The 144,179-nt window shown below is 40.7% G+C and overlaps 5 protein-coding genes across 17 annotated transcripts in view; 2 read left to right on the top strand and 3 right to left on the bottom strand.

The window, feature by feature from the left end:
• Nucleotides 1-3,393: 3,393 nt before the first annotated feature.
• LOC118769178 (zinc finger protein Gfi-1-like) lies at nt 3,394-7,110 on the bottom strand. Its single transcript, XM_036516209.1, has 6 exons — nt 6,999-7,110; nt 5,812-6,012; nt 4,934-5,331; nt 4,623-4,760; nt 4,248-4,413; nt 3,394-3,572 (listed from the first exon to the last, which is right to left on the bottom strand). Exons 1-6 carry the CDS (start codon nt 7,108-7,110, stop codon nt 3,394-3,396), a joined length of 1,194 nt encoding a protein of 397 aa, XP_036372102.1.
• Nucleotides 7,111-16,983: 9,873 nt separating this feature from the next.
• On the bottom strand, nt 16,984-72,228 carry LOC118769098 (ecotropic viral integration site 5 protein homolog). Of its 12 annotated transcripts, XM_036516167.1 has the most exons (22): nt 71,765-71,938; nt 53,260-53,489; nt 46,883-47,072; nt 45,101-45,325; nt 44,337-44,411; nt 43,891-44,016; nt 43,350-43,493; nt 42,990-43,079; nt 42,725-42,822; nt 42,247-42,307; nt 41,790-41,843; nt 40,543-40,575; nt 40,017-40,169; nt 37,069-37,203; nt 36,587-36,727; nt 36,028-36,186; nt 34,859-35,005; nt 32,828-32,923; nt 26,524-26,619; nt 26,072-26,159; nt 18,795-18,804; nt 18,250-18,292 (listed from the first exon to the last, which is right to left on the bottom strand). In XM_036516167.1, the coding sequence occupies exons 2-20, from the start codon at nt 53,406-53,408 to the stop codon at nt 26,109-26,111; spliced, it is 2,223 nt and encodes a 740-aa protein (XP_036372060.1). In that variant the 5' UTR covers nt 53,409-53,489; nt 71,765-71,938; the 3' UTR covers nt 18,250-18,292; nt 18,795-18,804; nt 26,072-26,108. The 12 variants fall into 12 exon arrangements, with proteins under 12 accessions (XP_036372084.1, XP_036372076.1, XP_036372016.1 ...); XM_036516175.1 differs by lacking the exon at nt 26,072-26,159 and having other exon boundaries at nt 18,173-18,292; XM_036516191.1 differs by lacking the exons at nt 18,795-18,804; nt 26,072-26,159; nt 71,765-71,938 and adding an exon at nt 72,144-72,228 and having other exon boundaries at nt 16,984-18,292; nt 37,069-37,200.
• A 5,989-nt stretch (nt 72,229-78,217) lies between these two features.
• On the top strand, nt 78,218-85,478 carry LOC118773341 (60S ribosomal protein L5-like). Its single transcript, XM_036522230.1, has 8 exons — nt 78,218-78,295; nt 78,817-78,886; nt 79,062-79,177; nt 79,884-80,018; nt 81,079-81,281; nt 83,720-83,897; nt 84,419-84,507; nt 85,309-85,478. Exons 1-8 carry the CDS (start codon nt 78,293-78,295, stop codon nt 85,409-85,411), a joined length of 897 nt encoding a protein of 298 aa, XP_036378123.1. The 5' UTR covers nt 78,218-78,292; the 3' UTR covers nt 85,412-85,478.
• A 2,076-nt stretch (nt 85,479-87,554) lies between these two features.
• On the bottom strand, nt 87,555-116,310 carry LOC118773139 (divergent protein kinase domain 1A-like). The gene is made up of 6 exons (XM_036521924.1): nt 116,070-116,310; nt 115,854-115,937; nt 91,299-91,433; nt 89,423-89,530; nt 89,133-89,309; nt 87,555-88,847 (listed from the first exon to the last, which is right to left on the bottom strand). Exons 2-6 carry the CDS (start codon nt 115,905-115,907, stop codon nt 88,035-88,037), a joined length of 1,287 nt encoding a protein of 428 aa, XP_036377817.1. The 5' UTR covers nt 115,908-115,937; nt 116,070-116,310; the 3' UTR covers nt 87,555-88,034.
• Nucleotides 116,311-142,275: 25,965 nt separating this feature from the next.
• The window catches only part of scinla (scinderin like a), a 13,215-nt gene continuing 11,311 nt past the window's right edge, over nt 142,276-144,179 (top strand). For both annotated transcript variants that reach the window (XM_036521260.1, XM_036521262.1), the window contains exon 1: nt 142,276-142,352. The gene's annotated coding sequence lies outside the window, so the exon portion shown is untranslated. The remainder of the gene's footprint in view (nt 142,353-144,179) is intronic.

The raw sequence follows: 144,179 nt of genomic DNA on the forward strand, positions 1-144,179 counted from the left end.
CCAGGTCTGAAGACATTTGAAGACAGTCTTTGTGACACTCGACATATTCTGTGGTCTTCTCTCAGATTTCCAGTAAAATGGCCGAGGGCAAGAAAGCACTTTATAGAGCTATTACATTCGGTTCAGAATATAGCTCGTTACCCAACCGCTATTTGTGCTTTTCAGATTGCCTTCAGAGACTTCAAGTACAAGCCAATCTGCGCAGAGCCAAGCATTTCACGGTGAATGCATTTCATTAGATAAAGTGCTGAAAACTTGGCCTCTGTGAAAGCTGACTTCTCGTGAGCCTACAGTTGTCCATCACACGCATTGTCAAAAATTATTGTTAACATATTGTTAATAATAATAATAATAATAATCGTTAGTATTATTAGTAGTAGTAGCAGTAGAAGTAGTGGTAGTATTAGTATTAGTATTATCAGTATTATAATTATTGATTGTTATATGTTAGTAGTAGTAGCCTACTGTTGTTATTATTTATTTATTTATTTATTTATTTATTTTACTGGAGTTGCGGTTATAAATCAGCGGTACACCCATTTGTTTATTTTATAAATAATCCAGAGAAACCCTAGGAAACGGGACAAATAATATGCTTTTCTGGGAAAGTCTCTGGAAAAGAATTTATACATTTATTCACAGACCTCCAGAAACCCAGGTTTTGTTCAAGACAAATGGAAGATTATTTCCATGGACATTATTTTGACTCGCTGTTTGCAACATCAAACATGACCAAATTCTGCTTCACGCCATTGTAGCGCGTGCAAACACATTAAGGAGGAGCCAGTTAATACCTGCCCCCACATTAATGATAAGTTGAACTTTATGATAAAAGTGTACTTTTACCATTATCTCCGCTGAATAAATTTGCGGCATGTATCTCCGGCTGATGTGTTGGTCGTGAGTCGGCTTTGCACAGAGACCGACGCTCAGACGCCGCAATCCCGCAGGTTCCTCGATCCTAATCTGTGTCTCGCAAGTGGGGAAGCAGGGAAAGTCGATGGGTTGATTGGGTTTATGAATTTCAAGTAAATCTGTCTGGGGCGAATCGTGACATTTAGTGCTTCTTTGTAATGCATCTTTTCTAAGATCCAACCCCATCCGTTTGGTTATCCCTGAAGGAGTTTGTCTAAATCTTGTTCTTTCCCGCTGAAACTGCATAGAGATTAGAATGAAATAGTCACAACGAGGCAGCTAACGTGGCTGCTTTGTATCTCATTCTGCACAATTCCATTTAAAACCATTTCAGCTACGTAAAAGTTTAAACGTTTGGCGAATTTTTAAGACTGAAATTGCTCTCCTACACATCCATTTACAGCTATTCGATGTCTTGGAATTGAAAACACGCGGTGTAATTAAAACAAAATGGGTCTGGGTATTTCTTGTCATTTGAAACATATAAAAACTGTAAAAGCCAAGCATTTATACCAATGTGGGTTAAACATGTTCAAATTTCCAATGAAGAGAAAAGTTTCTTGGGCTGTCATCAATAAATACTTTCCATGACATAATGTGCGCAACATAGCCTAAGATACTTCATTCCGCTTCCCAAGCGTTCATTTTGTTCACACCTTGAAGGAGGCTTCATGACTGAAAAGTTTTGGTTTAGATCAGATGTCTCGCGTAAGTTTGTGGAAAAACCTACACTACTAGAATAATTTCAGTAAAAGACAGAACCATTTATATTACGCCCAATTAAAATAACTAGGTTGAGATTTTTACATTCACCTCTGCTGTAGATAAACAGCTAAATGGAAGTGGCATTAAAAATTGAGTATCTGAAACAAGAGTGTATGGACATGACTTTTCTTTTCCGGGTTTTTGTTACCAATGAACAAAATGACCAAATTAACAAAACATAATTGTCCTGATGAATAGGAAGAGTCGAAATGTAGGCCTACATTAATTTTTAATTCTATATCCAACCTTCTTGCGAATATGTTTAAACTAGTAGTAAATGTATGTTCCATAACACAAAATATTTTAAGTGGGCGAGATTTACAGCGTGGACTACAGAAATCTCGAAATTCAGTTCCTGCTAATTTTGTTTTAATGGGGCATTGCCTCAACATATGTCAGCTATTTCTAGATAAACAGGATTCACTATTTGTCGTTGCTCGGCAAACCGACAAATATAGCCTGCATGAAGCAGAACTGCAGAGACCTGTGTCAACTTCCGTCAGCAGTCTAACAGAGGAAAGTTGCATTTATGTTTTGTAACTATATTTATAGAAATTCGAAGCAGTATATTTTAATAATGCTATAGTTGTGATATCTTGACCCTCTCTAGAAGTGCTCAGATCCAAATACTGTACCTCATGCTTACCACGAGACGTAGCCTATTTCTAACTCAAAATGTTATATAATAATGTATATTGCTTAATTGAAAATAAATCACGCAAATACAGGTCATTTTAAATCATTATTAACCTATGCAATAGAACACTTCCCAAAAACAAATTCCTCCTTGATAAGTAGTGCTGTCTGTCCATCGAGGATTCACTATTGCTCTTCTAAGGGAAAATGGTTTGAAGAAATCAGTCACAGTAACAATATAAACCATGACCTTACGTGCATGGATATAAAGTTAATTCAAAGGTTAAATCAAAAAGTATTTAATCAATAAATTATGATTACATATAAATATACAAGAAATTATGCATATATATAGATCTTAACGATCAAAATTTTCACGACCAAAATTTCTGTAAAGTTCAATGTCATTTATGTAAATCTCTCCCCCCTTTAGTAAATCGTGACCTTAAAAACAGCATAAAATAAACAGAAATGTGCACATCTTAATTATCTCTTGGAATCAAAAAATATGTGGCAATACCCCCTCATAGACAATAAAACTCACAAAATCGTATAGGATTGAAAATATCGGTTACTATATCGAAATATTTTGTATAATACACAAACAACTCTCCTTTTCATTCGATGAATCAACTGTGTGATCTAGAACTGTCTATTTTGCCAGCTCGAGCGGATCACAAATTGATATTCTTTTGAAACGCTGTGATTGTCGACTGACATTTAAGGAAATCCAGTCTTTCATTGCAGTCCTTATTTCGTTTTGGATTTTTTTTTTTTTTTTTTTTTTTGGATGTTCCGGATAAAGAGTCCTCATTTAAAATACGCCGTCAACTCGTTTTATTAGCCTACACCAGGCACCTCCTTGATGCTTACACAATGCAAAAAATAAAAAAAAATCTCGGGAAAAAAATCCCGCGCGCGATTACTGCATTTTTACAGTCTGAAATGACTGAGAATGATTGATGGGGAGATGATTCTCACTGGCGAGGCTGTGAAGCCAACAGCCAATAGTGTTTGATGTGGCTTTAGTTCCACCGGCATCGTCAGTCTGTCAGGTTTGCTGTGGTCATTGATGATTCATTTTAGTCCATGCTGCGTTTCTTTGTGTCTTCTCAAATCCACTTTTCTTTGGAATCCTTTACCGCAGAGGTCGCATCCGAAGGGTTTGAATCCAGTGTGTTTTCGACTGTGAGTTATCAAATTGGAGCTCTGACTGAAGGCTTTTCCACACACCTGGCACGTGTGTGGTTTTTCGCCTGCATAATACAAACAGACAATCAAATTACAAGATGATCTGATCTGATAAGTCTGCACAATTACAATTACTTTCACGACCTTACTTTGTTTCAAATTTAAAGTCAGCAGAGTATTAATTCTGACATTATAAAACATAAAAGAACGCTCTTCGCAGTGTTTACAGGGTTCCATTTGGCACACATATGTATTGTGCTAGACCCATTTCATCTATAAATATTGCAACAAATATTTATTATACTAGGTTAAATTAGTTTACCGTTAACTCGGAATGACGAGCAGGTGCTGTCTGTCTGTTTTGAGCTGTCACTCCTATTCATTGGCTCTTCCATATCAAAGTCATTGCGATATAATAGCCTTAAATCATATAATTGGGAAAGCCAACAAGCACACGGCGGATATAATGAAAGAGTTACTGATTGCTAATGCAATCCGATTTGACGACGAACATATCCACATTATATTGAGATTTACATTCTGTTTGTTCTAATCAAATGCAGACGAGTAAGATACATCATCCGTAATCACGAACACTAAATCCACGATGTCTATTTATCGCCGTTACTTTAAAGTTTAAACACACGCGGACACTTCTTAAATAGCGTTACCATTTCTTGTTCCTGGCAAAGGATAGGTTACTTTTTAAATTATTTCCAAAAAAAGTTATAATGTCTTACCCGTATGAATGAATGTGTGCTTCTTCATGTCCGATTTTTGGTGGAACCTCTTCCCGCAGTACTGGCAGGGGTACGGTCGTGTGTCGGAGTGTATGAGCAGATGGGTAGACAGAGTGGAGGATCTTTTAAAGCTTTTACCGCAGATTTTGCAATCAAAACTCCTTTCCTGTAAAACAACCGAAATAACAACAATTCACCATACAGGTAGGACACATGGAGCGCGTGTATTTGTTTTGTTTGTTTGCGTGGAATAGTAATCAGGGAAAACAACTACTATGCAGTCTCTTTTGGAGTCTAATTATAAGAACAATTGTTGTTTAAAAGACTTGATGAAATATCCATTTGCAGATCAGGTAAGGAGTAAATGATTGTTACCTGAGAATGCACCGCTTTATGCTGCTCCAGGCTGACAGCGTGTCCGAAGGTTTTCCCACACATTTCACATGCAAAGGGCCTTGTCCCGCTGTGCGATCGGCGGACATGAACCTCCAGGCCGTGAGGCGTGGAGAATACCTACGAGGGGAGGAAGAGAGGCACACTAAAACTCAACCACACACATTAACTGATCTGGATACCACATGAAAAGGCTCAGAACTTTGTGATCCTCTTTTTCAAGAATTGTGAGGCACCACAATTGACATCTTCATAATCAACACCTCATAAAATGAATGCTTCGTCAGACGCACCTTACTACATTTGATGCATTTGTAGGATCCATTCAAGAGCAAGCGAGTACAAAGTAGTTCTGACTCGGCCTTAATATCTGGGACCTTGCTGTGTAGGCTGCGATTCGAATACAATCCGGGAGTTGTGGCTCTTTGAAACAGATTGGCGGGTGAGCTGAAATCGCTGTAATGTCCTGCGGCGGTACTCCGCTCGGTGAATAGGGATGTTTCAGGAGCCCTGTCCGCGTAAAGACCCATCGTGGCGCTCCGCTCCAGGACACCGGGGTGGTGGTGATACATCGGCTGGACAAGGTCCCTGAATTCAGACCCAGAATAATTGCTCCACGCATATGGCTGGAAAGGCAGAGCGAAAGGGTGCGTCTCATCCACCGAGGGTGTTAAGGATTTCTCCGAATCTGCTGGAAAGCGAAATTGAAATTTAGGGCCTCAGCAGCAGCAACAGCAGTTCTTTCGTCGTCACCTAAAACACTAAGATACTAAAATCATTTAAGTGACAGGCAGTCTTGTATGAGCTGCCACTCCTCAAAAATGTTGTTTTAACATTAATAGCTTGTCAAAATAAATGCGTGGCAAGTTATTCGGCAATATAAAGTAACCAATCACTATTAAATCCCTGGACGTGTGCCTGTATTGTAGGGTGCGAATGCACATATGCGGTACAACGCATTCAGTAAAGTTTAATAGCCTATATGAATATTAACATTGTAAAAGTTAAATTCATTTCGTTTTTGGTGACATGACGCAATGCAGATATCGGAAAAGGCTATTGATTACTAATGTCCATTCAAAACACAAGTCAGGTAATACAGTAGCCTATTTTCATATTCTCAAACAGTCTTGTTTGAGAGGTTAGCAGAATCAACAAAAACACGTCTAACCTGGTGATACCGAGGGAGAGGGAGGCCTCCAGAAATCTTCATCGTCCGAGGACCGACCACACACACTCCCATCGCAGCTCTGTGGCGATTTGGAAGAAAGGTCGGCAATGTCCACCAGGTGAGATTCCGGGGAAAACCCGCCTCGGGATTCAGCAGTTAGGACGTCCGAGCAACATCCCGGCTCTTTGGGAATCTTGCTGTCTGATTGCAACGAGAGAGGAAAATAAAATCGTACCTGGTAAAAACTCCAGCAGTCTTTTATTATAATACAAGAGTTGACATCTGAATGATTATAAATCTGCATGTATGACGCTTTATTTTAACACTTTGTTCAGCTAGATGCATATATACTGTATTTCAGTTCTGGCTGCTCTGTACCACTAGGCCTACTATTAAGTGTTTCTACTTCGTGCCATATTGGCGTTGATATACAATTCTTATGACCGTAGTCACATTTAATTCTTTTTAAAGTATTCCAATGCTTTACATTTTAATCGATGAGAAAAATAAAATGAGAGATAATATTTTACGGAGCAATTCAGAGAGGCGTTCCCTCGTCATTTTAAATAACCTGTAAAGATATTCCTGTGTGTGTAATAATATTGATAATCGATACGGACAATATTACTTTCCTCTGTTAAACGCTAAAGTCACATTTCCAAACAAAGGATTTTATGTATATTTTAGTTCTACTTTGCAGCTACGTTGCAAGCGTAGACTGTTTTTGCCAATGGATTATAAGAACAATTGGAACAATTGGCACAAAAAGCACAATATTTCGAAAACTACTAATAATCATAGGTCAAGACAAAATGTAATGCACCTTCATATCACATTGGTGATTACAAAGTGTAATGGCAACGATTGAGCTTGTATATGAAAATACGTTTTTATTACATTACATTTTATTTTGTTTCACTAATTTGTTCATTTTATTTTATTTTTTCAATATTGTTTTTCCCCACATTGTTGTTTTCGATGTTTCTTACAGATACTGTTCTTACAGTAAGTATGTAAGAAATACGAAAAAAAGATGGTGATTGCGTTTTAGTAGGAAAAATTATAATAAACAAAAATAAACGACTTCACGTATACAGTATACAGTAGCCTATGTCCTTGACATTCTCCACGTAAATAACATGGTGTGCACTGAAGTTATGAATATAAATATAAATAATTTTGCTTACCTGCACATATATGAGCTAAAATGGTGTCGAGTTTGCTGTAATCATCTTCCATGGACCTCGGCTGGTGGTAGCTGTGAGCCTTTTTGCTCTTGACCAAGAATGACCGAGGCATTTTCAATTCTCTCTGCACAGCCGTTCCAGGTCGAAAATCACTGGAGATTGAAGAATCTGGCTCTCCCTTAGATCAGGCAGCTCTGTTTTATCTCTGGAAAGATTTGAAGATCATTGGTTGAAGACTGTTCCGATATATTGGATTTGGCTATCGAGCTCGAGCATGCGCACAACCTTTCAGTCGATTACCAGGTGTCCTAAAGACAGGTGCCCAAAGAAACAACCCACAGTCCACATAGACATGTGATCGGTCTTCCCGATGGCAAACGCGATTCAGCCCCTGAGATCCGACTGTTGATGGCAATCAGAATAAGTGATAGACTACTTTTCACTATGTAATTCAAACTTGAACGGGGGGGGACGTTGACCCTTGGATGGGCATCAGGGTGCCACACGAGCCGTGTCATTCTAACACCACAGTTTTACGGTTGTGCAACATCATACTCACTAGCTATAGTTTTAGTTTTACTCCTTCGGCAAAGATATAGGCCTATTCATGGCAGCGTGAGCATCAGTATGATATGGATTCTGTACATAAAATGTAGGCAAATCCATCTGAAAACAACAACCGATTAGATTAGATTTGACTAGTCTCTTTACAGATTCACAACACGGCAACCGGTTTTCAGATGAAATAGTGCATGATTTTTTTAAAGGCTTTCTTAAACTTGGGTTTAGTAAAAATAATAATAATTATAATAATAATTATAATAATAATCCCAAGATTTACCACAGTTGACAAGATAAATGTGTCTGTGGCACAGTTCTTGTATACCTGTGTTTAGAATGTTCATTTTAGTGTTCATTTTAGTACACAGCGCATGATAGGCAATAGCTAGAGCTGCAAGAGGCTACGTACACACGTCGGTATATAGAGACTCCGCAGTCTTGAGTTTCCTGGATTACCTGTTCGTTCAATGAGCAGAGCTCCTTCTCTGATCACGTCGACTACGCACCGATAGCATTCACCCTGATTATACAAACATAATAGAGAGACTGCATTCATTTTGCGCGACAGACTGCAAGTCTGCAGTGGATACATTGGACCTGCATTTATTTCGACCCGAGCCAGCATTTGCACCACAACACTGCCAAATCACACCTGGAAAATACCTTAATCGCAGTCGTTATTAGATTTAATAAAAAATATAATATGAAAAAGAAAGCAAATATAATTGTGGTTTGCCCTAGCTAAATATTATTCAATGAAAGGAATAGTTAAAACGTTAAAAATAAAACGCATATAACTTACTATTCAATAAATTAATTCAACGCTCGAATTACTTTTCAAAATGATAGTTCGGTGATGAAATGTAGTATTGGTTCTTTATGACACCATTGACAGATATATATAGGCCATCTTAGAGTAATGCGCCCTGATATGGGCTAACTAGGTTGTCAGTTTAAGCAATTAAGAACACTTGTACTTCGAATAATTGACATCTGAAATTTGAGAGGTGGAAACACCACAAATTTTGTCTGATATATATAAAATGTTTAAAAATAAAGGTTAGATTCCTACCACGTCTTTCTTGGAGATTATAAATGTTATTTTAAGCAGCTTTATATACGCGTGTTTTATACACACAAGTTGTAAATTAAATTCCTTTAACGGGACGTTTATGATTTCATGAGTTGTGTCACAACTAAAGTTGTCATCCAGCACAGACTTCGGTAAAAACATCTAGTGCCAGAAAACTTCATAGGATCTTAGATTATTGATTTCACGTTTTGAAATTAATACGGTTTCCGGATATTGGAAACTAGGCTACTTTAGCAGTGCCCGGCAGTAGCCTACATCAAAGCACCGAGTGCCCTCTGTCGATTAGACGAAGCCATTACTGCAAGGCATCCAATGCTCGCACGCAGGGTTTGCTTACTAACTTTGATGAACGGTTACACTCTGTAATCCCTCCACGTCTAAATTATTGACATTCTGTTTGCGCAGTTATTTGAACAATGCCAATGTAAGTATTTTAAACTTTCAAGAGCACTTGTGGTTAATCGATAACCCCAACTCAGCAGCATTCCAAACTCTATCAGAGCTAAGATTTACATTAAAGGTGTTTCCTCCGAATTTCACTGTTTTGTTGATTTGCTCGTTTGTACGAAAGCTATGATGATTTGTACCTAAATTTTGCTGAATATTTTGTTGAATGTTGACACTGGAACATCTGAAATGCATAAATTGAATTACAACTTTTCTCTTAGCGTAGACTTCTATTCAACATATTTAGGATTTTCACTTATATAAAAGTGAATTAATTGGTAAACATTTCAAAGTTAGAGAAAGATGTTGGTTAAACGTGATATAAAATGCACATTTTACAACAAACCTATGAATGCTGTAGGCAGAATAATTTATTTTATGTCGCATTAAAAGTGCATCTGTCTCCCAGAGCTGAAAGTATTTATATTGGATTGCTTATGTTTTTTTGTATATATGCCAGTATAGAAGGGTGTATGGACTTATGTGTGGATATATGTCCTGGGCATTGCAATACACACCCCAGATCTACACAAATACAACTGTTACTGATACATTTAATAATACATGTTAAACGTTAAAGTGAAACTTTGACATTTCGCTTAAACATTACATTCAGTACATATTCTAACTGAATTTCTACCAAGATTTAAAACTGACACCTCAGTCACGATTCAGTCCTAAACTAGCAATGAGTGCTTATATGAAACATTACTTTGTGACCTATGCCAGGCTACAACGGCTTGTTATTAGTTGTATTTCGGTCGTGACAAAAAAAACTTTCATTTAACAACTCGTCAAGGATCCAAAAAGGTCTTTTATCTGAGTATGTGTGTCTAACGCCCGTACTCAGATATTGGCTATATAATAAAGTGTTTGTGTTTAGGTCACTTTGTGGCGACCAGAATGCAGCCAATACTTAACGTTTCTTTATTGGGGATCCGTATGAGACTTTGTCCCCAAAACATTTTGCTATAATCATTGAGATTATCTGCACATGACGGCGAAACTGCGTCGTTGTGATTGTTTAGCCTATGCAATGTCACACTACAATCGAATTATCCCTACCCCCCTTCGCTTCCAACGGACTGGTATGTATCACTGACGCGTCGTACCTCAGCAAAAAAATTATGGTGGCAACCAAATGTGATGATGGAGGCGATATAATTATAACTAGAAATTTAAGACCAGTGCCAAATGTTTACTGACATCGTTCGGTCCTTCGTAAATTATCAATGGACTCATAAAATTCCATCTAAAGTGTCATAGCGACTGTCAGTTACTTTGAATTCTGGCCACAGGAGATTCACAACAAAGCAACATGCGTCCTCCTCTTTAAAACTAGATGTTCCTATTATGAAACTACATATTGAAAAGTGAATGATTCATCGTATGACAGATGTAAGGGACCAAATGTTGAATGTGCGGATGTGCTCGTGCTTAGCCCCATACCTCTGAAATCATGCGATCCCAAAAATCATCCACATCCAGGTTATTTCATGGCAACTATCTTTATGCAACATTGTCCTAAAATACTATGTCGATATATATAAGTCAATTGAGGGCTGCGTACTCGGCGCAAACACTCCATAACATCCCCATTTAATACATCTTACTCAGTTTAACATATAAATGCAGTGCTGGAGAAATTAAAGCAGGACAGTGCAGACTTCAAGTGTCAGATCAAGAAAACAGCGCAAGAGCGTATCATTGTGGGTGCAAAGGTAACAGTTGTCCACTCAGAGCATTGCGAGATGAGCGGTTCGAATCTCCAGTGTCTGAAAAGTGGAGGAAGGCTAAATGCCATGTCCTGACTAACGCTCTTTGCAATCTGCAAATATAATACGTAATATAAAATGTCCATGCCAGAAAAAAAACATTATACAGCCTGAAAGGCTTTCATTTTCAACTTGTAATGTGTCTCTCTCTTGATTGTAACGTTATTTCGACATCTGTTAAATGCATAGGATTTCCGTTCTTTCTATGAAAACTTTATCTTCCTCCATGTGTCCCTAAACCAAAAATTTGGATAGGGTCTTTACATTCGTCAGATTAAGTTAATATAATAGAAAATGCCATCGTGGTAGCGACAAGTGAAGCAATATAGCCTGACTGATGCAGCTACCCCGCTAGCATTTTTTTCCATTGGCTTTTGACAGCTTATTCAGAAACAAGTGCGATAAGAAAAAATAAGCTTCCACAGAATAAGACTTTTTGTGGCATTGCATATAAATTCAATATGATTAGTGATATCACACCATAGATAGATGCCACACCTATAAAACCTTGATTCACCTGTTGAAAATACATTCCCCTTACATATCAGGGCTACATGTTGGCATGTCAATGTACAAAACGTGGGAGAATCATCAGGATTGTAATTTCCAAGTACGTTGATTCAGGTTGTGATTTGATGGCAAATCCACCGTAAATTTAATTTGGTAATTGACAACAATATTATTCCGGGAACACGTGCAGACACCGAAAACACAAGGTTTTGGTCATTTTCATACATTTTAAAATTATGAGGACTTACCTGTATCCATGATTAGATTAAGGTGGTCTGTTATCTCTAAAAATAAGAAGCCTATGCTTCACCGTTGGGAGAACCCCCGTGTGTTGTCTCGTCTGAATATTCGCAATAGTATATCACCACTGGTTCAGCCCCTGAAACACCGCAAAGATGACTTCCTGAACGTTATTTCGGCAATAGGTTTCATAAGCATATGTGGAGGAGGAGATGAGGGTTGTGTCCAATTGTACCATTTCATTAAACATTCTGCAATCAAATACAACTGTTTCACAACTATTATATAGCCTAATTTTTAGCCACGTATCAAAGTTATATGGCAAAACCATTTTTAGATTTCCACACTAAAAATGCTTGATACCACAGATTTATGAAAGTAAATACACCTGGAAACAAGATATAAGATCAGTACAAGGAGAATCGCAGATTACTGGAGCGCACGTCTGTGATTTTTTTATATATTGGATGAGAGGCCATCGTAGAATCGAAAAGAATGCCTTGATATGTTACTGTTAATTTAAGTAAATCTATAAATACACTTTCCATACATACATGTAAATGTGTAAGGTATGGTATTTCATTTTAATCCAATGCTGCAGAGTATTCTGATACAAATAACGTGTCAATGCTTGCTTGTACTTTACTTTATAGTCCATTTTGAATGGGGTAATAATATGTTAAAATGTGGTAACATTGCAATGTTATGTTGAAATGATGTAACATTCCTCACAGTTTGTGGATCATTACACAGCTACTAAGAGTTAAAACCAAAAAATTTCAGTTGTGTCTTTTTGTCCCTGAGGTACATTTTTTGTTATCTTTGTGGGAAAACTGCCTGTAATTGTTCATTCAATTAAGCCTGCTTGTGGCTTGAAGTCTGTTTTGGGAGACACTAAGATACCTGGAGATTTTGTTGACCTCTTCTTTTGTTGGTTCATGCATTCACAATTCATGCAGCCAGCCATCCAGGCTCGGCGTCATAAGAAAATACAGAAGGGTGCAACTGCAGTCCATGGGGGTGGTGTGACAAAAAGTCATAAATACTATGTATAGATTGGGATATAAGGAGACAGATGCACCCCCTAAGCACCCCCATAGCGTCGGGCTTGCATGCAGCAATCGCATTGATATAAACTGGAAATTATCAGAGTTGTTCACTACAATTGTCTCTATATTAAGCTCCAGAGGCACAGACACAGAGTTGGTTCCATCTGGACAAAATTTATTTCCTTTGTCATTGGGGTGTTCCAAGGTATGGGACTCTGCCCTAAAATGTGCCATGTTATGTTTTTGATCCATTATTCACATACACACATGAGTTAGGCACATCCCCCCTTATTTTCACTCATCTGCTGGCTATTTTAATAAGCCAAAGGTTAACCTGGCAGAGCCTGCAATGCAGGTGGTTTGTAACAAGCAGGCCTTACATGTGAGCTCACTCTTGTTCTATCAACTCAGGGGCCTTATAGAACACTTGAATGCACAAATTTCATCCTAAGATGCACCAACACCAAAGTCCACATCAATGTTTTGATTTGTAAACCTTGAACTTGATGTGGAAAAAATGTGTGCACCTCTACAGAGGTTCCAGCCCATGTGTACAAACTAATCCCTGTGGCCGCACAGCTGGCGAAAGACTGACATTTTCTGATCTGCAAACATCAGAGTCAGAGTCAGAGAGATTTTATTGTCAGCCCATCCATATGCAGTATACAGTAGGGTTGAAATAACGTTTTCCTGGGACCCATGGTGCTACATACACACACACACACAGCATTAAAGTGAACATACACACAGCATTAAACATACAAACATACACACAGCATTAAAGTGAACAGTGAAAATGTACCAGTTTGAGTACTTAAAAGTGACAGCTATGTGTTAAATCTGCAGACAGAATTCAAGCAAAGTCAATATTGCAGGCAGTGATAACTTTCAGAAATGAATGGGGCTATAAAGCCAATGATTTATTCCATCCTCAATCATCAGAAATTGCATGACAGCATGTTTTAAATAATTGTGTTAAAATAATTGTGTGAGATGGTATTGATGCAATATTAACATGACTATATACACTCAAATGTGCTGTAGTTTCATCAATGGGGTCATGGCTATGCAAGCGTTTGGAGGATACAGTTATGCCTCAGACTGTGAGCATGTAATTAGAGATGAAGCAGACTTTTTAGCACAGAAGATTAATGGCTCATGGTCTGGTGCGGGTTCACCAGAGCTATCCTCTTCAACATCTGTAATCCTATAGCGAACAGTTAGCTTGGTGATGGCCTCATATCTTCACATGCCGCCATGCTAGTTTGGAGGGGCTCCTGCATTAGCACAGCCCATGGACTGATGCAGTTTAGAGCTCATGGCTCTTGGGAATCTACTCATTTACTTTCGTTGTACTTTACTTTCGAAGTTTAATAATGGGGAATTAACTCATAAGTCAGTTCCCTCATACTCAAATGTCCTCATGTTGCCAATATTGTAAAATGGCTGAATAAAAATGTTTTTATCTGGTCATGTTTTACCAAATAAGCTGTCAGGAAAGGCTTCAGATCCATTCGTCAGTGTGAATAAAAACTTACTCTCTATACAGCAAGCACTGCTGTATTTTGGTAATTGCTTTTGACTGCCAGTGAATTGTTAATGTCAGACTTGTTTTTACGGAAGTCTATGTAGCAGGTGTCAACCACGCCTCTTTGCCCGGACTATGAGTGTCATCAACAGAAATGCCCTCATCAGAATGCAACAGGGTGAGAGGAGCAATAATATGCTGACAGAGAATTAACATGATGTATTGTTTAATACGTGCGTAATGTGTCAGTATCGTTTTTCATTCAGGCATGAAGTATTTGCATTTGACTCCTGTGTGTTATATATTTAATTAAGGCATGGATAATCTGCCATAGTTGCTTGTTTCATCTAATAAAAAGAACAATAAAGTTCTATTTGCAAATAATAGTACTGAGCATAGGGGTTTCTTTAAAACAAACACAGACCTGACTGCTTTTAGCCACAAAAAGTCTGTACTTCTGACTTTTCAAGGAAATTACAATTGTTTTTCGTAAACAATATCCATGTCTTTGATTTATTTTACAGAGAGAACACTAGAGAAAACCTCTACTTAGTAAAATAACAGATTTATTCTTGTAAAAATCTCTTGTAGCTTACTATATCATGACCAACTGCCAAAGACATCACTTTGTTGCCTGTAATGGACTGTTTACAGCTCCAACGTCATTGAATGTATGCAGAAGTGGAATGTAATACCTTTAAGAATTTGTGAGAGCACTGATGACAGTCATCCTTATTTGTTTCGGATTGGCCAAAACACTAGTATATTGTGTGCAACGTATTCTTGGAACGTGACCCATATGGATATGATAATCAACTCAAAATAGTTCAAGTATGCTTGTGTCATGACTTTCTGATGGACATCCTCGCATTTGCATTCTGATATTGCTTGTCATGTAGTAAGCACAGAAAAGCCCGCACCATACAATTGACTGCATACGGAGTTAAATTTTTGAACATTTATTTGCTGGGAAAGACCATACAGTTACAATGTTACAGGAGGCAGACAACTACCTCTCAGTTTCATGCAGTAAAATAAAAACTCTTCTTAAAGTGTTCCACTTAGCATCTGTGAAGGCCACAAGAGTCTATTAAGATCACACCTGGGACACTCCTTCCAGCCTAACTGTTGTGCTATGATACCTTTGCACAGGACAATACTAGAGGATATCTCCTCCTCTTATTGCTGAGCAATAAGAAAATTACCCAGGCACTGTGTAAATAAACAGGCACTGAAACCATTTTTAAACAATGTACATTTTATTCTGAACACACATATAGATTTTACACTGCAATACTGGACTGCTAGGTCTATCTGTAAAATGTGTCCACTGAATGGTTCTCTGTCCTTCTTCCTTCTTGCACACTCTTTCCCTGGATAGGTCAGGATAGAAGACAACAACATGAATACGAAGGATGGGTCCTTACCATTCTCACTACTCTTTCACCCCACATCAATCACCCCAAAATATGATCCTAGAGACATATGAGGGAGTAAGAGCAGGGAGTGAATCAGCTCTGCCCAGCACTGGAAAGCAGCTGTCCTCCCAGTCATAGTGTATCTTAGTGTTTTAAAAAAAATCTGTGCAACCTTCTGGGGACTGGTGTATTAAGATATATAGATTAGGGTTCAGTCATCTCAGACAGTACACAAAATAGTCATCACTGCGTAAGATGTATTATTGCATTATATACACATTTCACACACAGGAGGCCTGAACTCAGCATGTCGTAAAATGCCTTTGATAGACAATATACTCTGAGACAGACAATATACTAGCGTGAAAATGAAACACTACAAAACAACTCAGCTGACGAATGGATAATCACCAGTATAAGTGTTAGAAATGCACAATGGTTATCAAAAACAAACAAATTCACATGTACACCGCAACAGACTTAGCTTTCTGCTTGTTTTATGTAGTATTTATTGGTTTGAGTGCGTATACAGTTCCCTCCACTGTCATGTATGATATGCAAATAAGTACCACATAGTGTACACACAAACATTGCGGTTCACCTTTATACTGTAAGTAGAAAAAATACTGGTTTGAAAAAAGAAAATTCAGGATCTATTTCACCTTCCAAAAACTATTTAGATAAATATAGTGTCTAGTGACCCTTGACTAATTTCAATAAAGTAGTGCACAGTTACTGGCAGTGGTGATTTTGGTAAAAGGATTTTAAAATAAGACTGATGACCACTGATTTCAAACATGTCAGGTAAACCATGATACAACATTAAACAACAATGTCAACATTAAACAACATTCAATGATTGAACTATGAATGGATTATGAATGATAAACAGTACAAAATATTTAAATGGAGATCAGTGTCAATAATCACCTATGTTCATTTGCAAATCTGTCTTCACAGGCATTTTTCTATAAATACACACAATTCTCTCTGTAGTTCCTTTCCCAATGCACTGTCATTGAAAATATTGATAAATAATATCTGTAAAAAGCTTTGCTGGCCAAGCACTGATCATCTCCACATAAAAAAACCCCTGTATTACAGGCTGATGTCCCTTTAAGATCAGTTGTACAATAGATGATAATGAACAGATCATCTGCATTGATCCATAGAAATTCTTACCTTCAAATCAAAACTTATCTTCAAATGATAAAGAGAACATCAAATTAAAATGTGATGATTTTCCTCATCTTTTAAATACCTGATGTATGTTTTTTCAATGCTTTTTCATTCAAGAGAGTTGATGATATGAATTCATCTAAAACTGTGAAATATCGATTCAGGAATAATACATGTATAGCTTGCTCACGTGGATATTTTTGCTGTTTCAGAATTTGCACATGTAAGATGTATCTACTTGTCTTTTAGGCAACAAGCTATTGGTAGGACGCATTTTACAGATCCTTACAGTGAGTTTCACTGGAAGACTGCACAATTGCTCACTCTATAAAGCCGCCCCCTGTTTGGCCACTGGAGCAAATGCACACCCTGAAATTCAAAAGTGGCCCCATCTTGAGTTCTAACACTGCTATAGTACTGCTAGGCTCCAGATGACCCAGACACTCTGAGATGCATGGGTTAAGGATTATCAATCTATCTGAAATGTGAATAATTATACAACTACTGTTTTAAAGGTTAGGGATATAGTATCAATTTATGCGCCTGTTTTTTCTTTTGTTCAAGTGACCCATTAGCATTTCTGCTGTGATACTGATTATTGCTTCATATGAAGCAATCTTCCAAGCCCATAAAAAGATTCATCACTTTCACTAGAAATGTATATAATACCCGCAGACCATTATTGTGGCCATTATTCCTTTTTGGAAAAAAAGGTCAAATATGATATAAAAGGATAAAACATAAAGAGTAAAAGACAGCAACAAGCATGAAACAGGATGTTGCACACAATCTCTCCATCAAAACTCTGTACTTCAGACTGTGACCATTCCCTTGTTTCCTTAATTGTTTGACTTGTTTGACTTAATGGCGTCTCCTTCATTTTTCAGGTGTCACCTCTAAGTGGATGCCCACAGGGTCTCTCCTTCACTGATCCAGCTGCAGTCTATGGAATGGCAATGATATGTACATCGGACTGAGTTTGGCAAAAGGTAGATGCAAACAAGGATAAAATTAAAGAACAATGAATAAAACCTTGATAAACCTTTTAAAAGGATGGCCTAGTCCAGCAAGCTCCTTGGGTGGAGGTCCTGCTTTTCTGCCTAAACAGAGGAAATGTTGCTTTCAGTTGAGATTGAGTACAAGAGTTAGAACTCCCCCCTGCAGGTAGTCAGAGCATGAGAGCTTCTCTAGTGTCCGTCACACAGCAGTGGTCTTGTGACCATTGTGGGCGTGGCCTCCATTGGACGGTACGGAGAGGTGCAGGCCATCTTCCTCCTCTTCACTGTCCATGTCCACCAGGTTAGGGTGGAGCATGATTCGGCACGCGTCTGGCCGTGACTTGAACGGGGCAGAGACGCCGCACAGCATGTTCTTGCCCATGTCTTCGTCCGAGGAAGGATATGACTCATTGTCCCCCATGTAGTGATTGACCATGTGGATTTCATCAAAACTGGGTGGGTCACTCAAGCCCCTCTGGCCTTTTAAGCAGCGAATCTGTAAGGACAAAGATGTGCTGGCATTTAACACGACATATTTAACCACACGCACCATCCCTGAAAGGCACCATCACTGGGAATATCATTCTTACAGACATGTGGTACTTTGATATCTCGTACATGTGTGGTGAACACTTCTAATCATGTATCACAATAATGACAATATCTTCATTGAATGCAAATCATCTAAAACACACAGGAAGCGGCTGTTAAATTCAAGAACAGAAGGTACAGCATCAGTTTACCACCACTAAATGTCACTTCACATACAATGGCCTTGATTCCAAATGAATTAATATATACATACAAATAGAATATTTTGCTGTGCTCTAAGATGACAAACATTAAGACTCTTCATTACTTTAAAACTGAATTTTCATGTAAAGATGTGAAATGCAATTAAGAAGCAGTGCTGAAAGTGACATGATCATCACAGAGGTGGGATGACACTGACATTCTCTGAGGGGAACTATTCATGCCTGTTAGTTGCCAACTCTTACCTGATACAAACTGCCTCAACACGACAGACATGTGGAGAGAAAGGCATTGAGAAGGAAAGTTTAGAGAAGCCACACACACACACACACACACACACACACACACACACACACACTCGGATGCAAACACATAGACATGTCCACACACAGCATGGGAGCTGCATCAGGACTAATGCTCTACACAACAAATGTGGAAGAAATTAGCCAAATACTCTTCTATAGTGTTGATGCCTGGAATTAGATCTGTGAAACTGGCATGCTGAATTATTGTAGTAGTGTTGCAGGGAAAACTTCTTAAAAGCCATCACAGTACAATCTAGATCTATGCTACATCTAACATGGTGACTTTTTAATTGCAGTTTGTACAGTAAGCTGCTACAAAAATGCATTTACAGTTTCAAACACAACATTTTGGAAATACTAGAACATGACATCAACATGAAATTGAACACCTGGCCATTCTGGCCCTGAGACTGGTGATGTCATAGGCTCAATCAAAGGGTAAGGCCTCTAGGTTTTCATCATTTCTCCAGTGGACCTATATCAAATATAGGAACTTCATCTCAAAGGTATTTTTAAAAACATCCAATTTAGCAACATTGTGTTTATTCAAAAGTATGAAACAGTAACAACTCAAGTCACAGCTATGCTTAGCATAGTGTACCATTTTCTCATGTCCTTCTAGCCAGCTCATACCTAGTTTGAAAACCCCCTTTTGAATTGAAATCATTTTCAACATATAAAATATGTTTCAAATGACATACAATAAAACCCCCAACAAAAACTCCCTGTTTGATTTCTTCTGTCAGGTGCTCATATCTATTTTTTATCAAATTAACTTCCTGGAGAGATTCATTTACAAACACTGGCACCACTCACACATATTACATACTGGAAACTTTAGAATGAGCACATAGCTCTAATATCATATTTACTATTGTTAATTCTACTGCAATTTACCATGGCTGGCTAATTCCTTCTACATCAGCCAGTTCAATCAATCTTACCAAATGCCCAATCAAAAATATGCTTGGAGTGACCGTTTTGTGTAAAAATGGGTGAATGCTTTTTGGTTACTGCTTATTTAGAATGAAATGTAGGGATCATTCCTCAGTGACAGTTTGGGCAGGTAATCCTAGTGTTTCAAATAAACAGAATACATGCTTGAATTCTGCCAAGAAATTCAACTGAGAAATTCCTTATTTCGTAAGTATTTGCAGATGTAACACCAGCATGCACTGCTTGCCATTTTTAAATGGACAACAATTAAACAATTAAGGTTGATACACAATGCAATTTATGTTTCCATTAAATGACACACATTCTTAAAGTAAAACTTCAGGGCAAAACCACTGCATATAGTACACACGTTGCTTTTGCCCTGGAAAATCTAAGATTGCTATTAGGGCCTGAAAAGATTTTGTTGCACATGAGACAACTGCAGACTTGCAGGTTCTTCAAGGAACAGGAAACAAACTACCGAGTTGAAAAGCAGCTACTAAGGACATGATGGGTTACGACTTCTAGATGCTGTGAGATTAGTCAAAGTCTGATTTTTCTGAGATCCCTGTGGCTAAATGTAAACCTTTAAATTCCAGTCAAGTGGAAATAAGCTAATTCTCACTGATGCTGCACTGTGTAAGATACATCCCATGACCAGATAGACACAGTATATTGAAGACTGGAAATGCTTTATAGAAAATCCAAACGCATTTATTACATTTGCATTTATTTTGATCAATTAATGCAATTCCAGAATTTTAATGAATTACAATGCTCTAAACAGTTTTGGAATCAAGTGATTTATTGTTTATAGATAGTTACTTAACTATTCATATATTCCTATGAAGAACTGTGATGTGGTGAGAATTTCAGATCTCATGCACAATAAAAAAACCCCATAATACTACCCAAACAGTGCAGTGCTTGGTTCAAATGGCTCTAGATTAAAACTAAAGAAGCACATGGTTGGAGGCTTCAAACTACAATGGAGCACAAAAACTCTGTAGTTACAGTTGAGCTTTTCCTGTGTTGGCCTTCAGAACCTGTCCTCTCGCCATATGTAACTGGCTCCAGTACCATCTCAGGCAGTGAAGACAAGGCAGCTGTGAGGGAGGAACTGCAGATCTTCATCAGAGTGTCTACAAACCACGTCTTCTGAGGGTGCGCTATCTTATCATTGCACAGGTTCCTTCCACCCACCACAACCACTTAAATCTGACAGAGTTGGCAAGGGGACACTGGCCCCATGTGATACACACACACTGTGGCAATCAGAGTTTCACAAGGCCTGAGCCAAACCTCGGCCAGCAAGGGAGTGCAAATCTCATCTCTGAGCAGCTCAGACATGCTCCCCAGATAGGGTGCAGGGTGCAGGACGAAACTCAAGGCATGATTTAATACAGCTCGATTTAACCACAAGCCACTAAGTTTTTTTTCTTTTCTTTTCTGGTTAAAATCTGACTGCATCCTGCCACGTAAATCATTGATTTGGAGGAGGAAAACAAGTTTACGATGGCTGAACTGTGCTTTCTCTTTAAGGGGTAGGATTTTTTGTGTTACAGAGAGTCACATTTGTAATAATTTTTGATTTAGACCTTAAAATAAATGCTATAAAGTCAACTAAAATCATAATCAGAACAGCACCATCTACAGCCTAGAAATAAATCTTTTCCCACACATTCCAGGCCTTCACTTAGGTATAACTTCCATAAATTTGCATAAAATAGCAAAATTGTAGGTTGTTCATGTAAATTTAAAATGTTCATAGTTCTGATCTTATAATCTGATGGAATGGGGACATTACCATCAAGGAAGGACAAGTACTGGGCTCACGAATGGCTCGGTTAGCAAAGCATTTGCGTTGAACGCAGGCTGATCCCTACAGCCCAAGCACAGCACTGGCTGTATCATTGGCCCACAGTGACCGGGATCCTACAGAGATGGGGACAAACTAGCTTTGCTCTACCAGGGACAGGGATGGGTAGGTCAGCCTGGGCATGCTTTTCCCACCACCCTCAAGCATCCTGCGACTGGCCAAGCACCTGCAGGTTTGTTGCTGACATCAGTGAAGTAGCACCTATCCTCCAATAGGCTCCCAATCCGCTATAGTGTGCTCTCTGTGGCTGCAACTGTTTTACAGAATCGCATTCGACTTGCCTCGATGCTCCTGTAAACGTAAAGAGGCTGTCGGATGAAGCAAACCTGGTACGATTCCAAAATAGGGTTGCATAAAGAGGAAAAAACAAAAACAAAAAGGGAGGAAAAGTACTTGTGCTGAGACTCAAGTCACTCAGCCCAGTAAAAACCCAGACAACAACTCTCCCCTTGAGTTTATTTCAACAGAGGGCCATTCTACTGCAAGCTCCATGATGGGAACCTTTGCAGCTGAGCCATTTTTATAGCCATTATATGCGATTATGTCCATATGCATATTCTGTTCCAACACTTACATGATGAGGGAAAACATTCAAACTGGATGTCAGTTGGGGAGGTAGAACTTTCAAAACCATATGAAACTGGACAAACTGTTGCAGTCATCATGACTTCCAATAGGTGTAGATGGTGCAATCTGATCAGGTCATTCATAATAAAACCAGCACAGTCACATTAAAACTCTGAGGTTTGAAAGGTTAACAGAGTGTCATAACCTCACAGAAATTGCAGATTTCAAACTTAAGTTCATAGGAAAAAATCTAAAAAGAGTCAGATTTACACTGTGACATTTACTAATTGAGTCACTACTCAGAGGGCCAGAAGGGAAATCAAGATGTTTCCATGATAGTGCGAGACTCAATCAGAAAATGAGACCAAGACTAAAAAAAAAAAATCACTTCAAATGAAACTCAACCATGCACACAAGGCCTAGTGAAACTAATCTCACCAAAACATTGCATGCACTCTGCTACAGTGACTGATCCCAGCCGTCCCATCCTTAGCTGATCTGTATCTCAAGAAGACCAACTCCAAGTTCAGCTGCGATATCTACAGCAGCTAGCTCTACTGCAGGACAGACAATAGCCCTTCATAGCCTCCCACTTGCATGTGTACCCAATGAACTAGCCAAGTGCAACCACTTTTCATGGTTTTATTATTATAGTTTTGGAAGGAGTCATCAATACTCCTCACAACTGAAGCTTTCCACAGCCAAAGCCCCCGTGAGGGGTTGTGCACACACTTCAAGACATGCTGCTATTGGTTGCGATTGTGAAGGTAGTTGCACAAGCGGAAGAGATTCTTCACCTTGCTTCAGCTGTAAGATGCGAGGTGCGAGGATTGCTGAGGTCAGACAGGCATATGCAAAACTTCCCCATCTTCCAGGGGATGAGTGTGCAAGAGCAAGCACGTGACTGCACCGTATGCAGCGAATTTCCACGAAGTGAAGGAGAAGTAGTGACGGACAGGGCTACTGATAAATGCCAAGGTCTGAGACTGAGACCACAGGGGTGGCATCAGTCTGAGTGTAGCTGCTGATGAGGGGCAAGACCATGATGCATCAGGATGTGCCACCAGACTACACTGTATACCCTGCCCTGCACCACAGTGGTTACACCTTCAGCCGGACAGTCACATCACATCATCATATAGTTTCCTACTCCATGTTCAAGTCACTTTAAATTACTTATGTCCACTAAATCTACTGTTCTTGCACTTACAATTCTGATGCCCTCAGGCTGAACCTCAGTGCTCAAAGAGATGTTCCTGTGCACTGATTAAATACAGTGCCTCGAAAAAGTATTCAGCCCCCAATCCTTTTTTCACACAAATGATTTCCACAACCTGAGATTGTGACTAATTAGACTGAGATTTTTTTTGTGAATCACTCAACTCTGCAACAGTGCAGCAGAAAAAAGAAATAAAATTATAAACCATTCAAGAATTAAAAACATCAAGAACTGAAATGTCAACAATTCACAAGTATTTATCCCACTTCTTTAGTACTTGGTTGAACCACCTTTCGCAGTCATTACAGCCACATTACATCCTTTTGGATGAGTCTCTATTAATTTTGCACGTGATAGAGCAGTATTAGCCCATTCCTCCTTGCAAAATTGTTCAAGCTGTACCAGGTTAGTTGGGGAACGGCAGCGGACAGAAATTTTGAGGTCTTTCCACAGATGTTTGATGGGGGTCGGGACTCTGACTGGGCCACTCAAGGATGTCAATTTTCTTCATCAAATGTTCTCTGTTCATCAGTGTTGCTCTAGTAGTGTGTTTTGGGTCGTTGTCCTGCTGAAACACAAACTTCCTCCCTAGTTTACACTTTCTGGCAGAGGGGAGTAGGTTTTTTTTTTTACTGTGCACCATTCATCTTACCATCAATCTTGACCAGATTGCCAGTCCCTGCTGCTGAAAAGCACCCCCATAACATGATGCTATCACCAGCGTATTTGACTGTGGGGATGGTGTTACCTGGCTGATGTTCAGTGTTAGCTTTACGCCACACATACTGCTAAGTGTTTGAGCCAAAAAGTTCCACTTTAGTCTCATCAGACCTCAAGACCTTCAGCCACATCCTTGTAGTATCTTCCAAGTGATGTTTTGCAAAGTCTTTACAGTCAAGCATGTGTTTTTGTTTTTTTTCTTTTTTTTAGCAAGGGCTTCTTCCTAGCTACTCTTCCATAAAGGCCCTTTGTGCAATAGCTTGGAGATTGTTGACCCATGGACAACATTTTCAGTTGCAGCCACTGACTTCTGCAGCTTGGTTAGAGTGACAGTTGGCATCACAGTAGCCTCTCTGACAAGTGCCGTTTTTGTTCAGCAACTAAATTTAGCGGGGGGAGGCCAGCCCTAGGCAATGTGGCTGTAGTTCCATATTTCTTCCATTTCTGTGTGATGGACTGCACTGAGATCCGAAGTATGTTCAGTGCCTTTAAAATGTTCTTGCATCCTTCCCCAGATTTGTGCTTCTCCCTCACTTGTTTTGAATGCTCTTTTCTCTTCATTTTGGTTTGTTCAATGGAAAATCCAACCATACTGTTTGACCTTGTAAAGAGGGAAGGTAAAGTATTTATTCTCATGAAGAAATTCAAAACAGGTGATCCCCTAATTTCCTACACAGGTGGAGACCATCAACAAATTGGATGAGTTTATAAGACAATATCTTGCACCTGAGCAAAGTTAGCCTTATAATTACAATGGGTATGAATACTTTGTAAATCTCAAAGTTTTGTTTTTATTTTAATTTCTTGTGATTTGTCATGATGTACAATGCTGTGTAGACCAGCTGGAAAAAAACCTTACTTAATATACTTTAAATTGGGAATCTGAGACAATAAATTGTTAAATCAGTATTGGGGGCTGAAGATTTTTTCAAGGAACTGTATGTACTGTATGTGCTGCATAATTGACTGTTATCCCAAATTAAACACTGGAAGACAGGAGTGAAAAGAATTGGTCACATTTGAGTTTGTGACACTTACAGTAACAAGGTGTTGTTGAACCTCAAAAGTTGCAATAAAATGGGCTGTGAAACTTGGTTAAAAAATTTTGTTTTACATGCTTTGATAGCACAGCAGCTGTAGAGATAAAAAACCGGGGCTTGCTGCAGCGCTGACAGACCCCACCCAGTGCCACAGCAAAATATCCTAGTTGGTGCTAACATTTAAAAACAAGAGAAAAACATGAGTCTCACTGGTACACTCTGTCCGACCTTTCATTTTCCATTTCCTTGGTGTGATTCAGATTATTCACCTGCGAAGAGCCGAAAGAAAGGTCTAAATGGAAAAATCAACTTCTAGTGGATCACGGCTTGTGTCCCTACTACTAGTATTACCATTGCAATTGATTTTTTAAAAGCCCTGTGGGGCTGAAGCCAGATATTTGACCAAATCTAAGAAGGTCTGCGCTCTCCATGGTGTAGAGGTGGGAGCTCTGCTTTAAAAGCTGAGACTGAAAGGGGCGTGCTGGCACATTCCCCACCCTCCTCACAGGAAGCTGAGAGGTGCAGGGCGTAGTTATCACTTCTACTAACTATGCAGGTGGCCTCAAAATATAGTAAATCTGTTCAAAGAAATGATGAAAAAATAAAAACAAAGTCACTGCACAAGCCACAGGGAAAAAAAAGCACAAAAAAAGCAAACAGAAACGGGACCCGATTGGTCGAAAACAACATTTGTCGAGGAACGAATGCTACTGAGGGTGTGTGTGGTGCCTGCTCTGAAAACGCCAGAGCCATTACCAGCAGTAGTGCTGAGACATTGACAATCGAAGAGGTGAGCGTTCACTTGCTGGGGACACAACAGAGATGTGGCAACACTCAGAATGTCTCATGCTTTTACCCCGATCCTGTCACCGTGTCAGCACTGGGTTATCTGGTCACATTCGCCAACTGGATTCAAAGGGTAGTACAACTGTCCTCTGTGGAGACTGAGGGGAAATGAAGCATCATGGGAAATCTTGAGGGCACAAAGATAATGCAGATGCACAGCTGGCTAGTCAACACAGACGCACATAAGTCTTGATCCATGCAGGCAGGTTCACGCTGGGAGGAAGTTTTATCCTATATTTGCATTTTTCACATTTTTTTAAACATACAACTCATATTTTAACCTGTAGGCTATGCTTCCCATTTTATCACAGACCTCCTGGAGATTTCTGAAATGCAGATGCACACATGAGACTGGTTGGAGGATGGAGCAGTAAGTATATTAGTCACGCACACACATGCACCCGCATCACTCCAACAGCACCACGAGTTATGACCGCACTGCTCCTAAGCCCAGGCACTAACCTCTTGCTTCAGCTCAGCAATCTGGTCCTTCAGGTCCTGGATGTATTGGCTTGAGTCAGAGTTGTTCAGCTGGCCTTGGACCTTCCCTTCTTCCTTCTGTGTATGGAAGACAGCACAAACACACACAGAAGTCATTTCTCCTGAAATGGTCCTAGCATTCTCGCAAGTAATGCCCTGGAGTCATAATGGGCTAGCGAATACCTATCATGAAGCTTCCCTAGACAAGAAGGTAGCCATTTTTCAACTGGTGTGGTCACAGCTTCATGATAGTAAGAACTGCTCAAGACCTTCATGACCTTTACTCTGTGTCTTCTATCTGTGAGGCAGAACCACGTCCTGGTTTCATAACTAAGCCAGGGCCCCATCTCCCCCACCAGCTACTGCCTACTACTCACTGTTACAAAACTGGGGGTAGGGAAGGGGTTCTCAATAATCACGTCATAGGGACAAAGAAACATCAGTACTTCCATTCATCACAAAGACCTGTGTCAAACTGAGTCACTGATGGAGGCTCGAATCCAACGCAAAACTGTTGTTGTTCCTCTGGCCCCTGGAGGACCTCAGGGGAGTACGTTAGTCACCACGTTAACAGCTAAACCAAGCCCATGTGCTGTTTATGTCACTCGCCACAGACATCTGCAGGCCTTGGAAGTGAGCCTGCAACAGATTGCAAACCTCAAATCACTTGCTACAGTTGGAGTTGAAAAACATGATCTGGGCTACCAAGAGGGAGGGGGTGGCATGATTGAACACAGCGTGCAGCAGTCAGGTGGGCAACAGACACTGAACCCTGGTCAGACCCCCACGGCACGGTCTCAGTGAAGTTCCTTTTGAGAACGGGGGATGCCAGAGATGAACTGGGAGTGGAGATGATGAAGTTGAGATGGCAATCTAGCGGATCAACACCCAGAAAAAGGGGCGTTTTCAATTCCTGTGGTAGAGCCAGCTTGCGTGTGGGGCTGCTGATACGCTGCTGAAGATGAGGATCTAAACAAGCGGCATTCTTCCAGGAATCTGTGTTTTTCTTGAGGTTTCCCCCCCGTGAGGGTGATAAGGGAGAGACAGTTAGCAGACTTCCTATGTTCAGCTGCGTGAGTCAACAGGTGCCAGGCTGTGGCCGGGGATGTCAAATGTCTCTAAGTAATGGCTTCCTCGCCTGTCTGCACCCTGTTGTTATCCAGCTCAGTTGCGGCGGTTGGCCGGTGGCTCTCTTGTTTATTTTTACCACTGATTCGACTGCTCTTACAGCTAAGGACCTTCACCAACAGTGTTAACGTTAGGACCAGGTTCTGTTAAGGGTTCTACATTAGCAAGCTTGGTGATCCCAAGAGGCTCAGACAGTTAAGGCACTTATTCCAAACTCAGGCTGAGCTCTGCAGCAAGGGTTTGACCTGGCCATGAGATCTGGCAACAACAACAGCAGCAAGACAAACTGGCTTTGTCCGTACCCCTTAGAGTCGAGCATGTCAGCCAGAGTCCTCTTGTAGCGTCACTCTCAGCACCATGCGACTCATTCCAGCACCTACGAGTTGGTCAAATGATGTCAAGGAGATATGCTTATCCTCCATTCAGTGTGTGCTAACTGGTGGACCGTGAGACTTGTATTGTGTGAAAAAGTCACAGTTGGCTTTCTTGTCCGACAATAACTGTCAACTACATAGTTTGGGGAAAAAAAAAAACAGTGGGAGGGAAAAGAAAGCATGGTGATTGATGATCAAGATCACTGGTCAAGCAATGGATTGCAGTGAGGCAAAAATAGAACTATGCAATGCCTTTTGTTGGACTATATAAAAAGGTAAGTCCCATTCCTGCTGAAAATTTGAGAAAAAAAAACAAAAAAAAAAAAAGAGAATTCAAAACTAAATTAACGTCTATGATATAACGGCACACAGAAAAAGAATAACCTGTCCAACAGACAAGCTCAGTTTTATGGCACTCTGCATTACAATCACTTCAATGGTGTCCCTTTATAGCAACATTAAGTCTGACAAAGGCCTCTCACCACTTTGTAAATAAAGTGAAGATACAAACAGGAAACATGACCTCTTGACAGAGTGCAGTAAATGTGACTGAAAACTCACCTAAAAAATACCTAAGTGATCAAACCCATTACCATAGGAAGCTTTCTCCATGTCATAATATATTTTATAACCATGGAAACAAGCAAAACATGAACAACACATTAACCAAATACAGCAGACGTCTTGCATTTGCTGAAATGCTTTATGTTTACAGTTTCTTGCGTGTGTGCAGTTATTCACCAGAGCTACATCTACGCTCAAGAGAAGTTAAGCTTCCGTCTTTTTAACATGGTCTCATGTGATGGGGCTGTGGTTTGCTTGAGCAGTCTTGTGAGCTTGTGAGAGTAACACTATCGATGTGCTCTTACTTGGCAGTTTGTATGGCAACTCAAGTCAATGTCCAAGTAACTTAACTCATTTGATTATTATGAACTAATTGCACAGTGGTAAAGTCATTCTAAAACTTCAATCAGAATTATGTAACACAGATATATTTGGGCAAACAATTCAAGGATGACACTGAATTACAATGTCTTTTTTATTTCATACTTAACTTCATGCACGCATAAAGTAATAATAAAAATCCTCTGTCACCTTTTCATCTTGTTGTCAGTGAGTCGCATGCAGATAGGAAGTGGTTTCTCAGTTAGTACTAAAGACAACTTGGGTTGTGGTCACAGCATGGGTTTTTGCCAAAGCAGATTTTTAAACTGTATCTGAGCTGGACACAGAAAACCATTAATAGACATCCTGATGGTCATTTAACTCCCTGATGCTCACCCCTCTCCACCATGCCAAGGAGCACACCCGTGCTCTTCACAGTGCTAGTAGTGCTAAAAGGAAGAGCTTCACACAACTGGAGAATCTTATCACTGACCTTGAAGAAAATAAAAAAGAAACCTGTGAGTCCATTAAGAGAAAATCTGTCATTCACTGAAATATGGCTGAGGTTGGCCTTAAATATTGTCCATGAATGGGGGTGAAGCTGTGGAAACAGCACTGCAGGAAGCTCTTGTGTTTGGCACTGTACCACAAGGTCCTGCAGCTCTGTGGTGTCACAGAGGCAGAGGTAGAGATTTAAGCTGAAATTGAAACCTGCACGCAAGTAAGCAAAGTGTGAAATGTGGTCCACATGTTCTCCACGCACTGACTCATATAGTGCCTTCGCAGCGGGTCAATAGAATTGTGGTGACGTCATTTTCGTTTCCCAGTAATGGCAGGCAAACCAAGGTGTTCCAGCCTGGGAGGTGGTGTGGGGGCAGGCTGGAGTTTTCCCTTTTCTTGTATTTAATGTTGGGCAAAGGTGCAGCCTGGATAACTCTCTAAAATGTATATTATCAGTATCCAGCTCCACTTTCATTTCAGATTAGGATGATAATGAATGCATTCCTACCCTGGTTGGACAGAACAGAACGACTGACAAGACAAAAATGTCAAAAAGGTTGGTCATCATGAAGAAAGATACCGCGGCGTAGACGTCACTATTTTCTACAATGTAGAGTTGTATTTTTTAATCCTGGAGAAAATCACTCATTGGTGTGGCAGGCATGTAAGTTGCAGAGGTTGTACCTCTGTTAGGAACCATGTTTTCCTAACCATGTTAGGAAAGCAGGCACCACTTTCACATTGCTCAGCTTATCATAGTAATGGCATTTCCCTGTGCTGGGAAGACCAGCTTTCAGCACTTTTTAATATGAAATGACACACTGTCAAACATTGAGTACAATTGACTAATTTAGTATGTGAGTAAACTGGCTTTAGAAAGCTATCAACTCGTTTTTTTTTTTTTTTTTTTACTTTAATGTGATGTAATTACATAACTTTAAATGATATTATTACATTTTATTCCTGTGGTGTCACTGTATTGCATCCACTGCAAGTTGTCTGTGGAGCAATTGATTTTGTTTGTTCTTTTGAACAGGAAGTCAAATCTAAAAGTGTTTTCTGTTGTAATCTCTCAGCTTCCAATGCTGTCTCAATGCTTCCACATCCTTTGGGCTTTTCTGTCTCCTAGCAGCCCTAACAGTGCCCTAACTACCTGCCACAAATCTGAATAGTGCCATTTTGGACGTATGCACTTGCAAGAGGGGGATTTTTGCCTTTTGAAAACAAATCTACAAGCAAGGCTGCTGCAATACTCACGAAAGTCCCATAGGGGCTACCGGGCTGTGCTCTGGCACTGATGAGGAGACACCAAACCTTGGCCACAACCTACAGCTCTGCAACCAGGTATTCAAACCACAGACCAACAGCTCACCACCTCACAGTGCCGGATGGCAGGCTCTTGCTAGTGTGAAGTTTCCTGCTGTAGCCCTGCTAACTTACTGATGCCACTGCTCAATTCCACAGAACACCCCCAACCCCCCCGCCCCAGCCCCCTTCAAGCCCCCCCCCCTCCAGGCTTGCAGCCTTCATGGACTGTGCAGAATCTGCTGCTCATCTGCTGCTCATCCAGGAAGCCCGAGGATGCTTTCACACTAAGAAGGAGGGGAGGGCTTCATACTGGTTGGTGTTGATGCTGTGTTGTTGCGGAGGCACCTAGTAACAAAACCTCAGACTGCACTGTGTGAAGGGACCGCTGACTCAGAGGATCTTTTTAAAGACACTGATTCCATGATGAGAAGGTGAAAGAGTAGAACTTTTTAGAGAGCCCTTCTTTCAGCGGTCTGATGCACCTAAAAAGCTTCTACAATCTCTACAGGCAGAGAATGCAAAAGGCGTGCCTCTGCCTGAGTGACCGCACGTGCACGTGCAAACGCATGCAGTACAACACACTATGATGCAAACGGGGGGTTTAGGCTGTCTGCTGGAGTGATATATATCACTTTTGGTACTTTTGGTGCTTGGATGTAGATCAGTAGTACTGTGGGCGTAGAGATGTGGGTGCATAGCAAAACTAGACAAGAAATGTCTGACACTTTTCAGCCTTGTGACACCAGCATTCCTCAAATCACTGGGCTAGCTACACTGAGGCAGAAATCAAGTCACACATCAAGACTCATCTCATCTCCTCTCCAACTCATGGAACAAACTGCCTAACCACCTCATAACTGCGTCAGCTGAAGACTTTCATCCCTTCATACCTACATTTTTTCCAATCAAAGAATCCCCCTCTGACACCCCCCACCCCCCCCCCCCCCTCCCCAAAGGCTTCCCATCAAACATTTTGAAATGTTTAGCATAATACTCAGCCTGCTTCAGACCATAGGGTTAACAACACTGCAAAGCTAATTATAAACAACCAAAATTTTATTCACACTCAACGTTCCTGTTGCCACTGAAATCTAGTATAACAGATTCCATACTTATTTTAACATACAGATGAAATTCTGTGACTTTAGATGCCATGTATGAGAACTAGATGTAGACACCTATACCTGTAGGTACTGCCATTTTACTTTAGAGAAATGTCCTTCATTTTCAAATAATTCACACAGCTGAGAGGAGTGATTTTACATTAATAGAGGGAATTGCAAGTTGTAATCCCCATATATACTCAATAACAAAGACACGTGGCTCTACATAAACTGATTTCTGTTATTTCCCCTACACCCCCCAGAAACCAGATAAGGGAAAAGATTAAAAGAAGTGAGCATGATGATAGCATAGGCTAATCGGAAAATCAGTTATTCTTCACTCTGCCTTCAGTGGAAATTTTCATGTTTATTTTAAAATGGCAGCAGCATTTCCTCTGAACTGATCTGGAGTCTGCAGAAGCTGTCCTGTACATAAAGCTGTGGCTCCTCGCTGCTGTCACTAGGGTTTTCAGTGTACTGAAATGGTGTTACAAATTCTGAGCTCTTATCAAGTCGATGCAGAAATTTTTACCAATACAGATTATATCAATCTCCAATGGAGAGAATGCACTACACAGGAGGCTGCTATGAATTTTCACGTGTTGCTTGGTCATGAGGTCAAATATATTTTCACACTATACCTACAAAATGGTCACCTCTTCAAATGAGTGTTGCTGTGGGGGTTTTTATTTTTTCATTTCTAGTTGCCTGTCTGGTGTGTATCCCCTCTAAATAATCAGGGCTTCTTAGAAGACTTACTTGCTCCTTACTTTCTCCATGGCTTAACCACTTCAAGCTCTTTCTAGCATCAACAGCACTGCCCAAAAACTTAACTCATCACCTTCCTTTTCATGACAGGCCATCCACACTCTCTCCTGTAAGAGAGGCACAGCAGGTGGAAAGGTGTGACTGTGTGTGTGTGTGTGTGTGTGTGTGTCTATTTGGAGTGATATGTGAGCACACAAGAAGAGGGCTTCCGTGCAGTACCTGGATTTCAAGCTCAGAGATCTGCTGCTGCAGTTCAGCCATGGCAGCGATATTGTCAGCTTCTCTGAGCCTCACTGCCATGACTTCCTCTCTGTTCTGCAGAGAGAGAGGGAGGGAGAGAGAGAGAGAGAGAAAGAGAGAGAGAGAGAGAGACTGTCAGCTGTCCACCACATACATGCATACACACACAATGCACATATGCACACATGCACCGGGCAAATGGACCAAACAGATGATAGGAGCTGTCTAGCCCCAACCCAACACACTGTCGTGTCATAGCTAAAATGCAAGAATGGACCAAAATCTGGGCCTGCCATGCTTTTACAAACTTGACACAGCACCCTCTTTACGCACATGCAGTACTCAAGTTCTGCTAAATTTAGACAGAAGCTTTGATGCTCCTGTGCTTTGCTTATTAACCCTGGGTGGTCTCAGTCACCAGACTGAGGAGCGGTACTTTGAGAATGTACTCAAACACTAAAAACAAATTACTCTGCTCTCATGTAAACTATACAAAGAAAGTTCTCCTTTACATTACTCAAACTCAGGAACCTAATCAGATTACTGTTAGAATGTTTTTGGATAGATTGCCAATCGTGATTCCTTTCAAAACATCACCAACATATAACAATATCGGTGAATGAGTGGACAATGTGAGAAATGTACAGTTAAGTCTTTACACCGTGTCTGATCAAGTATTTCTACATCTACAAAGCTTCTCTGGTGAACAGGGAGAAGAGCAGCCTGTGCTTGGATGTGATCAGAATGGAGCAAGAAGTCATCTTTCTGTTTTGACCAGAGCATGACCCTGGACCACAATCCTCACTGTAACCCTAGCCATAAACGTACATGGCTTACTCCTCCACTTGATTATTATGCAAATGTATCAAGGGTAAAGTTACCACTGCATACAACAGCCTGTGATGTGAAGAGGCTATAATGTGCAATCAATCTCATCGCTATAGCCATGTATGCTTTGTTACAAAGCCTACGGTGTTACTGCAATGCTATCTTATTGATGACCAATACTAACATGGAGGCACCACACAGTATTACTTCCATCCTCTTCTCTGAGCCCTAATATCTCAAACTGATATGATTTTCAGGCAATATTCTTGCCCTTTTATAGCCATGTTTCACATTCTGTTGTACATGTAGGCAAGTTTTCCCCCCATATCTGATGACAAGACTGAAACCCAACCTCCCTGTGTTGCATAATAATTCATGTGGCTGTTGTGTGAGAGTGGAGGGCACTAGCTAAGGGATGGCGACTGCAGTTTAACAGACTCAGCAGGACCTTTGGCAAAGAGATTTTTATCAGAGATTTTATCGTCAGAGGGATGGCCAGGGTGAAAAGCAGAAGAGACTGGTTCCTTTTTACACTGGTCTTTTGGCTGCTCCGAGGTGATCCTCAGATAGATAGGGCTGCGTTTTACCACCTCATTGCTATTGTGATGAAGAAATATTGCATCTTAACGGTCCGGGAGATTTTGCGCATAGGCTGCTGCCACTGCTGCTTTCCAGGAGCCGTGTCCTCATCACTGTAGACAGAAACTTCCCCGTTCTGTTCTGAATTTTCCTTGAATGCTGCTTGAACACCTTACTCAAATGGGGAAAAAAAAATCTCTGTCGAACAGAGTGGGAAGAGTATGCTGCTAACTAGCCCAGTGCGTCATTCAATTCTGGCTCTGGGACATGACTAGGAGATAGTGTGGTGCATAGTAAACTGTCAGCACTGAGCATCAGTTTCAGGGAAGAGGTCTGGACCTGCTGATCTCAGAGCACAGCTGACAGAACCCCAAATGAGAGTCTCTAAAGTTCCTCATAGCAAGAATCACTATGCAGGGAACCCTGAATTCTTACCCAACTATGGATGAGAGGAATTAGAACGGTAAATATTAGTGTGATTGGAACTGTACAGAAGTCACCTGCGGGTGACGTGGGTGAACTGAGAGGAAATAAGGGAAAGAACATTTGACTCAAATTGTGCATGCCAGCCGCTGTGGCCAGCCCAGTTTCCGTGGCACCCACCTTGCACTCAATCTCCGCCTGCTTGCGCTTGATCTCCTGCAGTTGTGCCAGGAGGCCCTTGTTCTGCACCGTCAGCTGCTGCAGCTGCTCCTGCAGGCTCCGCCCCTCCTGCTCTGCACGCCGCAGATGGTTGCACTGGATCTGGTTCTGCATGAAGGGGGGACCAAGGAGGGAAAATAGAGGGAAAGAGGAAGACACACGTTCACACGCTCTTTCGGTCTCGGAAAGGTCAGCTGGAAGGTGGGGCTGGCCGCTGAATTGGGCTTGAATTAGTGAGCAAGAAGGTATTGCATCAGTAATCGCTGTGTTACTATAATCTGAGTCCTAATCATGCTCCACCGCATTTCGACACAGCAAGAGATTCACATTTGATTCTGGCCAACTCCTTAGTTAGTCAGACTTTATTACACAACTAGCGTTGTCAAGTAAGATGAGGTCAATAATTATATACCAAAACATATCAAAATTCCCATGTCTATGAACTCTCGTTACAAAGTGAAAATGTTCCGTAGTATCTTATATTTTCAAGCTCATTTACATTGCTTGCCACAGAACACAGCAGTAACCATGGGTGGGGAAGATAGTATGATATACTGAAGTTTAAAAGTAAGTCAGACTTACTCTGCCTCCTAGTGATCTACACTAGCACTACAGAGGAAACCTTCATGATACTTACACCGTAAGACATCTCCAAACACACACTCTACATGCATTATCATATTAACCCTGGGACAAAATGTTTTAATTTTCGCATATCAGAGAGGCCAAGATGAGTAAAATTCTTACAAGTTATCATGGCTGTAATTATTGCCTTAACCCTGCATGAAACTGATGTGATACGTACATTTTGCTCCTAATCTGCTATATGCCCGCACAGCAGCATAAAAGTTTTCAACTTTCCTGGATGGAAAACTAGTACATAGTTTCAGAGGCCTGTCCTACTGAGGGTGGCTTGAAGTCTTCTATGACACTGACATTACATTTCATTACATTACATTCATTTAGCTCTTATCCAGAGTGACTTCCAGCACAATAGAACATAAGTGCATCCATTCAAGTTGAGTGAGCAACAGTGTCAGACCACTCCCAGACCAGTGAGTGTGAGCATAACACTATTCAAGCCCTACCCCTACCCCGCTGACATGGGCGGGGATGGGTCTTCCACTAACCTGTGTCTCCAGCTCTAGCATCCTCTGCCTGGTTTCCCTGAGCTCTGCCTGGGTCTCGGCCTCCCGCAACCTGACGCTCATCAGCTCATCCTGTAGCTCAACAAGAGTGTTCTTTTTGTGGCTGTCCTTCCAGCGGCCTGCGGTCCGTGCCAGATGTCTCTGTGGAATGCCCCGCACACAAGAGTTACAGGGCCGGGAGTGGTGATGCATGCACCCTATTTACCAAATACAGTCACACAAGACTGAGAGTGTTTGCTTACTCCAGGACACAAGTTCACACACAACCAAGGAGGTTCAATCATTCACTCATTCCAGCACAGAGTCAAAAATAATGTGTTTACACACACATACATGCACACACACTCATAAAGACACATGCACATACTCACTCACTCACTCGTTCACCTCAGTCACACACGCTCACACACATGCATATTGTTGTCTCTTTATGGTTTTTTGCTTGTGTTGTACTCTACCTAACTTGTAAGTTGCTTTGGAAAGAGTCTGCCAAATGAATAAATGTAAGTGTACAAACATAAAAACACTCATATGTTCTTACTTGCCAATGCTCCTCCAGATCCCTGACATGCTGTCTCAGCTCCTTCAGTCCAGTCAGAGCCTCTGCCTCCCTGAGCTTCACCCCAATCAGCTCCTCTTGCAGATGCACCACATTGTTCTCATCTGGCAGGGCTGTGTTCCTCTGTGGCAAACACGCAGAAACATAGTCAGAACAGGGTATCTCTCTGTGCCACACACACACAGTCAGAATGCCTCAGCTATCTGTAACAAACATGCTCGTACACAGTCAAGACGCCCCAGCACCGGAACTCGGTAACACACGCATACAAAAAACCGCCTCAGCTCTCTGAAACATACACGCACACAGCACACCTAAACACTCTGTTCTACACACACGCATCCACAGTTACAATGCCTCAGCGCCAGAGCCCAGTGTAATGAGCAAACAAAACCCTTTTGCCCTGATGCTTTGTGAATTAGTCTGGTATCTCCCATGGCTGAGTAGGGGCCTGGCCCACGCACCTTCTCCATGTCCAGGACTTTTTCCTGCATCTCCTTCAGGGCACACTGGGACTCTGCCTCCTTCAGCCGCGCCTGCACCAGCTCCCGCTCCAGCTGCAGGATGAAGTCCTCTGTGTAGCGTGGGCTGCCCTTCTGCTAGCGACAGGAGAGAGCACCACTTAGCTCCACTACACTGGTTTTACACACTGCACAGGATGAAAGGCTCTCTGTGACCGGCACACCCTGGTTCACCAGCACCAGCAAGTGATGCGCTACAGTTTGCTTCCATGACAGACTGACTGTGCTGGTCAGGAGCCTCTGACTGCATGTAAATATTTTAAGCACGCACAGACCGTAAAACATGTTTTTAGTTACATGTTAATTAGAAATACAGGCATCATCAAATGAATTTGTTCAAAAATACATAATTTAGGTATGTACTTTACAGGTCATTTCTTAAACATGATACACTGAGGAAAAAAAAATTTAAATTTTTGCATCTCGGATTGGGAAATCTGACTTTACTTTGGAAAACAAAAATAAAATGTAAGTAATTGCACTTTTCTGTCCAATTACTGAAGCACCAGAAAACCAGACTTTTTTTATTCGCAAGATGCAGTTGCAGACAGCCCCGCCTTCCGCTTCCTAATGATTTGTGTTGTTCCCCTATTAATGCAGTGGATATCAGTAAATATAAAACGTTTCAGCGATTTTTATCAACTCCACATTAGTGTCGTATAAAATGTTTATTATTTTGTAATTTTTGGAAATCAAAAAATATATAAATGTTTCTTTTTAAAATCTGCGAACTTCTTGATAAACCTGGTCAACACTTTAAATGATGACAAATATCAAATTGACCTGTACGTAAATTCTTCTTTTTGCCCATACATAGTAATAACAGCATTTCCAAACATGCCAGTTTCCAAGGTTACGCGCCATAAAAATACACTTTTTAAAAATGTGACAATGAAAGCAGTAGAAGAACACACACTTAACACGCTTAAGCAACTGAATGGAAAAAAATACATATTTAATGTGGCCCTTTACTGCAGTGCTGTGCACACAGCAGTGCTGTCTTCCTCCTGATGTTCAACATGTCAGCTAGCAGTTCAGATTGAGAATATTACTCCCCTTAGTCCCAGTGCTGCATGCCTGATTTCAACAGACAACCACAACAAATTAGTCCATTTCCCAGAGCAGCACCATGAATGTTTAATGATGGCTCATTGTAGGAAAATAAAACACATTATGTAAAACACCACATTATACATGGCAGAAAATACATTATCCTTTGCTGCCTTCATGCAAAAATACTTCATTAATAGTTTAACACCCTTTTCTGTTCTATAGTAAATGGATATCACCCTAAAGAGTCCTGGCAGCTTGTAACAAGGTTCAAAATCATCCATCCATCCATACTCCGACAGCTACTTCATTATTCATAATTTGTAATTTGTAATTTATATGAGAACACTGTGCAAATAATAGCCCTGCAGACGCAGGTCATGCGTAAAGAGAGGATTATACATACATTGGTAGAGAGGGGGGGATCCTTATAAACTGCCTGTGTATGTCACCTTAATAAAAAAAAAAAAATCTACTGGCAGAAACAGGTTTATAAACACACATTTTAAAATCATGTTGACCTTAGGTTGCACCTACATTGTTCTGTCTTTTTCACTTATCCTGTTGAATGAATTTCAACACTGAGTGAGCCAGCTGACTAAATTGCTTTTGATGTGAAGAATTTTGAACATGAAATGAAAACATTTAATTGGATCATTTAGTTCAAATATAAAACCTTGCCCAATGAAAGAAAAACACCAGCAGGATAATTAGATTTGAAATTTGGCTTTTCACCTAAAAACAGCCATTTTGACATTTTACTCATGATTTGAACTGATTCTGGTGCTGTGACGCAAAACTGCACTACATCATTAAGCCCGCTTACACAATTCTACAGCGATCAGTGCCAGGCCAATTAAAAATAAAATGCAAATAGCAAGAATAATAATAAATTCCCAATTAATGGAGCGGTATGCTGTCCATACAAAACACTTAGCTCAAATACTTTTCATGTTCATGGAAATTCCCCAGCGCTGTACTGCAAAGCACACTGGGAAGTACATTTCTGTCATGAACACAGTAACCTTTCTGATTTAACTGACAGATCGTGTTAGCTGCATTAATTTCAGATCCATCCCCTTTTCTTGCTCGTTCAAAACCCTTCTGCATATTCTTCTCTTCAAACGTAACTTGGTCCACTTATCTCAGATCTGTCCTTAAATTAACAAGTCTGGACTAATATTCTGATCACTTGCATGAGTATTTCTCTGTTCACTTACCGCTGAATGGTCTAGGCTATACAACATGATTAGCTGCATTTCTTATAATAATCACTGCAGTAATTATGACATGTGCAGCCCTGGCGCTCTTCAGATGTTCTAATGTTCTGTAAATCACCTTCAATAAGGGCATGCGCAAAATGAACAAACTCACATCCGCATTTCATTTTCGAACATTAATAATCAAGCAGACAAGTCGAGTCCTTGAGGGAGGAAATGGTGTTGGTTTCAAAATTAGTCATTAAGACCTGAAATCTCAAGTTATCTAACCCATACCCAAGTACCATGAGGACTTAGGACTTAGGTACCTCAGGTAAAATGAATTCCATATTAATACCAGGTCATTTAAGTACAAACAGGATGAGCAGAGGGTGAAGCTACCTGCACCTGAACTACTGCAGCTAAGAAAACATATTACTTATATTACTACTGGTTTCATAAAACAAAACACACTCTGACTCACACCCTGGTTGACTTCATTGCCAGGGCATATTTAGAGGAAAGAGTATAAGATGACCTGGTCACCAGAATGGATGTGGCTGGCACGAGCCCCCCTGGACGGAGCCTATGTGCTCGCCCCGCGTGACCCCTCTTGGTGGGGTGTCCACTGTAGCTCCTTACCCCTGGTGGCTGTTGCTGCTTTTGGAGCTCGCGGATGGTGCTCTGGGCTCGCTCCAGCTGGGCACTGGCCTCCTCGCTCTGCTGTTTGACCGTGGCCAGCTCCCGCTTAATAAGGTAGTTTTCCTCAGCCTCCTGAGCCCTTGTCACTTGTCCCTTGGGACATAATCGCTGGGGTGAGCACGGGTGGACTGACGGGAAGGCGCAAGCAAAACAGCAGCATCGGGACATGATGCATCAGCATGCCACCTATGGGGATTCATCGCATTCTTCTAGGGCCAACTAAGTCATCCTTTTCATTGGCTGAATCTGGTTTGGCTTCTTTTTGGTTGGTGTGAATTATGTGGGCATGCGGTTTTCTTTGCTCATGCACTGACCCCCATCTTTCATTCAGGAAAATTATGTCACATTTACTTTAATCTGTTGTGTCACAAAATAAAAGAATTGACCTGCATGCACAGTTAAAGGGAGCTACAAAGATCTTTGCAAAGGAAATGAGATGCAGATGGACAAGAGCGTAAAGATATACCTGGATCAATCTATCTGCCAAGGAAGCACTTTCCTACAAAAAGGAAAAATCCACAAAGAAGCAGAAAAGAGAAAATGCACAGAACAAATTCAAATACAGAAAAGACAATACTGACAGAACACACAAGTTCAAGGGTGTTAAGTTCATTTTCCTTTCCCTTATTTTGGCCAAAATTAGTTAAATACGCAACTGTTTTTTGCTCTTTTGCCACTTTGTAGGCAATGAGGAGGTCCTGAAATGATCAGATCAAGGACATGGAAGAGGAACACAGTCAAATGAAGTGGTGACATGCATGGGTGGGCACAGTGGTGGCAAGGCAAAGAGTAGATAGCAACATGGCACACAGTGACAAATTTCAGACAGTAAAGCAGATGACAGTCACAGAGGGCCAAGCAAAGATGGGACAGTATACAGAGCTTGTTTTAAGGCACCTTGCTAACATGCAAACGTATTTTAAGTGTTACAGAGGCCAACTCCCTGACAGAAAAAAAGGCAATTACTGCCACTGGCCCCTTTAAAAAGAAGCATTTGACTGTGTGCTGGCAATACTGTGATTTCAGTGGATATGCCTTTAACATTAATGTAACCTGTTTGTCAGACCCAAGCACAGATGATGTAGATGCACTGATGCTGCATTCTGGATTAACTAAGTGAGATACCTCTAAGCAGCCACTACAGCCTTGAAACTCCAAATCCCAGCATATTTTGTTCCCCCACATCATCTTTTTATCTCTAAGTGTGGTCAGCCCAGCATTCCCATCTGAGATGGTAGATCAGCCCCATTCATCAGTGTCAGCTGTACTGAGGGTATTGCAGAGGTTCCATGAAGCTTTATTTCATTCCACAATGTACTGCTTTACTTATTTGCCCTACCTGTTCAAAAATACACTTCAGTAAAACAAGGAGGTGTGTACCCACAAAGATCACTGTCTTCCAAAGTGGACTTCCTATAGTTAGACCAGTGTTTTCACAGTTAGACCAATGCTGACCAGCTTTGGTTAATAAGCACAGGTTGTAAAACAGGCCCAGTTAGTAAACAAGACCGTGTCTCAGTAACCCACAGCAAACACAGAAACAGATGTGCTCGTATACAGAAAAACATGCATACACATATGCATGCACTCTCTCTCTCACACACACACACACACACACGCACACGCGCGCACACACACACACACGCGCGCACACAAATGCAGGATGAGTTACGTGAGCGGGTGAACATTGTGGATGACGTCTGTGGAACTCACTTTCTCCAGGGTGTCAATCCTCTGCTTCAGCAGCCTGTTCTCTGTGCGCAGCCTCTGTAACACAGCATCGCCTCACACCATCAGAGGGGGGAAAAGGCGTCTCAACACTTACACAAGGTAACTCCTCAACAGGAAAGAAAACTTGCTGCGATCACAATCAAGGAATTGGAAATATGAGCTATGAAGTGCAGTTCCTGATTGGGAGGGGCATTAGGAGGACAGGGCAAGTGAACTGTGGAAATGGAAGGATGTGCACAGTGAACTGACCATAGATTCAAAGGAACCAGACAAAGAGTGCAGGCACATGGCTGAACTGTTTTATTGTGTCAACATCTGGGTTTGACAACCTGGTTTAGAAAGACATCCCAGATGGCATTATATGCATTATAGTTTTTCCAATGCACTGTGTCTACATAATCTGTATACCCATGTCACGGGTTCATACTGGTAGACTCACCTTGATTTCAACCTGTTCCTCCATCTCCTTCATCTTGACTGTAGTGTAGTCCTTTTCTAACCTGAGAGCAAAGCATTAGAATTGAAAAAAATACTATTGAAAAAATAGCCATAGGAGGAAAAATATTTTCTTAATTTACTTTTCCAACATTAAACTCATGTAAGGTAAGAAGTCTGTGATAAAACCACAGAACATAAAGTAAGAGCATAAATTCCTGAGATACATAGAATTTCACAGGATCCTCAGTTTTGTACATTGCAGCGCTCTTTCAATGTATTTGTTTTAAGCTCTACGGCATTTGAGAGATCTTCAGTTTTGGTCTTCCAGGGATCTCTTTGTTTCAAGAGCTACTTTAAACATTTACAGAGCAAAAATGGATCCTTGATTACATTAGGGCTCAGATGAAAATAAGCTCTGACATGCTGTGGAGCTGGAGAGTCTGGCTCTGCTTTTATGATGGACCCCATAGAGCACCTACTTCTTCATCTTCTTTGCGTTGTATTTGACTTGATATGCAGTCTGGATCACCCTGTCTGGACTGCTGTCTAGTTGGTGTGGAATGACCTTCTGAAAGTGCTACAGCAAGAGCAGAGCAGTCAGCACAAAGTGTGGATAAGTCAAGAACATGTCAACATTACAGTCCCACTGAGGAATCGCAGCAGATGTGACTAAGATGACCACAAATGACCCTGGATGAATTCAGCTTAGGGAACACTCCCCATTAAAAATACAGCAGCTCTAACCTGTAACATTCCCTCCATGTCAAGCTGCATGAGTTCTGCCTGGTTCATCTGGAGGATGGCCAGTCCTACACGGAACACTATCTCCAAACCCTGCAGAAAAAAAGCACAGTTGTGCCTTTGGAGCTGGAGAGTTAAAGTGTTACTTCACCTCACATGCAATACCTGCATTCCGTCACCAGAGGACACCCATCAGCCACTTTTAACCTGATGCACTGAGATTCAGATCAACAGGTTAGCATGACTATAAAATTCCTTTCCCTGGGTGGAATAAAACTTTTTTTTATCAGTTTAATGTAAGGACCTCTGCACTGATCAGACCCCTGTACACTCCTGTAAAACTGCAATGGCTGTGCGACTCACTTCACACATGAATACGTCAAAGATCCTCGTAGCAACGGGTAAATGGAAGGTGGTGAGGAAGATGGTGAGGAACCAGGAAGAGGCGTACATGGAGGTGTGGAAACTCTGGGCCTGGAAGTGTAGGTGGAGCTCAGGCAGCTGCTCCTGCAGGGGGAACAGCCACAAAGGAATGAAGGCTTTAACGTGTGTCACACTGCAGACTCTAGGCAGAAACACTCACACTTCTGTTATTAAATTATGCTCATGACAGCGCTGCAATCTTATGATCATTCCACATATAACCTTAGAGCCACTGAGGGGCCCTGCATAAAAGCTGTGCTCCTGTGCTCATTTCTCTGAAGAGCTTGTCAAGTTTCTTTCAGTCTAAGAAATCCACCTACATGGACATAAACAGATAACAGTCCCTAGCAGAGAGACAGTGTGGTATGGAGACTGTTGAACACGAGACGGAGGAACCAGGCTGGCCTGCGGTGTGACCTCAGAGGCTGATGACAGATCCTATTGCTGGAGCAACTGTCTGAGGGGAGCCGGCTGGACTTACCTGGATCAGGTACTCAAACTGGTACATGCAGAGCCCCAGCTCGGCCATGCTGGGCTTGAAGAGCTCCCTTAGCCTATAGTCCTGCATTAGCTTCACGAACACGCAGAACGCCTCCTCCTCTGGCATCTGTGCAAAGAGAACAATCCCGTGAGGCCCAACCACAGCCACCTGTTTTCACTGCTAATCTGTGTCTGTGGCAGTAGCAGGAAGCGGGACTCAGCTTTCCTGCACAGCAGCATAACGACCTGAAGAGGCACCTCTGAGAACATGACCTGAAAATGTTTCAGAACAGCCACAAGCATATATTCTCTAATGGCAGGTCACTGTATGCAATGAGAAGTGTGTGTGATTTGAGAGTTTGTGACATGTTTGTGACATGTTTGTACATGTACATGTGTGTGTGTGAGCGTGTGTGTGGCTGTAACTGTTGGTGGTTCCCATATTACCTGCATGAGCAGCAGTCCAACAATGAATGCACTTCCTTGACAGTAACCAACCTCCCGGTCCACGAGAGAGTAAGCCTACGAGAATAGGAAGTGGCCTGAGATGAGCACAGTGGCAATCACACAAAAGGGAAGCACTGGGACCCAAGACATACTGCGCTGCCAAGGGCTTCAATAGGTAAGGGTACAGCTGCTGAGACAACACTTTTTCCACCCTCAGTCTGAGTCAGTGCTGCTAGCTCCTCACAGAGACATGTGCTGTGGCATAATGAGTGAAAGGTAATGAGGCTATGCCTGCTACCAGGTAACTGCTACTCCAGAGACATGGAGCTATGCACCAAGTGTGCTGCCAGATCGCAATACCTCGTGCTGGCAAATTAAAATACCTTCCTTACATTTTAAAAAGCACAAACTGCTTGGTCTGTCTGCCACCCACACTTAAAACTGATTAAGAACGGTTAAGAAATTTATGTTAAGAAGTAAACACTGAATTCTGTATTTTAAAATAACTGCTGATGCCGTTTGTTTGATTGAATTACAAATGAAAATGTGGGAGCGACACCTGAATGGCAGTCATGGGTGAGTCCCTTCTCTGAGGCGATGGGATTGATACATCTGCATTGTCAGAGTTTCATAAGAGTTACACATTAAAAAATTACAGAAATACCAACCATTCTGGCTATTGGTCTTAGGCTCTGTTTTTCATGTCCCTGTGACTACGGCTGACTGAGCATACACACAGGGAAGGATCTCTACCAGCTGCTCACCTTCATGACGTTGAAGAGCACCTCCTGGCCCAAGCTATCCTTCTCTTTGAAGAACTCGTGCTCGGGGTAGGTGCGGGCAATGTCCCTGCGTATGAGCTTCTCACAGGGTGACGTCATTTTCAGCAGGTCCGAGTACTGGTCCTTGATGGGCATGTTCTGGGCATTGCACAGCAACTGCCATACTATCGCCCGGAAGTGGTGTGGAATTCCTTTCCTCACAAGCTCCTGCACAGGACATACAAAAAGGCCCAGTCAAATATGTGACCTTCTGCAGCACCGGTTGACAGCAATGAGGCTGACTCAATAATCGCAATAACACTGTAATTCATTCAAACAATATTCAAGCATTAAATCAGCTTTGCTATCTTTACTTAGCAGTCTCTGTGGTGTGTATTTCATGTACTAATTTGGAGAGCAGGACAATTGGCTGAATGTGTGTAAGCATCAAGACGTTTAAAGATTTCGTTTCAGGTATGACTAAAGGGAAAAAAATACAGGAAGAAACCTAATGCCACATGCCAGGGATACCTGTGCTAAAAATAGCTATTCAATGTATCGTGACGGCTATACCGCCCAGCCCTATTAGTGGTACTTACGTGCATGTTACTGTGATGATTTCTGAACAGCATGTACCTTAGTCACAATGCTGTAATTTTACACCGCTATTTTTATTCTCATCGGTAATGCTGGCAGCAGAGCCAATGTTTTCTTTACATATTACTGTGGATGTTACTCAGTTAAGATATTTCCTCATTTAACAACCCACAGGGAGAAAACTGGACTGTCACTGTTTCGGGGTGTAAACAAGAAGTGCCCCGCAATGATTCCTCACTGGGTCCGGTGCTGCAGTATTTAATGGAAACAGAGGCAGCTTCAAAAAACCCTCTGTTCCTCTCCAAAGCATCCCAAATCCACCTCACAGATTCACTATGCTGACAGCTGGGGAATGACACTCAAGTCTTCTTAGGTGACTGCCACAGATTCGCCAGAATAGTACCATTTCTTAATGCTGACCCCCCTCCCAAGCACACATATATGCACAGCTGACTGGGAGACCAGTCATAAACATATATGGCCTTAGAAATGCACCCTGTGCAAGTGTAAGACTTTAGGTAGACATATATTTCCGCAGTGTAAAGAGACTTACTGGGAAAAAGAATCCCTCTACCTTTCCTACCCACCCTTCTCCATTCCCAGGAGAAGATGATGCAGATGGACTGTATCAGGGGAGCTAAGAACAAAGTATCTTGTTCAGAACGGTGGAGAGTGTTATAGTGTATAGAGTTTTATATAGTAATCAACCAGAGTATATCTAAAACACCAGGAGGCAATTCCAGTGACTACACTGCATAACAGCAGTGCTGCTGAGAAAGCACCCAATGAGATGAGCAGATTATGATATTAGGAGGCACTGTTGCTTAGGGGCATGCCTGGCAACCACAGCCTTGGTGTTTGCTTCTCACCCAGGCTGACAAAAGAGATAAGGAGAAGAAAGGGACAGGATACTCCAGTATTACTGATCTGAAACTGGAACTAATGTTCTTATTTGGAAAAGAGATGAGACCTATAATTCCTGAGTGTAATGACAGAATAAATAAGAATAAATAATCAATACTACTCATTTTCCTGCCTGAAAATGATGTAGATTGTCTTTGCAGTGTGTCATTCTCTACACTGACAGAGCTGGAGTTTCTCAGTGTGAATATTCGGTCTTGTGGAGCCCTGAAGTTAAAGGAGCCTAGTCGGATGCAAGAGAGCCCTTGACATGGAAACATCTGTCACCTTGAGCTGCTTCTCCTTCTTCTTGCGCACATCCTCCCACTCATTGACGATGCGGCCCCACAGGATCCAGGAGTCCTCCTCCAGGTGGGACAGGTTGGAGGAAGCTGAGGAGCTGGACACCAGGGAGGAGCCACTGTTGCGCCGCGAGCCATTCACCGAGCGCAGGGACTTACTGTCAGTCTCCAGCAGCCTGTGAGAGTTGGACACCAGCTTTCAGCAGCTGAACTGCCAAACATATGTCTCTGGTGGCAACCACACAAATGGACCTCTGTACGTACATGAGCACTCATGCATAAATACATACATGTGCACCTTCAGAACGGAACCACATGACAAGCTACAACCAAACACACACACACACGCACACACGCACGCACACACACGCACACACACACACACACACACACACATGCAAACACACACACCTAACCACACACAAATCCTGATCCTTCCATTTATAGTAGGAAAGATCAGTGTTTCTAGCCTTTACACCTTTCAATGCAAAAGGCTCAAAAAAATCAGAGCAGACACTGAGATGAAGACGTCTGTATGACCTGAATGAAGTGCATGTGCTGCCAACAGCAGGTCAGAGGCTGATAGAACATGGTGTACAACTGAAAGGGTGCTGAATGTCAGCTGCAGCAAGAGAAGTAGTCCAATTAAAATGCAGGCTGAGGCAAACAGAGCTCCGTAGCCTGAATCCACAGAGCGTTAGCCATCACTGGGGCTGTGGTTGACAGCTCTGAAGGACAGAGAAGGAGCTGAAGCTTCCATTATCTCATCATCTCAGCATCTCATTTCCCATTTTGCCATATTGAAGCACACATTCAACATTACACACACCTACCAGAGAACCCGCAGGTATTACTCAGGTAATACACAGGTATCCTCTCAGTCAATTTATTATCGGGATTAACTGCATGTACTTTGTCGACAAACATGAAAATTTTATATGCTCACAAAATTTGACATGAAGGAAATGAAGGAAACCTATGTATGTTTTCAGCAAAGATGATGTGATATAAAGTAAGTATATCAGGAGCTGAGAACAGGTGTGTGAGGTTCTGTTGTTAAGGAAACTCTTCTCCTTGATTGATGTCTCACAGAAATGTTATCATTTAGAAAGAAAAACTGCAGAAGTGTTCATATATAAACATTATGCTGCCAACGTTATCAAAAAGGACACACTGGCAATGATATGATACACTGGAAATGAAATGAATATAAAATACTAAAACTCTTTCTTACATTAGTCTTAGAACAGATAATATACTACTTTAAAAAAGGACTAATATAACAGACACCACAAAATGAGTGACTCCCGGGGTCAGGCCGCATTGTTTTAAAAGAAGTTATGTGGATAGTGTTTAAAAAAAAAAAAACTTTTCCAACTTCCATTTAAAAGTGGCACCATTTTCTAAACATCTCGAACTATCAAGAGCTCACTAGAGACCTAAACACATGGCTGATGAAGTGCTAGGTAAAAAATTCATGGATAGAGGAAAATAAACAGCACTAATTTTCCTCCCTGTGCACCATCCACAAAAGCACTGGTGGAAAATGTAGCTTTAGTACTTGTATTTTAGGAAATAACCTGCTGGCTAACTCATCACTGCACACAATATTATACAAAGCAACAGATAGCTGAAAAGACAAAATACTGTTTTTTCCTAAATTTTCATGATGACTTATTTGAGTGGAACAGAAAAACATCCATATTAATATATACCTAGCTAAAGGTCCTATGGGAAGGAGAACATTCAAATGCTGTATATGTTCTGTTTTATTTGTTTGAATTTTTAGCTCATCTTTGAATGCATCAATAAAAGCCATTCAAAGATAATAACTCATGCATATCTTCTCATCTCAGCACACACAGTAACCCCTCCAGATAATAAGAAAGTCAAGTAATGACAACCTCAAGCCCCTGCCTTGTATTCCTTGTTCACAAATTTAATTTACTGTAGCATTTAATTGAGCAGGAATCTCCAAAGTAAATGTAAACAAATCTTCCACATGCCATGGGAGCTGTACAGACGAGCCAATGGCAGACTGAAACTCAATCTCGGAAAAAGAGGGTCAAGGCCTCAGTGCAGAGTGGAACGTCACAATGGTGCTTGGAGAGGGGTAGAGTTACAGCCAAATGTGGGTTAGGAGGGAGACTGAGTTTAAAGAGGGCAAGGGCTTTCTATAATGTATGCAGAGGAGGGACAGGAGAATGGCAATAGTATGTTAAAGTCAAGGCAGCAGTAAACATTACACCAATGCCCAAACTAAGAACAGTGAGCTATATATCTTCTGAATAATACATAATCTATCTGAATAATAACTCACATCCTTAGTTTTCTTCCAAGAAATCTGAAGAAAGCTCCTGCCAACCATTTGTGTATTACTTGTTGAATATTTGTCAGAATGACATCACTGTAAAGAAGTACTACAAGTCTGAAGGAAATAACAGTAGTCTTGGCTAGGACTGTCTGTTAGCTGAATACCATTCCAGCTGTATCATCCCCTTTAGTTACAGCTGATATATGTACCCGGTATGTTGTGTTTTTGCCCTATAGACATACATTTCACTGGGTATGGTGCTAATCCCCATTTTTCCCTGTAGCAAATTATCACCGCAGCCAGGTGTTTTGACTAAATCCAGTCAAAAAGGCTAGCTGCTTCACTGAACCTGTCCATCCTCAATACTGCTGTTTACTACTGTAGTCATGGTTGTGGGATAAAGGAAAACTGGCACAGTTTTGTATGTCAGCTCGTGATGATTCAGCACACAAACAGACTGGAGAAACTGGCTTTGTCTATGGAGAGGCCGGATCTGTCTGTGGGGAGACAAAGCAGGGTACATCCTGCACACCACCAGCATGACGGCAATTCTGGCCACTTAGCTGTTAACATCCCAATTCAACTATGATGAGATTTTAATTAAAATCATGCTGTGCAGCTTCTATCACCACTATTTAAGTTGAGTTGAAATGGGACCAATTGTCCAGTGTACCTGAAGCACAGAATTTATTTATTTTAAAGTAAATGGGGAAAAATACTTCTTGCTCAAACAAACCACACCCAACAGTACAAATTAGCATTAAATAAGAAAATACTGATTCTAACAGGTGTAGATATATAATATTTATACAATGCCTACCCATTTTTTGTGCAATATTAAACAAAATTAAACACATAATCACTAAGTAAGTAAAGTAAGATGCACAAAGACCCAAAAGCATTCTCATAAACATTATCCAGATCAGAGAAGGACAGAAAAAAAGAGCCGGCTCTGTGGAAGTTGACTGGGGTTAGGCCACTTTTCAGATTCCTTCAGCTATTTCCGTAAGTATTAGTACTGCACCTCTCCATTTGCCTCCAACACTCATGCTTATAAGACAAAAATGAATACACAGGGACATGACCCACATTCCAAAAACATGTAGCTCTAATTTCAAACTTCAAGCGCTGCATCTCTGCTAATCATTTACCAGCAGTCAAACACAGGACAGTGCAGTTTTGGACTGGGAGGGCAACAAACAGCATACGCAGTAAAATCTGCAATTTTTCACAGACCAAGTTAAGTAATAGAAACAACAACTTGACAAACTGGGAATCGAGAGGTGTGCTGTATGAGCTAACATGATGACAGCCGGTTGTTTTTGCTGCCAAAGGTTTTGTATACAAATGCATCTCCGCACTACCATTGCAGTCTCTGTTCTGGCTCTTCAGTTGCAACAGCGGGACCTTTGGGAGAGAAGACGGTGCCGAAAGTGCTTACCATGACAGACTCATGATGCCTTCCACATGCCTCTTATCCTGGGCCTCGTATGGGGAGAATGGGGATCCAGGTGAGCGGTGACACTGACAGATCGACTGTCACAGTGCAATGGGCTGAACCACAGAGTGCAGGGGGACAGGGTGGAATTCACGAACACACGCACGCACGCACATGGGAGCCAGTGGCTCTTATCTATATGGCGCAAAGGTCTTCACCAATGCATACATACAGGGGCTAAATCAATGCAGCGCTCAAAAAGCATGTGATGTTCACCCAGGATCCCCTGAAATACAGCCCCCCTCCCAGATGCAGAACAGCCTACTTCTCTATGTACCCACTTCTAAGTGGACAGCATGGCAGCTGTAATGTCAACTTATAATACAGATTAAATCTGCCCTAGTTTGGACAGTGCATTCCGTGGTGTTAATTCACAGAATTTGGTTTGGACGTCAGCCAGAAAATTTGTGAAAATAATAAAATGTAAGAATGTACAGCATAAAGAGAATAAAATCATGCTAAACCACTTTAAACCATCAGGCAATGCTCAGGGATGTATTCAATGATGGCAACTGAGCTTTATTATCTCGGGTGGTAAACAGACAGCTTTGGATCTGCTCCAGCTGGACGCAGAGTACTGTCTATGAGAGACAAAACACACTGCCTCCATTAAGGTGGCAAAAATACACCATTCAACACTCTTCATTGCTCAGCAGAAGAGCTTAATATTCCTAAATATATCCACAGTGTTTGACAGTGCAGGCCAATAACTGCCCACGACAGAATTCTTGCGAGGAAAGCTGGGGGTGTGCCTTGAGAGATCAAAACTTAGCTTCCAATGCAACATCCCTCAGTCAGGGACAACAGAGACTGTGTCATACCAGCACCTCTTCATTTATGCGATTAAGCATTTCTACCAGCAGATATGCTTGGAATGCTAAGACTATGATAATATCTAAACAAATGAAAAGGAAGACTTTATCTAAGTTACAATTCTATTTCTAATAGGCCCTGTAAGGAAAATGCAAAACCTGCTTCAGTGTTCTTGGATGGTCACCTAATACAATCATAACTATAACTAACTCAATTATCAAGGGAATTGACTGGCATACCTTGATGTTAACAATGACCATTTGCCTTCCATACCACACCCTTTGTTCCTGTATGAGGTGCGATACATCTATACTTTCCTGTGAGCAGGATGAAGGAGGAGACTCTGTGGAGCCTCAAAAACCTTACAAATGTAAATGTCCATTTGTTTCTCTGCCACCCAATCAGGGACAGGAACCTGCATTTTATTTCAATATTTTATTTCAGGTTTTGCGTATAAAGGCTTGTACCCAAACAACATCACTTTGTAATTGATCTGCCTTGCTTTTACCCGGTATGTTTCATACTGTAATTCAACACTATTTTTGCTTTGTTATTAAATTGCTATTAACCTAAACTTTGGAACTACGAGCCTTACTTCACAAGAAGGAAAAATCCCTACAGCCCAGTGACCAGACAAATGTTTTAACAAGGCTGTTTACTGTGGATCACATTGAAGGACACTTTTCAGCCTTTCTAGCCAGACTCAAGTTGCCTAGCAGCTGCAGCTGTGATAAATGCAATGGATCAGATAGCATAGTTGTACAAAGGACAGCTAAAACAATACAAACAACCAACCAACAGGGAACCTGACTGAATGTACTATCAGAATCTTCCCCGTTCATTGAAAGCAAAACTCATGTCTCACTTGTCTTCTGAAAGGCAGAGTTCCAGTTTCCCAAATGGGTTTTCACTCAGTTTTCCCTCTCAGGACATTCATACTTCCCTCTGGAAAACAACGAATGGTTCTACGCAGCCATGAACATTATCCGCTGTGCCCACAATGGGCTTCACGACAATCTGAGAGATGGGAACAGAGGGAAGACTCCCATTTCAGTGACATTGACCCATACGCATGCAGACCCTGCCACTGAATCAGCCTGACATTGCAAAGACCCAGCTAACTGCTAGTAGCCTTACACAATGTTGCTGCAATTTTAGAGGAATGAGCTAACCTTGCTACACCATATGTTGCAAGAACATTATATGTTTGCTGGGCAGCAAGGACAGGACTTGGAAAATGCAAACTGAATCAGCGTGATTATTGTGTAATTAATAGAACAGCCAGAGAGAAAACAATGAATCACCTGCAGTGCACACATTTTTTTCTGTATCAGACCACATACAAACAATTGTGTAGAAACAGAGGAGATGTTTTGATGTGTGCAATGATACAGGAGTATTATCTGTGGAATCTGGCTTGGAATCAACCCAGTGTCTGTTCTGCAGGTAAAACAGGTAAAAATCAAGAATACAACCTCATATTTAATATAAGTAACCTCAATGGGCTAACCTGTGTTCACAGGCCTTCTCTACGGCGAAGCTAAAAGCTCACAATGAATATGGCCAAACTGCCAGCCGCACAAAGTTTGCACCTCACAACGAGCAGGGCAGGTCAAGGTGCAAACACGTGTCACTACATTCAGAATGTCGAACGATAAATCACCCAGAACAGCATGACGACATCAGATTGTACATGTGACCTGTCGTGCCCAGGCTGCATCACCAGCCCCACTCTTACCGATTCTGCTCCTCCAGCTTGGCCAGCAGCTCCACATCATCGGGGCTGAGCTCGGAGGGCGAGGAAGGCGACAGGGCAGGCAAGGTCAGGGTGGTGGAGTCGTCGTCAGTGGTGTGCAGGGAGGAGGGCGTGGCCACCTGGCTAGCCATCTGACTGACGGTGTGGGATACTGAGTTCTTCACCCATGAGAGAGTAGAACTCAGCTTGCCTGCAACCTTTTCTGTCGCCACCTGTCAGGAAATGGGAAGAGGAGAGGTCAGGGGCTTTGTCAGTGCATCCACTCAGAGCATCAGTGCACATTGGTGTTTCCAGTCATTGTGTTCATTTTTTTGCTTTTTACATAGTGTACCATTCATTCAGGAACTCTGGACAAATTCACAATCTGGGTCCCTCACCACTGCTACCCAGGCATCTCCCGACCTGGCTGCCTCTCCATTGCAGCAGATGTACAGCGCATAATAATGACTACAGTGCACTATTCACAGGACTACCACACATTAGTAGTGGATGTGTCATCCTTGCTTTTGCATGGCTTGAGATCTTCAGGTCTAAGGTGTTCTGTAAATTAAAGTTCTGATCATACATTAAGTCACCTTTGTCTTTGGCACCACTATGAAAATGTACATTGTTTACCCATTGATCAGATATCCCTCAGAAAGGAATGTTCCTTTCCTCAATTCTGAAAAGATCTTTTCCGTGAGCAACAGATGCCTGCCACTAATCCTCCATTCCCCTGATGCTGTATTTCCTCCAGGCTTCCTTGATGCACTGCGACAGATAATACATCTCTCTCACGTAGAAATGTTCTTCATGAACACAGGGCACATGTCATAACATTATGATACCCTTTTGATTTACACTGTATGAGCAAAATACAAGTGAAGCCTAAGACTGGAATAACGTCCCCACCTGATGGTATGAAAAGTAAGACAACAGCATTATTGCTTCAGAGTGACTGATGACTCTTTCCAGTGACACAGTACAAAGAACAGCTTGGGCTTTATTGTTTTCCCTGTTTACCCATGTTAAAATAAAGCCCCAGAAATATCTGGGAACAGCTTTGATTTTTGCTTGCTTTTGTCCTGATCATAAGTGAGATCATGTGATAACCAGAAAGGTTCACAAGTGGATGTAAGCACAACATCAGAAGGAAACCAGCTCTGCTGGGTTCAGAGTGGATAAAGCGATAGCATTTTTGTTCGTATATCCAGTCAACTTCCACTAGCTACTTTATGACAGCTTTTACCGTATAATTGCATGGCACAGCAATGCTATCAAAACAAAAGGCTTTATAAACTTGCTGCACACATGGAATCCTTGCTGACTAACTTCCCAAGTTACAGTGTAACCATGTGACAGTGGCTATGACTAAACAAATATGCCCAAAGGTAGCTCATCCCATTCAGCATCTTATGAATTAAAGGACACCCAGGCATTCTCATATCACTGTGCGTCTCTGGGGGAAATCCCAGCTGAATCAGCAAATAAACACACTCACAAGAAGCATCAAACTATCAACTTGCTCCAGACCAGGAAGAATAGGAGGAGAAAATAATTAGTTTCATTCATCAAGAAATGACAGGACACCACTTAATCCACAGGAACCAACACTCTATGAAATCCATGCATACTGCACTGAGATGCTTGCAAATGTGGTGTCCACTTCTTAAGGCAGTGATTCCTTGGTCTTTGTTAAGCCAGTCACAGAGCAAAGAAAAAGTTATAATTGTTTTTGGAACATATGCAGTAATCCACTCTGGACAATGAATGAGTCATAGGGCCTGGCCCAAAGGAGTGCTTTTAAAGAGGAGGCCTGTTTAAAATTAGAGTTCTGAAATTATGGAACTGTAGCATGTGCTGGGTCTCTACAGATGGGTCAAAGAAACACGCACACTGCCACCACATCTCATCAGCCACTTCTGTCCAACCTCTGTTTTTCTCTTGGTGCTACAGCATTTGTCATTGCCATTGTGTCATTCTTCTTCATTCTTTTTCTGAGGCTGCTTCTTATTATGCTTCTGCAGGAAACACCTTGCAAAAATAATCCGTTACATTGTCCAAAGGTTGAAAGCTTACACTGAAGGCATAAATGTTCTCTGACCAGACAACTGGACTGCAGCTTGAAGGTCCCTCACTTTTTCTCTAAAGCAGAGATGTATCATGTGTAGCTGAATTTCCTTACTCAGCATTCCCTCACTGACTTTTAACGATAACACTAGCAAACCTGTAATCACTATTACTGCGGTCAAATCTGTGCTAAAGTCATTGTTCTGGCTAGACATAATCAACCTCTGCTGTATTTTCAGCCACTGCCATTCACATTCAACTTTTGCAATGGGCTGATGCCACTAGGTTTATAGTGTGTCATCCTTTCTGGCAAAGGCAGGTCAGGTCATGATAACACCAAAGGTAACTGATATTAAGTTAATAAGGTACAAATTAAGTCATACAGGAGCAAGAGATGCGTCACTGAAGCAGCTACAACACTACACAGTCTAAGAACAGAAAAAGAACACTTACAAGAAGGAAGGACACATCTCTGCCATAGCTAACAAGGCTACAGAAATAACCTTCTTCCTCTGGTCAGTTGAACAGAGTGCATTTACTCTTCTCTGTTTAGATGAGAACACAGTTCTGTCACTCACTCTCAGCACTTTAAGTAGTCATATGCTACTCACATTGTCACTGAGGGTCAAAGGGCTCCTTCAACAATAGACCATGCCACATGGTGACAGAGTTATCTGTCCCTTGGCCCTTACAGCTGCTGACGATACCACTATGATTCTGGAGTTCACCTTCAGAGACTGAACTCTGAAGAAATTCTGTATGCTCTGTAAATCACTGTAAATTTCACTTGTTAACTGTACAGAGCTTTCATTTGTAGTTCTACTAAGTAGTAAGTCCTCCTAATACGTTACTTCTGTGCAAACCAGAGACTCCATGCAGTATCTCAGAGATACATTTTCAGTTGCTTTGGATAAACCTACTTGCAACAGAGATATGAAAAGAAAGAAGTCTCAGATCAAGTTTACAAACTTTGTGAAATACATTCATTCAGCTGCATCATTACCAAATCACTGACCCTTCCTCTCTGGAGTATATCCTTTTCTGTACACAAAAGATCTGTTTTTTCCCCCTCACAAAACAGATGATGTGTAGCTTCCGGAAATCCAGGAAGCAGAGGGGAACTTTCCATTCTGCAGCCCCATGCTTCTGAGTCCAGCTTTCGGGCAGAAAGAGAAAGACTCTACTCTGCCTGAGCCATCAGAAAGAGGGGACAATCTTCTGCAAGGGCAAAAATACACACACACACACACACACACACACACACACACACACACACACACACACACACATACACATACTCATTCTCTCACACAAACCCTCTCTCATACTCCCTCTCTCTCACACACACACCTCACACAAACTCTCTCTTTCTCCTATTTACATACATTGTTTCTCTCTCTCACAGTCTCTAACACTCTCTCAACTTGTAGACATGGTAACCCACAACATCAAAGCATAAAAAAAACGAAACACATTTCTGGATATTAATTTAAAATAGAAAAACTAAAATACCTTGATTGCTTAAGTTTACACACCCTTTATAATGGGAGTTGTAGCCTAATTGTGCTCAGGTCTAACCATTCACCATCAAAATCATGGCCAAAGCAATTGAAGTGATTCTTATTAGCTCAGGATAAAATCAGCTGCTCCTGTAGGTGTTCTCAGCAGGCTTTCTTCTTTCATATTGCATGCCAGTGTAAGGAAACAACTATGGGCAACAAGGAGCAACCAAAACACCTCTGAGGTCGAACTGTTGAAAGGTACAGATCAGGAGAGGGGGAAGAATGTCACCTTTCAGCATGACAATGACCCAAAGTACACACAAAGTACCAAATCTAGGAATGGCTGAAAAAAAGGAAGGTCAGTGTCCTGGAAAGAGCCCTGACCTTAACCTCACTGAAGATCTATGGACTGACATGAAGACAGCAGTTCATAAGTGGTCTCCACACAATTTAAGTGAGCTCAAACTCTACTGCAAAGAGGAAATTGCAAAATCTAGATGTGAGAAATTGGTAGAGACTTATCCAAACAGACTCACTGCAGTTATCAAAGCAAAAGGTGCTTCCACCAAGTATTAATTTAAGGATGTGCAGACTTATGAAACAAAGACATTCAAAGTTTTCCATTTTTAACACTTTTTTGGAAAAACAGACATTTGATTTTTCCACTTAGATATTGTTGGCTACAATTTATAAATACATTTTTAGAAAGTCTGGCTTCCTTTGCCTTGATGTCAGCCTTTAAGACACTACAAAAGTGCTCATGGCCACACACACAGGAACATACACACATAGACACACATGTTCAGCTTGCACAATTTCAGCTGCACTTTCGTGAAGTAATATAATACTTATAATAATATAATATATACCCACAGAGAAATGTGCAAAGAGGAAGAGGAGGGGGTTAAGCTGGATGGTGTGGATGTCAGCTGGCATTAATCACAGTGGGAACAGGCTCACCCATGGGCCCCTCTGCATCATCCAGGACAATATCACTCTTAGAACAACAACATCTTAGAGCGTAACATGTGACATGTAACATGAGGTTCTGTTGTAGTATATGTTTGCTTTATACCAACTGCTTTAGAATGAAAAACAACCATTAAACTGCCCTTGCAAGTTACCCACTGGCATATAAATGCTAAAATAAGAAAAGGAGGAAAACAACACACTGGGGAAAGATACTATTTCCAGCATTATTACCAGCTATTAAAACGTTTTAAAACGTTAAGAGTTTTCCATGCCCTCTATATGGCTACTGAGTAAATGTGCTTTGAAGCACCAAGGTGTCCACTGTGCAATTTAGGTTTCCCTGAACAAGAGAGAGGTTCTCATGCTGCTTATAATCACATTTTATCCAGAAAAGCACCTCTGCATTATGTAAGGCAAACACAACTGCATCTAATTCCAAATATGGTTGTCAGAGATCTGTTTGAATGGTTGTAAGTGATCCACTTGAGCGGTGGGTGTCATAAATAAGGCCACCCTTTTGAATCATGCTTTGCGGTTAGACACAAGACTAGGCCACTGTCACAACTACTTCACATGACAGACTCTGGGAGGAGCGCAGTGGTCCCCTAAAGTGATGTCCTCATCCCTTGTCTGCCTTGTGTGTTGGTCAATGATTTCCAAAAGGAATCATCCACATCCACAGGCAGACATAGCACTTTTTACTGTTCTGTTTCCACTGCAGCTAACTGGTGACAGCACCAATGGCACACAGAGACAGTAGGAGCACAGCATGTAAGGTCTATGCATTCCATCAAACCTGCATATCCAAACAACTTGCACTGCAGGTGAATGCCAAGTAAGCGAAAGACAACGGCGAAGATCTGTTCAGAATGGGGGGGCAGGTCATAACCAAGTTTGCAGGGCCACAAAAAACAAATGCAGCACCTGGAGATACTATTTTGCAGATTCTACAAATCCTCCATGATCAGTTATAGAAAACTCACCACACAGCCACTAACACCAAGCCTGAAGACTTGATCTGGTGTGATGGGCACGGCAGAGGTGCGCTGGGGCCATCCAAGGTCAGAGCTGCTGACCCCCTGAGGACCACAGACCCAGAGGTGAACACCATTTGTTATAGGTAAAATGGCATTTGAAACGTTCAGACTCTTGATTTTGTCTTTCCCAGCGTAGTGGGCAGGAGGGGACGTGGCCCGTGTGATAATGAGCCAGCCGGTGTCTTGGCATGGTGGGCCTGGCTCTCTTTCTTGCGGATTACCGCTCTTCCTGTGTGACCGTTGTGCCCTGATCCCTCTGCTTCCACTCCACTCTCACATGGCTGAGGTATCCTGGGCACCCACAAAGGCACGCGACAGATGGAAACAATGCCCAAGTCTGAGACAAGATGAACGGCAAAGCCAACGCTGGAAACATTCACGTGAAAGTCATGCAAGACACAACAACGACAATTCAGCTTGCAACACTGTAAATCTGTTATCAGTGGACTGCACCCTATAGCTGTTCATTTGGTGCACGCCTATCTTGAATGTGCTGGCTTCACAAATAACACCGACAACATAAGGGTCCACAGGACTGGGGGTCCCTTTCATGATCTGGCTATGCTGGAGATCTAGCCCAATAAGGGTCTCTGCGGCAGCTGCAGATGGTGCTCAGCTCTTGTGAAAATGTCCAACATCTGCTCTTCCGTACGGACGGTCTCCCGGGCCCACAAAAAGTCATTCTCTCCTGTAAAGGGGAGGAATGAGACAATGTTGTTCTGCCTTATTATTTTTATTACACTGAGTGACCCTAAATCTCAGGCGGCTGCCATGGCAGCTCCACTGAGCAACTGGTCTGACTTCCAGAGGGCTGTGCTGGGAACAGAACAATGGCTGCCCACTCCAGCCACGGCAGCTTTGTCAACAGAGCCTTGGAACGGGAGGGCAGATCCTAGTGCATGCCAATACCACACAATGGTGAACCTTCACTCGGACAGGAGGTAGTGTCATCTGTTAAGGTATTCAGTGAGTGTCTTTTTTATGTTAATTATTAAAATTAGCTTGCTATTTCAATATGCTGATTCACGTTCTCCCAAGGTTCAACTCTACTTCTACATTGATTCTCCAGCTTTAGCTAATGAATGAGAAGAGATTTTTTTAAGCTAAGGAATGAGAACAGTTTTTTTTTTTTTAACATCCACCCACTTCAAAACAGCACAAAAGACGAGGTCCTTCTGCTAGTATCTATAGCTAATTAATACCACAGGAAGAAAAAGCAGGGATGTGCTTTCACTAAAGGAAACTATCAATTGTGGATATGAATAAAAACAAATATAAATATACCATTTAGTGCTATGAAAACTGCAGTTATTGGTACCCTACACATATGTTGCTCCAGGCCCAACCCTGAACATATACTAACAAAGTGTCTGGTGCCAGTTCAACATTTGGCCACTTCTACCTCAAGCATCTATATTTCAGCCTCCTAACTTTCAAAAGCTTCCCTGACTTTCTTATAGCAAAACATATAAGACATATATTTAAAAAGATTTTTCTTCATCCCATACAGGTATTGGAAAACCTCAAATATACAATGTGATCAGTGAGAACAACTGGCCAATATTTTACCTATTAGGCCTACTCAGCGTTAACGAATCACTGTGACTGACAAAAATGAAGACATGATGGGACAGATCAACATAATACAGGTGAATCAACACAGCTTTTCAGGTTTTGTGCTTGCATTTGTTAACAAAGTAACAAAATAACCAATTTTCAACATGTAGTAACAAACTGGCAGCTTGCACAGAAATGTAATGTAATTTTTTACCCCAAGAAGGTAGGTCTGTCAGTGGCTTTCATATTGTAGCTTTTCTCTGCATGCTCTGCACCATCAAATTATATGAGGAGAGCAATTTGTCTTTCTGGGGTGAAAAAGAGTAGTAAAACAGCTCTTTTTGCTTGATGAATTGCCAGTATCTCCACTGGCTCCATCTTGTCCTCACTTGCACAGACAGAGTATAGTCTGAGTAGCTGAAATGCCATCTCTACTCTTGGAGGGACACTCCGACAGTGCTTGTACCTTTGGAGAGCTCACTCCTGGAGGGGTCTGCTCTTCCAGAGAGTTCACTGCTGGTCAGGCTTTGGGCAACCATTTTAGCACAGAATTGTCACTATATGTCACAAGCAGGATGCCTGCAATTGTCAGTAAGTTACAGAAATATAAATGCTTAATGCAATAAGTCACAGAAATGTGTAAGCTTAAGACAATTCTGACAACAACAAAAACATCAAACATCAACATAAAAAAAACATTTTTTATATGGAAAAATGTCTTTCCCTTTTCTGAAGCAGCATGTTATGCAATAAAATTTGATATGGCAACATGTGATGATGTCTCTAGAACAAATAAGATATCCCAATCCAAATACCAATTCACACAGCTATTACAGCGAGATGTTTGATGCTGTGCTCTGCTGGCTTTCAAACAACCTGGCAAGAGACGATAAAGTCATATAGGTTTTGATTTAGGGCTGACTGTCATTTTCATGAAAGGGAAGAGAGATTGTTGAGTGAAGATTGTCAATGAGGAACTTTACCCCTGTGCCTACCTAACTAAAACTAAGCACTAAAATGCTTTTTAACTTGCAAACCTTTACAAAAACATTTAAAAAATCCATATGCAACTTGTGTTCCTATTTAGTATTTAGCACAAGCTCATCACAGTACCCCTAGTTACTTTGCTACTTCTTGGAAACAGCATTTTCTTTTAGCCCCATTTTTGTTTTTGTTTTTTTCCCCCCACACTTGCAGTTCAAAGCAAGTTGCATGTGCTCGTCTCCAACAATAACAAGTAATTGGCTGTGCAGTCAAGCATGAGCTCACAGGGATCAGCAATATCCTTCGGCGAGAAAAGAAAGACTATTCTCTGTGTTTGTTACTGCCATTTGGTAGGAAACCAGCGATGCTATTTCTACTTCTTTTCCAAGACATGTTTTATCCTTAGAATTTGGACTTTTGTAAAGTTGGCTTGTTTTATATTGCACATTTGAGATGACTACATTTCAGCTGTGAGGATCAGGATTGCACTGGCTTACATGGAGTCTGCAGTTTGTATGTACAGCTGCCAGGAAACTGATATAATGACTGGTGTGCTGTAGGGATAATGTCATGTATAGAGTATGTTATTTTAGCTTTTCACAGCACAGCTTGTTCAGCTGCAGCACACGCTAACTGCCTTTGCATCCAAGCTTACATGTCCTGCTTCACACTGCAAACAGGAAATGGTGCCCTGCAACTACCACTGTTCTCATAGCACACACTGACCACTCCTTCTCTTAAAGAGGACACACACTTCAGACACACAGCCTCTGCTGAACAATAATTGTGTACTGGATTAAGAGGGAGACCAAAATCTCCCCAAGAACAATCATAAGTGGCACATTTACTGGTGAAGGAAGTCTCTGCACTCTATCGGCTTACCTGAGTTTGAACCTTTGCCACCTGCTGAGTGTTGCTTCAGCTTTATCCGCCTGTAGGATTCACTGGCACCTTTTTTCTTCTGGTCTTTGGGAAATTCTAAAATGTTACCTGTTATTCAATTTATACAAATAGAAAAATGGGGCTTTGTGTACAAAGGTCCTGTCAAGACCTACATAGCAGAGATTCAGCTGTTCATACAGACTGCATGTCTTTGAATGCTGGTTGAAAATACCATTACAAAAGATATGATATATATACCATATCTGTAAGATCAGGAAATAAATGTTCTCTGCCTGCGCTATCCTGTCCCTGACTCCTATTTCCGTGTCTGAGCCAAAATCAGGCTCGGAGGCCGCGCACGCTACAATATGAACACACTCTATGCGTCTGAGAAAACACTCCACGGTGATGATGATAAACAGTATGTAAAAACTCCTCCTCTGCACATGCTAGAGACAACGGATAAAAACATGCACTTTGTTTCCACACTACTCAAGACAATGGTCAACATTGTCTGTTCCCAGCACACAAACTCATGTGCAGGGCTACAGAGGAACACAGGGCTACAGGAATAAATTTCTCTTTGAACTACACAATAATAGACAACTTACATCCTGCTTCTTTGTTTTGCACAAAACACATCTCATTCAAATGTCAGTCATTTTCTACTTAGCCAATTAGACACTTTTTCATAAAGCTCTTACAAAGTTGGTGAAGAAAAAACCTTGAAAATGTACAAAGGAATTTTTTTCTTTCTTTTTTCTACAGTGAGAGTGAGCTACTGTATTCTAATGATAACATATACAATGCTGGTTGGTTGTTCCCGAGAATACCATCATGCCCATTGGGAATAAATCTCTCAGGCATGTCTCTGGGCCCCACGGCCACAGCGCAGACTGTCTCATTTGTATTCTGGTCTAGCTTTCCAAACAACATTCCTCCCAGCCCTTCACAGGAGTCCACATTCTAATCAATAGGTACAAGGTTAGCTGTGCATTTCAGACAACCTCCATTCATACATACATAGGCACAAAGCACTGTTTAATGGGTGGTTTTGGGTTCTACACTGTGAGGAATAATAAATCCCTGAACCAACCAACCCATCACTATGAGGCCTTTCACAAATGGTATTCAAACTCCACCACTTTGAGGAAGATCACATGAGTGTGAAGTAGTATGGGTAATTTTTTTGGTTTCACATTGGATAACTGCTACCCATTTGCTGCTCTTGAGATACCTGACATATTGGATTCAACTACACTGTGTGGTCAGCTTGTGTGTTAAGTTGCAAAATAGGACTGTCAAAATCCAATAATGGAAAAATCACAGCTGGATCATGATTTGTGTATATTCACACCAGCACAGTGCTATTAGATAACATTATAACCTACACAGCAAGTGATAAATGTCGGGAAATGTTGCACAATAATGAATTAGGCTAGCTTACAACTAAACATGCACAGGGTGGTCATAAAGTCCCAATCTATTTCACTGAAAATGCCTATTTCACAAGTCCAAGAATGAACTCCAAAGTCTGAATAATTTGAGACTTTACGATTTATGAACATAAATTCTAAACTAATTATCCTAGCAAAGCTTCAAGCAATTACCTACTTTTTTCTGACACAAAATCTGCCAGTAATACGTCAGTATTGCGTAAGTACAACTGAGGGGGCATGTTCTGCAACTACCTCCCCCATAATTTGTTTGGAGGACTTCAGTTTGTAGTTGCACTTTCAGGGATGATCATGAAAAATATTGGAATTTTAACAATGCTAATAAAACAACCAGGTTTTCCATGCTGACCCAGACAGATATTGAATAATGCTGATTAACACAATCAAAATGGTGGAGGTGTGGGCTACATGACAGTGGCAGAAATGGTACAAGACAATATACAGAAGAGGCTGGCAATCTTGAATAACTGGTCTTGTTTATCTGAACAAAGCAGAACAATGAATGTGCAAGGGATAGATACATGGGAAAACAATTCTTGTTACTTGCAAGGCCTGCTGCTTCTGCTCAAGAGAGTCGAGCAGAAACACATTTCAATCAGTCAGGTTGTCTTCAAGCATTCAGTTGATATGATGCATTCACTGTTACACTGTGACAAAAATACACAGAAATGACCGATTATTCACCAAGTTTGCTCATGTCTTCCATATCCAGATGTATGCTCCTATTTATCAATTTGAGGTCTCAGTCAAATGTTTGAACAGTACAAATAGGCTATTCAGTCTCTAAGCTCCCCCAGAACTGAACTCTACCTGTATGTGCCGTTTTTGTTACTGTTGCTGAATACTTAAAACAGAAATAAACAGCAGTGTAAGAAATTTTTTCATTCTTATTTGACTTTGAAGCTGGGGTTATTTCATGGGGGGGGAGTGACAGTCAGCCATATTTCAGAAACCAAGAAAATGTACCCCCTGCTGTGACAAGATGACAGTTTGCAATGCGAAGTCAGCGTTTTAACTGTTTCTCTTCACGGTAACAAGCAAGATCTGGAGCCCCTCATTCGTACCAGAGTAAACTATGTGTGCTAACTCACACAGGAGAAGTATCACAGGATTCTCAGCCCTGACCCCCATCCTGCTGCTCACTCCAGCATCTGCCTATCTTATATGGGATTTTTTGATGCTACCAGTTTCTCAGTGTAATCCAAGCAGGTTACCATTTCACTCTGGCAGCTCGAGTGAAGATGTGGGAGAGGGGGGAGACGGATTTATGTAAGTAACATGTACCTAGTATGTCATACCGGGGTGAAGGAACTGGCAAGAGTAAAGAGAACTGTCTGGGATGAAGGCTGAAAAGGAGGAGGTATGGCATGCTCTAGAAGTTTGGTGCAAATCTGCAGAACAAACAAAATAATATTAACTACCGAGCATCACCTCATCCCTGCAGAGCCTCTCTTTACCTGAAAACACCAGGGAGCAGCGTTTCTTCACACGAGAAGAGAATTCGTAATACACACTTTCTTTTCTTGACTGAATACCATTCAAGGTCTTCATGCAGCATAGCTGAAGATCTGGTGTAAATCAAGTGGGTTTTCTATTCTAATATCCACATTCTAGTAATCTGAAAGGGCCAAGTAGCTACAATACCAGTACTCCCCAGACAACTCAGTTCTAAACTCAGCTTCTATGGCATTCACATTAGTACACACAAAATATGGGTGCAGTGATTGGCTTCTCTACTTTTTTATCAAGGAAAGTGTATGAACTCAACTCAGAGATGCATCCTGAACGGCTGATGCCCAGGGCAAGAAGACAAGGCTCAGCCTGACCAAAACTTCAGTCACAGGGTACAGCATTATAACATAATAACCCAAAATTTCCCAAAGATTGTGCAGAAAATATTTCACTTATTCTCTACAGCATGAGGCAGCCAAGCACAATGACAATATTCTTTCACAGAGCAGAGACACCCTGCAGAGCAGCAGGGATTGGGACCTACCTCAACAACAGATCTGGGAGGTAGCAATGTTTCTTGTACTGATGTGACTAAATGACTGTGATGAAGCCAGTAAAAAAGACTTGCTAGTCTTGTCTACAGTTCAAATGACCAATCTGTTTTCATATCACCTTAGAAACTGAATGCAATAACTCAATATTACTCTCACCTCCTATACTGCCTCATGTGTTAAGTAATGCCAATGAGTCTACAAAACCCTGCAACATTCCTTGAACTAATGACGCACGTAACTCCTGCTGTTAAAAAGGTCACAGCTTTCAAAGGATTTTGAATTATTTAAGATACCCCACCCAGTGCATCAAAAGATGTTTCATCAAATTTTATTACAATCGGTCTTTAGTGTGTTAGGTTTGAATATTATTACGTCTCCCATTTCAAAAACAGTCCTCTCCCCCTACCCCCTGCAGCGAACCACCCAGCTCCTAATTTGAACACAGCAGATTTCAGCACAAAGCGGTTCAGTGAGGGTAGCTCCCATCCCATAAATTTAGTTAGTGTGCTGTGTACGCTGGGAATGGGGAGAGAAAGGACTGACAGATGGGAACAGACTGTGGAAGAGAAATGAGTTGTCCTCAATTCATAGCAGAAATGTGGCCCTTTGAAATGGGGGCCTGAATAATTTGAGCCATTTCCCATGCATATTGGCAGAACTGGGGATGTGTTAAAATCTTTCTTCACGGTTATTGTCTGAAAACAAATGCACAGCATATAAGTTGGCAAAGAAAACTGCCAGGATGTTTATGCTGCAAAGGGGTATTCCCATACACCTTTATGCTTATTAAGAATCCTCATACATGATACCACCAAAGAACTCAACAAAGGAAGAAAACCTGGGTCAAGGAGTCGATGATGAACATGCTCAGAATGAGACAGAAGTACATGCAGGTCAAGGTGAACTGCATCCACTGACTGCGCCTGCATAATGCTGAGCAGCACTTTGAAACTCTCTGTAGCATTGCTCCTATGAAGGAGAGGAGAAATGCTACAGCAATGCTAAATGCACACATTCCCACCATAGAAACATAAGGCCTTTCAGACACAGGCTGCTAAATCAGTCACCTGGGGATATTCAGTTTCTTACAACAGTCTACTATCCAGCCTCAGTAGGAGCTGCAATAAAAGTTAGACCTCACCTGGATACACCGTCACCTGTGCCATTTTCAATAATATCTTCAATTACAGGCCTAAAGCTGCTTCATGGACACAAGACCCAGAATGCACTGTGTTTATGAGCATTCTGCTCTGGTTTGTGGACACATGTTTTTTCACTGTTTCTACTTCAGTAATGTAACCACTTTAGGCTTGAGACTAATAAGTGGAAAACATTATACCACAGAATCCTTTGAAGCTGTATCTGCAGCCAAGCTGCTAAATCTTCAGAATGGCTTTCCTTTCTGTATAAGGAGTTTTTCAAAGCAGACTTTAGGTCTGAAAAAATGACAGTGGTGCCCACAGTATATAAACAATGCCCACAGACAAACAAAGAATAAGCATCCTAACAGGAGCGAACACTACAATGCTACAGGACATAAATGACTATGACACTAATGCCACTAGTGCTTCAGCTTGGTTTTGTTACATAACTATGCACTTGATGATTCCTCCATATGTTAAATATGGTCTGATTTATTTTAATTTCTCTTTTAATTTTGTGTTTTTCTATTCATTCATATGCTTGAAAAACACTCAAGTCAATGGGGGAGGTGGAGTCAATTTCACAAGTCGTTTGGTACACAAACAAACTGAACAGTTTTAAATTTTTACTGGTGTGCACAGCAGTTTTTTTCCACTGGAATCACAGGCATTAGAGCAGTGCTTTTGACTTATGTAACTGCACTGATGTGACAGAGAGGAGACATCCGCTGATTAATGGAGATTAGCTGTCAGGTATGCTCCACTGATAAGGGCAACTGCAGCAAGACTGGAAACACTGTATTACATTACATTACATTCATTTAGCAGGCTCTCTTATCCAGACCAACGTCCAGCGAGAAAGAACAGAAGTATATCCATTCAAGTTGAATGAGCAACAGTGTCAGACCAGGCTAACAACACTTGCAGACCAGTACGTGTGAGCATAACATCATTCAAACCCTATCACAAGTGAACTTGTGCAACCTGATGAGGCAGTCTAGAAACTAAGGGAAACCAGGTACACACACTATCATACATCAGTCACAGTACAGACAGGCATCGTGTCTGAGAGGGGCGACCCCAATCGAGATGGGACAGTCAGTTTGCCGCATGGTTGCAATTGTAGTGATCTGGGCAGTACATATGGTTTGAAGACAGACTGTAGGTATGGGGGGGCTGTCCCATTCACTGTCCTGTACACCAGCATCATGGTGTAGTGAAGTGAGGTGAGGAGGGGTGTGACTTGACTGCTTTTAGGGAGGTTGTTGTGAAGCTGCATTCTGTATTAGTTGCAGAGATGTGCTTGTCTTCCTGCTTGTGCCATCAAAGAGGGAGTTACAGTAGTCCAAGCATGAGAGGATAAGGGCCTGAACTAGGAGCTGTGTAGAATACATAGTTAGGTAGGCGCAGATCCTTTGGATGTTGTACAAAATGAATCTGTATGCCTGACTCACATTTTGACATTTACAGGACAGGCATGTTTGCTGGACTTGTTTAACTCAGGCATTATCAAAATGGCACTACTGACACTCCCCATGGCCATGTACATGAATATAAGTCTATAATAAGTCATTTTAGCAACCTGTTAGAGTGATAGGTATACAACCTGTGGACCACTGAAAAAAAGTGTACAATTAGTGAGTGAGGAAAACATAGGTCGGTTTAATACTGGACTGCATTTTAACAAGTTAACTATATCTGTTGATACAGTGATATTTTCAGCTTCATTTATAAATTAAAGCTTTTTATCAAGTGCACTTTTTGTGGACAACTTAAGCACTCCAAGTGTTGGAAATGCAAATGCCTAATTTGCAGTCAAGGGTTTTACTCCAATTCTTTCCTTGAGAGTGGATGGAGGAGCATTTATATCACACAATCTAGACATCTAGAATGTCAGTCATCAACATTTAGGCCATAGTGAAGCAGGGATGACAACACCTTACTATATGAACTGTTCCAAGTACAAGAATAAACTATGAGGCTTCAATAATTTTGTATAATTCCTTTATCAACAGAAAACAAGGCCATTGCAAGTTTCAATTCTACGGAGAAAGAAAAGGTAATACATTGTACCCAAAATGAGCACACAAGAAATCTTACATGGGGCAAATATTTCCCATAATCCAAAATTAACTGCATTTCTCTCTGCTTGCAGGGTTAAAATTTATAGAATGTCACTAGTCATACATAATTCCTCACACAACTCAACCTCACACAGAGGAGTACTCTTGTGTAATTCAATAGCAGTGATTCAAATCCCCCCCGCTCAGTCTCTGCACCACAGACCACGAAAGAAGAACTGTTATGAAAAGGCTCAGGAAATGAAGAGCCATGTGTCTCATGGTCTGCAGGTCTAACATTCAGGATTAATTAGTTATGTTCACACTTTTAAGGGTCCCATTTTTGGTGTTATCAAATGGCTGGCGCTTATCAATTTACTGGTTCTCGTCTGAGGAAATCACCAGGGGCAATACCCTGGCAGGACAGGACCCAGCAAAACCTCAAGAATACAGTTATTGGATACAGCCCCAGGGCTCAGCTGTGTGTGGATCAGCTGTAATCACACTCAAGCTATCAGGCATGCGTGTTAAGAGTTCATATATATTTCTATCCTGCATCTGACTGCATTCATGAAAAGAATTTAGCAATACAACAGCATTGGGTCTGTTCTCCAAAGCTAAGAGGGTGCCTGCAATGGAAATGTCTTGCAAAGCTGTAAAAACAAAGAGGATGTAAACATCAGCGCAGAGAAGCCTTTAAGTGGAGCACTGAATCTGAATCTCAGCCTGCTGCCTCCCAGTTACGCCCCTGTGACTGCTGAAGGCTACAAAGAGTGGTCTTTCACCAAATATCCCAAATCTTCACATTCTTATAAAATCAGAATATGTCTGTGTTATTGTTCACTTCTAAACTAATGAAAAAATGTCTACATTGCAGTCTTCTTTTGGGTGCTGCTTCCCTCTACAAAGGCACTGGCACCCTGAATGTATGTTGCTATATCACTTGATTGTTCCTCTACAGACAGACTGCAGGCACCTCACTGAATGAAAACAATTTCAGCATTTGTGGAATATGTCTCTACAAACATCAAATCAGAGATTAAGCTACAAATATTTTAAGTCACTGGGTAATATACCATATAGCATACCTATGTGGTATATTACCCAGCTGGAGCTAGCAAAAACATAAATGTACGTTTCGAATAAATAATGCCGGCATGAACAACTAGCACTCTGTACATTTAAAATGCATCCAGCAACATTCTATTAGAAAATAATAGCCATGAAAATTGCACAGTTGTACCTAGCTTTGTAAGGCCCACCAGCCTGGTGTGTGCTTCAAACATCCCGCTAAGCAATTTCTCTGCAGTTCAGTTCAAAATATTGAATCGTTCCAGAAAACATGAAACTCATCATTCATCTTTCTCCCTTAAAACAAAAACTTCACAAGTATATAAAAAATTATATTTATTGTCAGTGCACTAGGTAAAAACGCCTACAGACTTCAGTCTACAAGTAAAGTGAATGGATATGCAGCAGATATGATACCAAAAACAACTTTATTTTTTTCTAAGTTAAGACGCAACAAAATGAACCTTACTTTGCTTTCTTAACAGGTGTACACGAGCTAAATGTCGAGTCCACGCACACACAGACCCTGTATAGTATTTGTAGATGTTTTCCTGCATCATTTGCTAGGTTACTTACTGGTTTAACGCATTGATATATTTTCACTTACAAGACCCCCAATAACTGTTTCCCGTTCTAGTGTCTATAAAAGTACTGTTCGGTTATATTGTATCACTACAGCTATAAACACACTATATCCATCCATTCAATTGCAAGCAACACATCATTTGTGTTTTGACAAGCAAGGATTTAACGCATCGCTTCGACAAATCAACTGTTGATTCAGATTTTTCACTACCGAGTTTACTCTGTCTTCATACATGAAGATACCCATCGTGATAAAAACAGCCCCAAACCATTTCGCCCTGAGAATATAACTGGTCCTGCCAGAGACTGGATGATCAGTCACATTATGCGGTCTTGTTAGCTGACCATCAGTATTTTTGGACACAAAATGCTTTGAATTTACATTGTTAACAAATTGCAGTATTCTGTGTTACCGTGTACTTGAAGACTAATGTGACTACTATATTTCTTTTGTGACCTAGAATGATTAACGTTATAGCCAACTAAGACCATGGCTAGCTAGTTAAGTAGATTGGACAACAGTGAATGGTTTGTCGTTGGCTATTTACAAGCTGGACGTTAAACGTATCACCACCGAATACGCTAGACAGCTAGCTAACATTAACTTGCTAGATAACTGGAAACAAACTTATAAACCATGTGAGCTATCTCCATTTTAGAGACTAGCTAGCTAAATTACTGTCCTGGTAAGAGCCACATAGTTATCTGGCTAGCTAAGTCATCTATATTAACTAGCTTACAAGCCATTTGGCCTGGTCTCATGTCAACATGACTTATCTTATTTTTCACATCAAAGCAATGACAATGGCTAGATGTTGACTGTTCTTACACTTCTCGTTTAATTCGCACCAATTCTAACGGTTGTCATTTCTTAGATAGCTTGCAGACTAGGAAGCTAGTTTGTACTGTCTTATTTTTTCCCGTAACATTAGATTGGTAACTACTAACATTAAGAAGCCACGCTTGAAAGTCGTTTAAAATAGCTATTAACAAAAAACGACCAATGCAGAATCGTTTACTAGCTAGCAGACACCTAGCAAATAGTACACAAAAAGGTAACTGACGCTAGCCAGATAGCTAACGTTAACTAACAAAAATGTGGCCAGCTCGTTGAATGTACACACTCGGTCACTTGCTCTCCCCCTGCAAAACAGAGGAAAATCGACGTATGCACTCGTCTTACCTTGGAGCCGTTTTACAATCCCCGCATTCAAACATTAACTTTCCATGGGTCAAAGTACAAACATTTTGTTTCTGCTCCAGAATTTGAAGTTTGTGAAGCTCAAATCACCATCCTTACGCTTTTTTCACGGCGTGCTTTTGGGACTGAACGGTGCTCCCAGTTAACTGTGGAATATCAGACGCCCGTCTGTACCGTGTACTAATCAGTCATAGCAGCAGCTCCAATGCCTGCTAGCGACCAGGGAAGACGTCAGACAGGCCTGCACCAGAAATTTCATATAGGCTATAGGAAGCCTGGACTCCGCAGTGTTTTGTTACACTTTACTTCCGAGATGTTAGAGCGACCACTGCACATAATCGTTGTTAAAAGGGTAACTCACCACGTCATCAACAAAATCCCGCAAATACCTCGTAGTTTTCTTGAGAACAAAAGGCAAACCCGCAATCTGAAAGCATACGTTTTGATCCTTTAGATGGTTGCTAGACTACGGTTACCAACCAACTTTTCTGGTTTTACACGGAAGCTCAACTTGTACCGTCAGTTGTAGGACACCTCACATTATTCATCATGTTAGACACACCTTCGTTGTGCCTTTCAGGATTAGTGACGAGGCAGTTTTATCCACGTAGTAGCCAGCACTGTGGGGTGCCTAATTTTAGTTTGACGCACATACAGTCTTGAACTGATGTAAGAGAAAACCATTTTCGCTCTGGGGACCGTCACGGCACAACTTGCTTTAGGTGCACTTGTCCTTGTTATTACATGTATGGTCATACTGCAACATAGTCATTTTAAGTAGTTTGATAACAGTTTTGGAAGGTGATATGTTCGATCTGCAGAACCAGACATATCAAGCCATGACAACAGCAGACATTTCGGTCTTATTGGTCTATTTTTATTTCTCGGTATGGACAATAATCTAAAGGTTAGAAAATGATAAATATCACATGAAGTTCCATCCCGCTCAACATCGTTACCTATGTCAAAGACGTAGGAGCCTAATGTGGCTGGCTGTACTTGGGGCTGGGCCCGACTGTGTCATAAATTAATTTTTCTGGCACATTGAGGAGATGCAAAGTTCTGCAGTGTGAAAATTTTAGAAAACATTATATAAAACTGTATAAAATATAAAAACTCAGGAGAAGTAAGTAATTGAATTAGTATGGTATCATTCATAACTCATAATTTCAGGACGCTGCACTTAATTGTGGCAGATATAGCTCTGCATCCACGATTACTGATGAAATCAACCTTCTTGGCGAAATGGAGCTCATAATCAAGTTGAAAGGAGTTTCCTGTGAGGTTTTGGTAAATTTACCCCCTCTGCTGGTGTAATGAGCCTTGGTCAAAAAATACCAGGATTTTGGAATTTTCATATACAAGCAAGTATACATTCATTTATACCACGGCTTGGTTAAATACTCGTTTCTGATTGGCTGGAGGGGTGTGCATATTTTCCTAGTAAATGCACGGTAATAATGCACGGCTATGAAGTAGTTCCAGTGAAAGTGGCATTATCACCGTTCAAAATTAATACGCAAGCTCATTCAACTTTTACAACCGAACATAACGGCATTATTGTAATAACATTAGATAACGTTACAGTTAACAGCAACAACAGAGCACCATCTAGAGAGGAAACGCTGGAGCCGGGTACTGTCATCGATAGAAACAAATGCTCACCCTTCAAGATCAAGATCAAGATCAGAATTTCAAATTTTCAAAGTCTCCCACGTACCTCGTTTGATCTACCATTTTCAATGTCAAATTTTACAATAAATGGAAACGTTCAATTTAATTCAATAAATGAGTACGATGTAGCGTATAGTCACCGTTTCCACATACATACGTTTAAGATGACGGACACGAATGTAACGTTATCCACTTCACCGGCTAAGCTGTGTATAGCTGGCTATATCAGAAATTTGTAGTTAGTGGGCTAAGTTACTGTAGTTTCAGTAGCCAAAGCCTATGTCTAACTTCGGCCTATAGTATTTTTTTTAATGTATGCTAATATAGTACATTTTAAAATAATTAAATTTTAAAGTTTGGATGTGTCAAGCGAACTATATGAATGGACTATATTCTGCGCATGTGCACATAATGTACATGTATATTTTGTTCAAAAATAATAAAATAGTAGCCTAATTGAATATGAGTGCTGAATTATTTCTTTGGTAAGTAGCCGTGGTATAAGCGGAATAAACCACTTCTGGCGGTGCAGTTCTATAGGAATAATGTTGGGTGGATTGTAACGGCCCCTTGGTTTCGCCGCGGGGCCCCATCACACCACCCTGTCGTGGTTTATTTCCATAGAACTGCACCGCCAGTCGTGGCTTATTCCTTACACATTTTATAGGAGTATTAAATGATATGGGACAAAATATTTCATTTTTATTGGAAAGTATGTCCAATAGTTATTTTAGTGGACATGATTTCCACCTTTACATTGATGTAAACTGACTCTTCCTATTACAACAGCAATCTCTTTTGAAATTGGATAATTCATAATAATTTGGTCTGGTTATAAACCACTCTGGAGTCACTCCATATGAAGTCAGATCACAACTAACCTCCTTTATTGTGATTTAAATGTAAATGCTAATAAATTTTATGGCTATAGTCAAAGTGATAATTGTGACTATTTTGGATGCAAATTAATACATTATCAGGATATAGATTATGCTTTGAACTGTCAGATGTTTTTATTGGCCATCCATGTATTCTGTGTTTGGAATCCATTTTTATCTTACCATTGACATAAGGTGAGGTGGTGGAGTGGCTCTTTACCCAACATACACTGCAGTTTTGCTGTTATGCTTCAGGTGAGAAGACAGGAATAAGCTGAAAACTTGCTGGAGAGCACTCCCGTGTTTGTCTATGCTGTGATGGCATTTTACACTGTGAAGAAGTTGGCCACCACTTGTCATAAAACTGAGCAGAAAGAACAAAGCCCCCCCCTCCAAGAAAACCAATAAATTAGTTTACAAACAAAAAACAAAACAAAGCCTGAACAAACAGTCAGCAGAAATAAAATGAGCTCTTGCACTCTGCAACCACACACCTGTAGTCAATAGTCCTTTAATTAGGCAGGTGTGGCTTGTTAACCAATGGTTCACAAAGACAAAAAAACAGGCAAACAAATAACAGTTAACAGATTTGGATGTCGTTAATGAAATAAGATCTGCTGTTAGTAGGATTTAAATGGACAGAAGAAACAGGGCCATTAAACATTTAACAATTTAAACAATTAACACTAACAATTAATATTGTTTCTAGGGGAGGTGTATCCTTCACATACACATTATAAAGGACCCAACAATAATATCTTTAATTATAACATTAATCTAATTCCTAATAGATGTTTTGCTACTCTTGTACTTTTTCTCTCTTTATGCAACCCATGCACTACAATGAGTGGGTGCATTTTTCTTTAATTTACTAAAATTCTTTACAGGCCTTTGGAATATACAAACAGGAATATTAAACATGATGATGCAGTTCTTGAATTCAATTGGTTGAGGTGTCAATTGAGGTGAAGTGAGTGTAAACAATCACTTTTAATGATTAATCTTGTTCAACTATAATATAATAGAATATGAATCCAAATTATTGACTTGTGCATATGACTGAAATATTTCAATAGAAAATGTAATGACACTCAAAGGTTCAAAATGTACCCATTCAAAGGCTAATAGACATTCTAAAATTGGAAGAGTTAATATCACACTTTGAATGCAATGGCAAAAACAACAGAACTAAAAGAAAAAACTAAGAAAAACTAGTATTAGGAAAGAAAGACAAAGAAATCGCATTTACTAAAACACCAATCCAAAGTAAGGTTCTAGCAGAATGATATAAAAGCATATAATACATAAAAAGTATGTGAAACACTTTGAGTGGCCTATATGTGATGCTACAATGGATAATGCATTCGAGAGATGCATCAAAAAAGGATAACAGGATTTTGCACCACTACACACCAAGGTGAACTGGAATGCCCCATAACAATAAAGAACACAAAATCAAACTCTTTCTAATGTAATTCTGACATATACAAGCGGACAATACCTTCTAAAATAAATGGAAAAATTAAACATAAATTGGAAAAGCATTATTTTCAACAAAATAATATAAAGCAGATATGAATTGTCAACTGATATCAAAACCACATAAAGATCTAATGAACCAAAAAAAAAAACAGAAAATCATGCTTCGTTAAACATATATTAATATCATGCTAAAAATGTGCAGGAAACCCATGCTGGAGAAAAATGTGAGAATAATGAGGCTAACCAGGAGGTGGTGGTTGTGTGTAGGGAGGTGTGCATGGGTACAGGATATACAGAGGTGGAAAACCCCGGCATCAGTAAGTAAAAGTCTTGCCGCGTGATTGTTCCACCCATGCACTACACCAGCTGAATTTAGTTTAGCACACTGATTCTCAATCCTGTTCCTGGGCCCCCCCCTGCTCTGCATGTTTTCCATCTTTCCCTGGTCTACCTACCTGACTGAACTCATCAGTGGCACTTTTGATTAGCTGAGCACACCTGATTCAATCAAGAGCAAGAGCACTAATTTCAATCAGGTGGTTTGGAGAAAGGATAGATAGAAGATATGCAGGACAGGGGTGTTCCAGGAGTAGGACTGAGAAACAAGCACAACTCTTCAGCCAGGTAGAGGAGCTAATTAGTGAAATTGTTTTTGTTTAGTGAATGGGTAGAACAAATACATGGTTGGACATTCTGAAGCCAGGGTTTTCCACCTCTGACGATATACTGGTGGTTGTGGAGGAGGTGAGGGAAGATGGATGGGAGAGTGGATGAATGAAAGTTAATGGGGACTAAAACATGAACATTCTGGACACTGTTCAAACTACAGATCCCCCTCCCCACCTGCACCTGGATCAAACATTTTCTCACAAACCGCCCACAATCTGTCAGACTTGGCCCCCACCTCTCCTCCACGCTCACACTCAGCACTGGTTCTCCTCAGGGCTGCGTGCTGAGCCCCCTACTGTACGCCCTGTACACTCACGACTGCGCTCCGTCCCACCCAACCAACGCCATAGTTAAGTTTGCGTACGACACCACCCTGGTTGGGCTCATCTCCGATGGGGATGAGACGGCATACAGGGCCGAGATAGAGAAACTGTCCATGTGGTGCTCAGAAAATAACCTGTCACTGAACGTCCTTAAAACAAAAGAACTTATCATGGACTTCAGGAAACACAGACAAGCCCACGCCCCTCTCCTCATAAATGGAGAACGGGTGGAAACTGTCACCACCTTCAGGTTTCTGGGCACCCACATCTCTGCAGATCTCTCCTGGACACCCAACACCAAGGCCTTAGTGAAGAAGGCTCAGCAGCGGCTGCACTTCCTGCGTGTCCTCAGGAAGAACAACCTGGACAAGAAGCTGCTGCTGGCCTTCTATCACTCCTCTGTGGAGAGCATATTAACATACTCTCTGGGGGTATGGTACGCAGGCTCCACAGCTGAGGACAGGAAGGCCGTGCGGAGGGTTATTAACACCGCCCAAAAAATTATCGGCTGCCCTCTGCCCACCCTGGACGACATATCCAGATCCCGCTGCCTCAGTAAAATTAAGGCCATCACAGGAGACTCCTCACATCCCGCCTATCACCTGTTTGACCTGTTGCCCTCCGGACGGCGCTTCAGGTCAATCAAGTCCCACACCACCAGACTAACAAATAGCCTCTTCCCCTGGGCCATACGGACTGCAAACAAACACTGACCCCCCCCCCCCCCAACCTTCTACCTCAGTACAACTGTGCAATTCCACTGTGCACTTTAAGTAGTTTTTTTTTTTTTTTTAAAAAAAAAGGCCATATCAGCGCACAAGTTTTTCTTTATATTTCTTTTCATTCACAATGTGTCTTCTTTTTTTACATTTGTAAATCTCTATTTTACTGTATTTATTGTATTTTATTGTATATTTTGTATATTTTTTCTCCTATGTCGTGTGCCTTATTTGTACTGTGTGTACATAAATGTTCATCAGTGCGCTGCTGTTGTAGACCACCCACAATTTCGTTGCACCCCCACCGTGCAATGACAATAAAGTCTATTCTATTCTATTCTAGTAAATGCGTGAAGAAGTGCACTCTATTCCGAATGTATTATACGCTGTCAAATACTAATTTAATTTCCATTTAAGGATCCAATGGCCCTGAATGGCAGGGGCGTCCGTTTATGTGTCTTTTAGCTTTTGAGCAGCTGACGCCTGCCAACATTGCGCCAGTATCGTCAATACAGTGAACCAAAACATTATCAGAAAAGGAGAAACGCAGTCGACACTTCAAGTTCAACACTTGTGCAATTCTTCATCCACTACAGCAGGGGGCAGGAGTAATTTTCATTTTACACCAGCGCCTAATGCTGTCAGTGGTGCATTTTGCTATTTACGGAGCATGCGCAGTCCCTTCTTCCTTTTTCAGTGCAGCGGAGTCAAAATCCCAGTCTTTGACTCCAGTCTCCGGGCATAGGAGATCGAAAAGACTGCAAAATGGTCAGTAAATCGAAATAATATGCACCAATACTAGTACATAAGAAGTCACTTGTATATCATATGCTGTCACCTGTGTTAAAACGTGTTTAAATAACTTAGATGATGATAGATTACGTCCGAATTACTCTGGCTAGGGTATGTTCCAACGTGGCCTAATGGCTGCTCGAACGTCTTGCTTGTATTTGTGTTCTGACATTTATACAGGCATTTGTTAGACTTTCCAAGAAACCCCAATACATATGATACCAATTGCGCTACTTTGGAAACATTCATGGCCTGATCACCATATGAGTTCCGACCTCCGGAATACAGGCAGTTGCTGAAGTCTGCCCTATTTGCTGTCCTGACGTTCAGCAACTTTCATTGATTGGTTACACACCCATTGTGTCCCATGTAGTATTTTAACTGCTGTACATGAACAACGTTGAATACAGAATATTATATACACAGCTGTGTTCAATCACGATATGATAGGTGAATGGTAAGGATTGTTGTGAAACGCGCCTCCGACATTTCCACAGGGCTTCGTTAAAGTGGTCAAGAATAAGTCCTACTTCAAGAGATACCAGGTGAAGTTCAGAAGGAGGAGAGGTGAGAAGCGTTTTTATCCTTCACATGCTGTCAGTCAGATTTATCCAATAATTTTCTATTGAGCTAACTGCATGACGGGTGATGTTTGATGTAGGTCTCCACCATCCTCACTAGCCTACTTCATCCGATCAACCATGGGGTTGATGTATATGTATGTATATTTTTTGGTTTACAGAGGGAAAGACAGACTATTTTGCCCGCAAGCGCCTGGTCATCCAAGACAAGAACAAGTACAACACCCCCAAGTACAGGATGATTGTCAGGTTCTCCAACAGGGACATCATCTGCCAGGTCTGCTAGACTTTTACCTCTGTGTCTCACACATTCTTTTAGCCTTTGATTTTCTTTGATGTGTGGTCATCTGAGAGGGTTCACCATGTTGCTTTCTGTTTACACAAATCCTAAAATAATCATAGGTTGTGTGCTGTTTCTGCTCAGTAAGGTAGCAGCGTGCCAAAATGTTTTACAGTCAGTAACTCAAAGGTTTGAGGTTGGGCACTGCTCTTGCCCTTGGATGAAGTTGTTTTTCAGCAGTTTGAATGTATAGCATTTGCATCTGATAAGTAGATGAAGTGGAGTGAAATGCTTCCTAAGAGTGGCATTGCAGAATTGGATCTGTGTATTAAATATGCCCATATTTATACTTGCTGCCAAGTCATTTGCTATAGATGGGTACTGGCCTTCCTGACACTACTGTATGTGGAGTTACAGGAACACCTGTGCAACATCGATTTGGGGGGCCCTTTTGATGGACCCTTTGCATATGCTGTCAACCTGTGCTAGAGTTGCACTCAGGGACACAAGTGTATTGCTTTAGAATGTGGACCTGGAAACCGATTTTGACCCTTCTCAAACTAAATGTTGATCTAAAATTGGGGATGGCATATAGCTGTGTGTGTGTATTAGGAGCTGGACCAGACTGCCTGTGCTGGTGTGACGTTTTGCCTGGAGAAATGCATGTGGTGCTCCTCCCTGACCATGCAGCGGTTTGTTTCAGATCGCCTACGCCAAGATCGAGGGGGACATGATCGTCTGCGCTGCCTACTCCCATGAACTGCCCAAGTACGGGATCTCCGTGGGGCTGACGAACTATGCCGCAGCCTACTGCACTGGGCTGCTGCTGGCCCGCAGGGTAATGCCTCTCTCTCCTAGCCCCTTTGAAGCCGGTGTGCCACCTTCAAACTCACCTTTCAACTAAAGGCTTTTCCACAGTGCCATAGTGTTTGCCAACCAGACGTCATGTCCATTTCATAGCTGATGGCAGGGGCACCTGTGCAATTGATCTCTCTGATTGTACCTCTGATTAGTTAAAGTAGTTAAAGTAAACATCCAGCCACCCAGATTAGTTATATTGATGGGCAGTTTTGGTAGTTTTTGATTGCATTTAAGTCAGCCAGGTCATAGTGTTTGTCCTGAATTTGGCAGCATTATGATATCTGCATTCGTGGGATATGAGCAGCCATTGGTGTTGTACATGGTAAGCTGTACATTACTGCCCCACTTTGTAATCTCCAGCATGTTACTGGTGTGTATGGTGATCTTGGCTTGGCCTCATAAATCAATTGTGAAAATCAGTATCTCAAACTTAGTTGCATCCGTTCAGCAATTAATCCTGACAGTGTTTCTGTATTGCATTTGTAGTACATTATCCCTAATTTGATGCTTTGAACTTTGCTTAAAGAAGTGTGGAATTTGAAATCAGGAAAAATGAAATTGGGAACCTGAGAAACTTTATGTGCTCAAAGAGGGAATGCAGGGAAAGGAATTTTTCATCACAGGTATTATTTTGCACACTATAGACCTTTATTCTTAACAGTTTGTCATTTTTTCCTTTGTCAGCTCCCATTGGTTATTTGTACTCTTTATAAGAAATTGTTTACACGTTGCAGGAAATGGTCTAAATTTCCTAGGACTGCAGTAGAAAACCTCAGCCATGTGAGATGCCATAGACCATCCTTTGCTCACCAAGGCAGTACACATCAGGCTGCTTATGGCCTGCCAAGTTTGAGTTAGGACCTCTTCCATTTTCTGTACATTGGGCCTTTAGGAAAGGCGTAATGGCATCTCTGCATTTCTAAAATGCAATAGCAACACACTTACATTAGTTGCATCATATGGCAGAGGTGTCAGTTAAGATTTTGTGCCAGTTTTGGAGAAGTTTTCGAAGTCTTAAACTGTCTCTCTCCCTGTAGCTGTTGAACAAGTTTGGCCTTGACAAAGTCTACGAGGGCCAGGTGGAGGTGACTGGAGATGAGTTCAACGTGGAGAGCATCGATGACCAGCCTGGGGCTTTCACCTGCTACCTGGATGCTGGGCTTGCCAGAACCACAACTGGCAACAAAGTGTTCGGTGCTCTCAAGGGCGCTGTGGATGGAGGACTGTCCATCCCTCACAGGCAAGTTTTCTATAGCAGATATGTCCTTTAGGATGGGATGTAAAGGCAGGAAGAGTGGCTGCTCAGATTTAAGTCTAATTTTGAAGAGCTGAGGCCAAGTGGTGGCAGATTGCCCAATGTTAAAATTTAAATGGCCCTTTGCGATTGAAGAAAGCTATCTCAAAATCCTACTTGGCATTTACTCAAGTTAACAGTATGGTGCTTTTCAATCTATATTAGATGTTTGGGTTAACCAGGGATGCATGATGCTGGTCTTGAGGAGTGGAAGGCTGGTTAGCTTTTGTTACACCTGAGCTCTTGGTAAAACAGTTAAAGCAGTCAGGTTAAGTGGAAAGATGAGTTGCGTGTTTGGAGTGCTCATGATGGAAAGAACACACAGCTGCTTGATGTCTTTGGCACTGAGCTAATCGGAACTGGTCCTTCATTTGCATGGTTGGTGTAATCCTGTGTCAAGGAATTGAGTGGCTTGATTTAGTTAGTAGATTGAAGTGTGAATCAAACCAGTGTTCTGTGTTACAGTACATTTATTAGCTGCTCTTATCCGGAACGACTTGCATAGTGTAGTTTTTTTTTTTCTTTTTCTCTTCTTTTAACATCCATTCACACACCTGAATATTTTTTTAGGCAGTTGCAGGCTATGTACTTTGCCCAGGGGTACAGCAGCATTGCCCCAGCGGGGAATAGAACCAGCAACCTTTTGGTTATGAGCCCTGCTCCTTACCACGATGCTACAGTGCCACACTACCTACTAGAGGGGGTGGCAGTGCAGCATAGAGGTTAAGGAACTGGACTCGTAACCGAAAGGTTGCTGTTTCTATTCTCCTCTGGGGCTGTGCTGCTGTACCCCTGTGTAGCGAAGAGCGAGAGCAGTCACCCCACCCGGCCTCGAACCCAGGGCTACGGGGTACCAACCATGCAACTTTGGCCACGACACCAAAGAGCCAGGCTCATTGGTATGGCAGTCAGAACTCATACTCAACTGTAGTGACGGCACTCCGTCACACTGCCCTCCCCTTCGGGAAGTGCGCCCATGCGCTTCACGCACCAAGGCGTCCCTCGCGCATTCCCCTGCCATACTTCTCCCATCCCAGGGTGCCCCACTCACTGGTGCTTCACCCATCTCTGGGGTCCCTCACACCGTGCTTCACCCATCTCTGGGGTCCCTCACACACCAGGGTCAACCGAATCTGGGGGTCCCTCATACGGCTCACACACCGGGTACACCTCCGATGGCCTCATGGCAAGCCATCCCACTTCTCACACCATTTGTAGCAAACGGCGAGAGCAGTCACCCCACCCGGCCTCAAACCCGGGTCTATGGGGTACCAAGCACGCGACTTTGACTGTGAAGCCAAAGAGCCAGGCTCGTTGGTATGGCAGTCGGAGCACATACTCAACCGTAGTGATGGCAATCCGTCACACCCTGGGCAAGGTACATAACGCGCAATTGCCTCAGTAAATATCCAGCTGTATAAACGGATAACACAAAAAAAAGTAATTGATGTAAGTTGCTCTGGATAAGAACGTCTGCCAATGTAATGTTGATTCTGCAGTATTGTGCTGAGGTTGAAATTGTGCCACAGCTGTTAATGTAATGGCACCTCCTTGATTTTTGGAGAATTCCAACTCATTCACATTATTTATGTAATTAAAATTTAAATGTTAGTTGTTACTCAAATGCTTTTTTTTCATGTTTGTAACACTGACAAGGAGGTCTTGGCCTGTGTAATCATTGGTTTTGATAGTTCTGATTGCATTTTTAACTGGAGGTGTCAGTTCAGAATTGGTCATATCATTAGGGAATGAACTCCATACGGGGGTTAGGACAGTGGAATCACTGGCCATCTTCTGACGCAGACTGAAGACCCACCTCTTCAGACTGCATCTGGGTTCCACTTCTGTCCCCACCCCCTAACACCTGCTACTACTTGCATTTGATGTTATTTTTATGTGTAGTGTTATGAATTTGCTGTAGGGACAGTTGTATCATGGTATACTTGGCGTTTGTCAGAGTGCACAAGTTAACTTGTTGTAGGGCTTGACTAGTGTTATGCTCGCACTCACTGGTCTAGGAGTGTTGTGAGCTTGGTCTGACACTGTTGCTCGTTTAAATTGAATGGATACACTTCTGTTCTGTTGTGGTGGAAGTCGCTCTGGATAAGAGCGTCTGCTAAATGCATGTAATCTAATGTAGGGAACTTGTAGGCATTGAATATTTATGAATTGTTTTAGACTGTCTGATCTGGTGTCCATCACAAAAAATACATGGTATTTTTTTAATGACAAAACATGCTAAAACAAGGAAGATTTACCATTGCGTAGCCTCAGATGGGTGAACCTTAAAGCAGTAGACAGCAGTAAAGCAGTAGTGTGTGAACAGGAAACTCCGGCAGTCCTGCAAGTAACACGTGTCCCCTCTTGACCTCTGAACACTGCAGCACCAAGCGGTTCCCTGGCTATGACCCTGAAAGCAAAGAGTTCAACGCAGAGGTCCACCGCAAGCACATCATGGGCATCAACGTGTCCGAGTACATGAGCTACCTGATGGAGGAGGATGAGGAGGCCTACAAGAAGCAGTTCTCCCGCTTCATTAAGAACGGCGTCACCCCTGACTCAGTAAGGCCTGCTTCAGACCAGCCAGACAGAATTGCAGCCCCACCTCACCACTTCATGCTCTTCACACTACAGGGTCAAAATTTACGAAACATGCAGCTGCTTGATGATGTTTTTTAGACTGAGCAAATTGTAGTTGGTCCTTCATTTGCGTTGTTGATATAATCCTGTTTCAAGACGGGGCTGAGAGCAGCTTGATTTGGTTTGGGCTGAAGTGCAGAGAATCTGTCTTTTTCAAGGTGTTTCTTGAATATAATTAGGATGACTTATCTTTCTGAGCTCTCGCACTTAGGGCTGTATCACAACTAGTGATATAATGGTACTGTAACCCATTTCTATTTGCGTGCCAGCTCATTTGCCAGAACAATATTTGCGTGTGCATTTAAGTTTTTGCCATCCCGATTTAGGAAAATCTTTATTCAGTGGTTTCCTTATTGGAAATATCTAGCTGAAAGTAACTGAGGGCTTTGTGGTCAGAGCTGCTGCAAATGAGACAAGCACTTTTCCTTTTAACCATAAAACAGGTGGAGGAGATGTACAAAAAGGCTCATGCTACCATCCGTGAGAACCCAGTCCATGATAAGAAGCCCAAGAAAGAAGTCAAAAAGAAGAGGTGGGTTTATCATGTCTGGCTTTATTTGCCTTCATAATCTGTACAACAAGTCTAAGAACCACTAATGTTTGTGTCTGTTACTTTTGACAAATGTCAAGACTCCAGTACCAGCTTGAAATGACCTCATGTAGCACGAAATTAGATCTGAAGACAATAATTATAATTCAGTCTAGAGTGCGTTAATTTAGTATTTAGTATGCTGGCAAGAACATGAATAGCTTGAGTCAAAATTCTGCTTCTGTTGCCCAATGGTTGGTGTTCTGTGTATATGTATGTCAATGCATAGACTTTCTAGCTTTTAAAAGGGTTGGTACTACATGGAGTTCCTGATGTGATTTTTGTCAGCCCTACAAATGGATGCATAACCATTTGGACTGTACTGCTAAAACACCACTTGAGAGAGAACACCACCACTTGAGATTTGAAATGGAATGTCCATCATGATTATTTAAAGTAGCTGAAGAAGTCTGATGATAAAGCCTACTTAGTCTGCCCAGGGCTAGTTGACAAGCCAGTTTGATCAGATGAAGACACCTGGTTGGATTAAATGAGTCTGTCTGGAGCAAATGTACACTTGTAGATCTCCAAGATTGCGAGTATCCTAGGTCTGGGCAATGTAGTCCTGCCCAGACCTAGGATACTCCTAGGTCTCCTAGGATAGACCTAGGATACTATCTATCTAGTAGATAGTAGATACTAGATAGTAGATACTACTAGATAGATAGTACTAGATAGATAGATAGTATTTTACTACAGATGTTGATGTGTGTGTATCCTAACAAGTTCGCTGCTATGTCACAGGTGGAACCGCGCCAAGCTCTCTCTGGCTCAGAGAAAGGACCGTGTTGCCCAAAAGAAGGCCAGCTTCCTCAGGGCACAAGAACAGGAGGCTGGCGACAGCTAGATCTGCATTCTCTGTTCTTATGCATGGCACAAACACACTCTATTCGAATAAATCTGTTCGAAAAGGCTACGTGTATGTGTGTGTGGTTGCAGTTTTACTGCAAAAATGGTTCACCTGCTTGCAGCTTGCAGTAAGGGGTATGGAGGAATTTCTTTAAACATTCACTCCTATATCTTGGTATTGTCTTGAAATAACTAGAGCTTGAAATTAACATGGGCATGTCCGAATGTATTGGCTCGGTCATATGAATTTCCTTCAGTTCTATACTGATAACTTCCTTGCTTTAACTTGGATCAAGTCCATTGAAAACCAGGAAGAATTTATAACTGATATTCTCCAGGATTTTGTTGTATATTTGAGTACAAAATTGGAAAATGAGAATAGAAAGCAATGAAGGTATAGCTTGAGGCAAATGTCACCAATAAACAGCTTTTTCATGTTTCAGGTTTTAACAACCTTTTTTAAATTTGACTAAAAGTTTAAAAGAAATTAATTTGAAATATAACTGGAAGAACTGATTTGCTCTTGAAACATGAGTGGCAAAGATATGTGACTAATGTGCAACAGGACATGACGAACCCTGTGTTAAACAGCTAGTCACATGCATCGTAGTGCAAGATATTTTAGGAGGGAAAAGTGTTCATTTAAGGATGTAATTGATGCTACTTGCAGGAAAATTATTTGAATAACAATGCCGTCTGATTTTCCAAAACTGCAATTTCTAGGAAACAAGTTACACTCGTGATATCCAGTATTTAAAATAAAACTGCTTTTTGAGTTTCTACCCAGAGTAAACTCGTTGGGGGGAAAAGGTGCAAATCAAATTGCTAATGTTGCTGTGAATAGTGGTGGTACTGGCCAAGGTGACCGTGGATACAGTGGATGCAGTTGGGGTGTGCAGCTGCCATAGTGGTTGGAAAAAAGCATGATCTTACCTGCAGTGACCAAAAATGTGGGTCAAAAGATGGGAGGTTGTCCAAGGGTGTATTCAATACCTTCATAGCAAATGAAGTGAAAGGGTGAAACAACTGGTGCTTCTAAAAATCTGCCACTGAAAGTCACTATTGTATAAAAAGAGCATTTTGAATGCTAACTGAGTAGGTGTGATCAGTCTACAGCCCTTCAGAACTTTGGCTGCTGAAGAGTTTTAAGGAGGAAAAAAAACGTTACAAATATGATTATTTCTTTGAATAAAAATGTTCTTGTCCCCTAAGCATGTCAAAATCCGCAGTAATGTGGGAATTTGGAATGCTTGGGTTATCCCTCTCATCTCGCCAGAAGCAAGAAGCACAAAAAAAAACTGCAGTGTATAGGAAAATACCCCCTCCGCCATGTCAAATGTAAAATGGATTTCACATACAAAGAAACACAGGATGGACATCAGAAAACCTTTCATTAGTCAGTACAGTAAGTTGGGCATTAAAATTATGAAATAATTTTTACTGTGGCCTTTTGACAATTGACGGATTTGGTTGCTACTGTGTCTGTCCATAAGGATATAATTTTCTTGATCAAACTGGTTGAATTAGACAAGAGGTTTGTGAAATTTGTGACCCAGAAATGGAACAAGGGGATGTCAAGTATGAAGTTCATATATTACAACCTTATTGGATCAGAAATTCAAGTTCTACTAGATTGCTGACACCTGTGATAAAGACTTTTTTCTTAGCTTTAAAAATTGTTCTGAATGGACACACTTTTTAACCAGGCCTCAGAACCGCTTATACTTACAGAATACTGAAACTGAAAATTTAGTCAGGTGTGATAGAATTTTCAAGATACTGAAAAATAAAACAAAGAACAATCCATCCAATACTGACAATGCATAGTAGACAGCAAACATACTAGAGGGCTGCTATGTTATATCCATACAACAGATGTGCATCTAAAATATTTAATAGCAGTGTAGACTGGACACCTTACATTGAAATGAGGAAATCTGGAGCCCCACTAATAAAGAGTTGTTGGTCTTATGGGCGGTTGACAATATTGCATTCCCAGCTTGTACTGAGATTTGCTGAGGTTTGTTGAAAATTGTTGAAAGTGGTGATTTTCTACAACAATGAAAGAATTCATTTCATTTAATGTGCAAATTCATCATGCTATTTAAAACATGGCAACATTTTTATTCAGGGATGTCAATTCATTCTCTAACAGCAGCGGGGGCTTTTAGCACAATGTGGTTTATAGACAAATGCACTGACAAGTACAGTGAAGAAAATGGAGGTTAACAAATGAGGCAATAGCAGTACCCACAATTGTATAATTTACCAATGAACTTTCTGCAGAAGTGGTAAACATCCAACTGTGGCCTAGTGACTTTAAGAACATCTTTCTGTTAACAGTAAAACTGAAGGTATCCCCCACTCCAAATCAAGTCAGCTCACCAAAAGATCAATTTGTATGGCACAATAAAAGAAATTGGTACAAATAACAAGTGAAATCACTTAAAAAGTGAAATTCCTAGCAATGAAATGTACACAGTACACAAACTAATCAAGAGAAGAGATGCTGAAGCACACCTCCATCCCCAGTGCTCTTATTTTTCTTCTCCCACTGTTTCCTAAAAGGGAAGGGGTGAAGCTGGGTCGGGGTAAACAAACTGCCATTGCAGTCATCTTCATTAAGAGTCCTTTGTGTGTGAGATCTTTTTCCACAGCAGGGTTTTCAGGTTGTTCAGAATGAGGGAGTGTTCCATCTCCATCTGTTCGGTGGAGCCCTTGAGGGCAAGGCAGGAGTACAGCTGCTTCTCCAGCTCCTCGCGGATATCTGAAGGTGCCCCCCTCAGGAGGTAGTCCTTCAGTGCATGGCAGGCCTTGGCGAGGTTTGGCCGGATGGCCTCCGGTGTGCAGCGTCTCTTGGTGACATCACAGGACGTCAAACAGTCAGTGCCGTAGACGCAGTCTTTGTCAGTCTCACAGTGGCGGTCGCGCATAGTCTCCCTGAAGGTGGCCTCCGGCACAATCTTGCGCATGTCCACCATCTTCAGGTCGTGCTTGTCATTGTAGCCGAAGGAGCGGGCGCTCATGTCACACATGAGGAAGTTGCCAAAAGTGCTGTGGAAGATGTCCTCCACGAACTCCAGCAAGCCAATGGAGATCTTGGCCTTGCGAGGCCACGAGGGGGTGAACCACTGGTCCATGCTGCGGCGTACTCCAGAGGGGATCCAGAGCTCCATCAGCCACGGGACGGTGATCCCATACAGGGAGGTGTACTGCACCTTCTCTGTCACGTACAGGTCCCCACAGAAGCCAAGCAGCTTGGGCGTGTGCTCCTTGTCCTGCAGCACAACCATCAGGAGGAACTCATTGAGCTGCATCAGGGCCCAGGTAGACTTGGCCTCGGGCAGCGATATGTGTCCATCCTTGTTGCTGTCGGCCATTGACAGCACCAGAGTCACCAGGTCCAGCAGATTTGCCTGCTCGCCCACCTTTGCCTGAGGAAGAGCCGAAACACCTGCTTCAGTCTGAGAATCCGGACTTACTGACACAGTAGTTCTTACCCTATTGCTAATTCATCACTAAATAATTAAGCTGCAGGTCATTTCATGCAATTCTTCACAAGGAACATCTTATCATTTGTCAACAACAAACTGCCATGGACCATTAAACCCTTCAAATCAGAGGTGGGTATTGTTTTGACACCTGTCCCCATAAACAAGCTGACTCAAACGGAATCACTTGGCTGTCATGTTATAACAAGTGAATGACATCTCTCCTGCCTTCAGGTGACTGAGGACCATCTCTTTGAACTTCTCCATGGAGGTTCCCTTTGTGGGCTTATTGAAGAGCACAGCCTCTTTCCTGGGCTCCATTTCTGTTCCCAGGCCATAGTGCACCAGCTCCTCCACCTGGCACTTAACGACTCCCTCTAGATCCCCCCAGATGCTGGTATACACCTGTAACACATGGCAGACATCAGCTGGCGCGTGGCCACTGCAGAGAGGAGTAACTGAACATACAGAGAGGGTAGCCTATCGGCGTTAAGATGCATGGGGTCTGAGGATCTGACCTGGTTGTTGGGCTTGGCAGACAGGCATTTCCCCAGGTAAAGCGTGTCCTTATCACAGAGGCTACTGCAGGCTGAGCCATCGATTACCCCCTTCCTATATTTGTCACACTGACACAGAAACATGGCTGGTGAGAATTCCCAGCTCACCAGGATTTCACAAAAACCCTCAGTCACATATGTTAGCTTTGGTACAGTTCTCACTTATTAGAACATACAACATATCAGTTTCAGCTATGAACTTTTACAACCAGAATGGAGCCATTTCCATCTCATTTGTATGACTTGCTGTTGAGAGGGAAAAGCAACCCTTTTCTCAAAAGCATGCTTTTGAAATACAAATTAGTCCCAGATTAAATTTTAACTTAATGCTCTAACCAAAAGTAATGTAAAGTAAATTTAGGAGTGATACATTTTTAGTTTCTTTCCTAACATTTTCCATTCATTTCAGAAACCGCTGAACTCACAGTGCTGTGTAAATCAACAGAACATGACAGCCTCAAATTATTTACATAATGTTAAGAACAGCTTCGACCTTGGATTGGTTCTGAGCAAAACTATCTACATAAGACTAATGTGAAAGATGGAATGGAACAGGGGCAGTGTGGCTGCCTTATCACTTCTGTGCAGTAGGTGGTGCAGTTGTGCCACCTATGGCTCGAACAGATTCAATTCTGATCTTAACTCCGTTTGAGGTAATCCTCATCCACATGCAACTTTAAATTCATGTCTTCTGAGTCACATAGAAAGCTTTCAAAATCAGGCTGCTGATAGGCACTAGCCCTCTTCTCCTAGACAATCTAATCCTTGATCTACTACAGCTGATTATGGAAGTGTCACCTCCAGAGACACAGAGAAAAGAAAATACAAGGGAGAGATAAACACATTTAGAGGCAGCAATCTCCACATTATACATTCATTGCAGTACAAGGTAATTATTTCCTAGCCAAAGCAAGAGGTGTAATTCGGTAAAGCACTTCACTCACTGTGATAGAACAAGGCACACTGTATATATCAACTGTATATATCTATCTGTACATTTGTCCATAACTAATGACCTCATAATGTACATATCACATTGTATATATAAATCTGTACAAAAAATGTCCATAGCAGGGATCTTATACTGTACATACATATAACTGTAATATATCCTCTGCACTTGCTGCTTACTGCACTTCTGGTTAGATGCTAACTGCATTTCGTTGCCTTGTACTTGTTACATGTGTAATGACAATAAAGTTGAATCTAATATAATCTAATCTAATCTAATATAATTGAAGCAGATCACACTGAGTGTGCTTATGTGATGGGCCCTATCAACACAATCTGTTCCTGTCACTGTTAATACTGATGATATTTCCCTTTCATTCAAAAGTGAAACTTCAACCTTCATTTCCTTCCTTTGTTGATGCCTCAAACTGAAACCACTTCCTGAATTGAAGCACATTGTAAAAATGCATTTCACATTAAGTTATAGGTGCAGGAGCTGTGTGGGGCCACTGATTCTTCTGTGTTCTCTGAATGGGCTGAATGCAGGTGTAGAAAATGGGATAAGGCATCCAGATACATGATATTCAACAGACAGCATTATCTGGGACTTACAGTTGGCTTTATTACAGGCAATACACTATATTGATAGGAGTTACATATAATAACAGGACAGTCACAAAACGGAGTATGATTGATAAGGACATTGAGATCATTCAATCCTCTCTATCAGGCTTCCATGGACATATTCTTCTTTAATGCCGAAGGAAACAAGGAGCTTCCAGATTTGGTACAGTGAGATAGGCCCATCTTCATTCCTGGTAGGTGGCCTACGGTGCGAGAGATTATTGGTTATGCAGCGGTTCTGGGTGGAGAGCCCCCTACTCACAATAGTGTCCTTGCACTTCTGTCCTTGGCACAGTTCCGTGTAAGATGAGTACCGCACGTACACCACCCAGCTGCCGACAAACACTGCCAGCCAGGAAAAGAAGAGGTACTTCATGCGCAGGTAGGAGAAACGCACCTGTATGGCAGAAGAAGAAAGGACACTTGCTCAACTGTGGGGATAATTACCCATAACTTAAACCATGCATGCAAACAATCCATTTCAAATGCGTACCATCCCAGCTTCTAGATGAACCCATTCTAGGGCTTTATGAACAAAATTAGAATATAGACAGAACTGCTTGTGTGTGAGTGTGTTGGCTGCTTTAGACTGAGCCTTTTAATCCAGAAATTGACACAGCCTGTTTTGACAATATCTTGGAACATGTGATCACTTGTGATATTTCCAGTTCATTAGGCAGGTCACAATTGTTTCATATACTCTCATGTACTTCATGAAAGCATATTTAAAAGATAGGACTGGATAAAATAAAACCTCTTCACCCCAAAAGCTCCAAACCGGAGGAGAACCACTCAACATATTAACATTTGGACTGAACGCACTATGTGCTGTTGTTGGCACACCTCAATGGTCACTATGTAACCACATCAGCACAGTAGAGTTCCATGGCAATGTGCAGTACATTACTGCATGCCTTTTTTTGGCTGTCTGCAGTTCAGTGACTCATTCTAAGGAGTCGTCAACATCCCAGAGGTGTCAGTTACTTACTCTGGCCATACATTATTCGTGCAGTGGAAGAGAGACTCCCAACAGAAGGAGGGAAGAGCATAGCGGGATAGCAGACCAGAGAGACAAATGAAGAGACAGAGAGAGAGCAGCATACCAGCCACCAAGCCAAAGCAGCATGGTTTCAGGATGTTTCTTTTGATTTAGGGGATAAGGACACAGGTCCTAAACAGTTAAAGCTGTCTCAGTATCCACAGGATCAGTTTGGCACGCAAAAAAAGCGCCTTCCAACAAAACTGGTTCCAGAGTTTTAAATGGCTGGAATATTCTTCTAGGAAAAATGCTGCTTTCTGCTTCACTTGCCAGGTATTTGGTAAAAATCTCAAAAAGGAGGTGTTTGTGAATGGTGAAGTCAAAAATTGGAGAAAGGCACTGAGCATGTTTCAAAAACATGAAACCACCCAATCACACAAGGACAGTGTAGTTTGCTGGAACAGCTACAAAGCAAGTCAGGCATGCAGTCCAACGTCAGACCACTTCTTGTCTGAGCCACATTTGTCAGAACTGGCACTGCATTACCATATTGACCTTTTGTCAGAGGAAGCGATGGTTGCCAAAAACTATCTGAGGCGCAAGAGAGAGGCTGGTGCTGTTCAAGACATGCTCATCATGTACAACCTACTGGATTCTGATATGTGCCCTTCACTGAAAGCTATTATTCAGGTTGCCTTGACTATACCAGTTAGCAGCTGTAGCTGTGAAAGGTCTTTTAGTGCTTTGCGTCGGCTCCATACCATACCTCCATACCTGGCTCAAGAGGACCATGGAGCAAAGCAGACTCTAGCACCTGGCTGTGATGTCAATTGAGAAGGACGTGCTTGAGAGAGTCAATCACCAAAAAGTGGTTGAAAGATTTGCCACCCTCAAGGTGAGGCGACACAACTTAATTCTCCCAAAGCAGAAGGAATGATCTGCAGAGATGTTTTAAGCCAAAAGGGGAGAGAAGGGTTAAGTGACATTGTAGCTGCACACTGTTCAGCTACAACTTAAAGAGTTAAATCTAAGGCATGCTAATTAACATGTTACATGAAATGTCAGGCATAACTGGAAATAACTCCAATGGTGAAATGGGTCATGTATGAAATGGTTCATCGATCTTTGAGTGTCCTCTGGAAAGTACAGAGACATAAATGGCATTACATTACATGAAATTACGTTCATTTAGCAGACGCTCTTATCTAGCACTTCCAGCACAAAAGGACAGAAGTGTATCCATTCAAGTTGAATGAGCAACAATGTCAGAACAGGCTAACAACACTCCCAGACCAGTATGTGTGAGCATAACACTATTCAAGCCCTATCACAAGTGAAGTTGTGCTAACCTGACTAGACAGCCTAGAAACTAAGGGAAGTCAAGTGCACACAATACCATACATCACAGTCACTAGATCACAGAATCCAAAACACACTGCAATACCACATTTAAAATAAACACGAAGTAAAATAAGTAATACAGGTAGCAGGTTGGTCAAACAGGAGAATAAACACTTCTCCTGCAGGAGCCTCACCAGTCATGTAGCAGGCCTGACTTGGTCGGTCAGCCTTCCAAGGAGAGGCAGCAGGGCCTGTGTGTAACTTCAGGTCCTACTGCAGCATTCTGTAGGGTTAAGGAACTCCAATATACAGCCATGCTTGTTTGTGGATCAGCCCTAATACCTAAGTGACTGTCTCTTAATGAAATCAAAGGCTTTTCAGACCCTGCTTCTCCTGTAACTTACTCAGTCCTCCTTACCTGACTCTGCTCATCTCATTAAGACAAAAGGCCTGCGGATAATCAAATCAATATTACAAACCCACACAGGATACAGACTGTAGCTCCAGGACTAAAAAAAACTGGAGCAGAAAAACAGGACATCATTATTTTATTTACCCATGCCAGAAGAGTAGATAGCTACAATATATTGTTAAAAATACATGGATTAGCACATTCTCTCTTCTTTGGTGAGAATCACGTCATTTGGCCACATCATTTGACATGATACCATCACAGAATTGTTTTGAAAATTCCACCATCTAAAATCACCGGAGGACAGGATCTCACAGAAAAAGTGTCTCCTCTGACAGTGAGTTTGAAACTCCAAATGCAGGGAGCATGCTGCCAGTCAAACTGCCAGTGTGGCACGACTGGGTATGAACAGTGAAATCACTGCAGTAAATTACTTATGAAATATACAGTAAACTACCAAAATTGAGGTAAATACACAATGCAGCATGGATGAGGCATGACACCAGTCCACAGCACGAAGGCAGACATGCGTGTGTGATTTTAGACCATCCTAATCCGTTACTTTAAAAGTATTCTCTCAACATGAATTATCGATATGTTGGAATTACTGAGACAAATAAAACTTCCACTGAATTCCACTGAATCCTAATTCATGTTTGAAGATGAATCCATTTATCACACTTGTGAGGCAAAGTAAAAAAAAAAAAAAACAATCGCAATGGCATTATAGTACCTACTGCAAATGGTCTTTCTAATCCTGTTGAACAACACTGCAGCAATTATATGGGACCTTTCAAAATTCAGAGTGATTAGAAACTACTCCATGGAGTCACTGTGACATCTCAAATGCCTGCTAGTACACTCTGTGCTCTAATGGACAACAGCTCTCTCTGTGTATCTAAAATGAGGTGAAATCTATACACAAAACTGTTAGATATTGCAACTGTCAAGCAAATAAATTCAGGAGGATTGTGTTAAATCCCTTGGTGCTCTTATCAGAAATTCAAGACCAGGTCTTCACAATGTTATTCTTTACTGGGTAGAAGGAAAATGTGACCAAGATCTCATGGATGCCAATGACTGCTTTCAGGAGTAAAGAGGAAAGCAGAAAATCGGTGACTTGTCCATTGCTGACAGTCACGGGGCTCCGGAAAGCTCAAAGCAACTGCGGTTGTAAATGTTGTGCTACCATGGTTCAGTCACGTAAGTTTTCATCTCTTATAATTTGTCTCTTGTGTGTGCTGTGCATGTGTCAGGGCACATGATATAAGGGCCTGACACAGGTTCAGACATGAAACCCATGGGAAAAGAGACACAAAAAAACACCTGAGGGGAAGAGAGTACAGGCAGTACAAACAGGCTGCTTGTCGGGTTGAGAGCTGACAGAGAGAGACAGAAAAGGAGATATAAAGCCGCAGAGTGGGTCCTCCCCTCTTACCAAGAGTTGGAGTACTGCTCCTCTGTTTGCAGGGTGCCACACTTGCGTACCCTTTATCTCCTGCTCCCTGTTATTTAACGTTTGCACTTGTATAAATCCCCAAAGTTTCCACAGTCACACAGATCAACACCACTGCATAAACAGGTACTTGAATTGGAAATAAGAGTAACACATACAGATGAATATACATCAACACTAATTAGTAATTATGCTATTGTCTCAACTCCAATTCCCAATAGGCACAATGGTTCTGAACTGTAGACTATGAGGAGAAGATTGACTGACTGAATTTAGAGGATGGATGTGTTTCTCTGAAGCCTGGTTACCCAGTGTCCCCAAGCTGCCTCAGGCACTATTGTGCTGGATCTGCTGGAAGATGGGAAGGGCCTGTCTGACCACATCCCCACGGGATTTCTAAAAATGTCCTTCAAAAGACTTTTAATATGGGACATCATGTCCACATCACACCGAAACAGAGGCAGAATGCTTTTAAAGATTTTGTTGCTCCACAGAGAGGCTCAGATGACCATTCCCCCTACAATGTAATCAATGTGAGTGAGTATAAATCATCTGAATGAATACTGTATACTCTATGTACATTACATACTGTATGGCCAATGTGTTCAGGTCACGGTACATGTGTTAAAGACATATGCATAATGTTTTTTTCCCCATAACTCTAGTGTTTGTTTTCATTCATGTCTTTATGTCTGGTTGCTTGCATGTTGAGCCTTTATTTATATTTGCGCTGATGCAAGTGGAAAATCAATTTCTCATGTTTACTCATGAATTATTCATCTTATTTCAGAGTATCTCCACGGTGTGGTGGAGTTCAATCCATTTTCACTATCCCATAGTGACTGTACTGCTAGCCTTTATTGTGAGACATGACTTCCATTTGCAGCTTTTCATTGTCAAGCTGTGTTCACCGAGACTGCAGTTGGTCAGAATCTGTCCCTGCTTCCAGGCAGTAAATAGATATTCGGTGTGTATGTGGTAATTTTTCACAGACTTAAAATGTTCACATATGGTTAGCATTTGGGTTTCACTGGGCCAGTAATCCAGACAGGTTTTTGTTTATTCTGTGATTTCTTTTTCTCTAATCTTAGGTTCGTTAAAAGTGCTGAGACCTGTGTGTTTTGTCACAGTTTCAGAATTAGGTGATTGTGGGCTTCATTTCTCATATCTCAGATCTTCAGTGTCCAGTACCTTAAAGGTCATTGTGTTCTTTTGGAGATATTTGTTATTGGTGGATACCAGCCCAATTCTGCTATGCAAGCACCATTTAGTATTGTTCTTTATGCTTAAATGGACTTTGGCATTCAGATTTAATAGCTCTCATTTTGTGTATTTCTGCTGGCTGAGTACACCCCATACCCACTTTGATGACACAAAAGCCTGGATAACACCGACCAGGGCTTATCATTTTCTTTCTTATGGTGTAGAGAGCTCTGTAAGCTCTTTAAGTAAGGCATCATCTCATTTCCTATCATGTTGAACATAGGTGTTATTCGGAGGAGAGTTCTGTAGTGGTTTGCTTCACATTATGGCATTTTTAGAGCCATTTTCATGCTTTTTAAAGCTTATTGCTAGAGCCCAGACCTGCTCCTACAGAACCAGTTTCCTTTGTGCTGTCGACAGCAACAGAACCAGACCACCTGCATGGACTGGGAACATCTGTGTTATAATGTGTTGAATGAGGACAAGGGCTCCTTATTGTTCCAACCAGCACTCTTACCTGAAGAAACTGGTACTGTGCTGTTGCAGCCATGCACGTCCACCTGACTGGCAGCATGCCTGTTTGCAATGTGAGCTCACAATGTGTCTATATCGGCCTTGATGAAGACATATACCATGTATGCTATACTATACGTCTCATTATTTGCTTGCGTTGATATCTGTCCACTTACTTGGTTTACACTTTGTGTATTATGGTATGTATTATGCTTTTATACAGCACTGTATTTAACAGAGAATAACCATGGGTATTTTACACGGCCTTGAACTGAAACAAGGGATTATTTCAAACCATATAAACATGAATTACCCACATTTGCTATGTAATTCTCTTGACTGGGTGTTCTTCAAATTCTTCATGAATTTGTTTTAACAGTGCTAAAGACAGCCAGACTGGGTGACTGGTTCTGTCTTACTGGTGACATGTTCAAGATCTAGTTATATATTCCATTTAGATATATACAATTCTAATATCATTTCCTACTGAATGGGGTTTGGTTTAATCACATTAAAATATGTGGATACAAAGCTTGTTAGAAGCAGAAGAAAATGTTGTAAGATCTCAAGTCCACCACAACTGGAAGGTGCTGTTATTCAAAAAAATGGTGACTGACACCCTTGAATTGAGCTGCATCGCTGATCTGAATTAAATTTCTGATTTGCACTACATGTAATCAAAGAACCAGTGCTGTTTGGAGACAATATGTATCACTGATTTGTACAGCTTACTTACTGTTACCTGGCATTTATCTGTCTGGACTGCAAAATTCAGCAACATACTGGTTTCATTATTGTCTGAGAGAGGATTTCTTCTCTGGCAGTAAATGCGTTGACAGAGGGGCCCATGCCATCAATGACATAGTCAACTACATTTGTCTCAAGAGCAAAGCAGTAAGTGCACTCACCCTGCAGGGGAACTACAGTCAAAAGCTACAGTTTGAAATGGTTTACGATATATATGGACATGCATAAACTGAACTAGTGTGAGCTGCAGCTTGAGCGGTGGCTAGTAGCCCAAACAACATTATTGAATCAGTAGCACTGCTCTTCACACTGCTAGAAGCCAATAGTTACTTCTGCTAAAAACCAAAACAACTCATTCTTCCCCTAAAGTATCTCCAAGGTCTTTGATTGCCAGAAAACATTTCCTGCCACAAGACACTGAGAATGTGATAATAACACATTCTTAGTGTCTTGTGGCATAAAATAAAAATGAACGGAAAATGGCAACATATGATACCACTTTTATCACATGCACACTTTATAAAACATGCTGTTGCTCAGGTAGTATTGCAACTTTAGATTCTGTTTTCATTTATTAGAGCAAACAGTGATTGCATTCTTGCATTTCTTCTATTGAGTCATCATTTTGTAGCAGTTTATCCAGGGCATGAATACATTTGGAGGCAAACATTAATGATCAATCTTATCAAATTAAGAATTATAACAGGACTGGAGTTAAATGTATTCCCTTTCTGTCTTTCAACTGACTGAACTGTGTTGTTAAAAGCCCTGGCTGTAATAGATCACACAAACTTGATTACAAGGAGAATACCTTAGACTCATTAAGCCATAAGAAAAAAATTTAAGTCTCAAGCATCTGCGTCAGTAAAGACCTTAAAAAACAGCTATGTTCTATATTAATCCATGAGAATGGTGCTGGCACCAAATGGGTTGTGGAGCTGGGCTGATACTATGAGTTCTCATCTGGCTCAACAGAGAAGACAATGGAAAACCATGCAGAACTTGACATTTGTGAACCAGCTTGGTTCCAGCTCTACAGAGGGGGATCAGATGCTGTGATGAATGGGCCCATTGACAGATAAACACTAGCTCTCAGTCGTGCTTCAAGACTCTGTTTGTGCCATGGTAACCCCAGGCACTCTCTGTTAGATCATTTTTCTGGGTTTGACTGTCTCCTGCTATCAGTCAGAGGTGAAACACTGTCCATGATGGCATCCTCTCATGCCCCTCTCTGTCTGTCTGTCTCTGCCTATCAGCCTAAATGTCAACAAAGTGGTGTCCTACTTCTGTGCCGGTGTCCATCTCCCTTCCCTTGTTCTGTCTGATATTTTATGTATGTGTGTGCATATGTGTCTGTGTGCGTGTTTGTGTGCGCATCTGCCCATGCACCTATGTGGAGTGGTCTGTGTATGTACATGCCTGTGAGTGTCTGTTTGTGTAGCTGCCTGTATGTGTTTGTGTGTGTGTGTGTGTGTGTGTGTGTGTGGTGGGGAGCGTTGTGAATACATGCCTGTGTGTGTGAGGGTAAAGGGGAGGGGGAGGGAAGGGGGAAGGGAGGGGTCCGGCATTGGACTGCTGTTCCTGTCTTGGAGTGTGTCGTTTTCTCTGGCTGACTAGGCAGTGGTGACTCATGGCGATGGAGAGAAAGCTCGAAGACAGTAAGGAGCCTCAGACACTGTCCTGTCCTGTCACGGGCAAGGCTGTCTGCACCCATCCCATGTTGCTGTGGAGATCACTGCCCAGCACTTAGACATGCATTTGACTGAAAAAAAGAAATGCAAATAATATGATGTCAGTATTACACCAGCTGCTGTCTAGAGGAAATCAATGCGTGGAAGACATTTGAATTAATTTCCTCTTGAGTCCAGCAGTCTGAGCATTACTTACAAGCTAAATTTCAGCAGCATTAAACTGAAAATGAAAACCTTACTTGGGCTGCACATACTCAAGGTGCTCTGATTTATCAACAGAAAACAGGAATTTGAACATTAATGCATCCCATGGGCTGTATACTCCTCATGTTGTAAATAATTAAATTGTAGCATCCAGAAGTATGATGTGAAAAAACACACACAAGTACTCAAATTTAGCAGCAGAGAATCATACCAGCACACATGACTTAGTATGCATTACTAACACAATTAAATTACATACAGCTGCTCTCCTGTTCATGATTTCTTTCACTTGCAAAGTTCTAATTGATGGTAATGTTAGCCTGGTCTTTTTGATGTTGCCACTGAGGCCACTCTGTTGTTTGCCAAAGCTAAAGGCACAGCTCCAACCAGAAGTAGCAGTGTTTCAGTCTCCCTGACAACCTGTTCCAGGAGAGACTTTTGCTACCCACCATATATGGTCACTCATATAAGAAATGCCCTGAATTTAGTCCTTCTAAGCAGAAGTTTCACATCTCTTCTCTATGTACTCACACATCATGGAAACCAGCCATGCCTTGTGTCTGTATCTCAGATCCAGATGTCAGTGCTTAAAACCAGGTCATCTGCTGTATCTAATGGTTTATCAGATGTAAGACTCACTCATAAATGTCTACTCACATTGCAAACATATTGCTTGGCAAATGGCAAAGGTATTGCTTACAGCAGCCTATAAAAGCAAAACGTAGGAACCTGAGGCGGAGAAACATCTACTTGAAAGTCTTTTGGCTTCCCTTACAACCCCTATTCTAATGAGAGCTTGGGCATGTGTGTAGACCCAGGCCACATGTGGCATGTTAAACACTCCCTTCCAAATAACCTGCAGACTGATGGTTCAGAATCTCTTCCTAGCTCAATGGGAGGCAACTACTGCAAAGTACTGCAAAGATTAATCAAACCCTTTTTTTACATGTGGAGTATGGCAGGGGGAATCAATGAGGGAGGTGTCCCCATTTCTCTCCAACATGATATCTCCCTCACTTTACTATCACTTGGTGTCCTATCTACTGCTTCTCATCATTTGTTCCCGACTGAAACATCAAGTAAACTATCAGACACTTGACAATGTGCCAAGCAACTAACTGGCATGATCTGCCCCCCTTTTATTTACTTTTGCACCTGAGTGATCCACATACATCTGTGGCTGTGAAAAGGCTTGTTGGGGCTAGAGTACAGTCCCCTAAGCCAACTGAGCCTTCTTCCCGAAACCCAATAATAAAATCTGGCAGAAGGACCAACAGCTTGATAGATTGAATGTGCAGTGGGAGTATAATCTATTCATGGTAGCAATGGCCATGGGATCTCTGTTGTGGTATGTGCAGTACCTGTGTGAGGGAAGACATGAGAAGACCAGCGACAGGAAAAGTATACATGTTTTCTACACTGAGACCAACAATTGTTGTTTGTCAGGGTGTTTTCAGTCCTACCGTCTTATTAACCATATAGATTTTACATGAAAACAACAGCAATTCCTCTGACTACTTGATAACACTAAATACATTACTTATGACCATAACACTGCCCTTCAGAACCTTGCTTCTGATGGTGCCTTTCCTGTGAACTGAAAGACAGGAGAGAAGGACGGTGGACAGCTTGCATCAGACATAGTAAAAGACATTTTAATATTCCCTGACAGGGATCATTAATAAGCCTACACTGGCACAGGAAATAATCAAAATGAATGTATTCTGGAGCAGATGGTGAGAGCTCTTTGAAGCATTTCTACCTACCGCCTGGAGGAGCTTCACACCAACAGAGAATGCTCTGCTTTACTGCTCAGCCTCTCTTGCTCCCCAGAGAAGCACTATGCTGGAGGGACACATCTCACTGCCAGTTGAGTTAGACGGTGTTCTGACTCATCTCAGTCCTCACAGCTGGTCTGCAGGAGGGGCACGCCTCCGCACTGACTAATACTACGTAGGTACCAAGGTACAAATCTACATCCCCATATAGGAGATTTTTTCACATCTTCTCATTTTCTGTTGCGTGTTTCTACTGTTTCAACTTCTACTTCTTGAACAGCACGTTTTCAGATCTTTCCAGTATAAACAACATCTAGTGGCAATAGTGCTTATTTCCTGCACTTAATTAGAGCATAAACAGCCTGCAATTTGGCCCAGATCTGTGTCATAAGTTACAACACATCTATCATACTCTTCACTGTTTTTTTGGCATGAAAGAATTAAAAGTTGTAGTGTCTCCGAGGACCAATGAGATTAGTGTTCATATGCAACCAATATTTTACCATACATTGAAGATCTAAAGGCCCCATTACTGAATGCCAGGTAGAACATTTTCAAATTAAAATTCACATATGTGCTGCTGCAAATGAGTAAAATCACAAGGTGCTCTTAGCTAGCATATTCTAATGAAATATAGGCTTGCCATCTGCAATGGATTCCATATAAAGTAACATGAGGTGGCTACAGCAGCTATCTCTATCCAACTATCAGATTTGCAACCACTGCTGTACATACACTTGAACAATTATGAGTCTGTTTGCAAGAGTGGTTTATGTTCATAAGGTAATAACTACTTTTAGTCTTAGTTTTAGTGATTTCAGAATTTATGTTACTGTTTTCAAATAAATAAAATGTAACATGTTTTGTGAAACTGCAAATCTCATTATTCACCATACAGCATTAACTACTAAAATCCTAATGGGCACTCAAAAGGAATTACTTCATATCTTTAAATTTATTTTAAAAAGGCCCTTAGTCGAAATTCTTTTCAGAATTCGCTTCAGATTCGGTTACAGATTTCAAAATGGAAAAGAAGACAGATCCCGGTAAAACAGAGAAAGTACAGAAGTTAATCAGTAAAGGTGAATGCCTACAGCTTGCAAGGGTAATAATGTTTCTCCATGAAAGAATTCACACATTTTATATTATTACAAAACAGACTCATAATTCACCGCCACGCCAAAGACTACCTGCTTTATTTATATATATAAAAACGTTAAATGCAACAAACTCAAACTTTTTAGCAATGTCATCAATGCAATGTCAAAAACTAAGGTGGGCTGGAAGGGAAAAAATGATATAAGATATATTATATTATGATATAAGAAGAATAAAAATGATAAGATATGACTGAGAGATCATTTGCTAATAATAACTGAGTTCTTGTTTTTCACAGCCAATATTAGCAAACACAGAGCGAATGGTTTTGACCCAGAATGGCACCATGACTATATACAACATACAGCCCAGAGAATGATATAAACTGTCTGCTGCAAGCATAATTCCTCATTTACGACTTAAGTAAAATGACACACATCAAAACTGATGCTGTTAACAGTTATCAGAGCATCACAGTACTGGAGTAGCCAATAGATAAGGAAATGGACTTCAGAGCAGGTCATTATGCATAGCTGAGGAAATAATTCACTAAACAGCAACAAAAAACTTATTCAAAAGTGTGGATACACCCTCCCCCTGAAGACAGAACACACACGCTCCTTTCTCTGTGATAAATGAATATCATGAATTTGTGAGGAAAAGCTGATGCAACATTCCAGCATTTCATCTTCCTGATATTTGAACTATAAGAAAACTTGAAGATTACCACAGAGAGTCTGAAGAATTTAGGATTAGTCTGTGAGAGTTACATTGTGCCCAGATGATGCTGGAAGCCTCTGCACTTCAGTTCTGAAGAATATTTCAGCTGTAGGCCCCAGTAGCAGTTAACAGACCCCAACAGAGAGGGACATGGACCCGAGGAAAGAGAGTTCTTAAAGCCTCTCTCATACTCCCAAAAAATGGATGGGGGAACTAACACAACTGCTGGATGAAAAGCACACGCCCTTAGAGTACTTCTCATAACTCCACTCTGTTTTGGAGAAAATGTCTCTAAGGTTAAAATTAATTAAATGCATATGGGCATTTTTGTTGCAGCCAGAAGATGTGGATCTCTACCCCTGTCTGGCTGTGACAACATCCAGGTTGTCCTCTAAAATAAAACTGCATTTCCAGGAGAGATGCCAGAGAGATAAGTCTCTTCCTTCAACGTGCATGATGAGCCCCACTCCTAAAGGGGACTCCACCCTGTAAAAGCTGTATTTGCTAGGTGCTAGCACATACTGCTGTGTAAAAAAGCATCTCTTTGAGTTTCTGTGCTGGCAGCATCAGGCACCCCATGCTACAGAAGAAAATGTAACTTTAGTGATAACAGGAATAAGTTCAGAGATGAAAATAGATAATATTACCTCATTAAAATAAGTTGTATTCAGTAAAGCAATGCTATATAAACATATGAATCTAATTGTACCAATTGCATTTTTCATGCATTTCTGACACAAACACAGCAATGAGCCTTTGCAATAAGTCTAATCATTCTATGACATGCCTAAGTCATGTTTGCATCAAAAGCCCTTGATTCACCATCAGACTTGTCACATCTAACGCTTATTTTTCTAGTAGCAGGTATGAGTCAGCCAAGCAAATGTTCTGATATTACAACCACAAAATAAAAGCTGTCACTACACTTTAGCCTAAATCCAGAAGAATTTACACTTTGAAAGTTGATGTCACACAAACAGATGAAATCCCACTGACAGAAGGTAGTGACATTTAGCAGCAAATCTTGTTAACAATTTGTGATTTGTTTGTCACACATGCTGTTGCCTTGGAAACCTGATCCTCCTTCTGAGAAAGTGCCTAAGATCATGGGTTTCTCATGTTCTATTGTTCTTGGTGAGCTCTGGATGCCATTCTTGTTATGACACAGAAAATGATTAAAGGTGGAAGATGGTCAGTGCATTCTCAGAGCTGCTCACCACATTCTTTTGCTCTCTGATGGCTCTATGAGGATTGCATGAAAACAGTGCTCCACAAATCATTCCACACAACAAGGATGTTTTACATGATATGGCTCAGAAAGAAATAACTTTTAATTACTTTTCATGAAGTATTCAATTGATGAGGGGTGTAGTGGTTGAAGCCATCATCTTAACAGCTATCATCCAAAAAGGACTCCACACAAAAAAAGTAATTTCAAAAACTAGAACAAACACTGAACAATGCAAAGTTGCCCTTAGCTGAGCATCAGTTGCAGAAAGCTATATCTGGATATCATGCTGCATGTCTTAAGTCTGTTTGCTTTAAATATTTTTAAAGTTAAAATGTTGTAATAATCCCACAAACATCAACAAACAAGATGAATGGGTTTCCAGAAAGGAAGAAAAAGTCATGACAAATACACTTCATGGTTTTCACAATAGCTCCACACTGATTTGCTTAAGCTGGGAACATGCTGAAATTTCACCACAACTGTTAATCATTTTTAATTTTAAAATGCTCAGATTCAGCACTGGCAGGCATGTATTTGTGTCACTACACTCTATAAGTTGTACCTCTTCAGAGAAAGCATAAACAGTTTACTCACCATTTGAAGTAGCACTAAACTAATCAATTGACACAAATGTAGCATGGTGCAAAATTTTGTGAAAGAAATGCGCTGCACTGGTCAATTTACATGCAAGTGGCCTGGTGAACAACTGTGCAAATGAAACATCAGGTTTCAATGGATATTGTTCATAGCCAAATTCAAGTACTCAGGTGTTAGACAGGACAGAATCAAACTGATGGAAGTAAGTCAGGACATTTATGTAGAAAAATACTTCATACAATACAATCACATTCATACATAACATCCATGATTATATTCATTATTTCCAACCATCTCCTTTAGATTTTTATTAACCCTGATTTTAGCAATTAGTAGGACTTGCATCACCCCAGATATAAATAGCCTTCTTTCACTATGTCTTGAGTGGACATCTTTAAGACCTAACTGACAGCGCTTTAGTACCTATTATTGTTATTTATAAAAGAGGCTTAGTGTAAAAGAATTAGGTAATTATTGCAAATGGAGAGAGTTTTAAAAGTAGTACACTTGATTAAACACAATTTCCATTTTGGGTAAGCCCACATACTCTGATGAAAATCTACAAAAGAAAATTTCAGCTGTTGTTTTGGAAAATAAAAGAACACAAGAATATCAAAAATCATACTCATGAAAGCTGCTGAGTGTTCTAAAAAGTGCCAAGGGTTTGCACACACAGATATAACACAATGTTTCTTTTGGAAACATGGATCATATCATAATACAATATCACTCTCTTGACCATTTTAATACTGACAAGCCAAAGGGCTCCATGTTTGTCCCTGGTGTAATCACCAATTCAGTGAGAATCTGACCATTAGAAGCTGTACTCAGAGGTCTTGACGTGAGGCAAACAGTCTCATCTACAAAGATATGAGTACAGACTCCTGAATCCAGGAGGAAATCCCACTGCTACTGTGAAAGAAAATAATCACAAAAAACTGAGTATTAGGAAGAGTGTGAATATATGGGAAAACAATCTAAACAGACAAACAGGTTCAGGAGAAATTCGGTTTATGCATTGCTCCAACCACAAACAAGACACACCATCTGATGTGTTGCTTAGTGGCTTTATTGTATATCAAACGACACAGACACATTGCCTGTAAAGGCAAAGATAATGACCTTCAGAACAATTCAGTATATTGTAGTATATTATCTCACAATATATTAAGGAATTCCAAGAAACAAAAACCACTGAAAGGTATAGCGTTCAGCTCACAAATTGATTCAGATCACTTCAAGAACAGGAAAAAAAGTCCATCAAACTAAATGAATGGAAAATCAACAGAACCAACCAACAGTCTCTCCTACTGCTACACAGCAGAAAGTGCCAAAAGAATAGAAAAGGACTCCAAGTCCAAACTGCTGAAGAGAAGAGGACCTAAGGAGATTCTTAATATGGCTAATGCGACAGAGGAAGAATGTCCTGAACCACATCATCTCATCAGATCAGCATCAATGAAAGCTCCACAAATATGAAATGTCTAATCAAATAGGATGGATGACACAGATCCTATGCACAGTATATTAACAATGTAAGGATTTGACAGTTTAAAGTAACATGGGAACTGGACAGAACCTATGGCATCCAAGGTAATTGTTTTCACCATGCATTTTATAACATTCCTTTAAAACATTTTCCAGGATGGCACATAAAAAAAAACATCTGTTTAGCCCTTTAATGTAAAAACTAGACAGGGATGTTTCCTCATCCCTACTTCCCAAGGCCACTGATTTGGTCACAATGACCACAACAGAAGACAAAGAATGCAACACAAGGATCCTTTAAGCCAAGCTTGCAGGCGCAGTCTTTGCCAATAACACAGCATTACTGTCCCATAAACCAGTTAAATTGTGAAGACTAGAAGAAGAGAAGACCAAACTAATGGCCATCCAACCCAAAAATCAATACAGTATACAATTAGAGTGAAAACCAAGACAGCAATAATGTGGTGTTCTTTCCTCACAATTTAAAAGTTAACTGTGCATTTCAGAAGACTTAAACTGATTCCCAAACTGCCCCCAACATCCGCATTTGCCAACACCCTTTACCAATGGTGCACCACCATATTGTGTAAAACTATACCATAGGAGGCAAATCAAAATGAGGAGAGGCAGCTTAATGCACCCTCTCCTTTCCCCTCTGAGAGAGTCTGTGAAAGTGCTGGTTTTTCAGCAAGGGGTAATTTCTGCATTATAGAGGGAGACAAGGACAAACCACTGATCTGTGGTCAGTGATTAAATATGCAGATAAATTCAAAACAAAAAAGCTGAGACAATGGACAGAGTCTGGGGCCTCTCTAGGCAGCTGATTTCCAGTGTATGCTGTATGATACTTTACATAATTTTCTTGTTCAGAGTCTGTGTAGTAAAGGGCAAGAGCAGTCACACCACCCGGCCTCGAACCCAGGTCTACAGGGTACCAAACCAGCAGCTTGACTGCAACGCCAAAGGTCACAGCCTGTTTCAAAAAAGATTTCTTTAGACAGAAGTGATCAATGGCCTGGGCTCCACCTGGGAACAAATTCCTAAGAAAGGTATTTTTGCTCTGCAGTGCTTTGTGATTTCTTAGTTTCTTAGCACAGTTCAGTTTCTCCAAATGATAGTTTTTTCCCCTCTTAAAAATGTGCTGGACACAAGCTTGGCTTTAACTGTGTGTCACTCACCAGTAGTCTTTGCAGTTATAAGTTCCTTAACTCCCCGCATGAGGACGTGTTGGCTGCCAGGGCCGGATAACCCTGACTAAGCTGCATCCAGCATGTTGGATTATTTCTCTGTTGATAGATAAACAAGCCCCGGTGAAACTGTTGGACTGCAGGGCTCTCAGGGCTCACAAGGCAATTCTCTTTCTCTGTGAAATATAATTAAACTAAGGACAAGTGTGATAAACCAGCCTCCCATGTAGAGGTGGCTCATGAACTAAAGGCCTGGCTGAGACAATGGACAGAGTCTAGGGCCTCTCTAGGCAGCTGATTTCCAGTGTATGCTGTACTTTACATAATGTAGCTTTTCAAAACTCCACTACCAAAAGTCCCCGAGAACAGTTTTGACATGCTGCTGCGAATTTTTGATTATGGAATGAGATAATTATCATAGGTTGGACCATCTGGAGAACATACTGTACATCACTGTATAAATGCTCTAATAAATCCTCTCTACAATCCTGTACTGCTGCACTTTGCCATATCCCAATCTGCTGTGATTAAAAGTTCCAGTCTGATTAAGCAAAATGCTTATCTTGCCATAGACTACCATGCCTTCAGCCTGATGTCAACTTCAGCTGTCTACTACAGTATAACACGCATTCCATCCAACACTGCTTTCCAGCTGTTCCCTGATAAAGAAGATCTAACAGTTGCTGGTATGTCATTAAATGTCCAATAAATAACCCATCCTTTGATCATAAAGAAGAGTATATCACGGAGAAAAAACATGAACACACATGCCAATAAATAATGTATTTTTAAAGTAAAACAAAAAAATCCATACCAATTGAGGAAACACTGAATTGCACTGAATACTGTGGATATTGTTATTTACAGTACAACAAAAATAACATATGCATTTATTATATTTACATGTATTCATTTGGCAGATGCTTTTATCCAAAGCAACGTACAAGGCAGAGTACAACACAACAACACATAGGCAGTGCACTGTTCTAGAGCGTAAATGTGATGGTGAAAGTACAACTTGTGGAAGCACTTCCTGGGAGTGCAGTGTGGATGGGTGAGTCCTTCTCCTCAGTTGCACTCTTGCAAAGATGAAGGTGGCTGAGGACACAGAAGGAGTGCAACAGCGGGCCTCCTGTGATTACTGTCACGTTGTGCAACCCCACAACCTTGCTGCTCGGAGTATTGGCAACAAGTGGTGTGAGGAGAAGGAAAACAAAGTTGAAGTGTGGTCTTGCTGCGGGAGGCAAAATGTGACCTAACTTTGAAGGTGAGGCTGTGTGTTTACATCGGATAGAGTGTTGGCCCCTAAAGAAATTTTTGTTAGCATATCTGTCAAGGCAGAAATTCAAGCTCACTAAAAAGCTGACTCTTTGGAGAAGGTTGTTTATATCCAATAATTCTGTATGGGTGACATGCTTTCAATTCCCCCAAAATGTCCTGCTCAAAATTCCTACACAGTTCAAATTGATTGCTCAATTATTCATATCCATTTTGTAGAACGTTAAGAAATCATTGCAGTAAGCCCAGGACATTAAATGCTTAAAGTTTTTGTGGAGTTAAAACCCAATATCTCATCAAAGTTGTGTAGTACAAAGAAAAAATCTGCAGGATTCATGCCAAATCTCCACCAGCACTCCCCGGAGTAAGGCTTTGCTGAAACTGTTCATCTCCATTTTGGAATTTTTGAAGAATTACAGTTTGAGAAATTTTTCTATATGTTTATTTTTGTTTAAGTTTATTAACCTAAGGTCCTAAGTATTTGTACTCACTAGCACTGTTGTAGATAATTCCTATGATGGCAGTTTGTGGATTTCCATATTTACCTTTCCTATCAGTGGTTTCCTGTCAGTGGTTGCAATGTTTGGCGAATCTGCATGGAAATGTCACTTGTGTTTCATCTTACATTAATCTGTCCAGTCCACAGTTGCCATTTTATTCAAGATATTTAAAACAGTCAAGATTTTGTAATACCTATTACAAATTCCTATACTCCTCACAAATCTACAGAAGATTGCAGTGATAATACTGTACCATCTTACATTCCTTTAAGAAACTGATTCTTAACAGTGTGACAAATTAATGGATTAAATGGACGTTTATGATTTATTTTATTTAAATACATTCTTTAAAATAGAAGATCACAGCTGTCTTCCCAGTTTGCTTTAGGTTTATGTCTGCATCCTTATACTCTACGTGTCTTAATAGTAAAAAAAAATCTAGTTTGTCCTTTGGAAAAAGGAAAGTGGAATGGAAAGGCGTTTTTCTTTTTTCTGATATGGCAACTAATATCTAGGCACACTGACCTACACTTTTTCTTGAATTATTTTACATGCTAGGTACTGTCAGAGGCTGGTCACATTGCCTGCACAACTATGACCAAATCATCTACAAACACATGTGATCACGAAATATAGTTTAATGACCTTTGTTACAGTACTAATTAAATAAAAACCCAAAGATTCGGTTGCATGAACACAGATGGATGGGTGGATGGACAGACAAAAGAAGAGGCATCCAGCCACACCCTGCTGGGTGAACTCTCTTCTCCTCCTCTCTCACAGAGACAAGGACTTTTAAACATTACACAACCAATGACAGACTAAAATATACCCACTCACATAACTGAACATAGCACAGGTTAACAGAACTGGATGATGTTGCCAACTACTGCTGTAAAGGCATGGCTAATTACAAACATCTGCTATTGAAAATGGTGTGATAAGTGACTGATTTTGGGGTACCCCTTTTATATTTGTGCTTTCTACACTGTGCAATTCCATACAATAAACAGACAATTGCAAATACAAACATCAAAGGGTAATACCACCACTATTCACCACACTATATAATTACCACCAACATTATAATCATTACTCAACTATGAAATAAATTAATACTAATAAAAAAATACTCCATACAGTAATCAATTATACTGTACATATTGCCTCACCATCATCTCCCCATAGGATCTAAGCCCTGATTTCCACTAACAGCTGCAGCACCCTCTCCATGTCACAACCTACAAGTCTCTGTTACATCATCACAGGTATTATGGTATCTAATGCTAATTATGACATGCATGTTCAAATTTCAAGTTCTTGACATAGCCCATTGATTCTTACGAATAGAGAATTTAAACAGCATTATCACAAGAATGATTCTGTCCCATTGTTTTTGATCACTATATAGAGTTGATACTTATGTCAATAACTAGTGAATACTGTATTTCAATTAAATACAAAATGTGCATAGCGCATAGTTCTAGTGTAATATTACACTATGCCAACCTTTCTGATGATTATAAATATGCCATGGCTTATTTACAAGAAGTAAAAATCATTAAGAAGAACATATCAGTCAGCTGTCTGAAAAACAATGTAAAATAAGGCTCTCATAACTACCTAGCCAAATGTTTCAGACTTGAGAACAAGCATGTGGCTGTTCAGCAGGATTTCAGAGCTGGAGGCTACACTGGACTAATGTGCTATGAACAGGTGAAAAGGCATACCAAGTAATGGCAGCTCCAGACTAACAACCATTATAACGTTTGATGTTAGCTGCAGGAGGAAGATCTCTCAATCTCTAAATATGCAAATCTGTAAGATAACCAGCTACAATGCTTAGCTAGCTAGCTACTGTCGATGGCTACATAGATAGCTACTCATCAGTGCTGTATCTACCGGTCACCCAGACAACCTTGAAAATAGGCGTCTAGCTAACTAAAGCTGGAAATAAACAAACCCCTGAGTCAGTCAAGATTCTCCAATGATATAGTCAGCCAGGGTTAGCAGACAATCTTTGATAAAGACATGGTGGAACACACAGCCTAGACTATGTCTGACAGCTCATTTACAAATACATTCTGAGTCTTTGTGTGAAAAACAAATCAGGAAGGTTGCTGTGTCTGCAACTGTTGCTAACCTGTCCTCTACTGACCAGTAAACAGCCCAAGTTAGCTACCCTCCCTAACTACCTAACATGGAACTGCTGACTGTTGGGTGTGTGTTTTCCCAGCTTTTACTGACGTCACAAGTTGGGAAGAACGAGCGTTGTTAGTTCCAAGACAATTCCAAGAGTCTGTAACTGAATGGTATATGCTAGCTGACATTTACATTTACATTTACATTTATTCATTTAGCAGACGCTTTTATACAAAGCGACTTACATAGGTTGCAGTTCTTTATAATGTTATCCATTTATACAGCTGGATATTTACTGAGGCAACTGTGGGTTAAGTACCTTGCCCAAGGGTACAGCAGCAGTGTCCCAGCGGAGATTAAACCGGCAACCTTTCGGTTACGAGTCCTGCTCCTTAACCACTATGCTACACTGCCGCCCTGACATGTTTTTCAGTGAATTTTAACTACACTTTACCTTTGTGCAGTATGCGCCTATTAGATTTTTGAATGTAGCTAGCTACATGTTAAATACCACTATGGTATTCCAAACACAAAGCTAATTCTGTAAGTGAGGGCTACAGCAACACTATAAATTGTAACAATGATCTAGCTCTTCATATTAAGATAGTTTTATTTAATATTTTAGAAGCATACTATCCATTTACACCTGCGGTGTAATAATAGTTCTGGGAACTTTTTGGAAGAAAGTTTGTACACAATCTGAGTGATTCACTTCTAACAAGTTCTAAAATCTCTCACCGAGCTAAGAAGTTAATGGCCCTCAGACAGAACATGAAAACCGCATGATGCATGCAAATGTATTTTTCCCAATGGTGGCTTGGCTGGATTTCCCATCAGCAATGAAAACCGGATTGTGCTCAGATGAATAGTCTGCTCTTTCAAGTTGTATAAACTTTCCCTAATCAAATAAGAAACAGAAGCTTAAATGAAAATGACACAACCACATCATTTGTTGTAAGAATTTACACCAATTACTACAATTAAACTGATTTGATTAATTACAAGAATAAGATTCTGACTTGTAGGTTGCCCTTGCTAAATTCATTAAATCAAATACATGTTGTTAATGGTAAAGCTAAGTTTTATGAAGAAAAATAAGAGCTGAAAACTCAGATGACCTGAATGTATTCATTTTCAGTTTTCAGTTTTCACTTTACTCAGCTGATTTTAGGTAATGAATTTCCAGTTTTTTATGTAAACCCATCTTCTAAGCGAGGGGAAAAAATCGATGGCCATTTGGCTGGCTAGGCAATGGTGACTAAAAAAATTCCAATAATATGGAATTTATTGGAATATGGAATATTTGACAGTGTTGTGATTTAAAAATTACAATGTATTTCTAGAATCCCCTACTAAGGAGATTAAGATTGAAGTACTGTAACTCGACCAGGTATAACATTCGTAGCATCAAATCTAGAGGGGGAGACAGTGTTTAAATTTTTGTAGGAAAGCATAAGAATAACAACCATAACCATATGTTCATGATTAATAACAGTCATGGAACTTTTTAGATGCAGACAAATGATTGTATCTGTGGTAGTGTCACAACAGCAGTGAGAGGGCTGATGCATGTTTTTTATGAGCAGAATTCACAAATATTTGTAAATGTATATATACAAAAATCTAATACCCCTTCTTTCATATAAACACTAGAAATATGTGCTTTGACAAATATTTTGGCATGAGTTTCCCCGAAAGACATGCAAGAGAAGCTACACACAAACTTTCTGTTTAATCACAGTGAAGAAAAATGTTCCAGTAACTATGATAAATTCAGCTATTACATTTACACATTGTCAGTTTATTAACACAATGCTCACTCAATGATTTGCAACATCCACAGCACTCCAGGACAGAGGTCATTAGGTCCAAGGTAGAGATTTATACCACATTTTTAATTATTGGAGTATTATTGAGCTGTTACCATGACTACAGATATGCAGTTCATACATGCAATTCTAACAGCCAGAAACCCCACTGGAAATTTCTCCCCAGTGTGGACCCCAATGAAATTAACCACATCACAGTAAAAGGGAAGTGCTCCACAAATGTGATAGTGTTTGGAAGTTATCCACAAAGAAATCCCTTCTCTGGGCAATTACTTCTAAATTTCCTCAAACCCAGAGAAATCTTGTGACAGCAATTCTGTGCAAGATACATCCATTCCATACCTAGAAATCAGATGTCATCTGCAGTGGAGGCTCTAGAGGCATGGTGGTTTAACAACAGTTTGTTAGCAAAATAAATGTAATTCTCACAGTCTTAATCTTAGCTAAGCATTCAAATGTTATAATTCTTTTCCATGGATTAAGATCTCATTCATAGCACAGGATGAGTAGAAATGTAACCACAAATCAGTTTTATCCAAGTTGTCATCAAAATGTAAAAATCTGTCAAAATACCAATTATCATCCAGCTATATGCAGTCTTCAGAATATTAGCCAGTAACAGATTACTAAAAGTACTAAATTGTCACAGAGTATCATCTAACAATGAAAAAGCCATCAAAAATCTTCTCCTCTCTGTCTTCTCTTACAGCACCACTCCATTGGCATCTTTATCAAGCACTCCATTAACATTGAAAACAGAAAACAAAAACAAGAAATGATACAGAAAAGAGACAACAATTACTCCAGATCTGTAACCTTGCTTCTATGCATTTCTGCATAACAGCATCACTTGGTATTAGACTCATGCCATGTCAAATGATCTAATATGAAGAGGTTTCGACACCGACAATCTCAGAACTTCACTGTAGCTCTTAGAACTGCCGCCATTGTATCAGATTGAATAAAGTGATGACAAGGGTGTCCTCCAACCTTTTTTGTGAAAATGATTGCATGGATAGACGTTAACAAATTTTGACCATTTTTGCTTCCCAGGTTTTCCTGTGAAAATGGATAATTGCAAAATCATCCCTTGACTAGTTTTGAGTTAAATTTGGACTTGCCTTGGTTGGTTGATATTATTTATGTGCCTAAAGAATCAGAATCAACAGCCAAAATCCCCCTACAGAATCTGTAACCCCATAATTTTAATATTCAATAGAACAGCATATAATCTAACTTCTCCACATCTGTCAACATGGAGCTGTACTCTTCAAATTAAATTCTAAAGACACAGCAAATTGTTTTTCCTGTCAAGAGAATTAGCTTTATTAAGTTCATCCTGTGTGACAAATTACCAACTTAAGGTAACATCTAGCTGGCAAACATGGTTTTACTATATTAATGCACGTTAATGAAACAAAACTAAATAAATGTAAAGGTGTATTGAGATGGAGTGACCTTTTCTTAAACCACTGTCTTGATCATTTTGTGTTCATGGAACAAGGCTCAAATAATCTGAGTCAGGATCTCATTTACAAATAACCTGCTGCTCTTTACTGTCTAGCTGCCTAGTGTGACCCATGACAACATTTTGTTCTCCACCAATCAGGGTGGTTTACACCATGCAGCCACTATGTGTCCCTGTCCTCATTTGTCAACTCAACACAAAGCTAACTGACAACGAAAGTCCCTTTGATCATATATATATTTTTTTTCTTCTGAGAAGCATTTCAGTATGATGGTACTTGAATTGGATACAAGAGCAATCAGCAAAAGCATAAATGGTCCACGTTGGCTCTGAGCTCCAAATCCTTGCAATCCTAATTTTATACACGTACATTTGAAATTGTACATTTCTAAAATGTAATGAGTATTTCGACCGTGGCGTTTTTTAAGTTCTGACAGCTTCTTTGTTATTATTTCCATTCATGAATGAAAAAATAAAACGTGGTATCTAACTATCAAGCTCAAACTACCCACAGCAATGCTGTTGCTACAGAGACTAGCACAGTGCGATGTCCTGCTGCTATGGATCCTGCAGAAGTCCATGTATTCTAAATTGCGTCTTACTGATGGTTCAGTAATATTTCAAACACTGCTGTTCTACGAGGTGCAAATGCAGAACAGTTCACCAAACAGACCGCAATCATCAAGTAAGGAAAACGTAGAGCATGTTAAGGCAACTTTCATTTACGTAGTCTACACAACGCGTCTAGTCTACACTATAAGAAAAGTGAAAGAACTTAAATGCCATAGGCGTACTAACAGGCAAACAGCCTATCTGGAATGTGGGAACTGTCCTACGTCCAACTTTCAACTCAGCAGACGTAAACACACGCACACGCTCACATCAAGAAGCTCGCGGCGAATGCCTCATATAGCACACCGAACAGCCAAATGTTAATTTCTGTTTCATGGCCTACCTGTACATAGAAGGGCTTTTTCAGCCAGGCCCATACAAGCAGACCCCTCGCCATGGCAAATACTGTACATGTCACAACACCAACCTGCAGGAAAGAAGACCTCAAATGAGCAGAACAACGGAACGAAAATAAACCTGTTTCCTGTATGTTCGCCCGGCTTGCATGTGAACCACAGAAGGACTGCTGCATAGCTGTGCATCATGTGGGTACCCTTACCCAGTCATTTTTTGGTCCTCCGCTATAGACGGATCTCTACAAGTCTTCCTCTCTTGCTGCAAAGCAGCACCTCCCCAATCTGTGTTCTCTTCGTCGAATTGCTGCTGCTGTTAGGCAGAACACCGCTGCATAGTTTAGTCTTGGGAAGTCTACAAAGGTGTAGATGATTTAGCCGACACAAAATGTTAGCTACAACATTATAGTCATAGACTTCCAATTGCGCCGACACAGCTTTGCTATTCGCAATGGTAATCCGATTAAGTAGCTCTCTGATTGGCTGCAATATCCCTGTAGACATAGGCATCAGATATATTTTTTCCCTCGCTACACGTGCTGTGTCTATACTAGTTAACCGATTGACTCGCAGCTGTAATACAAAATGAGATGTAACGTTAATACTGTAACTTGAATTTTGAACGGTCCCGACACACCACACTGATACACGCTCACATGTTCCCTCGCTGCGCTGAGGAATAGTCATTCAGGGATGCCTTTGACGTCAAATACTATCTTTCACTGAGGAAAGTCATCTGTGTCCCCAGTTTCTTTGTTTTTATATCATATGTTAAATCTTATCTGGATACAGTGAACCATTGTTTGACCCCCAAAGCTATTAAGACTAGAAATCTATGTAATGAATTTAATATATTGTTTTTTATATTATTGTCTGTTGTTAAAATCTGTTGTGAAATGCATTGTGTAAATAACGTTTGTTAAAAAAAAGTCGTCTGTGTCAACTTGATTATCTTATGGGTATTCCGAATAACTCTCGGAACAGTAACTAATGGTTACTGTGCACTAGTGGTGCACTAATGGTTACTAGTGGTGCATCTCACTAAATCAGCGATATGAAATTAATCCTGATAGAAAGCGAATATTATAGTCAATAGTACATTGAAAATGTAGGAGGAGAGAGAGCTGATGCTTTTATTGTATAGGTGGCAAAAATAATGGCAGAGAGAAGTTTAATGTCAGAACATTTGTGGAGGTCATGTGAAACCATTCCTGCTATATGCTTGCAGTCCAGCATTATCACCAGTGACCTCCAGTGTTCATATGTAAAGCATTTAAAGATAAATTCGGGACTCTGAGAGCAAGCAAGTTTTCAGAGCCACATCCGAGTCCCAGGCATGTGAGCTCTTCTGCTCCAGGACACTTGAAGGGAATCTGAGCTTTAAACCATATAATTGTAAACAAATCAGGGTGAGGCAGTGTCATTGCAGACCAAATATTTCAATGTATGACATATTTTGACCTGAACAAACAATTGCTTTGCTATGTTTATCATGTTTAACAAGGCTGTTGCAAACTGACAAAAAATGTTAATTAGATTGTTTTTTTATTTTTATTTTTTATTGACATCACATATGCAAGTACATGATATATCATATTTTTATTATATGTGTATGTTTAGTATCCTTTTGTTCCATTTCCCACAAATCTCTCAAACCCTTAGTGCAAATCCTGTGTGCAAAGAATCTATGCACTATATTTGAACACAAAACCCCATTCTCATAAAATCTTCAAGTTGTTTGGGTTACAAAATAAAGTTTGAGTTGGATTGTCAGTTTTACATTGGATCAACAACAGTGGTAATCTGGCATCATTATACACAAAAGCATCTGTGAAAATTGCACAATATAACTTCAATTGTTTGAATCATGCATAACTCTTCTAGTTTTGTGCATATTGTGCTGTTCTGTTTAAGATGTGGGGGACATCCACCATGATTTGCTTTTCCTGTGTGTGCACCACCTGATTAACCCAGATTTCACTTGTCTCCTTAGATTTCACCCCAGGTAAGGGGTGATGAGATACGAGGAGGTAGGCAAAAATACATCCACAAAACCAAGATGTTGCCTGAAGATGCTGGGTTGGGTTTTAAATCGAGGATCATGTATGACTCTACATTTCTGATCGCTGAAGGTTGTTCATTCACCCACTGGGGAGGAGGTGAGTCAGGGATGCATAACGTCAGCAGATAGGAATTTCCAAGGTGCGTAGAGGCTGGTTGGTTTTGGCACCAACACCAACACCCCCAAGTTCTTAACTTCGAATGCGTGTAGCTGTGAGGTGCTAGTGCAGAGAGATGAGGAGGGCTGAGACATACGCAAAGCATCATTTGGCGAGGTTAAACATAAGTCCAGCAGTCATGCCCTGAATGAGCTGAGGCTACCTCTTGGCTCTGGCCGGGGGGATAGTCAACAGGGAAATGGAGTTGTGCAGACAGGATAGTACAATGGCCTGGTCCAGCTGCTGAGTTGAGTAGGTGCTGGCGAATGTTTGGATTCTTTTGTTCTGTGGAAAGAATCTGTTGGATTGACTTGCAATATTCTCTGAGAAGGAGAGATTGATCTAAGATTGATCTAAGAATGTTATAATGTATGGATAACTGTTATTGTTGGTTATGCAGATAAATTGATGCACAGGTATGACACAAAGCTGAAACCTCTGGTTTTCAATTGGATTGTTATATGTATGAATAAATTATTGTTGATATAAAAGTGACTTAAATAGAAAACATTAACAATTCAATGCACACTCATCACAAAGTTTAGCAACTGTATAATACTTATATAAACATGACATACTTACATACATAACACACTATAGATATATAATCATAACATACTTAACACACAAGCCAAAATGCATTTGATTGACCATAGTGACTACAGCATTGGTAGTTTAGAAGTCAGGAGATGGTGGAACAGCCTGTTTCATTCTGTTTTACTTTCTTTTTAACACTTCATGGTGGCACACCACCCCCTTGTGGTTAAGTTGTTAATAATGAGTTGTGCAATAGGAAATGATCTTACTCATGCAAGTTTTAAAATGAAATTAAAGTTAATATAAATGACCACATGTCATGAGTGGCAGTGTAGCATAGTGGTAAGGAGTAAGACTTATAACCGAAAGGTTGCCAGTTCGATTCCCTGCTGGGGAACTGCTGTTGTACCCTTGGGCAAAGTACTTAACTCAGAACTGCTTCAGTAAATATCCAGCTGTATAAATGGGTAATGTAAAAATTGTAACCTATGTAGGTTGATCTGGATAAGAGCATCTGCTAAATTCCAGTGATGTAAAATCTAACTTTAATTGGGTCTAGCTTAAGTAAGTACTACTGGTAAACTTTAAGAGTTATTTTATTGTACTGTCTCCTAATGATAGCTTTCTCAGAGGAATTCTTAGCAGATTGATGATGTTATTGTCAAATGTCACAGCAGAAAGTCAAATGATTTTGGTTGTTAAACACTGAAATGGGAAACACAGGCTTATCTACTTGCCCTATGACTATGTGAACTCATGTGGATCTGTAAATGCTGTCAGTTGAGGACATAATAGAGCCATTGCACAGCATTGAAGCTAGAATACTGGTACTGCATATTCATTACAAGGTAATGCGAAAAGAATTTTTCCATTTTGCATGTTTGTACATGAAACCATAGTTATGATACAGTGTCTGCTGTCAGCATTGGCTGATGATGTTTTTTTTTAGTTTAAATTTCTGTGCATGTGAGTATAAATGAGCATAGATCATTCTACATGACTCGGTATCAATTGGACTTTGCTCTTTGTATCAGCAAAATAGCAACAATATCCAACACTTTTGAGCTTTGTCGAACAGAAACAGTCAAGAGGAAACAGGGTAAATTGTCCAAACACTTTCATGCAATAGCACCATCATAGTGCATTGGGGATATGCAGTTTTTTCAATCAATACAAGTTAGATCAATGCAAAAAATATACATTCTAGAATGTAGATTTTTGTATTTTACCCTTTGCTGAAATAAAAAAATGTTCATCAAACTGTAAACAAAATTGACCAGTCAAGCTGTGAATATTAATTTTAGTATGGAACTATGAGTATTTTGCCTAGGTGTAAATATTCATTTTAGTATGAAACTGTGATTATTTTGTGTCTGTGTCAATATTAATTAATTTAGAAGAAGTACAAAGATGCTTTAGTAAATGGACCCCCTTCTTTTTATTAAAAAGCAAGTCTTAGTGGGGCATTGAGAAAATTAACCTCCGAGGGGCATTCAGAAGCAGGTTTTAAAAATAGTTCTGATTTTCATTATGTGTGGAGATGTGCACTAAGAGGCATGCATTGTTCAGGTTATAGAAGAGAAAGGTTTTTTGTGAAAGTCAAGCATTTTGTGTTCTGAGGGAATTAACCACAGCTAGTGAAAAGCACAATGTGTTACACAGTCCAAGCACTATTTTATTATGTGTCATGAGGTCTAGAGTAGCATACAAATACGTGAAAGCTTGCAGAGTGTTCACATATTTGTATGCTCAAAGTTATTTGATTAAATTGCACTAGGGTTTTGCTGAGATTATGCACAAAATTATAGGACTGACCTTAGTACTGAACATTCCCAATGTAAATACCAACTAGGTTCTGCATACTACAACTATCTTACCTGCATATTACAATTAACAGTTTTTGGCTGAGCATCAATAACGGACCGTCATAGTTACATCATGAAGAAACAATAATAAACCACCTTGAAACAAATTACTTAATAAGAAGTTACATGGGACTCCAGCTAGCCTGAGCAGTAGATTCTACTTGCAGAAGTATCCCTGCCTCTGTAAACCTAAATCTTAATAAGCGCTTAGTCAATTAAGCACTTAGTCAAAGCATATGAATAAAATGTTTTCTGTAAGAAATTTCTAAAAACATGTTGTTAATACCAAAAATTGTCATTTTAAAATGTATTTTATTATATCAGATGATAATATGAAAAGGGTTCATTTGGAAATTCCCTCAAACAAAAAAATGAGCATTAGCTAAGCACAAATTTTGCATCTTGTATCCTGCATTGGATGTTTTCCAATGATCATGTTTAACATTTCTCACAAATTAATGGTCATGTGCTTTAGAACAAAATCCCTGTTAGCAAGCCAGTGCTCAGTATCTATTGCCACAGAATCCAGTCAGTAAACTCCTTGGGCCAGAGTGAAAATATCAATTAGCTGCAGGGTGCTGGCAAGGCCTGTCTCATGACTAACTTGAAACACTTTGTACACAGTGTTTGTTCTGTGTGGACTATTTCCAGCCCTGTGAGGCGTACATAAGAAGCTGGCCTCCCCCCTCAGCCTGACAGAAACACAGAGGGGTGAGCCACCGAGCAGATAGGAGGGAAAGTGTCTCCAGTTGTCCTTTCATAAAGCTCTTCAAAGGCCAAGTGCAGCCAGTGGACAAAGTGTGGTCTGCACAGCTCCTACTGATTGTGCTCCCAGACCCTTCCAATTGTGCATATGTCTACAGCAGAGATGAGCAAGAGCCATGGTAATGTCACGGAGATGGGACGGGAGCGTCACAGTCCTGATGGTGGCACCAAGCCGCCCCAACTCAGCCGGATGGAAGACATGCAGCAGGGGACTGGGAGCTTGTTGGACAAGAAGTCTGAGATGGGTATGTTAATATGGGGGTGGGGTGGGGGGGATTGGGTACTTGGGTACAGGCTGTACATTTGAAGCTGCTTACTTTTGATTCTTCTCGTAAATTTTCGCAACCTATTTCTAACACTGTGGCCTTGTGATGCATGTTGTCATCTGGTCATTCGGGCTCGGCAAGCTCGCAGCATGTTACACAAGGTGTCAGTCTGAGCACACTCTGTGCGCCCCCTTCCCCCTCACCCCTTGCAGTGCTGGACCTCGAGCAGAAGGTGCAGCGCAGCAAGAGAGAGCGCCGCAACTCCCTGCACCGCACGCTGCTGCTGGAGAGCCAGATGAAGACGGTGCGCGGCGAGCTGTCGGACACGCTGGACCAGCTGCAGGAGCTGCGGAACGTGCTACGCCGCTCGCAGCAGAACGCAGAGGAGCGCAAAGCTGCCATGGACAAACTGGCTGCCGGGCTCCGGTGAGGCTGCCCCCACCTCCCCCGTGAAAAAAAAAAACCCTTCCTCTATATTCTACCTGTCCCTCACCATCCAGTTGCCAGTGTTCCACAGGCAAGAACACTCCGCCATCCCCAGATGCGAACACTTTTGGTAAAGGAGGAAAGAATGAAGGTCCCAGCACACCGCAACACACATCCTTATTATGAAGTATGACAAATATGCATCAAATCTGTTGGTAATTGCTGTTTTTCTGTCACGACAAAGTTCACACTTCTTCATGCGTCCGTGTTGGTGATGGCTGATACATATTTTGGGTTTGGGTGAGCCGCTACAGGCAGTATATTGCTTTTCTGTCATATGTGAAATTCACTCCACAGATTCGTCACCCTTTGTTAGATGAAACCCTCAGAATGGGATAAATTATCAGCTTTTAGTCTTTATACTGGTGACACCAAGATGGATTTTCTTGTGTACCAGCATTTATTTGTGTCAATAGTCTTAACTAGCACTAATGTTAATAGCACTTTGTATAAATCATTTTTTATTGATCTTTATGTGACCTTTTATTACTCTTGTCAACAACTTTGGGGCAATACTGTTTGTCATTGAACACATAAGGAGTTTGACACACCAGTCATTGGTTAATTGGTATGTGTATATCTGACTGTGTAGAGACTTGATTCTTGCTGTGTGTGAAAGATCGGTACATTTGCTCACCACTCTCCAGAACTGGTGAACATGCTGTTCCCAATATCATAAGGGGCCAACAGAGGGGGGTCACTGTCTCTTCTTTGTGTATGTGAGGAGGGGTGTGGGTCTTTGTTGGGTACCTTACCTTACCTTCTCTACTTACACCCTGTAGTTCATATAATATGAAAAGAAAATATCAGAGATTTTCTCAATGTTATCATAAGATAATGCCTTTCATATTGTTTCATTAAACTGGGCTGTTACTGAGTCTTCCCAAACTTGCATTTACATTTAATACTCTGGTTCAAAGTATGAATAGTCCAAACTTGAGCCGTGAAATATATGCAAAGGGTACTATCTAATCTTTGACATGAAGAGGCCATATAAATAGTAAAGCGTGTCATAATGCCTTTTCATCCACATTTATATTAGTTACCTTATAGGGGTCCCAGTTCTTCAGTGTGGGTAACATGGGAAACATTTGGCACATAGTAGTGGACTGTGGTCTCTGCTGCTGCTTCCATGATGACTGGTCAGCCTATCTGTCCAAAATGGGTGTTAGGAAGCCACAACTGGCTAATAAAACATAATTGACTGATTAACTAAATAAAAACAAATTATTGAAAAACAACCACAGCAACAATACAGCTTGGGATTTTTTTAACAGTCCCATTAAGAACAATATGAGCTACTCTGCATTACTATGGGGACCACTGGCAATGGTGCCAGCACATGTGACCTCCCTATACACAGGCCTGATTATTAGAGCAAAGTGAACAGACCTGCAGGGCATTATCTGTGTTTTTTCCTGGTTTGGTCTTGTGGAGTCATAAAGAGGCCCGAGGGGATCTGGAGTTCATGTTCCTGGTGTTCACCAGCATTGAGGCTCTTGACACATGTTTCTTCCCCAGGATCCTAACAGCTGTGTACAATCACTTTAGCACATTACAAAACTGAAGGCTTGGAGCTCTCCGCTCTTTGTGTCTAAAGCCATAGTGCTCTAGGGATGTGAAGTGTGAAGGATGTTCATTTGCCCTGCCATATCCAGCAGTTTCAATAAGGTGACAAAGTATGGAAAAATTTAAGGCTGGTGCAATAAAATCAATGAAAAATAATGTAAGTCCCTTGATTTTATTGTTATGTGTGCTGTGCACTGGTGAATCGAAACTGTACTGACAAAAATGATCTCTAATGTAAAAATACTGAATAAAGAAATAAGGAAACAAATAAAGGAATGGAATAGAAATATATTTTAATTGTTAAGTTTTTATTGTTATGGGCAATCATTCATCATATGGTTCAATGTGCATGGATACACAGGTGTATCAGCTGAAATTGGAGCAAAGTCCTCATCATCTGTAAGTAAATTTACCAAGTTAAGGCAATGGTTGAAGGGAATCTGGGACTGTGTCAGCGGACAGCACCACACTGTGGTTCTCTCTGGGAAGTGATTAGATCTTTTCTGAGAATCTCTGACATTCTGTTTGTGCGTGTGCTCATAAGGAAGATTCAGATGGAGCAGAAGAATACCATTAGACATAGATATACTCAAGTAGTAGCTCTCATTTTGTGTTTGTCTTATCATTAGTTCTTTTTATAATACATTTTCCCATTCATCACTTCATTAATATGACACAAAAATAACAAACGTACACCTATGATACGTTTCCAAGTAATACAAGCATCTAGCCATGAAATTACATAAATGATCATCATCACACTTTTGCATTGACATGCAGCTATTTCGATTTCTATCTAGCACAAAGGTCTTGTTGTAAGTATAGTATATGAGCCCTTTCAGCCCATCCTTCTCAGATATGCCAGAAATGGTGCCCCAGAACCACACACCAGCAACACTTCTATTGACAGCAGTCATTGAAGAGGCAAAGTAGTATCTCCCACAAGTAAGGTTCAGCACTCCTCCCTGATATATTTCTAATTTGCTGAGTCAATAACACCTTCCTGCTGTAATTATCCTCACAAAGTAAATAAGCAGAAGCTGCTGTCTTTGTGATACAAACCACAACAAACACAAAATGTAAGATATAATACAAAAAAATGCAATGGCCCCAGAACAGAGCCTTGAATTACTCCAGGAGAGTGGGGACACTGAACAGAGTGATTCTACCCAGAAAGAGCTAACATAAGATGCAGTGTCATGCAAGTTCACACTTCACAAGAGCTAGCTCAAAGTTCAGTTCACACAGATTAAAATGAACAAGTTCACATACATAGTTCACAATTTTAAATTTTGAACAAGTTCACAGTCCCGGTTCATTTCTTCCATTTTTTAAATGAGCTGCTCCAGGGACTATTTTAATGCATACGTCCATGTACGCAGTGATTGTTATGCGGGATATGGGCAGCTGGTTGCGAGCTGTCGAGCTGTCTTTCTGATGAGTTGCACTAACAGAAACGTCTCAAGTATGGAATAACGCCGTCTGTGGTTATTCATCAAGCAGTAACTTTAACACACTCAAGGATTCCGAATCTCACGCAAGGCTGAACGAGCTCAAGTTCACATTCTTTAGTTGCAAACGGATATGTTCAAGCTCAAGTTCACCGTTCACAGAAAAAAAGACCATGTTCAACGAACGCGATCTTTTAACGTGCTCATGCACAACACTGAAGATGCAGCCTTACTATCTGTCCTTCCCCTGTTTTCTTTGCTGAGGAAAAAGTCTGTCAGGAATCATAAGGCTGAAAAACAAAGCCACAAATGTTTTTATGTATCTTAGAAGATTTTTCTCCTTGCTTCATACTGAGAGGAGATATAGTTTTCACATCGGTCTGCAGTACTGTCCTGAAGCACTCAAAATATGTTGCTGGATCAGAATGATTCTTTGACAGACACTAAAATAAGGTCCCCGGTGTGAATTATAGTGCCACCCAGCAGGAGTAACAAGTTTTTCAACTGAAAAAACTGAAGGGGTAACATTAGCCAGAGCAGTCCTGGTGTTATCTAACCGAGGACATGTGCAAAGGAGGAAGCAGGCTAATGCAGCTGTTTCAGCAGATGTTTCTTATGCAAGACTCTACATGAGAATCGTTCGCAGATCCTTTCCTCTGGTCTGTAAAGCTTCATCCAGATGGGAAAAGATGTGGTTCTATGAAGAGGTCATCTTGCTGGCCATTGTCAATCCACAAACAGTGCTACTTGTCTATTTTATTCATGTTTTTTTCTGGTTGTAGTGGTCAGTTTTGTCTATGCAGCTTTAAGTCACACCCCCCCAACTGCACAGTCAATGATGTAAGTGTCAATGTTACTTATTTTAACTTCTTACACAGCACTATAAGTTTGATGGTTACTGAAATAAATTACAAAGGTTGTATAAATAATGCAAAAAATATTACACTTACCTGAATTCATTATACAATGCTCAGGGCAAAGCAAATTCCTCAGCTTTGTGTAATGAATCTGGGACTAAATATAAACACCTCTGTCAGATGTTAGCGCTGCCATGACTGTTATTAAATTTACCACGAAGAAACAACAGACATTTTTCATATGAAAATGCAGTGACATCCCCCATTCCAAACCCAGCTTCAAAATAGGATAACAAAGTGAACACATTCACTGCTGGAATGTATGAGAACTGAGTGGCCTTTGTGGATTTGGGAAGGGGTTATGTATTTCATAATGAGGGTATTATGTAATGCTGTGGATGAACTCTGTACTTCAACCTGACCACACATCATGGCTGCCTCCCTCGTCAATGTCACATCATGGCTGCCTCCCTCCAATCTTATGAATCACTGTGGATCGCTTTACGTAATGGCTTTGCCTGACATGACCTTGACAGGCATACAGGAAATTCTTCTGTGACGGCCACAGAATTCCTTGAGACCTCATCTCAGGCACTTTGAAATCTAATGATAATGCACACAATAGAAAAAGTACAATAAATTTTCAGAGAGTTTTCAGAGGGTTGACAAAACTGTCCCTGGCTGTGGAATCATATGGTAATTACTCACTCAGTAAGAGGCCCAAAACAAAACATATTCTTACAACTGAAGAAGGATGGGTTGGTAATTTATTCTATCCTGCTATTTTGTTATAAATGCCCTATAAACAAAAACATGTTTACTGTCTGTTTTAAATTTTGCATTTTTACCTCATTTAAACTTCAGCTGATCATTTCTTAAGACTATTGCCACCACAATGAGTCATTATTGATATATTCATGTTATGCATGTGGTCTAAGATAATCTTTTTAGTTAATATTTTCTGTAATTCTCTCACGGTAACTTTGATTATTTTGGGAATATTTCCACTGTATTTGGTAAATTGCATGATATATTAAAATATACATTTTCACAAGTCTCCTCTACTGTCATGGGTTTTAATGCACATCAACACTAAATGGTGCCATTGAACAATGTGGAGATCTCTTGGCATTGGCAAGATCTTGGCCAGGAAACTCAACGAAAGCACACAGGTTGAACATGTACATAGCACGCTTTCTCTCTAACAAACTCTCACAACCACATAGACAGGTGTATACACACACACACACACACACACACATTCAGACATACATACACACATAGACACATTAACACCGCTCCCCCTGGAACAGGTTTGGCCTCTTCTTGACTCTTCTACTGCCTATCCATGGACACAGAACATCATCTGCTTGGTGCCTTTTCACATCTGCTTGGTTAAGTGCCCCCTGCTGTTCAAAAATATTGTTACTGTTGAATCACTCTCATACTGTTTGGCTTTTAGTCAATTTCTGTGGAATATAGGTTAGCTACTCCAATGCCACATCACTGTGACACTTGTTCTACATTTTACAAGTCATTTCTTTATTTTTACCCAAATTTTAGTTTCTCAGTCTATAGCATAAAGGACTGAGTGAAGTCTGAATGAATGAAGCCACAAGCATTATATATATATTATTATTGTATTATTATGTTATTATTATTATTATTATTATTATTATTGTTATTGTATATAAAATGAAAATGGGGTATACTTTTCTTAAGTAACTATCATAATTCTTTATTGTTACTATCTTGAGATCTAGTATTACCTTGTGCAAATTCATTACATTTTGTATTATTTTTTCTTAATCATCATGCAAAGACAAGACTGTCCTCAATCTTTCAATATATTTTAGATTAATTCTGACAAACCCTGTTATAAATCAGACTCTTGCTGATACTAGTTTCCATGCGTTCCATTGAGATTTTTATGATTTATCACTAACAAAGCCTTTTCATTGTCACAAATCTGAATGTCACACCAAATGATATAGTGTCACACCAAAGAACCACACCACACCACAATTTGTCAGTGCAAAAACGTGTATTATATGCATTTAACATTCAAACAAAAACAGTTTAAGAAAAATCACACAAAAGTGTGGAACCATGTGTCACTAAACACTTGGGTGTTGGACAAAGGACCATATTTCTAGTGAGGAACACACTAAGAGTATCACTTGCATAGTATTGTCTGGTAAGTATTGTTTACAGTTAAGTCTGCTGAATATTAACTACTGGTAAGTATTGATCACTCATATGTCAGGTAAGTATTGATTACTCATAACTACTGGTAAGTAAATCAGTTATATCAACAAGGTTGCTGAACAGTGAGGTTATTTCTGCTTTCATAAATATTCTTTTGAAACATTCATTTAATACAGGGCATAAGTTCATTCTAGTAAATGAGTTAAACAACAACTCAATATCACAAGTTAATGATAAGTTTCTTGCTATGTCAGCTGAAGTTTTTGTGTCTGTGTGTGTTCACACTTCATTATACGTAAGCCAGTCGTATTTCAAGAGTGTGGCAAACCGACTGCATGGCTTGGGTTCTGATATTCCACAGACAATGGCAGACAGATGATAGAAAATGCAGTATGATTTGTTTGGCCAGACAAAAGCATTTTTCTTTCCAAGTTGTTCCATACAGTTCACCTGCGAGGAGTTCCAGGTGACCTGCGTGAATCCCCATGTATAGGGAATACTGCTCATGAGGAAGCAGTTTGCTCGATTGCAATATTGAGTTGCTGGCCCATCACTCAGGACATGCAGGGTGTCGATTGCATGGTCGTTTCTTTTCTGGAAATCATCTATACCTGGCTTTATGTGTGCCCACACTGCACATTCATCATGTCATAAGGACTCTGAAATTGTGGCATAGCACTGGGAGCCACTGACTGAGTAGGCAACTCCAGTGTGTATTGTTGCCTGTTGTCTATTGCCACCGAAATGAAAGGCCTGAATCACAGTGTTTAGTTTACAGGCAATGTTCTGAGAAGTCAATGTGCAAGACCATCTCATTGTTTTTAAGGTTCTCTTTGACGTGCCTGAATTGCTGCAATTGCACCATTAAACTGGTGACTCGCAATCTCCTCCAGCCCCTTCTGGAACACTTTGTTCAGCTCTCCTAGTGGCCCCCTTTTAGTTTTTTAATCAAATTTTTGTAGGTTTTCCCGCCAACCAGAATGTCCTCCTTTTGCCACTGCTGCCATGTTGCAGCGTCAGTTGGACTGTGGTCACTAAGCTGCACCTCATTAAAGCAGCACTCTGTGCACTGGCGATGCATGCATCTTCCATATTCTGCATTGCACGTTATACTTGAAAGGAGTGCAGAAAGGCTTTTCGTGGGACCAAGCCTCTTTTTGCAAGACTGTCAATCAGGAGACACTTGCATGTTGGTAACACGCACATGTGTTGCGGTCACTTGACTTGGCTTTGCCTCTGTTATATAAAAAGGTCTGTACCTTGTAAACTGCCTGTAAGAATTGTGGTGTTCTCTCTCACATTTCTGCATGAGGCCTTATGGAGATCTTTTAGAGAGCTGGTAAGTATTCTTCTTTGTTTTTTTCTCTTTCCTGCCTACTGTGTCCTTCTTCCCTGGGAGAAGAATGCTGTTTTCGTCCAACAGCAGAAAGGACTCCACTTGATATTTCTTCACCTTCCCAGACTTTTTGCATTGTAGCAAGCAGTGTTTCTCACTGACTGTTAGCTTTATTCTTTTTTGCTGTTGACTCTGTTTTCTATATTTCGTAGCCTTCAGTTTTTCTTCGTAGACTTTTCTCATTAGTACCTTATTTCTGTTTTTCTGCCTTCTTAACTGAGTCTTAAGCTTCTCTATCTCTGCTCTACAAGGGCTTGGTGGTGGTGATGTTGGTGGACTTTCCTGGTTTTGTGCTGAAACAGGATGTTCTGGTGTGCTACACTGCACTGGCACTGAGTCAATCTGAATTTCCACTTCATGGTTAAATGAGTTTTCTGGGGATGAAGGGGTTAAGTTCATTACCATTTGTAGATTTCCTTTCTTTGTTCTGTATTTTAACTGTGCATTCCTCCATAATTCTCTAAGCTTTTCTCTTCATGATGGTGGAAGGGACTTCACTCTGAATGCTTTGATTTCTTCTCTTTGTATCTGTTAACAGAGAAACAAAGCAGTGTATTCAAATATTTTAAATACATACCCAATAATTACACTGAATTAATTGTAATTAATTATAATAATTAATTATAATAATATAGACAACATTCATATTATTGTTGTCTTTAAAACCAGGATTTGTTTATGTCAGAATACTATAATAGAAATATAAAATGTCAGAAATATTTAGCTTTTGTAACCAAGGCTATATTGTGTGTGTGTGTGTTTGTGTGCATCTTTCAGAGCTGCGAGATTCTCGCATATCCAGTGGTTTTCAACTCTTTCAATGGCCCCAGTGCAATTACACATGTTGCACCACTGGCATATTACTCTACCTACTGCCTAGTACTCTATCAATAAGTTTAACGTTTCTATTTACTTTGCTCATCTTTTTCTCAGGACTTCCTCTCTCCTTGCAGGATCTGCGTTTAATCTCTCCCTGTATCTCCATGTTCTTTCTGCACTTGTCTCCTTTCTACTGTATCTGCCTCAAGCTGAGAAAACAAAAAGGAAGCACACAAGTGAGTAAGTACGACAAATGGAGTGGGTAAGTATGGATTAAATGTGACAAATGGAGTAGGTAAGTATGGATTCCCCTGAGTGGAGTAGGTATCTTTTTTCATGTGATGATAGACAAAAAAAGTGTTAAAAAGGACAAAACATACATTAAACTTAGCTATTAGTTATAAAATACAAGAATAGATTGTTAGTTCAAATGAATAATTATTCTGTGTGTAGGAAAACACAGGTCATATCATATGGTGTGACAGATGGATCATATGAACTGACAAGCAAAACCTGTCACACAATATGATGTAGTGTCACACCATATAAGGTTTCATGCACTTGGCACAACATTGGGCCTTGTGGTTATACGCTAGCATCCTAACAGCATACCCATGTAACCTGCAATATGGTAACATAGATTTAAAAGTAACAATGAAAAAAAAATCATTCATCCCATCAGAGACTGGGAAAGGGTACTGAAGTGGGAGTGCCAAAAAAGATTTGATTTGTTAGATTTGATTTATTAAAAAATGACAAGAGACAACTCACCTTGTAACCAGTTTCCATGTCCTTCTGAGATGTTTTCTGTACTTCCTGATTGAACAAGGACCCCTCCTCCCCAAGGGTCTCCAAATAATTGCCCATTTAAATATCACAATATAGTGTCAAACCATATGATATCCATTTCTGGGACAAAATCTTTTTGATCAGAGCTGATAAAATATTATGCCTGGACTTTGAGCAGACTCAGAGTTGCATTTATTTTTCTTAGTTTTATTCTAGTTTAAACTTTTTGATGAATGAGTGAGGAATTGCATAAATGTTCAGTTGTGTTCACATAAAGAAGCATGTTCTGAACAACATAAAAATGTTTTTTTGACAAATTTAATTTTCATTTATTCGTGTTTGATGTTTGGAACCACATAGAGGCCATGTCACGTCTACCACCCGCATATACATATACATAGTGTATTTTTATATTGTGTTATATTGTGTAGGTTATGACGTTCAAGAAAACACTTGTAGATAATATTCTATGACTCCTCCTTACACTGAGTTTCATGAGGTTCTGAGGGGAGATTTTTGACTTGTCAGACAGGTAGAATTGTTTGAGGTACTTCCTATTTGATTTGGTTTTGTTCCACATTACTAAATATGGAAGGCGCTGCACACTCCATAGACTTTCTGCTGGATTCATGATTCATACAGTATTAATGTATTACCAATGATCACCTTGTGTCTGCACCACACTCTGTCCAGGCTGGAAGTTCAGGTCAGGAAACACATTTACTGTCAGAGATGGAGCTGCTAAGGGAGGAGCTGAACTCACTCACCATACCATACTCTCACAAAAGGATGGTATGTGAATCCTTATATTGATGAGATTTTTACATATCTCTGTACTATCCAGAAGCTTTAAAACGTAGAACAGCTGCTAGTTCCTGCTCCCTTCAAACATAGACTCAGCAACAAATTCCTGTTCCCCTCAAACATAGACTCAACTGCTAATTTCTGCCTGCAGCCCTTCCCATATTGGGAGGTACTTGTGGGTTTTGAAGGAGTGTCAGGGAGTGGTCCTCACATATAATGGAAGTACAGGCTTTTGAACAGTAGAATTAAATGCTGTTATGTGTTCCCTTTTCTGACAGATCTCTCTGGATCTGGAATTAATAGGGACTCTGCCTAGTACTGATGGTGCTCTGTCTCTCAAGTGATACACAGCTAAATGAAAACAGAGTCAGGCTGCAGTCAGGGCTTTTAACTAGTACCACATGTATCACAACAGCTGCTTTTTTACCTCCTTCATTCACTTTTCTTACTTGGCCCACCAGGGTATGTGACGATCATCACTCTGCACTATTTTACTAAGTCTAATGAAGATGCACATCACGGCTTCAGCATAATGCGGGTTTACCATAGACAACTTCCGTCTCCTGAGATTTAAGGAAATGTCCATACAAATACGGCCCCTATTTGCATATCAGTTGTACTGAGTATGACTTGACATGATTTTGGCATGGATCCAAATTGATGATGTGTACTATTGTGCACTTGGAAGATTTTATTTTTCTGTAAATTTGCTTTCTGTTCATGAAGAAATCCTTACTGTAATGTGCAAATAAGAGTTTTGATTTAGGAGGTGTTGAAAGTCAGTAGTGATTGCTGTAGCTGTCAACCACTACAAGCTAAATCTCATGTCACATTTACAGAACATAGAATTTAAAGGATGCAGCCAGTTCAGACTGGTAAATTCCTATATCACAGCTTCAGTGAGAGACCTCAACACAATCAAAATAAGTCTGAGGCTATTTTAAACAGGTCACAACCATTCCTCCTGAATACAGTAGGTGGTTTTAGGAGGGCTGACAAGATGAGTATGGTAAAAAGGGTCATGCGTTTTACCCTTGATGAAGGTATTTCTGACATGTTAAAAATACAGAGTTTTAAAAATATTCATTAGCATGTTTAAATGCCTTTCCAAACAAATATCATAAGAAGGATTTCAGAGAATTTGACCAAAGGGCCAGTCTAAAATTAATAAAAGGCTGAATAGTGGCTTCCAAAAAGCTGACCATGGCAAAGCCACAGGGCTAAGTTCATAAAATTATCAATAACGTGGATGATGTTGTAGTTTGCTGGTTACTTAGCGAACTAAACTTGCTTTAAACCTTTGGGCTTTGTGAACACTTGCAATGTCCTTTTTGAGCCAGCTGAGGAAGGTTTTGTTGGAATCCAATTGCACCTGTTTCAAGTGGCTATGCAAGTTTGGGAGGGGAGTCCATAACACATTAGCTGAAACCTGTTAAACCACTTTCCAACATTAAAAGTAAGTAGCTGCTTTATCAAGGTGCCAGTTGTTCTCTGCAGCTCACCTTCTGCGCTCCCTTCCTGTCTCTTTACATTCTTGCTGATGTTGTCCACAAAGACTCTACAACATGTTCAGCCTGAGGCCAAATCCAGATGCAAATCCAAATCCAGCAGAATTCCCATGAACGCCTTCCCATGAAACCACAAGAAACCACAGCTGGGACTGGCTTGTAAAGGTACTCTCAGACTGAGCCATGTATTTACATGTCATCCATCCAGGAGTGAGAGATCACCCACATGCAGACCAACACCTCCTCTCTGTGATTTGCCCTGATCTTTGCAGACTATGAGCCCATAGTATAGCAGCCTTCTCAGATACACAGCTACAAGAATATTATTTATAATGGGTAGGAATTTTTTTTTGATGTGTGAATACATGCAATTCAATGAAAAGTGTGACAGTAATTACAAAAATGACTATCACACCTCTGAGCTGATGTGTACTGTCAGACCTGCCTCCAGCCAACTCCCTGTTCAGCCACGCCCATGCTCTGGGTCGCCTGAGTTCTAACCACACCTGCAGCAAATTCAACTAATCACCACTGGGGGATTTAAGGACTGCCATTTCAGGCAACTCTTTGTGAGGTGTTTACCTGTCTTTTTTGACCTTGTTCTTTGTCTTGCGATTCAGATTGGTTGCACGGATTCCAGTTTAGCCCTCCATGCGGTTTTGACCCTGGCTTGTGTTTTTGACCTTCCCAAGGATACAGATTTGGTGGACTTCTTCATTAAAGTACCAGAGCTCTGCACTTGGGTCTTCTGTCTCTTTCATTACATGTACTGTGTTGTGAGTGTGCTGTGCTGTTAGCTACCCACACATTGGCAGGGAGAAGGAGTGAGGAGGTAATGGGAAAAGGAGGTTAGGTGGGGTTACATCATTCACTAATGGCCTAAAAGAGTTAAAACCCTGCAGCGCTGCAGGTGAACTGAGCCTCTGATACCAGGTTGGATTTTATTTGGCATGAAATAGGGATGGAATGGGCCACAGCAGGAAATGAAAGCGGAGCCACATCTGGGGATTATTTTCTCCTAATGCCACTCCTAAATCGCCCCTGAGCCTGTTTTCCGGGAGGAGCGGGTGCAGGGTCATCCAGGGGAGCACGACAGCAGAGGACACTCCTCCAGTGTCACAGCTGAAATCAATGATGAGAGACTTGTGAGAGCCTGAGAAGAGAGAGTGAACACTGAATACTAATTTGCAAGGTCCTGGCAAACATGCTCTTGACTGACAATGCTACATCATAGTTACCCTGACTATGAAGCTGGTGAGGTGAGAGTGATGTGCTGGAATAGCTCTGCACTTATGCTCACTCGCACGGTGTGGCGCGTTGGTTGGGTATGTTTCCATTGTTCACAGTGGTTTGTCACAGGAGATGTGTCCTGTTTACTCATGTCAGTGGGCTACATTCATGAACCAACAGCACAAACAGAGCTCCACCCCTGTTTGCATTCACACTTTATTTTAGTATAGCAGTAGGCAAGACTGCAACAAACCAAGCTGAATATAATAGTAAAAGGAAGGTTGTGTGTGTGTGTATGTGTGTTTGTGAGTCTTTGAGGGAGAGGTAGTGTTATACATGGGGGCAGAATGTATCCGTATCGATGTGTGAAACAGAGACAGAGAATGTGTGTGTTTGTGTTAGGGAGAGAGAAAGACTGACAATGTGACTGCTCAATGTGTACACTGTATGTGTATGTGAGGGAGAGGGAGACAGAGAGACAGTGCTGGCTGCTGACAGGCAGGGACAGAATATATGATTCTGATGTGACCGTGTGTGTGTGTGTGTGTGTGTGTGTGTGTGTGTGTGGGCGCGCGCATGTGTACATGTATTTGTGAGAGAAAGAGAGACAGAGATAGAGAGAGACCATGCTGCAGGCAGACAGGGGCAAAATTTGCTGACAATGCACTGGAATGAGGACAGGGAGGTCCCATCCCCTACCAGCGGCAAACAGCAACATTCAGCCCTACAGGGGTGGAGATATATGCCTTTCTACTTTCTACTCACAAAGCCAAATGGGAACGAAAAGTGTCTAAATACCGCAGCTGCTCTTGTGCCGAACAGACAAAGTTCATAGATCTGTCTTGCACTTAATAGACCAACAATAGCAGTATTTATTGATCGAAAAACATGTATGAACGCATTTGAGGGATTCCTGCATCTTGAATCATGGCAAACGGTGCCATACTAAAATAGACAGTAACTTTCAAAATGACGCATGTCTCTATGCATCACTGTCTCTGTTGTGGATACAGGCAGATTGTTTTGCCTAGCGTGCTTGATCGCTTTCCTGTTTCAAACACACATTTGATCACTTTCCTGTTTTCAGAAAAGAGGATGTGAAGTGCCTTAATGTGGGCAGGGCCAGCCATGTGAGTCTCAAATGTCAGACTCTGCAGAGGTGCCACTCAGTGTAGAAACCTCACCCTAATATTTTCTTCTAAAATACGTTCAGCATCATACAGTATGGTCCTACCTTGGCTGTAGTTTTCCACAACTTTTTATTTCAGTATTTTTCAAGGTCCGAAGTCAGTTGCAATAAAAATGTTTTAAGGCACAGTTGTGCTGCTAAAAAAGAGGTTCTACTGACAGATAGTTCCTTGCATTAGGTCCAAAGCTGTAGAAGTAACCCTCGTGAGTAATCTGTAATGTTGCATCAGAAACCACTAAGCCCAAACCGCTATTTTCAGTTGCATGTGTGACTAAGTTGTTCCCCTGCTCGCTGGCAACTCAACTCACTGATTTAAAGTGTATTCACTAATGGGGATTGTCCTATAAATCAAATCATTTCTTGAGGTCCCATGAGTGAAATGTTACAAAACCTGTTGAATTCCCCCCCAAAAAAAACATCCCATGAACTGATAATAGAATTTCTGCACACTCATCAATCCATTACCAGATGCCAGTTTTTTCTTCACAGAATTCATTTTACCACAATGGTGAAACAGCACGATTTTAATTCTTTATTCTTTCACGTTGTACGGCCCAAGATTTTCCACAGCTCTTGTCCTATTCATGAAAGAGTATCTATATCCAGTTTAAACTGCATGCCAAAGGCATTTAGTGAACTCAAGGAAGATTTTGCGAGGAATATTAAAAGAAAAGCTAGTGGGCTTTCATTATTGGTATTGTGCCACAGGTTCATGCCAACTCCAGGAAGTGGCCTGCCTTGCTGTTTCACAAGGGGCTTCAGCTGTAGGATTTATGGTTGATTTTTGCCTGCTGACAATGCACAGAGAGAAAGAGAGGGACACATTTTGCTTCCACACTTCCACCTGCTTGCTTTTTTGTACCTGTGGAAACAGTATACTCCTAAGTACACTATCATTAACAACAACAGGGTGGGGTTTTATTTGAGCTGGGAATGCTGCGTTACATGTTTGAGCTCAGCCTAACTGTTCAAAAAGCAGTAGCAGACACATCACATCTCATCTGAAATGAAACCAGTATGTGGTAGCCCACTCAATATTGTAATAGTCTCATTCATTATGATGCAGAAAGAACTATCACTGCATCATTACATGTGAATTGAGGTCAACTATATATTAATCTCACAGGAATCTGTAACTTTTTCCTTTATTTTAACCTCTGTAAAGTTTCACACTGCATACCACTTACAGCTCTTCATGAGTGACTTGAATGTCTTAGCAGCCACATATATTTTCAGAACATATTCATTGCCCATGGCTTGAAAGGTATTTTACCATTTCCACTGGAAGCACCTGGAAGGTCACAAGCCTTGCAGTAGTTCCCAGTTATATAACTGTGCGTGTGAAGGGTAATCATTACTAAACCTTTTGACACTCAGCTGTGATGTGTTCAGTTCTTAAGCATCACCCCCATCATGCTTTTATCGTGGCTGTTATTTCTGAATCTCAAATTAAGACTTTTTACATTTGTCTTCACCGCCCCTTCTGTTCAGTTCACAGAGGAGCTGAAACCCCATCAGGCAAGGTTGTGCTCTTAACTCGTTAATACATTAACGTAATGTACTGTAGCTCATAAAGGCGCTCCACCCTGAAATGTAGAATCTCTGAGATACTGTGTGCCCTAACGACAATCAACAACTGACAACAACCAAACCAACTTGATCTACATGCTTCTGATTGGAGGTTTGAGGACACTTACACCTGAAAAAAAGCATATGAATCTTATTTAGAAATTAAAATGGGAAATATCCAGGGGCACAGAAATGGATGCTGCACCAACCCATGAACAATGACTAATTAATAAAACTATATGGGGGGATTTTTAATGGTTAACTTGACATTTTTCTTACAGACCATGACAGAGCAGGAGGCAATAGGATCAGATGGACCAAGAAATCTAATCCACTAACATTTGCACTGGGAAGGCTGCATTGTTGTTAGTGGTAGGAACTGGCCACATCTTTCACTGACTGAATGTCCGGCAGACAGCAGCCTCACAGATCTGCACAAACATCACTTTTCATTGAGAGGTTCAGGGTCATGGGCTGCCAAATTAACAATCTGGGCCCTTGTCAAAGTGGGATTACAAAGACAAACAAAGTGCTTCCTGTGACGCGAAGCAATTGTAAAGAGCAGATTAGTGATGGTGCTTTCCTCAGTTCAGTTCCAGTTATGCCTGTGCAATTCCATGCATCTTTCTGTATCAGTATTTTTGAAGGGATGGTTCCATGGTGGGATCCACAGATATCTTTTTCAGCCAGTCAGAGAGCAGGGTCGAATTTTAATGGAAACCAGAGTGAATGCACAAACAGTGATTAATCATTTTCAACCAGAGTGAGCTGAACTATAGCTATCCAAAATGTATTTTGCATGTAAATTATAAGAACTAAATGTACTGTCCTATACTTTTCTTTGCATATATTGGTGCTTGTACCGCAAAGCTGGAGTGAACAGTTGTTCCCATTAAATTGTTGATGGTACCTGCTCCTACAGTGTTAGATGATTGAACATCTATCCCTACTGGCTCCTTGAATGCCCTTGGGAATTGGTTTTTATAAGGTATCTTTGGCAGGTGAAGGCAGCAAGACTGGCTCAGATATTTGCCCCCAATTAATTTTCTGACCCCATGACAGATAATGGCTTATGTGCAAAACAAAGCATATCATTAAGCCCATGTATTATGCGTTGAAAACTATGTGCTCTATATTTAAGCCCCAAAACAAGTGACAATTCAAGCACATACCATGCACTGTGTATGTATATCATTTATGTCAAGAATCTTCATGAATCATGAATCTTTTGGGGAAGACATGTTGATAAACTGAATCTAGCAGCATTGACAACAAGCAAAGAATTCTGCTGGGTGTCTGTGCCTGTCTTGAAGAAATGAATCACCCAGAGCAGATTGTACAAGACTTTTTCAAGTAAGTCCATGACAACGCACTAGTGTTAATACTTATGACACTATTTCATTGAGACCTCCCCCCATCCCACCCACACACCCAAAAAAGGCAACAGGGGCTACAGTATGAAGTAATCCTCAGGTTTTAGATTTAGTGCAAAAGAATGCAAGCTATCACGTCAAACAGAAGGGTATGCATAACATTACACACAAAGATAGCTCACTCCCAGGTTGTGAGTGGTACGTGTGTTCATTGTGTAATTACTAAATAATTTGTACACATTATTTTGTACTTGTCAATCTAGGCACACATTTATGATGTCAGCCTATGTTTGGCACTGATGCTCTGATGCATGTGTGGTTTGTGGTGTCCTTTTCATGCAGCTTTTTTATGCCACTTTACTAGAGGCACTAAGTCACTGCGGATGAGTATTTGCTAAATGATAGTAATGTAATAAAATGAATAAAGTGGCCTCACTGGTGAAAACATTCCCACTTTTAGCCAAAAGGCTCCTATTGTCAAAGTGTGTCCCTGCAGTGTTCTTCAGCAAGTGGGCCTTTAATACTATGTTCACTTCTCAGAATCCACACCCTCTGCCTGGTTTAGCTATTTCAACAGTATCCTGCCTATTCAAGTCCATTCATTAGATGTGGAAAGAGAACCAGATCTTTCAGGCAGAATCCAGTCCAGACTGAATGCTTGGCTTCCATTAAGTGTCCTCACACAAATAAAACCATTCAAAAACAATCGAAATTGGTTAAATCAATGAAGGTGATAACCATAAGCACACTTTTGTGTGACCTGTTGCTCTCCATAAAGCAAACTTTCAGTAAAAGTCTACAAAACTGCAACTCTACCAGGTTTTAATTAAGTTTTTGTTGCACCTAGTTCTTTCACAAGATAGACACTTTGTTTCACATACTGATCTGTCATGACCACTGGGTAACACTCATGTTATGTACACAGTTTGGTACACAATGGGCCAGACAAAATGAAAATATTGACCCTCCCACTTTTCACAAATGGTAAGCATTGGTGTTAAGGTACCTGTGGTAGGATGGCGAAACCATGACAATTAAAGAAGAAATGCCATCTGAGGTACAAATTTGATTGGTTAAGGGGTGGCTCATTGTTGATTTATCTTCAGCTAAAACGAGCACTTTGGAAATCTTCTATGCAGAATACACAACAACAATGAAAATAAATATTTCAATAAAGGACTGCTCCAAATATTTTCCTTTATACTATTTTGAGAAAAGCACTTGTTTTGCCTGAGAACATGCAGTACAATGGCATTTCTGCAATCTGCTCATAGAAATTAGAAACACAATTCTAAATTAACACAACAGTACAAGACAACAAACAACAATCAGTCATGTTTGACACATTTCTTATTGGCAATCTGCATTAATATTTGTAAATTCTGCCAGAAAGAAACAGCTTAAATTTCTTTCAGAGGTTCATCCCAGTAATATTTTAGTGGATTTCAATGTTTTTGTTGAAGACTCCTAACATCAGGAGCATTTCACAGGGAGTATCATGACTTCACAGCATTTTATTGCTGAGTTAGTCTGTCTGTATATATTTGGCTCATTTGATGATTACATTTCTGTAGGTTTTAAGATTTGACATACACTTTTAAAAACTATAGTATATTATGAAAATGTGTAGGTGTGTAGATTTCCATTCTAGGTATCATCACAGATTTTGTCATCTTATTGCCCTTTGTATGGATCTTTTTATATTTTGTAAATCTGAGCTCAGCTGTCAATGCATAATGGGTTTTTATTGAAGTACTTTTACAGAAACTACAAAAATATGATTCATTAGCATACATGTGGTACATTCTAAGAGTATTGTTATCACTCATGATGACTTATGGTTATTCTTATGCTTTCCAACCGAAAAAAGCAATAAGTACTCCTCTCTTGGATTTAGGGCTAAAACACCACATTTGAGCAAGTTATAGGATTGCATTTTGCATGACCACACTAATGAGCAGAGGTTAGCAAACTGGTTTAGAGAATAACTAACTAGCTAAAAGGACATTTTACAATTCACGGTCTGTTTACTATGTTTGTTTACCACACATGAATAGAATATGCTATGCACAACTTGCTAATGTGGATGCTGACATCATTATTACAGTTCTAAGAAAGAGCATGAGGCCCATTGTGCAAACCACTGCCTCAACTATGTCCATAGTTACATCTGGGAATAGGGATGATCGATGACAAATGTCCGTATGACAAATGTCCAAGTGCAGAAATCAAAAAGAGCATGTCATTTAAACGACCATGTTCCTTCCTTTTTCCTCCTCACTCAGCCATTGCCTGCTCATGTTATGTTGACATGGAGTCACTGTTTAACGTTTAAGGAGAGCAAAGGGAAATTGAATGTGCATTGGGTGGAGCTTCAGACTTCCATATATGTTAGAGTAGTCCCAAATCATCAGAGTCAGTAGCTAGCAAACACCTGGTGATATCAGTGTTAGGAAGTAAAGACATCAGCATTATGGAGTGCGTATTAATTTCAGGAGTCCTACACTTGTCTGATACAATTTCTGTATCTATAGTATGTTCTCCTTTACTCATCAGGATAGACAGTGATTAAAATTGCTATTTAGCTGGCATTATAGGAATGTAATTCCTTCCAGAATAGTGGTCTTTGAGGGAATCAATACCAGCTGTAATATTTTTGGCAGAGCCAACAAAAAGGTTGATTTGACATTTTTTTTAAATAAATGGTTTGAATTACTACTAGCCAGACACTATTGGAGCCAAGACACAGACACACACACACACACATTAAGAAACTGAACATCAAGACGCGAATCGACAACTCTATAAAAAGCACAAGTATATCTCACACATACACGCGCTCGCTCGCGCGCGCACACACTGAAAGCTGCAAATTTACAAAACGTTTAAGCCTATTTGTACATTAGACCTGAGAAGTAAACATTCTGATTGTATTTGTTAAATCGTGATGGCAAACTATGAACAATATATTCTATGTTTTAAAAATGGCATTAGAGGGCCGTATACAGTAGGTGTAATACACGCCTCTTAAGAACTCAAGTGGCTATTGTATGAATGCTGTGTGGTTCCCTGAAAGAAATTTACGTAGATTCCTTCAAAAAGAACATCACAATTTGCGAATACGACACTGCACTCTTTGTCTCTTTAGGTAAACATAGCATGTGATTTTAAGAGTAAATGTGTCCAACAGCATTAAGACGAATGTGAAAGGGTTCTTACCTTTCACGTTAGTGATGGTTTGTCATACAAAGGATGTAGTTACATGCATGAAGAATAATAAACTAAAAAACTGCAACATAACTAAAGTATACACTATTCTGTCAACACAACTTTTCGCATCGTAGACGACTGACAGGTTGAGCAGATATACTTTTTCATCGCAGAGAAAAATAAAAATCAAACATATTTACATCTCCTCATAATGTTTCCTGGTCGTCGGCCAATCATACGCCTCTCCCCTGAATGTGCTAGCCTCTATATAACAGTGACTCACAAGTTAAACCTCTGCAGAACCTGGACGACGAAGCAACATCCACATCTGCCTTCTTCATTGAGAGCAAATCCTTGATCCACTGACTTTGCTATCCTCGTAAGTAACAACGATTTCACCAACAAGAGGAGAATTATATTTAGTAAAGTAAACTAGGTACAGCGATGATTCATTTGACTTATAACAGTCTTTTCAATATCTTTTCATGATCAAGATGAAAAGCAACGGAAACCAGTCGTGGTTTGGGTTTGTATTTTTCCTTCAAATCAAAAGGAATTTTAATTAAAAAAAAAAAAAACATTTGCATCGATTCACGGAAATAATAAAGACCAGAAATAAGCATTTAGACTCGGTGCGAAGTAAGTTAACTCAATATCCAGATGTGACGGGGCCTCTTTTTCGTTTTGGAGGCTTGAGCGGAAATTACAAAAAAACAGTTCAGTGCGATGTTTAACGTTTTTGGGATCTGTTTGTGCGCAATTTTTACAATACGTGAGGGTGGGAGTGGACGGAGCCCTGCGAGACAAACACTGCATGTTTTGACGTTGCACATCGTTGTCTTTACCAGATGCTAAGGGTAGGCATTTCAGATCGCATACAAATGGAAAGAACATGTTGCTACTGGTTCGTCTGGGCAGGAAAAAAGTCGTGGTTGAAAGTACGTGGATTGGCTTAGAACATGGAATTAATTGTGTGTCCCAGAAAGCGAAGCTGACTCTTAAAGCGACACTTTTTCATTCCAGTTGTGGATTTTAATAAATATCACAACGATGCTGTAGGGGAGATTAGATTAAAAGGAGACTAACTGAATACTTAACTATAAGCACCCAGCATATTACAAGTACTTTTCTTGATTTAGAAAATTTTGCTTCAAAAATAACGTTACCGTAGTTTAGTTGTTTAAATGCATGGACGTTGCGTTCAATTGAATCTGGGGTTAGACTTTAACAAAGTGTGTTCTGCATGTCTGCAGTTGTTGGGAACGATCCAAATTCAAGATCTGAACATTCCACAGAAATATAATTTAAAACGATTATAACCTGTGGATCCATTGCTCGATTGTACTACTACTACTACTGCATGGATCTGCACAGAACTGGAATGGTTCTGACTCACTGCTGAAGAATCGCATGGGTGTGTCTGTTTACGGATGTGACCTGAATTAAATGTTTTCTTTTCGAATGAGATAGGAGGGAATAATCCGTGAGATTAAAGAGCTGTGTTCCTCGAAGGTTGTTGCAGCTTCCATCCATTTTATTCATTACATTGTCACTCAGTTTACTTATAGCATTAGACAGAGCATACACTTTGGTCAACATTTTTAAAAGCACAACCGACAGACGTAAAATGCTGTTTTCAAAATATAAAATGGCCCACAAGAATAAGAGGACAGTAAGAACCGAAGACATGTCACTATGGCAGTCTTACAAGAATATGTATTAATAATATGTATTAATAATACATAACAAGCCTGTCAAGCCTTTACTTTGAAAAGGCCATTCATAAAAGTGGTGAAATCCAGATACACGTGAAAGTGATTTTATTTCATTTTAATGCAAATTTCTAGCCACTTCTTGCATTTGTGAAGATTCATATTAGTTAATAAGCGGCTCAGGAAGAGGATTCAGGGGACCTGTATTAGTCAGTCAGTCAGTCATCATGCATGTAATTATCTCCACCCTGTTATCTCCACCCTGTCAACACTTGCGGAATGGTGTTTGCACTTTGCACTCAGGGCAAAATAGAGAGAAGCCTCAATGACCATCACAGTCATTGAAGGTCATTCCTTCTGCCAACAGTTTTCTGCTGTTCTTTTTTTTCAGTTGGATGCCAGCATAGTGCTACCACAGCCGTTTCGCTTTCTTGTGCACTCACCCATCTTGGTTTCTCACATTGCTAGGTGTTTTCTGATTAACGGAGCAGAAA

The sequence above is a fragment of the Megalops cyprinoides genome, chromosome 2, assembly GCF_013368585.1.
Source record: "Megalops cyprinoides isolate fMegCyp1 chromosome 2, fMegCyp1.pri, whole genome shotgun sequence".
NCBI lineage: Eukaryota > Metazoa > Chordata > Actinopteri > Elopiformes > Megalopidae > Megalops > Megalops cyprinoides.

Coding starts and splice junctions, on each gene's coding strand:
- LOC118769178 (XM_036516209.1), bottom strand. CDS start 7,110: ATGCCTCGGTCATTCTTGGTCAAGAGCAAAAAGGCTCACAGCTACCAC. Junction 5,332..5,811: donor CTCTCCCTCGGTATCACCAG/GTTAGACGTGTT, acceptor TTCGCTTTCCAG/CAGATTCGGAGAAATCCTTA. Junction 3,573..4,247: donor GCACACATTCATTCATACGG/GTAAGACATTAT, acceptor TGTATTATGCAG/GCGAAAAACCACACACGTGC.
- LOC118769098 (XM_036516183.1), bottom strand. CDS start 53,408: ATGGCTAGCCAGGTGGCCACGCCCTCCTCCCTGCACACCACTGACGAC. Junction 43,080..43,349: donor TTGACGTATTCATGTGTGAA/GTGAGTCGCACA, acceptor TTTTTTCTGCAG/GGTTTGGAGATAGTGTTCCG. Junction 36,187..36,586: donor ATCTGGAGGAGCATTGGCAA/GTAAGAACATAT, acceptor GGCATTCCACAG/AGACATCTGGCACGGACCGC.
- LOC118773341 (XM_036522230.1), top strand. Junction 80,019..81,078: donor GGCTGCTGCTGGCCCGCAGG/GTAATGCCTCTC, acceptor CTCTCCCTGTAG/CTGTTGAACAAGTTTGGCCT. Junction 83,898..84,418: donor ACGGCGTCACCCCTGACTCA/GTAAGGCCTGCT, acceptor ACCATAAAACAG/GTGGAGGAGATGTACAAAAA.
- LOC118773139 (XM_036521924.1), bottom strand. CDS start 115,907: ATGGCGAGGGGTCTGCTTGTATGGGCCTGGCTGAAAAAGCCCTTCTAT. Junction 89,310..89,422: donor CTGCCAAGCCCAACAACCAG/GTCAGATCCTCA, acceptor CATGTGTTACAG/GTGTATACCAGCATCTGGGG. Junction 88,848..89,132: donor TGGTCCTCAGTCACCTGAAG/GCAGGAGAGATG, acceptor GCTCTTCCTCAG/GCAAAGGTGGGCGAGCAGGC.